At 35.1% G+C, this 144,179-nt stretch overlaps 1 protein-coding gene and 5 long non-coding RNA genes across 39 annotated transcripts; all 6 read right to left on the bottom strand.

The window, feature by feature from the left end:
* Nucleotides 1-33,492: 33,492 nt before the first annotated feature.
* On the bottom strand, nucleotides 33,493-121,533 carry LOC122056615. 32 transcript variants are annotated; one of them, XM_042618657.1, is made up of 35 exons: nucleotides 119,003-120,623; nucleotides 116,262-118,694; nucleotides 116,090-116,197; nucleotides 113,663-113,696; nucleotides 113,456-113,593; nucleotides 113,076-113,217; nucleotides 112,696-112,821; nucleotides 112,514-112,530; nucleotides 112,314-112,455; nucleotides 111,934-112,059; nucleotides 111,749-111,765; nucleotides 111,538-111,679; nucleotides 111,353-111,369; nucleotides 110,957-111,283; nucleotides 58,857-58,998; nucleotides 58,672-58,700; nucleotides 58,461-58,602; nucleotides 58,276-58,292; nucleotides 57,674-57,815; nucleotides 57,489-57,514; nucleotides 57,278-57,419; nucleotides 57,093-57,118; nucleotides 56,882-57,023; nucleotides 56,697-56,713; nucleotides 56,486-56,627; nucleotides 46,536-46,655; nucleotides 46,368-46,434; nucleotides 45,331-45,479; nucleotides 42,264-42,344; nucleotides 41,569-41,773; nucleotides 41,306-41,355; nucleotides 34,681-34,802; nucleotides 34,472-34,583; nucleotides 33,892-34,075; nucleotides 33,493-33,582 (listed from the first exon to the last, which is right to left on the bottom strand). In XM_042618657.1, exons 5-28 carry the CDS (start codon nucleotides 113,548-113,550, stop codon nucleotides 45,427-45,429), a joined length of 2,358 nt encoding a protein of 785 aa, XP_042474591.1. In that variant the 5' UTR covers nucleotides 113,551-113,593; nucleotides 113,663-113,696; nucleotides 116,090-116,197; nucleotides 116,262-118,694; nucleotides 119,003-120,623; the 3' UTR covers nucleotides 33,493-33,582; nucleotides 33,892-34,075; nucleotides 34,472-34,583; nucleotides 34,681-34,802; nucleotides 41,306-41,355; nucleotides 41,569-41,773; nucleotides 42,264-42,344; nucleotides 45,331-45,426. The 32 variants fall into 32 exon arrangements, with proteins under 32 accessions (XP_042474591.1, XP_042474578.1, XP_042474577.1 ...); XM_042618644.1 differs by lacking the exons at nucleotides 33,493-33,582; nucleotides 33,892-34,075; nucleotides 34,472-34,583; ... (5 more) ...; nucleotides 46,368-46,434; nucleotides 46,536-46,655 and adding exons at nucleotides 55,628-56,143; nucleotides 56,225-56,269; nucleotides 121,485-121,506 and having other exon boundaries at nucleotides 116,262-116,656; nucleotides 119,003-119,056; nucleotides 119,156-119,194; XM_042618643.1 differs by lacking the exons at nucleotides 33,493-33,582; nucleotides 33,892-34,075; nucleotides 34,472-34,583; ... (5 more) ...; nucleotides 46,368-46,434; nucleotides 46,536-46,655 and adding exons at nucleotides 55,628-56,143; nucleotides 56,225-56,269; nucleotides 121,485-121,533 and having other exon boundaries at nucleotides 116,262-116,656; nucleotides 119,003-119,056.
* On the bottom strand, nucleotides 70,566-79,234 carry LOC122056619. The gene is made up of 8 exons (XR_006133312.1): nucleotides 78,827-79,234; nucleotides 77,623-77,728; nucleotides 76,405-76,535; nucleotides 76,227-76,293; nucleotides 75,276-75,383; nucleotides 71,723-71,824; nucleotides 70,838-71,217; nucleotides 70,566-70,744 (listed from the first exon to the last, which is right to left on the bottom strand). It is a non-coding gene; the product is annotated as an uncharacterized LOC122056619 (long non-coding RNA).
* Nucleotides 82,133-90,370, bottom strand: LOC122056618. Its single transcript, XR_006133311.1, has 12 exons — nucleotides 90,329-90,370; nucleotides 88,250-89,891; nucleotides 88,074-88,123; nucleotides 87,124-87,634; nucleotides 86,947-86,996; nucleotides 86,358-86,505; nucleotides 86,003-86,122; nucleotides 84,877-85,388; nucleotides 83,840-83,906; nucleotides 83,640-83,758; nucleotides 83,352-83,536; nucleotides 82,133-82,567 (listed from the first exon to the last, which is right to left on the bottom strand). It is a non-coding gene; the product is annotated as an uncharacterized LOC122056618 (long non-coding RNA).
* LOC122056620 lies at nucleotides 84,001-84,863 on the bottom strand. The gene is made up of 2 exons (XR_006133313.1): nucleotides 84,701-84,863; nucleotides 84,001-84,288 (listed from the first exon to the last, which is right to left on the bottom strand). It is a non-coding gene; the product is annotated as an uncharacterized LOC122056620 (long non-coding RNA).
* LOC122056617 lies at nucleotides 90,633-97,005 on the bottom strand. Of its 2 annotated transcripts, none has more exons than XR_006133309.1 (5): nucleotides 96,806-97,005; nucleotides 94,926-95,046; nucleotides 94,750-94,799; nucleotides 91,549-94,309; nucleotides 90,633-90,930 (listed from the first exon to the last, which is right to left on the bottom strand). It is a non-coding gene; the product is annotated as an uncharacterized LOC122056617 (long non-coding RNA). The 2 variants fall into 2 exon arrangements; XR_006133310.1 differs by lacking the exon at nucleotides 96,806-97,005 and adding an exon at nucleotides 96,448-96,728.
* A 1,038-nt stretch (nucleotides 121,534-122,571) lies between the features above and the next one.
* Nucleotides 122,572-123,723, bottom strand: LOC121968382. Of its 2 annotated transcripts, none has more exons than XR_006108109.1 (3): nucleotides 123,218-123,723; nucleotides 123,008-123,149; nucleotides 122,572-122,933 (listed from the first exon to the last, which is right to left on the bottom strand). It is a non-coding gene; the product is annotated as an uncharacterized LOC121968382 (long non-coding RNA). The 2 variants fall into 2 exon arrangements; XR_006108108.1 differs by having other exon boundaries at nucleotides 122,576-122,933; nucleotides 123,269-123,723.
* Nucleotides 123,724-144,179: the final 20,456 nt, after the last annotated feature.

Below are 144,179 nucleotides of genomic sequence, written 5' to 3'. Positions count from 1 at the left end.
AGCGGATGGTCTATTTTGCTTTGTCGGGACTCTGGAGGGATCGGTGTCATCCCTTCACTGATGTTGGTGATGGCGCTCGGGCTTCCTTCTTTCTTCCTATCGCCGCCCGGTCGATCAATGCCTTTGTCGCCGATCGAGAGAAGGAGATTGACGGTGATATATGTGCGGAGCCGGTCGGCTGACGATTGGTGTTAGCCCACGGCAATCACGCGTGTTGTGGGTCACCGATTGGTGGAAAGAACAAAACATCAGCGTCTATATTTTACCCTTTGACGCCTTCGACTGACTAGACGTCACATGCTGTATAGCGTGTGCCCTGGTCTCCTAGTGTGGTCGCGCTCCTTTAGCCCTTGGCCCCTTGGGCGGTTGATGGCTGCTCGATGATCTGCGCTCGATCGATGCTGAGGGTTCGATCGGCGCTGAGGGTTCGATCGGCGCCTCTTTTCTTCTAGCCACTTGGGCTTCTTCCACATTTATATACTCGTTGGCTTTCTTGAGTATGTGGTCGAAGTCCCTGGGCGGCTTCCTAATAAGTGATCGAAAAAAATCTCTCTCGGCGAGCCCCTGAGTGAAGGCGTTCATCATTGTCTCAGACAAGACCGAGAGGATATCCATGACCCCTTGCTTTAGGGTAAAGAGACTGACGGTCGTCTTCTGGTAGTGTCAACTTCTGGCAAAATGATACTGGAATGAGGCTCGAAAATCTTTGAAGTTCGTATTGAGCCATCCGGCAGTCTTCAGAACTAACCCTGCGCCAATCCGGAGAGCGTAGTGAGAAAGACTCTGCACTTCACTCCGTTTGTGTACTGGTGCAGCGTGGCTTCATTGTCAAACCGATTCAGATGATCATCTGTATCGATCGATCTGTTGTACGTCCCGATCGTCAGCGGGGTATAGTGTCGGGGCAGAGGGTCTTGTAAGATCTCCTTTGAGAACTGTCGATTAATTCGTTCGGGCAATGTGTTGCTCCGGGGCGCCTTGCCTTTTCGTGCATCCCGAACGGGAATATCATCCGAAGATGATCCCCACTCTTGATGCGCCTAGTCTATCTCCGAGGGGGTTTGGAACAGGGTGCGATGAAAGGGTATCGGCGTGGGCGGTGCCTCGCCCTATGTGTCGGTCGGCCTTCTGTTCTGTCCCATACGAAAATTTGCTCCGCTCGGTCTTCCTGCCCCGCTGGTCTACCAGTCGTCGATGTTGCAGGCTGTGGCGCTTGCCGATCAGGTAGTGCCTGTTATTGTTGTTGCTCGATCATTTTTGCTGCTCGGGCTTAAACGAGCATCTCAAGCTCCTCCTGAGTGAGTGTCACGGTGGTGAGTCGTTCAACGTCCTCCATCTTCTCTGCTCGGATGCAGGTGATGTTCCCACAGATGGCACCAAATATGATCCTGTCCAAAAGTCAAATTGCGGAAAGCTGGGGATGTGGTGCTCATGCTGATCTCATGTGGACTCCACAGGGACCTGCAACACAGACTACGTCAGTGCCGAACCAAGGAAAGGGTCCCCGACGTTGGTCCTCCGACACTTAGGTTAGTCACCGGTGATGGAATGGAAAGTGAAACAATAAGAAGACTGTAGCACAAACAGTGAATATCGCATACCTCCGCTGATGTTTGGACTCCCCTTTATATAGAGCTTCGGTAACGTACATGCACGCTTCCCAAGGTGAGCACACTTCTCAAAACTTTCCCTAAAAAGACTTGTCGGTAAAGTATCTCTGACGCAGTACCTTAACAGGTCGAGCATATATATGAAGTGACAGTGGAACCTTCTGTCATATGATCTTCTAGCAGCCCATGCCCGGTGTCGGCGGCACCAACTCCCAAAAGGATATCATTGGATATCTTCAGGAGTGTACTGCTAGGCCGAGCGGGTTGGCCGCTCGGTCGAAATTCCGTCGCCCTGGTGCCCAGTTTGGTCGGCCAGGACCTCGCGGTTCCTCAATGTGTGTCTGCTCGACTGAAGTTCTACTCTGTTATTGTCGAAGCCTACTGCTAGGCCGAGCGGGGTAGCCGCTCTACCGAAGTTGAACTTCGCACACATCAAGCTCTGCTGTCTGGCCAAGCGAGGTAGCCGCTCGACTCGGCTTCTACACATTGCCGCCTTGAGAGCGATCTGTCCCCCGTGTCAAAGCGATGTCCCACCGGCCGATGTTATCCCCATGCTGACCGCCTTGACTTTCACCTCCCCCATGGTAGCGGAGTGGGGCCCTTCATCATCACCGTATAAAAGAGCTATGCTACCTCATGCTAATTTAGGATGAAAATATCAGAATTGTTAGTTACCCTCAACAATTATCCAGTTAATCTCGTTTACCAATGTAGGTGGCTGGATCTGTTACAACTATATTCAATTGTCACGGTCCATTCGATACCCACTCCTATTTTAGTAGTGGAATTATATTTAGGAAGTGTTCTAAGACAATATATGTTTTTCCTCATCTCATTTGGTGATTTACAGGGACATCATTATAACTCATGATAAATATAGTCTGTAGTTAATCATTCATGTTCCTTTGATTTGTATACTAATTAATTTGGATATCCTATTACGGCACCATAGCCCCAGGGATAATCAAGGAACCTTATAAGTTTTGTGAGATGGTTGTTAATTTTATCTTTATTAATTTAATTTAAATTCTAAAGATTGATCTTATGTTAGATTTAAGTTTTAAGTATCGATTAAATAAGTACACATTTTAGATTTCAACTTCTAGACCATAGGGGTCTTTTTAGATATCAGAGCAATGACTACTTCTAGATAAAGATGATTTGTAAAATTTAACACTTAGCTAATCAATTGAGAAATCTTAGTCAAACTAGTCTAGGATGTGGCGAGATAGCTTCGGTTAGTTCCACTTAACTAAGTAGACCAAGTAAGGTAAGCCTTACCCCACTTGACTCCTAGACCAAACTTCTCTAACATCCTATCTGTTAGAACCCCAAGGCTGTTTTTGTGTGATCAACCAAATTAGGTTAGGTCCTGTTACGTTTTGATCCCTGTATCTCAGTGTGTAGGAGCTTAGGAGCACAAGAAGTCGAGTGGAAGACGTAGCTAGCAAGAAGGACGACACGGGACAGATCTGATGGGCTCAGTGCGTTTGAGGGATGAGGTGCCGCTGAAGAGTACACCGGTGGATAAGAAGGACGCGCACGGCGGTCTGAGGGGCGAGAAGTCGGAGAGGAAGGCTGATCGAGGAGAAGGCCGAAATTAGATTCGGGTAAGCGTTATTTCGATTGGCCGAAATCACTTAAGTGGAAGAGCGAGAGGAAGAGAAAAAGAAGCTGAAACCTTCTGCTTGAAGGCGCCTTCACTGTGCATGGAAGGCACCTTCAAGCCTTCATGGAAGGCGCCTTCCATGTGTAAGGAATACACCTTCAACTTATCATGGAAGGCGCCTTCGACCAGGCTGGTTCGAGCCGTTGTAGTGGATAAAACTTATCCACCGGTGCCTCGCTGGAGGCGCCTTCCAACCCTATGGACGACTCCTTCAGCCTACGGATAAGTTTTTCCAGAGGCTATAAAAAGACCCTTAGACCTAGGAAAGATGTAACAATTTGAGTATTCATTTCCTAGCAATAGTCTGAACTATTAGTGTGTGTAAGAGGCTTCTCTGTCTTTACCGAAGGAGATTCTTAGTAAGCTTTTATCTGTCATGGATTAACAACCACCCCGATTGTAACCAAGAAAATTTAGAGTCTCTTTCTTTTAATTTCATATTGTTTATTTTTATGCTATTGCTACTAATCTAAGTTGAAAGAGAAGAAAGGTGTTTTGTTTTAGTGTTTCAGGCAACACATCCCTCTCCAACTGGCCTATCCAGACCTACAAGTGGTATCAGAGCCTAATAGCTTCAGGAGGACTAACCGTCGAACGAAGCATATGAGATGATCGGATCAAACATTCACCCACCAAAGTTCGAGGGGGATTTCGCCAACTGGAAAAAGGAGATGGAGGTATTTTTCAAAACTGATTTCGATTTACTTTTAATAATGGAGTTTAGTTTTGTAGCACCCGAAGATAAAGAAAAATACCACTGGATCAAAAAGGAGCAGGATGATTTCGTGGCAAATGGCAAAGCAGAGTTCCATATACTAAGTGTTCTACTGCTATAAGAAGTCAATCGAATCAGAGCCTATGAGTCTACGAAGGAGCTCTTGTAAAATATCGAAAAATAGGCGAATATTAATAAGGGAATTTTCCGGAATTTTTGGAAATTTTTCGAAGCTCGTATGGACGAGTTAACATGGACAAAAACGGGGCCCGGAAAAGCCTGTTTAGGCTACCCCGTTTAAACGAGGAAATGTTTATAGTTACATTTCCTTTTTCTTTTATTTTCCTTTATTTCTTTTCTTCTCCCCTGCCGAAACTCTCACCCAACCCTTCTCGCGCCGACGCCTCACCCTCGCGCCTCTCTCTGCCCTAACCTCCGGTTACCTTCTCCCTCTCCTCACCAGCGACGCTCCTCTTCACTCGCCGGGACGCCAAGCGCCACAGACACAGACGATGCCGCTTGAGTACTGCCGTACCAGGACGCAGTCCTTGTGCCCTAGCGAACCGCGAGCCTCCATTTTGTTCTTCTCTCCCGAGCCCTCACAGCACTAACAATCTTCCTTCCTACGACGCCAATCGCCGGTAGCGCATGTCATCCGCCTCGGTGCCCTAGCATCTCCGCCGGCCAATTTCTTCTCTGCCGTAGTCGTCTCCACCACCACCACCTATTCGACCGATTTCTGTGCCCTAGTTTTGGGTTCACAGCCGTTCACGCCGAAGACTCTCTTCTCCTCTCTTCTGTCGATGCTATCTTCACCGGCCGACGAGAGCCAACCGAGGGTACTCGTTTCTCTACACTGGTTCTCCTCTAATGACCTCTGTTCCAGCCACAGTAGCGTGCCCTAGTCGATCTTGGGAGGTCACAGATTGGTGAGGAAGTGGGGTTGTAGTGTTATTTGATCAGCAACAGAAGTGTTATTTGATCAGCAACAGAAGTGTTATTTGATCAGCAATAGAGGACCTTAGTCCACAGAGGTGAGGACTGTGAATTGAAGGAAGAATTACAGCGGGTTTTTGTGTGCTGTGGATCAAGATACAATTGCTTGTTCAAATTCTGCAGCAAACAACCTTTCACCGCAGTCACTTAGCTGTGAATTCAGGTAAGATATTGGGTTTTGGTCTTAGTAGTAGATCTTAGTGTAATTTGATTATTTTAGATCGTGAGACATGCTGTAAAGAATTTAATATCTTACTGTAAGAACTCCTGATTGATTTATTTTGGGATTTGTTTTCTTCTGGATAGCAGTGGGCGATTGGTTCAAAGTTGTTGGATTCCAGCCACCACAGCACAGAATGGCTGGTTATTTTCTTGATCACCATTTTGATTAGATCAGTGTAAGTGTTTTCGGCCAATGAATTTTTGTTATGTAGATTGGATTGTTAGTTGTGTTAGAAAGAGATGTTTATGTAGGTTGATTAGGATTTTATCCTATTGGTCGTTGAGATTTTATTTAGCTATTCGTTGAGTTCTAGCTAAATAAATGTATGTATATCGTTTGACACAGGACTTTGACACGAGACGAGTATCTCGGAGTCAGAATTGGACCTTTATTTTATCGGAGGCGGGTACTTTTGACTTATGTCATTTGATATACATAGTAGTGAATTTACAAAGTTGCATTAATTATGTCCTTTATTTGTTTCGGTTAGTCACTACCCAATATCTGATACATGATTGATTGATTGCTTGATTTGCATCCCATGTATACTTTATTTGTTTATACATGCTTATAGGGGGTAGTGATATGCCATGCTTCACCATGTTCAAGACCTAGGTTTTTATACCTTCTGTGTACCTTTGATTCGATATGATTCGTTGACCTAGGGTGCACTTTTCTATATATATGGATTAGGTCAGGATGTTTTTATGGTTATTGTCATGCACCATTTGCATGATTGCATGCTGTGCGATAGTCCGCTCAATTATTGTTGAGCACATCGCCAGTTACATGGATCTGCACACACCACCACTCATGGGTTAGTGGTCGATTCAGGCAGAGTGTGTTGCAGCAGGGACTCTGTTAGGCACCGTTGGTCCGCTCATGGGTAGTGTGACACAACGTGTTATCCGGCAGGGATTCCTCCCCGTCATCGTGTACCGGGAGTTGAGAGCATTGTGCTCCCCCATTTATGATTTGGGGTAGGAGGATAGGTGTACTCTGACAGCATCCCGTCCACTCGGTCACTCATCAGGAGTAGTGACGACAGAGTGCACGGTTGTCACAGCCCTACCCACTCGGCCTCACTATTGTGTGAGATGATCGACTGGCGTCAGGGGTGACCAGGACGTATCATTGGCATCATATGCATGATGCATTTATTGCTTGTGTTTGTGTTTGCTGCATTTATATGCTGCATATTGTTTGGATACCTATGTTTGACATGTATACAGGATTTTCCCTATCCCTCGAATTGTTTGACCTTATACTCAGGTCCTGGTTAGTACAGTCTCTCCTGGTTACTTCAGATGCATTTTTATCTTTCTTATCATGAGACTGTACGCATGATTAGTGCTAGGTGTTATTTCCCTACTTTGTATATCAGTTGTACCTGCTGAGTGTTGGACTCACCCCGCCTCCATTGTTGATATTTTCAGGTTGATGCTGTCAGGAGAGAGTTCCAGTTGCTGGTCCCTGAAGACCTCGAGGATATGATTGGTTTTCTTTGGTTTCTTTTCTGTTCTAGACTGTTTTGAACTTGTTATGTTTTGGATTATTCTACTTATGGACATTGTATGGATTTTATTATTGCGATGGATTTGGATTTGGATTTTATTCTACTACATGCCTGCCTGGACGGCAGAAGAGGTGAGTTCATCGGATTTGAGCTTTACGAGTGTAGTGGAGTAGGGTTGATTTTGAGTCAGGGTATTATCTTTCTGTTTACTTGTTATATAAACTGCGTGGAATGTGTGGTTGTATTTTTTATTGTTTTTATTATTCCAGCCGCTTGTGGCTGAGGTATGTGAGAATGTAGAAAAGTTTTAGATTGTCCACCGTACAGGGGAGATGCTGCTGAAATTTTCTCGGACAGGGACTCCTCTGGGGCGTGACAGCTCTGGGAGAAGTTCCTGAAATTACATGAAGGAACCTCAGAGGCGAAACTCGCGAGATGGGATCTGCTCAGAAACTAGATTAGCAACATCAAACTGGAACAAGGCGAAACTATTGCACACCTTCATTAAAGGATCAAGGAGCTCATCACTGAACTCATGAATCTCAGAGAAAAGGTAAGTAACCGAGATTCACTAAGGTACGGGCTTAATGCATTCCCTAGAAATATTAAATGAGCATCATTAGTTAATGCTTATTACATATCTAAGGATTTAGATTTAACTACATTAGAAGAATTATTTTCTACTTTTAAAGTCCACAAAACGAGATGTGCAGATCCGAAGGAGCCGAAGCACAACATTGCCCTTAAGGAAAAGATGGACGAACAAGATTCAGAATCCTCTCTTGATGAGACGAAAAGGTAGTGATGGTAAGATGATTTAAAAAATTACTTAAATCTAGAAAATCTGACCATCCGTAGGGTAGAAAGGGAAGAACAATCAGATGTTATCACTGCAACGAAGAAGGGCACGTTAAAGACAACTACCCTAAGTTAAAGATCAACGAGAAGGACAAAGGTAAAAACAAGAAGCTCGTCCAAAAGAATAAATACAAGATCCTAAAGGCGATGTGGGATGAAACGTTGTCCGAATCAGAGGTCGAAGCATTCTCCAGACTTGCATTATTGGCAAGTCATCAAGAAGAAGAACACGAAGCAAGCTCGTCCGAAATGAGCATCGAGAGCATCGATGAAGAGGGAGCGTCAATAGTAGAAAGTAGCAGTTCAAGGGAGCTACGAACAACGAGATCGAAAAGGTAAGTCAGGTACGATCTCTTATAAGTTGTTTAAATTTATTAAATTATTAACTAAAGACTGTTGCAAACTTGAAAAAGATACAAAGAATTAAAAATAATTTTCACCAAATCTTGTCTGTTAGAAGATTTTGAAAAATTAAAAATTAAAAATGATAAATTGAGGATACAAGTAGAAAACTTAGAAAACCTTACATGTTTAACTATTCAAGCTCAAAATTTTAAAAGACTAAGCTGATATCTTAGATTTCATAGGGGTCAAATAAGAGAAATTCTCAAAAGTTATGTGCCCCCCAAATTCTTGATTAATCTAGCAAGAAAGAACCTATATTGGGTTACAAAATTACACTTAGATTAACTTTTTTTTTTAATCTAAGGCTTTTAGAAAAGTTAAATGTTTAAATTCTTTAAGAGGCTTTGTCTAGAAGTGGTCGATGATCCAATAACCAAGAAGGCCTAATGCCTCATCACAGCCTGAAAGTCAATTACTGAATTAAATATTTAATTGACAAACTGATAAGCTTATGAAATTAAGATAATGCTTTCAATCTTTGTTAATTGTTTGAAAATTTCATTACTTAGAAATTATTTTTGCAAAACTTAAAGTTTCTAAAAAATATTGACGTTACAATCTTTTTCCAAAATTTTGTCAAAAATTTGATAACTTCTTTCAATTTTTTTTTTGAAAAATTTGAATTTTTTCTCTCTAAAAATGTTACCCTTAGATTTTTTTTTAGTATCCCAATTTTTTATGTGATCAAAGGGGGATAAGGGAAGATTAAGTGTAGGGAGATGTAGTAGTTCAGTTCAAATTTTAAATTAAATTTAAATTTAAAAATCTTTTTACACTTTATTGCATAATTATAATTTTATTATTTTTACTTGGTATTGCAATTTTATTATCTTTACTTTATGGTTAGTTTACCTTAACTAAATTTGGGTTGCTCACAGCAAAAAAGTGGAAGATTGTTAGAACCCCAAAGTTTTTTTTGGTGTGATCAATCAAATTAGGTTAGGTCCTGTTATGTTTTGATCCTCGTGTCTAAGTGTGCAGGAGCTTAGGAGCACAAGAAGTCGAGCAGAAGACGCAGCTAGCGAGAAGGATGACACGGGAGAGAGCTGACGGGCTCGATGTGTTTGAGGGATGAGGTGCTGCGGAAGAGTACATTGGTGGATGAGAAAAACGCACACGACAGTCTGAGGGACAAGAAGCCGGGGATCAAGGCTGCTGAAGAATGGGTTTGGATGAACCTTGTTTCGGTTGGTCGAAATCACCCAATGAGAAAAGCAAGAGGAAGAGAAAAAGAAGCTGAAGCCTTTTGCTAGAAGGCGCCTTCACTGTGCATGGAAGGCGCCTTCAAGCCTTCATGGAAGGCACCTTCCTTACGCATGGAAGGCGCCTTCCTTACACATGGAAGGTGCCTTCAACTCATCATGGAAGGTGTCTTCCATGGCTATGGAAGGCGCCTTCAACCAGATTGGTTTAAGCCGTTGTAGTGGATAAAACTTTATCTACCGGCACCTCGCTGGAAGCACTTTTCGGCCCTAAGGAAGGCGCCTTCAACCTACGGATATGTTTTTCCAGGAGCTATAAAAAGACCCCTGGACCTTGGAAAAATATAACAACTTGAGTATTCATTTCCTAGCAATAGTTTGAGCTGTTAGTGTGTGTAAGAGGCTTCTCTGTCTTCACCGAAGGAGATTCTTAGTGAGCTTTCATTTGTCTTGGATTAACAACCACCTTGGTTATAACCAAGTAAATTCTAAGTCTCTTTCTTTTAATTTTGTATTGTTTATTTTTTATGCTATTGCTACTAATCTAAGTTGAAAGAGGAGAAAGATGTTTTATTTTATTGTTTCAGGCAAATCAACCCTCTCCAATCGGTCTACACTACACTATCATCTTACCCCACCTTGGTATTAGGTTGGGAAAACATCAATCAAGTATAAGTCCTTATCTAACCATTCTAAATTAAGCAGCAAATAAATTGAACATGCAAAGTAAAAAATAGTAAATCAACCAAGCACATAAGTTTATCTAATAACAAAAATAGTTTTTCTATTGGCTCCCCCTAGATCATAATCTTGATAAGGTCTATTTAAGTAATGTATTTGACCCTTGGGTATCCAATATTATTTTGGTCCAACTTAATTAATTAAGCTTGATTTAGGGATTCATGCTTGGACTTGATTTCTAATAGTTCGATTTACTAAAGATAAATATAATTTAAAATGAGTCCTAGCCTTGTATTCGAGTTCAGATCGATTATATAGAACTCTTTATTTTTCAAGTATCATATCAAGATTTTTGGAGCTCAAAGTGAACCTTTCCAATGATTATTTAGGTTCTTTGATTTTAACTTTCAAAGTAGAATTTTCTTCCTCAAGTTTTGAACTTGAGTTGATGTTCCATTATAAAGTTGTTCAGTCAAAGAATTTAGGTTAGTCTCCTCCTTAAGGGTTGTTATCTCCTTTTAGAGTGAATTGACTCACATTGGATTTGGTTAACTTTTGCATCAAATAGTGATTCATATCGTATAATTTTTTGACTAGGGGAGAATGTACATCGTTGTTTGGTTCGTCTGAAATGGATATGGATCTTTGGCTTATCTCGGACTTAGCTTCATATTTGGATCCAAACTCGGGCTCAAACTCGATTTCGGCCACTTGTTCTCGAGCTGGTAGTGTCAAAAGGTTCACTTGAGCTTATTCTTCCTCATCTGACTCTTTCAACAACTCAAACCATGTTAATTTTAGGTCCTTCCTTCTTTGATTTTTGGTTTCCTTTATGTTCAAACACTCCTTTGTCTCGATTTTACCTACAATCAAAGTGATACTTTTCTCGGTCAGGCGTATATTAGTTTGTTTATGTGACTCAAATTTGAAAAATAACATGTCTAATCTAAGAATTGAAAGATCGTTGGAAATCTTCTATGCATCTACTATAGATGCCCACAAGGTGTTCCGAGGAAAGATGTTAAGTGCATACCTTATTATATCTCGGTTCTCTACTTGTTGTCCGATCGAATGGAGCTCGTTGAGCATATCTTGGATTTGGGTGTGTAGTTGACTTACTAACTACTCACTTTCCTATATTTTTATGTTATATAGTTTATTCAATATTAAATCACGCTTGCTTTCCTTTGTAATTCTATGAATTTCTCACATTGGTTTTTGGCGCTTGTGAATGGTCTGATTCGGTTCAGCTCCTCTTTGGTCAAGTCACATTGTAGGGTTTGAGTTGCCTTAGCGTTGACCTCAATTTGCCACTTTGTTGGCGTATCTCATTTGTTGCACATGAGTGATACTCCATTTTTGGCAAGGAGTGTAAATCCAGTCTAGATCACGATACACATTTCCACCTGAGTCTTCAAGTGGTACTCTATGTAGCCCTTCTAGTAGCCGAAGTCCTAGCTAGAGAAAAGAGATGGGCATCTTGATGGGCCATGTAGACGATAAACTTTTTCACACAAATAAAATTGAGAGAAATGTACCAAGACTTGGTCTTGAATTAGTAGTGCGGGAGTAAAGAAAGAAGAACATTGAAAAACAACTCGAGTAGTATTATACCAATTTTAAGCAACTAAAAACTAAAAGATTTATCAGAAGAGGTGACTGTACCAATTTTACTCGAAAGGTGGTTGCACCAATTCAGAGTGTCTCTACTCTGATACCAATTATAGGATCAAAGAAGCGCTAGAGAGAGTAAATAGTGTGTTTCTCTTTTTCATGTTTTTCAGAAACTCGAAAGATAGCAGCGGAAATAGAAATTAAACACAACACTAATACAATTGAGGGCAGATCCCCCATCCATTGGGATGAAGTGGGAGAGAGGGCAGAAGTGGGTCCAGAAATCGTGAGGCATACAGCAGGCCTAGTAGCCAGGATCAAGGAGAGAATGAAGACTGCTCAAAGTCGGCAAAAGAGCTTTGCTGATAAGAGGAGAAGGGACTTGGAATTTGCAGTTGGTGATCACGTTTTTGTGAAAATAGCACCGATGAAAGGTGTTATTAGATTTGGCAAGAGGGGTAAGCTCAGCCCGAGGTTCATTGGGCCTTTTGAGATCATAGATAGGGTGGGAACATTGGTATATCGGGTGGCCTTGCCACCTAATCTTGCAGGAGTGCATAACATGTTCCATGTCTCAATGCTGTGCAAGTACATGTCGAATCCCTCCCACATGTTGAATTTTGAACCGTTGCAACTTACCCCAGATCTGTCCTATCAGGAGAGACCCATACAGATACTGGACCAGCAAGAGAGGAAGCTACGGAACCGGGCGGCGGGATGGTCAAGGTTAAATGGTTGAACCACGCTGATGAAGAGGCCACTTGGGAGACAGAAGCTGACATGAGAGTCCGCTATCCCGAATTAATTGGTAAGTTTAAAATTTCGAGGACGAAATTCACTCAAGGGGGAGAGGGTGTAGAGTCCAATGTTTCTAAAAAAAACATAAATCCAAGGGGGGACATGGAAATAGACTCTTTATTTTACTTAAGGGGGGCTAAATTGCTAATAACCAATTAATGGACACATGGGCTTAGCCCAATTGGTAAGGAATGGGCCTAACCCTAGGGATTGATTCTTATAAGGGGTGGGTGGTAAAAAAAAAAAAAAAGAGAGAGAGGTGAGGGGTTTCGGCGGAAGAAAAGGAAGAGGAGGGAGGTCTCCACGGAAGGAAAGAAAAGGGGCGTCTCACCATTGTTCGTCGTCGCCTCCTGTGCCAACATCAGGCCTCCAGACATAAGGCACCTCTTAGAACCCTCTTCTTCCACTTGATTACGTCTGTGTTTTCTTTTCCTTTTGTTTCATCTTGTTTTCAATGGTTTCGAGACTTCTTCCAGCTCTTTTGAACTCATATACTTAACAAGTTTGAGGGATCTCTAGGCATTCCATGGTAGGGATGAGCGTTATATCGGGTGGAAAGCAGAGGGTTTTTGATGGTCGTGTCGGTGTTATATGCAAGGGATTGATCGTTTGTAGCCTGTTTGGGATTTGAGTGTTGGAGATGATTTTTAGAGTTGTTTTGCTCCCTTGCAATAGATTGGTTGCGGCGAAGTGGATTCCATCGAGTTGGCCATTGAATCGATTATTGTTATTATTTATTTTCTTGCTTTGCTCTTCTAGGGAATTTTTGAAAATTGATTGGCTTGGGAGGGTGAGGTTCAAGATTTCCTCAAGCTAGTTGCTTTGTGGTGGACAAATTCTGGGTGCCGGGAATGGACTGGGTTAGATGTTATAGTGCTGAGGTGTTTTCTGCTCAGGGTGGCAGGGTTGGATGGAGGGTATCAGTGTTGTGTTCTGGAAATGTGGTGGGTCTCAGTTATTGGTCAGAATGAGTGGAAAGTAATGGATTTGGGTGATCATTGGTGAAGTTTTTGGTTTTCCTCGGCAGTGTGAGGGAAAGGGAGTAGTTTTGCATGGCCATGGTATAATTTAATCCTTATTCTTCCCATTACTAAAACTGCATGACCGTAGTATTAAGTGAATCTTGCTTGTTTCTTTTATATTTGTAGGACTGTTAAGTGATTCTAGCTTCTTAATTTAGGTATGGTATTAACACTGCATGCCCAAGGTATTAGCTAATCTTTGTGTTGCTTTTCACTAGAATTGCATGACCATGGAGTTAAGTGAATCTTGCCTGGTTCCTTCCACATTAATAAGTCATTAAGTGATCCTAGTTTCTTAATATAGGCATGGTAGTAAATTGCATGGTCATAATGTCTAGAGTGCTTGAGCCACCCTTCTGGAGTGTTAAGATGTATTCTTGGCCACATGAAATCCTTAGGTTGCATGAACTACATAGCATAGACTCAAATAAAGAATTGGTAGCGGGGCAGGTTGCTTCACCTAATAGATTCAACCATGGAAATTGACAAGAGTGTAGTGAATTCTAGTAATGACGGAGCTTTGAGGTGGAACCGAATCTAGTTTTAAATGACCTTCAAGCAGGAAACTCGCTATACCTCGTCCGATTCCGTTAGTGTTTGTCACTCTATGATGTCTCATAACATTCAGGTTGTTCATGAATCTTGTGGAGTTCAAGTAGCCCTTCTTAAGGAGTTAGGCTTAACTACTATGGATGTAAGTTGTGAAGTCTGGTATTGATAAAACTATGGCCGCATGTGGATTCTGTATGTTGCTTAAGTAGTTGATTGTAATGGTAATTTGCTAAAAAAAAAACTATGATGATGAGGATTAATGGAAATTTTGGAAGGGCCAAGACCCCAGAGGGACCACATTTAAGGAACAAGGCTCGAGAGGGACCCCAATATCGGATTTCCGTATTTGGCCATGACCCAGTGGCGAGAGTTCTTGGCGCCCCGCCACTTGGTACCATGGTTAAACAGATTGATCAATCGAGCAAAGGATAAAAGATGGTTAACGCGTCTTCACCTAAAAATGATTTATGATAAATGCTAAAGGGAAATGCCTATAACGTAATGTACGAAGGATACTTATAATAATGTTGATGATACCCATAGTATAATGTTTTATGAAAATATGCTTATATGCCTGTTTGCTTGAATGTTTAACAACAATTCCAAATAAAGGTAGATTTAATGATATATGCAATTAGATAAGAAGATTTTTCCGCCATGGTTTGGAGGTCTTGAGTTAAACTCACAAGGTTTTGGGTTTGTAGCAGGTTTAGATATGAACGGCGTTGGAGGCTTGGACCCTTCACTAGATTGCATGGACATTACACTCCAGAGGACCCTCGATTCCGCATTAAGAATAAATAAACAACATTTATGTTTTAGAAAGAAATAAAATAGTTTCTATCTAGATTCTTAGAATGTATATTTGGTTTATCAATAATGAAAGTTTTCTTATTATTTGGAATGTTTTATGATGCAAAAAAAAAAACTTAGGGTCTTTTCAATTCCTTTGCTACTGTTGCAGGAAAAGGACCAGTACCTATTTCTCAAACTATAACATTGAAAAATGTTTTACATGTTCCTAACCTTTCATACAATTTTCTATCCATCAGTAAATTCACCCATGATCACAATTGTTGAGCTAATTTTTGTTCCTCAAGTTGTGAATTTAAGGATTTAACCTCGGGGAAGATGATTGGGGATACTAAACAGGATGATGGGCTTTACCTCCTTAATGAAGGGTCTAGTTTTCAATAATAGTGAAATTTTGTTATGACATTATAGACTGGGTGTTGGGACCCCAAGGTTATTTTTGGTGTGATCAACCAAGTTAGGTTAGGTCCTGTTATGTTCTGATCCCTGTGTCTAAGTGTGCAGGAGCTTAGGAGCACAGGAAGTCGAGCGGAAGACGCGACTAGCGAGAAGGACGATACGGGAGAGAGCCAACGGGCTCGGTGCGTCCGGGGGACGAGACGCTGCGGAAGAGTAGGTCGATGGACGAGAAGGATGTGCGCGACGTCCGAGGGACGAGAAGCCGGAGCGGAAGCCTGCTCGAGAGAAGGCTGAAAATTGGGTTCGGGTGAGTCCTATTCCGTTGGCCGAAATCACCCAGGCGATCGGAGCAGCGAAAGAGCTAGAGTGGAGCTATGGACCTGCTAGAGGCACCTTCAACAGGAGTTGAAGGCGCCTCCACGACCTTCAGGCAGAAGCTGCCTTCAATGGCTGAAGGCGCCTTCAACCAGCTATGGAAGGTGCCTTCCATGGCTATCGAAGGTACCTTCGACCGGGCAATCTGGCTGTTGGCGGAAAGGATAAAGTTTTATCCTTTGCCACGCTGGAGGCGCCTTCTAGCCCTATGGAAGGCGCTTTCAGTATGAGGATAAGTTTTTCCAGGGGCTATAAAAAGACTCCTGAACCTAGGAAAGATGGAACAACTTCTGTATTGCTTTCCTAGCAGTAGTCTGAGCTATTAAACGAGTGTAAAAGGTTTCTCCGCCTTCAGTGAAGGAGATTCTTAAGAGCTGTCATTTGTCTTGGATTAACAACCAGCTAGGTTGTAACCAAGTAAATTCCGGTGCCTTTTACTGTTTTATTTAAAGTTGCTATTTCTGTTTAATTTTATTTGTCATTGCTGCTAACCTGAGTCCAAAGATCGAGAAAGGTATTGTTTTAAGTATTTTAGGTAACTCAACCCTCTCCAGCCGGCCGACTCGGACCAACACTGGGGTATCCTAGTTTTCAATATTTAAAGTGGTTGTTTCCTAAGCTATTGATGCTGTAAGTTTTTCAATGTGAGTTATGTGAATTAGCAAAATATCATTGATCTATTTTTCAATCCCAGTAGTACAAAAAATCAGCACCTTTTACTATGATTCATAGTGATATTTGAGATCCTTCTAGAGTGACCACCGTTTTAGGAAAACGTTGGTACATTACTTTCATTGATGATCATACTAGGGTCACATGGGTTTTTTTGCAAAAAGAAAAATCTGAGGCTACAATGATATTTAAAATTTTCTATAACATGGTTCAAACTCAATTTTATACTCAGATTAAAATTTTATGAAGTGATAATGGAATGAAATTCTTTAACAATGTGTTGGGGATTTTTTTTTGCTGAGAAAGGAATTGTGCACCAAAGTTCATGTAATTATACACCCCAATAAAATGAGGTTACTGAAAGAAAAAATAAAAATCTCCTTGAAGTTGCTAGAGCCTTGAGTTTTACAACTAAGGTCCCTAAGTATCTTTAGAGGGGAAGTTGTTCTGACAACAACCTATTTAGTTAATCGAATGCCAACCCGATATTTGGCATTTAGAACTCCAATCCAGGTTTTCACATAATGCTTTCTCGATTCTTGGTTATTGACAAACATCCCTTTGAAAATATTTGGAATTGTTGCATTTGCTCATAATTTTGATAGTAGAAAAACAAAACTTGATCCAAAAGCACATAAATGCATATTTGCAGGATACCCACTAATCAAAAAGGTTACAAATGCTTTGATCCAGTTTCGAAAAAGATATTTGTCTCTATGGATATCACCTTCCTTGAAGGAACTTCATATCAGAACTCTCATCTTCAGGGGGAGAACAAAACTAATGAAGATGAATGTGTTGATAAATCTGACTTAACCTTTGCACTTGTTCCTAATGATGCCCGATCACTAAAAGTAAAAGAGGTAGAAAAATGTGGAAAATATTGAATCTACCAACAAACAAGAACACTTTGTGATAATGCCATCTTAAAATGAACAAGCTCAGAAATAGATGTGAAACAATATAAAGGTTTGTCTATTCAAAGAAAAAGGAAGGCCCTAGTCCCCAGCATCCTCAAGAATCCAATCAGAGGTTCAATCATGAAATTCATGATTCACAAGGCCTTGATCTTCCATGTAACTTTGAGTCTAACTCTTCTAGTCAACTAGATCTTCCTATTGCTCTTAGTAAAGGTGTTAGATCTTGTTCAAAATATCCACTGTCAAATTTTGTGGCTTATGAAAATATTTCACCTTCCTGTTGTACATTTATTTCACAATTGTCTATCCATTCCTAACAGCATCCAGGAAGCCCTGAATGTTCCTAAGTGGAGAGAAGCTATTCTCGAGGAGATGAGAGCTTTGGAGAAGAACTACTTGGGAGAAAGTGGACCTACCTAATGGGAAGACAATTGTTGGTTGTAAGTGGGTATTTACTGTGAAATACAACTCAGAAGGATCCTTGGAGAGGTACAAGACATGCCTGGTCCTCAGACTTATGGAGTAGACTACTCCGAGACTTCTTCTTCGATTGCTAAGTTAAACACAGTACGAATACTTCTATCTATAGCTACTAACCTTGATTGGCCATTGAATCAACTAGATGTGAAGAATGCATTTGTAAATGGAAACCTAGAAGAGGAGGTTTATATGGAACCTCCACCCGGATTCATTGAGAAATTTGGAAGTAAAGTGTGTAAGCTAAGAAGGTCTATATATGAACTCAAACAGTCCCAGAGCTTGGTTTGACAAGTTTATAAGGTTTGTTAAAGGTCAAGGATATACTCAGGGCCAATATGATCATACTCTATTTACTAAAAGATCCACTAAGAATAAGATTCCAGTGTTGATTGTCTACGTAGATGACATAATATTGACCGGTGATAATGCTGAAGAAATGAGCAAATTGAAGCAAAGCTTAGCCAAAGAGTTTGAAATTAAAGACTTGGGCTAGCTAAAATATTTTCTAGGAATAGAAGTTGTCAGATCCAAGAAGGGTAATGTGATTTAACAATGGAAGTATATTCTAGATCTTTTAAAAGAAACTAGAATGAGTGGCTGCAAACTATCAGAAACTCCAATAGATATTAATGTTAAGCTTGGAGAAATCAAACAAGGAACTCCTGCAGATGCAGGAAGGTACCAAAGACTAGTTAGAAGGTTCATTTACTTGTCACACATGACTTGATATTGCTTTTGCTGTGAGTATGGTGAGTCAATTTATGCACTCTCCATTTAAAGAGCACCTTGAAGCTACATATCAAATTCTACGATATTTGAAAGGGACTCCAAGAAAAGGACTCTTCTTTAGAAAAAACTGACAAGAGAGGGATTGAGGTGTATACTGATGCTGATTTGACAGGATCAATCACTGATAGGAGGTCAACTTTAGGCACTGTACATTTCTTTGGGGCGATTTAATTTCTTGGAGAAGCAAGAAATAAAGTGTAATTGCTAGAAGCAATGCCCAGGCAGAGTTTAGATCTATGGCTCAAGGTGTGCGTAAGATTCTTTGAATTAAGAAGGTCCTAGGAGATCTTACTAAGGCAATTAACCTTCCTGTGAAGCTATACTATGATAACAAGGCGGTGATCAACATTGTTCAAAATCTAGTTCAACATTACAGAACAAAGTATGTTGAGATTGACCGACACTTTATAAAGGAAAAACTCGATAAGGGAATAATTTGTACTCCATTTTTGCCAACTTTACAGCAAGTGGAAGATGTGTTGATCAAGGGCTTGTTGAAATCGACATTTGAATTTCAAGTCAACAAGTTGGGCACGATAGATACCTTTGCACCAACTTGAGGAGGAGTGTTGACAGTATTAAAGAATATTCTAATTTAATTTGATAGATAAGGGAAGTAACATAGAAGGAAAAGAGAGGTCAATCTGTGATTGAGAGAGATTTTTATTTTCCTTTTGTTTGTGATCCTCCTTTTCTAGTGTCTCCTGCATCCTCCTATTTTAGTTGGAATCTTTGTAAATTATGTAGAGATGAATATATGTATTTTATTTTTCTCTTCATACAATTCTACATCTAGTAACATAAGCATTTTGTTATAAATGCATCTACAAGGCATAAAATCATACAAAAATGAAAAGATCAAATTACCACAAGAAATTTTAGGTCCCTTTCTAGGTGATTCATATCAACACTGCATCAATGAGAATAGGCATATTATAGCTGATTCATATGAAAAGCTCAGAAAAAATGAGTCAGAACAGTGAAGTGCCAAGATATACGTGTATCTTAGTTTGTTGTATAAAATTGAGCAAAGACATATTAAAAAAATTGTAAACCAATGCCAAATAACAAGTGGGAATGAAACATGTGAAGAATTATACATCAACAAAATGAAGCATACAACAACATCCAAGCATTATCCCACTAGGTGGGTCCGCTATATGAATGCTTTTACACCATGGGGATCTATCTCCTACTATATTCTCGTGTATATTTAAATAAATTTTATCTTATTTTATCGTAGCTAATGAAGCCTTCTTTGGTCTATCTCTTTCTTGTTTGATTTGCATATGAAGCATAGGAATGAAAAATTGCAATGTATATGTCAGAGAGATCGATTCTAGTAAAATTGTCTGGGATCAATGTCACCAAAGCCCAGAAGCATTAGTATTCCTCCTGCATAATGAACAGAAGCTAGTGTAACTAGAAGAGCTTTCTTGATGGAAGTAGTCTTAGTTACATCTTCAAAGAATGAAGGAGAAATGTCTTGGTAACTTATACTGAGGAATTAATTAAAACATATTTATATTAATATTTGATTATTATAGAAACTTACTATTAGATTATATTTGAGATGTTGAATGTTAAATTTAAATTTAGACAATCAGTAAGCATCATACATACAAAACTTTGAAGGATTTAGTATAGAATGAAGAAAAACAATTCCATCCCCATTAGATCATAGGCAAAGAAGAGTATCATTACAGAAGGAATAAATAAAAAATTAATAGACTCGCTTATGTTAGAGTAAGAATATCTAGAAAATTTTAATGACTAAATAAAGTCTTCATCAGAAGACAACCATAGTTATCCACGAAAAGTCTAAGATAATTTCATACAAGACTTTTTCCAAATATTCATGTAAGTGCTAAAGAATACTTGTCCATACAGCTTGAGTATTAGATCTAGAAATTTTAGAAGCAGGATTATGCTCATGATAGCATCCTAAAGTGAACTTGCTTTTCTTCGTATGGGTTTTCAGAATAACATTAAGAGCAATTTGGAAACTACAATATAAATGAAAATTAGAAATACAATTCTCAGCCGTTATTCTTGTTGTTCATATGAAGATCCTAGAATAATTCTGTAACATTTCCTAAGAACCAATACACTGCATTTGGTTAGAAATAAATCTTTCTCATGTTCATGTGGAGAAGGAAATTGACTATTTGGGTGCATGATAAAAAAAATTCAATTGATTTTGGCATCAGGGGACCATGTTGTCAGCTAACCATATGGGCACAAGTACCAAACCATTTTGAGCTAAGAATGAAACGGATCTCAGTACCAGAACTTTAAACCTAGAGCAAATCTACTGTATCAACTGCTATATTACTATGTTATTTTCAGTGATCAACCATAATCCAGACTATTATAATACATATAACATATAAATAAAAAGGAGGCATGGGAGGGTTGTCTCCGCCTTCCCTTCCTTGAGCCACAATGTGGGCGCTGCCCACAACGGCTATTACGGCTATCACCAAGTTGCCACCCACCACCACCCAACACTGCCCCTTATCTATGAAAGGCGCATTACTACCCTTCTCTATGAAAGGCGCATCCCTGCCCTTTACCACCATCTTCCAACAATCATCTCCCTCCCCTCTCAAAGTATCATTCGATCAACACTTCCTTCTCACAAAAATAGCTTTTCTTTCCCCTTCCTGAAGAACCCGAGCAATTTCTACCTTAGACCATGATGAATCCATTATCCTCAAGCATCAGAAAACTACAATATTTAAGCGGTATTAGATGCAAACTGGAGTGTTGCAATAAAGGTTGGTGAGCATTTAGTCAAAATTTTGTGGCAATCTTCACTTGGGGCAGAAAAACATTATTGAAACTATTTTCACATTACAAGATTCTTTGCAGATGGATAGTACATATATGATCAATGTGAGACCAGAAATATCAGGAAAGAAAATGTTATAAACGTAATGTGGAACCATGTATATGACCATGGTACATTGTATAGAACCATGTATCCTTTTGTATCAACCATATAATGAGATGATATTAGTTCATGCGAAATGTACATGTTGTCATTGTAAATCTGGAGCACTGTTGCACCAAAGAAGGCAGTTTAAATTTTCAAGATCAAAGCATATGTTCAAAGTATCATTTCATGCTAGATAAAGGTTGGTGTTAGGTTGATACAGTATGTACTGACACTAAATTGGTAGTTATGCCAATTCAACACCAAAGGAATAAAAGATGGAAGAGGAGGTAGATACACAAAAATTAGAGAGAGTAAGACACAAGACAAAAAGAAGAAAGCATGTCCTAAGAAAACAAAACAACATAAAAGACAAAAATAAAAATAAAACCCCAAACAACATTTAATTAATTGCTTCAATTGGAATACTCTAGTCATGTACCGAATCAATCAGACTTGGACATAAGACATAATGCTCAGCAAGTGCATTATACTTACAGCCATACTACTCTGTACAAACATTGATACTGGCCATGCTTAAAACTATGCTTGAAACTGAAAACATTTATAAAAAAAACTATTTAATCAGGAATTTAGCACATTATAGAACATAAAGTTAACATATCATGTTACTATACTTAGTGCAAGGACATAGAGAGCTATGTTGTTCCATCTTGACATGTTAGGACAAAGCCCTTTAGGATAGCAGCTAATCCAACCTTCAAAAATAAAGCAACATCATTAGTTGGATCAAATACTTACAAAAATATAAAAGTAACTTAGTAATTACAAGTCATGAGTATTATAAACATAATAGTCAGAGCAAAAGTTGATTTCATCAAATTATTTATAGAGCCTTAGATTTATCTTGAAATCTGAGACTTGTTTTCTATCCTTAGCATTTAAAGTTAAGGTAAACCTCCTTGCAATATTATTTTCAGTAGTTACTTGGTAAAACAAAGTCCTGCACTAGGCTACTTCAAAAATCTAGTAGTTTTTTTTTTAGAATTACTTACAACCTAATTGAGAAAAGGTTGTTGGTATAGTATAAGTTACAGGATCTATGAGGTTAATTGTTATATAAATAATAGTTTGTTGTTATAGGCCATGGTGGGTCTACTGTGTACCTTGATAAACCTTTGTCATTTCTTAAGAAACAGGATATCAGAACCAGTGACAACTCTTTAAAGGATGCAACCTTGGAACAAAACATGAACCATAAAAAAACCTTAGAAGAAAACAAGGAGTCCCTTCACATAGAAATACAAGGATGTCAGCATCTAGGCTACCCTTCAAGTTTGGCATTATCCTTCTCATCCTATTATTTATTGCATTGCATAGTTCCCAAGTTAGTCCTACCCAAGTATCAACCTCAAGCAATAAAAGGTTGGAAGGAACAAGGAAGCCTACTAAAAGTGAGATTTCAAACACATACGATATCAATAAATAAAGAAGGAAACTATGTGATCTGTAGAAGATGACAGCATATCATCCGAGATAGATTTGTCACCATGGTCACATCCATTAGGTTTAAAAGGGAAAAAAATAATATCATATTTGTACAACATGTATATGCTTAAGGCAAAAAATAAATGGAGGTTTCAAGATAGAAACTATCCATATAGTTTATAATTAACATTTTTTCATGGATTAACCTTGTGATATTACTCTTCAATTGAACTTCTCAAACAACACCTACTGATACATTCGTTACTTTGTACCAAAGTTCAAAGGTACAAAACAATAGTAGTATTTAGTATTTACTAATTAAGGTAAAGTGAAAACTCAAAAATATATTGTTTCTACAACTAACATATCTTTGATATCTAGCTAAGAATAGGTAATAGTCCAAATGGGTTCTTCAAGTTGATTAAAGTCAATACTGTCATGGTAGTCAATGCTAATTGGGTTTTTGAGGTTCCAATTCATTGAAATACTATTTTTCTCAATAAATTCAAACAAACTATTGCAGATTTAGGGATTATACTATGCAAGGAGAATAGGTGATTAAAATGTTATTTTACCGAACTATTTCCTAATGAAGTTATTGCAATATGACCAAGAGGTCATGGGTTCAAGTCGCTAAAACAACCTCTAGCAACGCAAGATAAGACTACGTACAATACATCCTTCCCTGAGACTGCCAATACCTCACATTGGCGGGAGCTTCGTGCATTAGGCTGTCCTTTTTCTTTCCTAATGAAGTGAAATTTCAATTAGTTAGTTCATGCTAACTAAGACAAATGAGGGGATTACCCCATTTCATGTTGACTAGAAGAAAATTCAAGAGCCTCATTAGGTGGCTACTTTGTTAAACTTCCTTTGTTAACGATACCAAAGTTAGCAAGTTTGTGAGCTTGATGTCCAATGGACTAGTATTTCAAATTGAGGACAATCCTACTAAGGAATGTTCATGTATCAAAATCAGTTTTGAAGCACCTAGCATCAGTTCTAGAATAAGTTAACCAATTTGAATGGACGAACTTGGCTAGCATGATACCAACACTAGCACTGGAACTGGCATAGTTATAGTTATAGCTATAAAACAACAATGTAAAAATAATAAATTGAGAAGGAAATGCAAGTTAAGCAAGAGTTACTTCCAATGATAAACCAATAACAAACCCTTGCTGAAGTGGATGATCAAATGGTGATCCACCTAAAACTGCATCACTTATTTTATCATTGAAACTAATGATTTAGAAAAAAAAAAGAATCCAATAAAATGTGAGTAAATAAAATTTTTTTAAAAAAGAAATTTTAGAATAGGCAACAAAACTGGGTAGGAATAATGATGCAAATGCATATAAGAAGAAAAGGTACAGTTTCATTCAAATCAAGAATTCAATTTTGGCTTATTAAAATAAACTTTTGTCAGTTTTAATGAATCTAAAAACTTCAAGCAAAGCTAAACAGATGAAGTAAATAGAAGTATTCATTTACCTCATATTACTATGCAATTGCAATTTAAGAGAGAGTACAATTATGTAAATGAAGATCTAGACAATATTTGGCAGCCAAAACACAAATTTTTTAATCGTATATATCCTCCATCTTGGCTATACTATATGATGCCCAAGGACTACTTCAAGTCAATCTAATCAATAGCTGTGTCGAGAGTTTCAGACTTTCGCTAGAACCATAATATTTCAGTATTGTGTTGATGTTTCAACCTACAACACTAATGGAGAATTGGAGTGGTACGATGAAGGAGAAAAAAAAAAAAAAAGAATAGAACACAACTATATGCCAAATTTTGGATTTTATGTTCTACCTGCAACAGTACAATGTTGATGTTAAAAGCTACAAAAAAAATAATAAATATTATTTCAATTTATCTTAATAAGTTTTGTGGCATGTCAAGGGGTCTATAATGTACACACTCATTGACATTATTAATACAATTATATAGAATAGATTACCTATATTAAGTTTCTATAATTTATCCAAACGACATGTTGAACGGTTTAGACTATTTGACTTTATTGAGCAAAACTAGGCAAATAAGATTGGCATTGATACCAAATTGATGCAATCACACTCTGTTACTCAAAATTAAATTAAATTGATAAATTTAAATGCAACATCAAAATTTTGCCACATAACCCAAATTTTGCCATGGCAGCCCACCGACATCCTTGATGCTACGATAATCTTGAGTAACCCAAATGTTGCATGTGGATGCTCTAAGTCTTTAGGCATGTCTTCAAAGGAGGTCGTCTCTTTGACTAAAGCCAGACACCTTCTGATGTCGGCTATGATACACTTTGCATGGAGATCTAGGAACAATTGCATCTTTGATGAGGGATAGTCAAAGAGTGAGAAATTTTTTAAAAATGCACAAATTCATGATTGTTGGAGTTTGGGAGTATTTTTTATCTAACATTATGTCAAAGATGAGTCACTACTAATTTTTGGGTATTGTACCTTGGTCTTGCTTTGATATATATTTTTTTACTTATAAAAAAAAATGCTTGGAACTTAAAAGTAACTTAACCAAAAGCACATTTGCGCCATGTATCGAATATATCTGTTGGAAGAGGAAACTGTGTGTAACCTGGGCAACAAAATATTACAAGAAAAATCATCAGAGATTTGGATACAATAATCATGTCAGAAGAAGTAGTAATGTTAATTGTCAGAAACACCCTTCTATAGATGTATCTGGGCATGAATGCACCTAAACAATACGTTTACTGTTACAAATATTATAAAAGTCTATGTATAGAGTCATAATCTTATCTAGTGAGGGGATGACCTATACTGTATCTACTTATGGCGACATAAGGATTATGCAACAAAGCTTGTCAAAGTCCAAATGATTGATTATTATCAAGTTATGTTAGACCCAACCATTATGGTTTAGCTACAACGCTGACTTATTTAGGATGTCATATCTGAGCATATTAATATTATCTCAATAATTTTTCTCCCATTTCAACATATCCAAATTACTGCAGATTGATTCAATAAAATTGCAAAATAAAATCTAATGGCATGTCTATTTTTAGGAATTCATCTACATATCTTTTATGGATTTGCCAATTGATTAGCATTAATTGTTATGTATTATGTATCTAGTGTTATATATATTATCTATGCCCACATTGGTTAGGATAATTAATTTAATTGTTAAGTGATTAGACATTATATTTGTTTGCATATATGGATTTGATTTACTTATTTTATATACTATATAGTAATTAAAAAAACTCATATAGTCGTACTTTTTGACATGCTATTTGGCATTATTATCTATACAATGGTGTTAAGGTATGGGCAGTAAATGAAGGCGCTATAACCATACTGGATATGCTTTATGTGGTGGCTCTACCACATATTGTGTATATGATTTCGAAACCTCCACTGTTAATCTTTCTCAATAATTATTTATGTTGTTTTATATTGCCTAATTTATACTCAACTGGTGAAGAAGATCGTGTGTGTTTTTTCCATCTATTAGAAATAAAAAAAAGAATAGAATGGACAAAAATATCTTAGTAATAAGCTTTCCTTGCAAAATTAAGGCCCCAAGGTTGTGTCTCTCATGAGTGTAGGAAACAAAAAGGAAAATAAGTAATTGGCAGAAGGATTTATCCGTTAACCCTTTGCCAATGTTTTCTTTGGCAGAAATAGAAGACAGGAAGTAAGGAATATGAAATTCTTTATCCAGTTCAACCCAAATTTTCTTCCAGTTAATTTGGATAAACATGAACTATTCACATGCAATGGACACAATCCATCCAAAAAAGAATCAGGATTGTTTCGCTCCCAATTCTATATTTGATTTATATTTTTTAACAAATAAATTTTGAAACTTTGGTTGCTCTCCCTCATTGATTCCCTTCATGAAATGGAACAAAGGGGCACTCTATTTCTTTCCTTCACAAGAAGGGAACAAAAGCTAGAAAAAAAATTTACTAATGTGTTCCTAGATTTTATTTTTATTTTCTTAGTTGTTTCCTTCCCTCGTAGAAAAGTGAGCTAAAGATTGAGCTTACTACTGAAATTGCATTCTCAATTATACAAACAACTTCACAGATTTACATCAGGAACGTGACACCAAAAGCTCCATCTCGATCAATGTTAACTTAAATGCAAAGGTTGACCTCGAATTGGAAAACAATAATAGTAGGGGAATAGTGTTGGGAATCATAAGCATATGCATCCATCACACAAGATGTCCAAACTTTATAACTTATACAACCAACAAAAAACTGAACTCCCTAATCAAACTCATTGTCAATATCCTCCTCCAAGAAGTACTTGTTGGTGCGGTTAGCACTGACGGTCTAACTCAGGTTGTGATAAATGATAAAGTAGGTTAAGTTAGTTTCGTTGTGATCTAACACCTTGACGAAGTGTGCAAGAGAAGCCCAGCTAGGTCGATGGGCCGACCAGATAGTTGGCATGAAGTCCAAACAAGTCGACGGGCCGACCGGATAGCTGGCACGAAGTCCAGACAGGTTGACGGGCTGACTGGATGTCTGACATGAAGTCCAGCTAGGTCGACGGGTTGACCTGATAGCTGATACGAAGTCCAGAGAGGTCGACGGGCTGAGCTGATGTCTGGCAGGTAAGTTAAGGTAAGTCACTGGAGGGGAGTGACTTGGTGAGGACACATTCCCAGTTAGGGAACTTAGGCGTCGATCCAACTTAGAACCATTTCGGGAATCTAAGTTAAGATTGTGACTAGATTCCGGTCTCGGTGAGACGAAATCTAATTATTACTCTATTTTACTATATTTGTGCTAACTTTTGTTTTGCAGGGTAGTTTAATCTTTATTTTGCCTCGGACTAACATTTTCTTTCAGGAAAAGGAATTTCTGGAAAATGGTGGTCCGGGCGCTCGGAACTGGTCCGGACGCCCGGAGTTGGTCCGGGCGCTCGGAACTGGTCCGGACGCCTGGAAGGCAAAACTTATCTCGTTGCAGATATGGAGCGCGTTGATTGGCCGGGTCTACGTCACGGTCTGAGTGCTCAGAAGGAATCTGGGCGCTCGGAGCACCTCTATAAAAGAAGGCCTCCTCCAGAGTTGTGAATAACAACTTCTTCCTACGACTGCTCCATTGCGCACTGCTCCTGCAACGCTGCGACGCTGCTCCGACAACCTACGATTCGAGCTTATTGTTTTTCTGTTGTCGGTATTTCATCTTTATTCCTGTACTTAACTTTGTAATCAATTTTCGAACTGCTAGTGAATTGCCCAACGAAAGCACTCGACGAGTGCGGGCCTTGTAGTAGGAGTCAACGAAGGCTCCAAACCAAGTAAAACTGGTTCGTGTTAGCATTGTGATTTTTATTTTTCCGCTGCATGCTCGCTTCGAATTTTCGATCGCTATCCCCCCTCTAGCGACTTCTACAATCCAACAGTACTTAGATCCACTAAATTCCATAAAAGATCGAAACCCTAAACCGGTGCCTAAGATGATTTCATTTCAAATACCAATCAATCATAAGGCCCGTAACCAGATCCTAATCCTAGGGTTTAGATTGACAACCATCGACATAAGGAGTCAAATCGAGAAGACAAAAACAGATTTGAGATAAACAATGAAGGATACCTGGAGACCACTTAGGTCATTTAAGCATAAATCTAGGTTTAATAAATCTGGCACACTGAATATAATTTAAATGATAAACAATTGAAACATACTAGCTATAGATGAGAAAGAAAGTTTATAACAAGTGGAGATTGAGATCCAAAAGTTTATATCACGCCCACATAAAGAGCAATCAAACTACATAAACTAACATATCATCATAATGAGAATAATAAATGCTACTCAAAGCATACTTTACAAAAAGGAGCACTGATCTACTGGATATCAAAATTCATAAAAAATAAGAAAGTTAATGCATTCTCATATATAAACGGAGTCTCATCAATAATACTTAACTACCAAAGATGATCCCTATAGTGAAGAATTTGAAACTTGCAACAAAAGGAAAGAAATAAAATATGCTAGGACATGAATATCTGATCTAAAGACACCATTTTCAAGGCATTTGACCACCAATATATAGAAGACGATTCTTATAAAATTTTTCAAAATCTAACCGGTGTTTGTTAGGACAAATAACATTTTCCTTGTGAGCCTGCATATGGGGAAAGAATTGTAATGTCAGATTAGCAACAAGAAAAGGCAACAAAAGCATAATGATACTGAAACAAAATATTCATTGTTAACCTAAACCAAGATCATGAACACAGTTTCCAGAAACTCTAATGTAAGTACTTCAATTAAAAAACATTACAAATCTAATAGGGCATATGTTCTTTGCATAAGAAAAAGTTGCATTTAAAGATTGGCCAAAGATAACAAAATAACTTACAGAAGACACATATTCATTATAAAAAAAATACTTTGCTAGAAAAGGCCACACTTCCACCTTAACAACATAAGAAATACTCTCTCAAAAAAGAACACAAGCACAACATGATGGTTACACTAATCAGAGTATATCATGATATTATGAATGATTATTGTTTTGTGAGTCACCTATGAAATTACTAGTGCAACACCCGTCATGCATAAGTAGCCTTAATGAATGGGGGCATATCCAATTTGACAAAGATATGTGAACAAGATGAGAAGTGTCAATTAATTTGAATAAGTGATTATTCACTTATTTTAGTCTAGAATAAATAAAGAGACAACTTTCACAAAAGGAATATAGGACCCTTAGTTTGCTTAATAGTGAAAAGATCCATGCAATCAACACAATGAATATGAAAACCTAATGCATCCAACATGAACATAGAAGAATTATAGACATACTTAAAACTAAGTTGGTAGAGACCAGTTGAGCATGACAACACAATGATTTTGTTTCTAGTGAAGTTGTATTTCTTACAAGAATAACTTGTAATTGATTGAATCAACCTACACAATGAAATATGTAACACACTCTAGAAGGAACCTAATGTTGGCAGCTTTTCCCCATATAAAGAAATAAACTAACGTACAACTTCTTTTCCTTGCTAAGGTTATCCATGCCATAGAAAATTCAACAAAAAATTAGTAAAAAAAACTTAATAAAGGAAAATATATAACATAATAGCAAGAAGATAGTCACACAAAAAAGTGCATACTCCTTCCATACTGGTTGAAGGGCAAATACTTGTACCACTTGGTATAAGTTCTAAAGAGACTTCTCCAAGACATTGTTTACAGTAGTTTCATCTATTTTCTGCTCAACAAATTTTCCATCTTATGAACAATGAAGTATTGAATTAAATGACGAATCAATTGATAGATAAACGTTGTAAGAACAATATCAAACAATAAAAAATGAAAATGAAAATAAGTAAATTATAGATGGATGAGAAGAAAAATAGGACATTGTACTTGTAGTGAGATATACTTATCCAGAATAATGGCACATGCAGAGTTAGATAGGTGAAATTTTGTGTTTATAACTAGGGCTGCAAACGAATCAAGCCGGCTCACGAGCTTTTCGAGCCGGCTCGAAAAATATTCGATTCGTATTCGAATTTATTGAATTCAAACCGAACTTGAACATGTTTGAACTTTTTTTCGAGCCGAACACAAGCCCAAATTATATTGTTCGAGCCGCTCGCAAGCCTTAATATTTATTAATATAAGTTGAATATATATTAAATAAATAAATTTCAAGCCTTTCGAACCTATTTTCGAGCAATTATTCGACTAGTTCGCAAACATGTTCGAATATTTTGAGTTGAACTCGAACCCGAGCCCTAATTCGAACTGAACTCGAACCAAACATTTTGAATTTTTCGAGCTTTGAATCGAGCTTGATACCTATTTCGAGCTTAATTCGAGTCTTAAATTTTTCTGCATATTCAGCTCGATTCGATTCGTTTACACCCCTAGTTATAACAGTACTATGATCCAATAGCTAGACACCACTGGGTACTGGCTACTAGTCATTTTTGCCATTTTCTCTAAGCAAACATTTATAAAACCCACAAATCATTCCTTTCCTCTTCTTCGCTAAGAACATGTCTACTTGTGGTGAGGAAGGAAATAAGGAAAGGAAGAGTATTGCAAAGATAGTAAGGGCAACCCAGTGCACAAAGCTCCTCCAAATAAGGGGTCCCGAGGAAGTGCCTATTGTATGCAGCCTTACCTTGCTTTGCAAGAGGCTATTTACGAGACTCAAACCCATGACCTCTAGGTCACACGATAGCAACTTCACCATTGCGCCAAGGCTCCCCTTTAAGAGTGCTGCAAAGATATGGATGGATTTACTCTTGTTTAAGAGGTCAAAGAACTAAAGTAGATCACAATGTCATATTACAATTTTAATTACTTCTTCAAGTTTTTTAGCTTATAATATATAAATATATCCAATGTCAATAGGAATTTCTTATCAAACATTTTCTTCCATCACTAGGGTGGTCTTATGCAAGCTCCAATGTCAAAAGAATAAATAAAAATAACTTCAGATCTTTTGAGAAACAAACCTCCAGCTCCTACCTCCTCAAATTTAAATCTTCGAGGAATAAGTTTCTCCCTATCTTCCTGCAAAGTATTCAGAAAGAAAATTTTAAGCAATGAATACATGTTAGAATTATTAGCACAAATATAAATAATTTTCCCTTATTAAACTTTATTGGAGTCTCTAATGTTAAATAAAGGTTGTGACCGGACAACATCTTGTATAGAACAAAAGGGGTCAGGTTTGAAAGTCCTTGTCGGAACATTTCCTTAGCAAAACAATAATATCAAAAGTAAGCATTGTCTACTTTAAAGTTATGTTACAACTAGGGAGAAAATCACACCATTGATGTCATCTTACTACCAGGTCTACACTCATTGCCAACATTTGATACTAGCTTTCCACTCTTCATGGTAGACTTGGAAGTCGGACCACTAGAGCAATCACTCCTGTAGAATTTGAAAATTCTTAAGGCAACAAAGTAGGATAGATTTCAAATAATATCAAAAGTAAGCATAGTTTGCTTTAAAGTTATCTTACAACTAGAGAGAAGAGCACACCATTGAAGTCATCTTATAGCTAGGTCTACACTCATTGCCAACATTTGATACTAGCTTTCCATTCTTCTAGTAGACTTAGAAGTCGAATCACCAACACAATCACTCTTGTAGAATCTGAAAATTCTGAAGGCAACAAAGTAGGATAGAAATCAAATAGAGTTGAGGTTGGGTTTTTAAGAGATATGAAGTCTGGAAAAATACCTTCAATCACTCTAGATGGCTTACACTCAAGTACAATTGTCAAAGTACGTCCCTTCACATCCTTCATACATTTGGTAGTATGCAAAATTAGAAGGGAAAATGTGGTGATATTCCATGTCATCAAGAAAATTAGAACAAATGTTTTTAAAAAGGTTCACATAATGCCTTGTGTCCATAGACTCTAAGAACTTCAACAATACATGACTCGACACCCTAGCGAATATCAACTGACTTATCCTAAACAAATAAATGTATTTGATAAGTATTTCTATCCAAAGAAAATGCACCTTACTCAGGCTTACACACATGGCAATAGCATTTTAGCATATTACCCTGGCAGTATACTCAAAAGTATTGGGTCTGATAGTAGTGGTCCACAATAAAACATTCTTGATCACTGGGGCCCGTTGTCAAATTACACTTGATCAGTTAGAATACTAAGTTGTCCTCCTTTTAGCATGTCACTGGGCAAAGTATCCCATGGGAAAAGTTAGTTCATTACATTAGATTGATGCAAGAGAAGTTCTCAATAATTTAAAATGCACATTCAATCACAAGAAACTTGTGCCAAGTGAAAGATCACTTAAATTTAAAAGAATTTGTGAACGAGTCGTGACAATCCATTTGTCTAGTGGCAGCATTTCGTACCTAGAAATGGGAAAAGATTGTACAACATTTAGAATGGCAAGTAAGAATCACACCAAACCAAATCTATGGCTAATTTGCAGCTCCAAATCAACAATTTTATCCACTCATTTCTATAAGGAACAGTTTGCTGCCTATAGAACATGGCATGTAACTCGGGCACTCAACACTACCCAATCAGAAACAACACAAACTCCTTCCTAATCCTATTTCCCAATCTTCAAGCTGTGTTGCTAAATAAGGCTCATCAAAATGTTATTTCCTTGTATATATTATACACTGCAATTGCTTTCTCATGGGTAATAAATAGCATTTACTCTTAAAACTTAATTTGATAAGAATAATTGGGTAACAAAATTGCTTTCCCACATGTTTCAAGAGATTTTTGTCAACCCTAATCATGTACGTTACTTGAATAGAAATCTGATCTGAAAGAAAATATTATCTATACATCAATCAAATAAATCTATACCTGAAAAATTATAGATTAACAAGCCATCATCAAAACACAGGAAAAAGGAACTTTGAGCAGCACTAATTTTGATATAAAAAGTAGCCATAGTTACCTAACATCTTTGAAACTAATTTACCAGTTATTCTCATCATAAGCATGAAGAAAAGAATCCTTACTAGGAAAGAAGCTCACAATCAACCATATTATAGGACGATGTGCCTTTCCATTTGAATGGAACTACTGAAATGATTTTGGATTCAGGCCACATGTATGGGGAACATCTACTAGTTTTTTTTTTGCAGGGTTTGAAGTCTGCAGAATGGTTCATCCAATGGTGCAATACAACCAATGCTCACATCTAGTGTACTGAATAGAAGGGTGAACCAGTTGGTCTTGTCATAACCAGGAGTTATATTGGTTTGATCAGAAGAGATGGAGAGCATCTACAGCTTGAAGAATTTGTCACATGGGCCCCAGCATGAAATTCAACTCTAGACAAAAGCTTCTGCCCTTTCCAACCCTAATGTTATTGGAGCATTATAGAATATCTGCAACAGAATATTAAAGCATTGAACAAGCTCAGGTGCTTGACTACAAGTTCTGTGAAAAATATACAACAAACACATGCATCATAGATGTCTTTGATAGGAGTCATATACCAGTGAACACGCTCGTAAGTATGTCTGACTAGCAGAATAGTAAAAAATTTAATTAGGAAATTATCATATACATGTTCAAATTGCACTTATGTTGCATTACAAACAAAAAAGCTATGGAAAAAGGGAAGTACCTAGTTAGTTAACAATGTTAATATAATATCCAACATACTACTAGCACTAGTTGAGCGAGCACCTTACCTGAATATTTTTTTTATCATCTGAAACTACAAGGCTCAATGTACTTCCATCTATCAGAAACTCAGTTGCATAACAATCAAGAGAAGCAAATCCTTGGCTAATAAGCTCAACTGAGCACCCTGCTCTTTCCAATTTAAAAATAGATGCTTTTTGTGAATATCTCCCACTAGATAAAATTTTTGACCTGCAAAATTCATATTTTTCATGAATCACAATGATCACATTTCTATAGCCCATGCAATAAAAATTAAAAGGGAGATGAATCCTGCGAGTTTTAATCAGTTCTTCAAAAATGGGTCATAATTCGAGGAATAATGATAGCAGATAGACATTGTAATAATCATAAATAACAATAACCCAACTTAAATGATAGAGGTACAGAAAACTGAAGACAGAATACTAAATATAAAGTTTATATGACTCAAGCAATTTTGTACCAAAATTTTGGAACAGAAACAAATGCCTACGAGCTTTCTGATATAGTTAGGTTCAAGTCTTAAAAGAAAGCATACTTACAATGTTTTCTATTCCATTACATAAAGAGGAGCATCATAGAAAGCGATAACATTCAACTCAGTACCTGTCCATTTGTGCAAGGAGATCTTAGGGCCAGATGAAACCAACAAATGACCTTGGAGAGAAGCTATGGCAGACACAACACCCTTTAACTCTTTCAAGTAAACCTCGAAAATCTGTCAGACAAAAAAACAGTAAAACTAAAAAAAAAATTACACCAATTTCAGAAAGTAAAGCTTTATTTTGTTAATGAAAATTGACTTTCTATTTTACTTAATAATTCCACATTCTGAAAACTGTCAACATTGTTAACAAAAGTGTATAGTAACATCCTCGCCCTGTACATAAGCTGTTATGATGGCTAAAAGGGTTTCATTTTCCTTTGTTGTTGTGTTCTGCAGAGACAATACCAAAATTGTTAACAAGAAATTTACTTTAATAAAAAGAAACCAGACTAAAAATCTTAGGATGAATGATGTTAGGACGAAACTTATTCTAGAACATGTCTAGTTAAATAAACTGCCAAAAATTCTCTGATTTCTTGTTCAACTTGCAAATACTGTGACCACTCTAACAGTAAGAGCATTTTTAGAGGTTTGCATCAGAATTGTAGCCCTAGTTTCCCATTGTCCTCTAGATTTCCCAGGTTCTAAAACTCAAACTCATCAATAGTATAGTGTTTTTAAAATCGTCGGAGTTAACATTATCATTGTCATTCATGTGAACAATATCTTGACCAGCAATAGAACAAAGGACTTGATTAAGAGGTCAAACAACCTGCATAACAAGAGTTGATGCTAAAACCATCAAAGCTAATTATGTGAACCATAATAAATGCTTGCCAAAGAGTACCAAAATTATATGAGAATTGCAAGATGATATAAACAACATAATGGTGTCAAAGCACAAAACTTGTGAACAAAGAATAGAAATATTCAAACTATTGTAAACTTTCCAGATTAGCATCTTTTGTTATCTAAATCTAACATAGTATTTAAAGCAATGAGCATACAAGCTTTCATGAAAATGACGGGGTTTTTTCACTATAAATTTCATGACACATTTCTTCCAAATTCCAAAGTCTGAACCATTAAACTAACTGTCTGATTATACTTGGAAGAGAAGGCTTTTGACAAGTAGGTTGTGAAATACTTCGCATAGTTGCATCAATAAGGAAATTGAAATAAAAAGAAATGTAGTAACTAAACACTAGAATATTGCTATACGAGGAACTATGATATACTTTAACGAAAATTAAAATTTTTAGAAATTTAAATCCAATACAAAGGATAGCTTACTTGGAAAGATAATATCAGTGGATATAGGTTTCTCTCAGCTTAATAGGTGACTTGATGAGGGGTACCCCTCAAAGGAATCTGATAAAATAGCTAACAGATATGGTCAATTCTTTGAATGAAACACTTATCAAATCAATGTTGACTTAAAATGATCATATGGGCTAAACTAGGCAACTACAATCAGATGGAGATTTGATAAGTGCACTTGGGAAGTTGGTGAAAATGCTTCATATCTTCATTGTATAGCTCATAGTAATAATATTAAACCCTCTATTACCTAATTACAAATTGAAGATCTAATGGAAACTGATCAAAGGTATATACTTGATGGTTCTACAAATCATTTTAAAAGAATTATATAAAGACAATTTAATCCCTTAGTTGTTTTACATACAGGAGATTGAAATATCATAAAAATGTTTCTTTTTTTCATTGGTTGAGTCGTTCACTCATGCTGAGACTGAAGCTACTATTCATGGACTTACTAAACTTACAGAAAGTGTGGAGTGAAATCATACCCAATTGCAATAGAAAATGTATTATTAAAGTCATCTCTAAAGTGTTGGCACTTAGACTTCAACAATTAATTAGTGATATAGTGCCTCCTAATTGCTTTGCTTTCCTTAAGGTGCAAAAGCATAGCTTTATGACTATAATTGAAATAATAAATTAGTGTCAAAAGAATAATAAAGAAGTTGTATTGAAGATAGATTTTTTTTTAAAAAAAAACCTTTATAATTGTTTTTTGGCACATTATGCACACAAACTCTTTTCTCTTCATTTATTCACATTGTCCACAATGAGTTTACAAAGATCCTTAAACATGGTAAACATAAGGAGCATCATTTAATTTTTATTTTATTTTATTTTATTTTATTTTTTGCTAGTTAGTAGCAACCTCCTTTGGTAATTCAACTGGTTGACGATACATTGTTTCTTGTCAAGGCTAATACAACAACAACAATCAACTGTTATCCCACTAAGTGAGATTGGTTATATGGATCCTTCTATGTCATTAGACTCTATCCACTCCTACTATATCATCATCTATATTTAAATAAATTTTATCTTATTTTATTATTGTTAACAAAGTATTTTTTTATCTTCCTCGTTTGTCAAGGCTGATCCAAAAGAAATATTGTCCTAGTTGCATTCTCTTGTTTTTAGTGGGCTAATGGATAAACTATGGAAAACCCACACTTGCCTACTTGGATAAAGGGACAAGTCATTAAGCACTTGTTTTAGATGTGTATACAACTCGAGTTCAAGAATTTCCTATAAAATATTTGTGCTTTTAGTAGAGAATACAAGCAATCACGTATTTAAAGACTAGCAACAACATTACATCACTATCAAGGGAAGCAACTGTCAACAAGAAATAGAAGTATATTAACAATTATTAAAAGTGTCTTCAGCAGTATAATTTTACATCAATCTAGCATATATTTTTTACCTACTTAGGTGATGCATAAGGTTGATAGATGAGAAAAAGATTCTTATGGACACACAAACTCATGTTTATATTTCCAGAATTGGTTGTCTTAAGATGGAACTTGGTGCCTCAACTAAAAAATCTTGGAAGTTTAAGAGTTCTTTATATTGAGTTACACATGTAACTAATCTTAGTCACTGGCGGTGAAGATTGGTTGATCCAAACGATTTAAAGAGTTTGATATTTAGTACTTAATTCCAATTAAGGTTCAAAATCTTGAATCGTGTTGAAGTTTTGATTTTTCACTAAAATAATATTGTTTTAGTATTGTGTTGATATTTTGATGCATTATGTCGATAATGGATTAGAATTGAAGAAGGAAGAAGATGAAGCATAGGAAGGAGACATTGTCTATGCAGAGCATGATTTAAAAAATTGTATCATGTCGGGCGAAATTGTCAAATCATATCATTCTATTAAATCATTGAAACTCAATATTGGAGCATTAGAGTATCGACTTGAGATTTTAAACCATGATGCTAAGTTGTATCGAGTTTCGGTGATTTTATCGGAATCATACATTTCAATCATTCACCCCAACATGGTATAAAATTTCAAACCATGTTTAGTCTTGCAAAACATATTAGAATGATTCTTGCCCAAACTAAAAAAGGTGCTATATCTAGAAGAGTTTACACAAAGTGAAATAATAGTTTTATTTCTTTCAGCAAAATATAAGTCAATAATCTGACAAATATCAGGCTTAGGAGGATACATGACATAAGAATCTACTACTAAAGCGTAAATCAAATACTTCTATGACAAATGCAATACTAAGAATAAAATTATAAAAAATTAAAATATGGAGGTTGAGCTACATGGACAATTCTCTAAAAAAGAACTTGATTTTTTTGTTGATCTAGAAATAGCTCAATCCAAATGATTCTTAACAAGGAAGCTTCTATTACTTGGTGTTGGTCTTTAAAGGGAACATTTATAATTCAATTATTATATAATTTTAACAAGCAGTGGAACTACTCAAGCCCTTCACTCTCTTTTGGTATTCATTTTGTGAAAACATGTAAGGTCTCACGAGTCAAATGGAAATAAAATAATGGATGTTAATCAAAAGAAAATAACTTATAATTTTTTTTAGGAATTTATAGAATATTTTTTGGATTTTAAAAGAACTCGTATGACATGTTTTAGGGGGGCATATCTAGTTTGAAACCCAATCAAGTTGGGAGTTGATTGAGTATATAATTCTAAGGATTATATTAAACCCTAGGTCTTATTCGTCTAACCCTTCCGCCGCTCACCTTCTACCAATTCCCCGTTACCACTCTCCATTGACGTGACGCCGCCCATAACCATCGATCCGACGCCGCCACTTTGCCGGAGTAGTTCGGAGCCAGCGGCGAACTTTAGCACTGTCAGTTGGTCAACGTCACCAAAAAGGGAAGGCAAGTAGCTTTCCCCTTTGTAGGTATGGGATAGGGTTTTCTTTAGGTAGGCAAGAATAAGGGTTTGGATGTTCTCCTATTCCGCGCTAGGGATTTTTGCTTGATTTTCTGTGTTTTGCTCCAGATTCCTTTTGCTTCAATATATGCGATTGAAATGAGAATTTGTTTTTCTTGTCTTGATGAGTTTTAGTAAGGGGTGTAGAAGGTGATTTGCGATTTGTTGTGTTCTTGTTTTTTGTTATAACTCTGGATTTACTCGGGATAGATTAAGTAGGTTGCGAACGATCTTGTATCTACCTTGTTTCTTCAAGACAGGTCAGTTTTGTGTTCTTGGGTAGATCTAAAAGTGGGGGTTTGATTTGGGAGATTGTGATTCGAATCGGAGATCTTGTTCGTTACTTCATGATAGATGAAAATGTGGAACAAAGAGGGTGGGATTGCAATTGAATTTTAGTTTACTTTCATAATAGAAAACTTGCTATACCTCTATTCAGATTTCATTAGTGGTAGTTTCTCCTTGCTATCTCGAAATGCCGAAGCTGTTCATGAAATGTTTGGTGTTTTAAGTAGCTCTTCTTATGAAAATAGGCTTAATTACTATGCATGTAAATTGTGGAATTTGCAATTCGGTTTTAGTTTTCTTTCCTATCAGAATTCTTGCTATACCACTGCTCATATTTCATTAGTGGTTGTTTCTCCTTGCTACCTCAAAATGCCGAAGCTTTTCATGAGGTGTTTGGAGTTTAAGTAGCTCTTCTTATGAAAATAGGCTTAATTACTAAGCATGTAACTTGTGAAACCTGGTATGATAGAACTATGACCACATGTAGAGATATCATGTTTATGCCATAAGGTTCGACTAAGTAATATGCATATATGCTTGCATGGTGTGAAAGAAGTACGTTATGTCCAATGTACTGGGGTTTAGGTGCATGTATGGTGATAGTACGAGATAGGTGCCCTCGGATGAGCTCCGGGGAAGGCCTTCCAAATAAAAAAAAAAGAAAAAAGAAATTGATTCAAGGGATATTGGCTTTAGGTATGCGAATATATAATATCCTAGACTGTTCCTTTAAAAGTTCATGATCATGGACCGAATGAATGTGCTCTAATAAGGGCTGCCACAAATGCACCATGTATACTCTTAGTTGGTTATGTTGGAGTTTCCTTACCGTGTATGCTATACCATGTTTGATATTTTCCTTTGAATTTAAATCTTAGTAAGAAATGCTTGAGTTGGTTTTATAGCCGAAGCAAGTTCAAGTCCTATATTTTCTAGTTTTAAAATTCTTGCTTCTTATGTCTATCACATACCTACTTGTGGAAGATATACTTGCGGGGTCTGTATACTCTCATTGTAAATGATGCAGGTGGAGAAAATGGCACCATAGATGTGATAGGGGATGTGGAGGTGGAGTAGCCAAGAAGATGAGATGGAATACAAAGCACACTGTCCGAGGGTCCCTAGGAGCATGTTAATAAATTTTGTTTCCTGATTTGTTATGTTGATATGAATTGGAGACTTTGTGCATGTTGTTAGTCTTATGAATTTCCATTTGAAAAGTATATGTTAAATTGTGAGGTTCATATGTGATGCATGTTGACAATAATGAATGAGGTATTTTAGTTTTGGAGGTCTTGAGTAAGGAGTAAGGGTCGTTTCAAAACAAGGTCAAATGTTCTTGTCTAATTATGCTTGATATGGTGAACAACTACATCTTCAAGCCATCTTCTTAAGCTTAGCCATAAGGTCCAAAATGATTGGAGGCGGAGAAATTTAATAAGAAGGAAATTTAATATTAAACGCGGTTAGTCAAAATTGACTATGGTTGGCTCATAAAGGAATCATATTCAAAAACAAAGATAGTAGGATCAAGATGCTCAAGAGATGAAGGAATTTTTTTTATGGGATAGATTGGCCAAGCTAAAAAAACATTCACATGCATATTTGAGAAATGCTAATGAGTCACATTTTGGGTTAGTGATGACCGTTATGTAGGAAGTTATGACACTAGTTGATGATGATGATGATGATGATGTGAACTTCGGTTTATCATTCTTCAATCATAAACACACTTTGTTGTAAAGTATTACATTCTTCTATATGCATCCCTTATCATTACTAGACATATAGTCTAGCTTTTGTATTACATCTCCATCACTATTACAAAAAGGCATGGTTTTTAATCTATGATGGGTAAACATTCTTTAAATTCGCCGAACTACTTTTTTCGCAAAGAAAAAAAAAATTAGAATTAGGTATAAATGGATAAGCTCTAAAACATTCAAAAGATGTTATCTTGTTATTAACTAGAAAATTTTAGCGAAACAACCAAAAATAAGCAGAACTACATAAGGAGCGCTATGACAATGATAGTAAGAGTTTTGATTCACTTAGAGGACCCTAACATTTTGGACAATTTCTTGATTCGTTCTAGAAATAAAGTCTACCTCTTGCTATTGTAAATAAATAGGCATGCCAAGTTCTTTACCTAATTTTCTGCATAACTTGGTCGGATGAGATTTCAAGAAATATATACAAGACTAAAATGATAAGACACAAAACCAACACCTCCTACGGCAACCTAATTGGGGAAATCGCATCACAATGGAAGGGAAAATAATTTCAATTCCTTCGATGAATAGCAATGGATCCAAAAAAAAAAATCAAATTCATGGCAGATTTTTAAGGGGGATTACATTACCTATATTATCTCTCCGACGAAAGATCACATCCCCAAAAAAATCTACGACCCTTGATCAAGAAGAAACAAGCTACATATCAACTGTCCAATTCCCCAATCAAATGAAAATATAAAAACTTACATTCAAATCTCAAAGGAAAATAAATAGCCAATGCCAAATCAAACCTAGAATAACTCTAATCGGATATAGAAAAAACTACCAAGATTAAGACAACAAAAAGTATAACTAGAATCACAATAAAAAAATGCAATGGAAGATTTACCTCAAATAAATAAAGGTACCAATCTCTCAATAGGGCTGAAGGATGAGTCACTCGAGACTGTGGATGAAGAACTTGAGAAGATGACCCTTGGTGGGGAATCACAAGATTGTCTTGAATCTTGAGAATGGTCATTCGATTTTGTTGAAGAACATAGGGCAGAAGAAGATTGACATCTTGGTTAAGAAAGAGAATAAGGATATTTGTCCTGCATTACCAAATATAACAGAGTTAGCAATAACATACACTAGTAAAATATAGTAACCATGATAGAGATTACAGTATGCCTCCCTAATTAACTAACAAAAGAAAAAAAGTTCAAGGATACTATGGTCTTGTTGGAAAAACATGATATGGATGTCATGCCCCGGGGGAGTCCCTACCAGAGGAAATTTCGATAGCATCTCCCCTGTACGGATGACAATCTGGAACTGACTACAAAGACCTCAGAGCTCATAAACCTCGGCCAACACGACCGGAACATATATAATGAAATAAGATAAGCATTCCACGTAGTTTATATAATTCAGCCTCCGGCTGACACAACCACGCAGTTATAATGGTAAAAACCTACTCTATAACGAGGAAAACACAACACAACGGAAAACCTTCACAACGGAAGCATGGGCATCATACCCGAGCACGATATAAAATCCAAAGTGCAAAACACATACATCACAAGTATGTAGTTCACTAACAAGGAAACACAAGTCCGATAATATAAAACCACCTCGACACCTAGTGGGAACTAGCGACTGGAACCTCATTACAGCTGCAACCTGAAATAGAAAATATATCAACGGGGTGAGTCCAACACTCAGCAAATACCAAGCTGACATGCATAGTAGGAAATAACTAATAGTAACAATTATGCGTACAGTTTCCTGGAATAATAATGAAAAATGCAAAACGGAAGGAAATGGGAGAAGCTGTACTCACCAGGACCTCCTATCAGAATAATAAGGTCGTCAGACCGAAAATGTCATATCTCTTATATGCATGTCAATCATATGCATCCACCAAATATGCAACAAACAAAGTGCAGCAGACACAAGCAATAAATGCAATCATGCATATGATGCAAATGACATGTCATGGTCACCCCTGACGTCAGTCAGCCATCTCACATACGATGGTGAGACCGAGTGGGTAGGGCGACAACTGTGCACTCTACAATCACTGATCCTCAGTGACCGAGTGGACAGGATGCTGTCGGAGTACACCTATCCTCCTACTCCAAATCATAAGTGGAGGAGCTCAATGCTCTCATCTCCCTGAGACAGTCCAAAGGGATCCCTGTTCTGCTACCACGCTGTGTTACGCTACCCATGAGTGGATCAGCGGAGCACTGACAGAGCAACCTGCTGCAGCCCACCCTGCCTGAATAAAAACCACTAACCAATGAGTGGTTGTGTGTGCAGATCCATGTGACTGGCGATGTGCTCAACAATAATGGAGTCGACAATCGCTCAGCATGCAATCATGCGAGATAGTGCGTGACACTAAGCATGAAAATCCTAACCATATCTACCTCCATAAAACATGTACCAAAAAATAAAATGGCTCAAACAAGAAGATCTAGGTACACGTATCAAATATGGTAAATGTCTAGTCCGGTATATCATAAGGCATGGTATGTCACTACCTCTATGAGCATAAATAATCAAGAGGGTAATGGATGCAAAACAGATAATAAATAAGCATGCTGAAGGAATCAAGCAATGACATACCGATGCAGATATAACATAATTATTACTACTCATTAAAATCCACTATGCATATCAAATGACAATATCTAAAAGATAAGTCAAGGTACCCGCCTAAAAAATGGAGATTGTATCTGAAAGATCCAACGTCGAGACACTGGTCTCGAATCAAAGTCCTATAATACATGATATATAGATTTAGCTAATTACTTATAAATTAATTAGCTAGACCAAATCCCCAACTAAATCTAATCCATCAATCAACTAGGGTTATCTCCATTAACTCTAGTCGTGCCATCATTCTGACTAAACCCAATCCTTTAATAAATTTGTATCGTTAAGACAAAATAAGGGATTTACCTCCAACAATTCATATGAAGCTAAATTTAAATCAATTCTAGTAACTCATTCAAATCTAGAAATACCTCTGTTGACTCTCGATTAGAGAAGTCAGAAGTTACGGTAAGAATTAGGCAAAACTACTGCCCACTGTCAAGTACTCCAACTCAGCACTTGCCAGCCTAAATTCAGTAGAGCAGTAATGCTACTGACTGAACCTGCAGCCCTCCCTGCCTCCTTCTCCTTCTCCAATGGCTATTCGCTACTCCAACAGCGACTCTCACTCAACAGGTGGCTGCAACATCACCAACTCGACCTCGCGCAAAGGAAAGGCAGTAATGAACCAAGGTGATCAGGAGGTGACTCTCCGAGGACTCCTGATCGGAGTAGCACAAAAAGGGGCCGGCTGGGAACAACTCCCTGCTCGTGGATAGAGATCAGATTTAGGGCTCGGGGTAGCAACAAAGATGTGACTACAGTGAGGGAGACGGGAGAAGAAAAAGAAGGGACCTCGACGTCGGCTGCTCGGGTGGATGAACGACGACACCGGGTGTCAGCACACAGTGGCGACGACGCGAGTCGGACAGATCTAGGGCTCGGCTGATGACGACGCGGGTCGAACGGATCTAGGGCTCGGCTGGCGATGGATTGCACAACGTCGGCGCAATTTGGCAGTTCGCAGTGAAGACGCTTAGGGCAGAGGTAGTGCGTTGGGAAGGAGAGGAGAGGAGAAGAGAAGGAAATCGAGAAGGAGATGTGCCCGGTTTCCCTTTGGCCAGTGCTTTAATCACGAGAAAGAAGAGGAAGCGACGCGATGCGGCGCCATCGGTTTGGGGAAGATGAGGAGGCTCGGGAAGAAGAAACCGTGGAGGAGGAGGAAAAAGGGGTCGGCGTCGGGCTTAGGGCACGGTAAGAAACAAAGGAAAAGAGAGAAAAAGAAAAGAAAAAGAAAAGAAAAGAAAAAGAAAAGAAATAAAAAAAAAATCAAACATTTCCTCGTTCAAATAGGGTAGCTTAAACAGACTTTCCCCTTGACCCAATAATTTATCCCCTTAACATATGTCATACAAGCTCCGATTAAATCTCAGAAAATTTCTAAAAATTCCTAAAAATTTCATTAAGATTATTCCTCAAATAACCTTATTATTTTATTATTATTTGGATGCCGTATTTTACAATGGATCACTAAAAATAAGGAATAAAAGTTATAATCCTTCAAAATTAGTTATAAAAAAGTCAAAATCCCATGAAACATCAAAAGCTCGAATCAAAAATAATATCTACGTGTACGCAAGATACCAAAAGTATCTAGATAACTTTGCATTACCAAGTTCCTTTTCGATTCAATGGATGTCGACATAGACTTCATCCTTGCAAATAGTGATATTGTTGCACAAAATTTTCTATGGGAATGCAGGATGTTGATACAGATATTAGTGATTTGTTGCCTTACTTGAGAAAGAGGGCTCACAGGGATGCTGCATGCAGCTGCAAGCATAGTAGACTTGCACTTTCAGTATATATATTTACAAATGCAAAATATTTAGCAAAATCTGAATTAAATATTATATATTTTATACAGTAGACTTGCAGTTTCAAAACTAAACAAGCAAAAACATACACTTATAAACTTCAGAATTAACAAAATTATAGCATGTTTTATTGCATAATTCCAGTAAGCAAGAGGCACTAGTGAAGATTATTGATAGTAGAACTTTACCTTGCTTGAGCAAACAAGTAAACTGAGCATCCAAATTAGTGGATTGGCACAAACTGCTGCAAACTGCTGATATTATCAGTGCAAGTAAGGGAGAGATTAATAACGCAAATCCTTCGTTGCCCATACACAGTGGTATAAAGAAGTGCACACTGCAGAAATAACATGACCGAGTGATACTATAAGTATTAGAAGTTATCATGTCTTTAGTAGCAAGACATCATTAACAAAAGTAGGTCAGGACTTGGGAGATACACCAATTAATCCTAGTATTCATGTAGGTTCTACCACAAACCTGAAATGTACATTCTGAATTCACCTAGAGCTTGCTCTCATGTTTAAATGTGACCGTTATGATTTTGTTCGGATAAGAAAGGCTTGAATAGAGCAATGATAAATAACACAGAAATAAAATAATCAATGCCTTGAATGTTAAGATAGTCAGTATAAGATACTCCAATTCTAGATACAATGATCCACACACCTATTTGACACTTGTACCCAAATTTGGCTATCAAACATATAGCTTATCAATTCTTGGATTGCAATGTGACACAAATATGGAAGGATTCCTCACTATCAATTTGGCATAGGTCTATTATAACTTAATGCTTTAAAAATGCATGCTTAACATGCACGAATTGTGGTGGTAACTTAGTTGGGCACACATCTGATGCAGTTAGTTGATATGGGCTTAAAAAATTTATAACATTATAGTTTTTTTCAATGTTTTGGGAACTCTGGTTTAACTATTATAGATATAGCTTCTTCTGTTTTGTTAATACCGATGAAAAACAAGAACAGAACAGACAAATGTCCAACAGACTATTGCAATATGGTTCAGAGCTTTATACATGTATGCTTCATCAGAAATAGTAGTTATTATTCCATGTGCCATATTGTTTCTAGAAACAAATCTAGTACTTTTATCATCATGCTCAAAAGCAGAATTTAACTTGATGTTGTTGTAGCTTTAGGAGAACCATTAACGTAATCAAAAATAGAAATTAGCTAACATAAGTTAGAAAGATAATATTCACCAGGAAGATCAATATCACTAGGAACACTTTTGCAAAATTTTCCAGAGTATTCTTGAACTTCAAGACCCTATTAAAATAAAACATTTAGGCAATAGTTGTAGTTATGGAAAATTTCTAGCAAACATGGTAGAGGTTGTAAGGAAATTTTAAATGCAGAATCAAGTTTACCCAGCTACATCTAACACGCATCACTGCTTCAAAACCTTGGGGTCTACTAATGTTCCATCTAAGATCATTGTAGAGTTTAACCGGATTAGAAAGAGCAGAAAATGGATAATAATAATAGACCTGCAATGATGCAAGTGAAAATTGAGATCCAAGATCCAACATCAAGGAAATAGGATTCTCTAGGTAAATAGTTTATTCTTTTTGTAAAAAGAAAGTACTCATCGCCATTGAACATTGTGATGTGCCGATACCTAATAACAAATGAATAACAACATCTGTAAATATATAACTCTATTGTCAGAAAATTATGACTTGGGTGACAGATTCACATCACATCAGATGTTCATGCAATATGCACAAGTTGTAACAGTAAAATTAATGAAAGAAGGTATTTGATGCAAAAGATTCTTTCTGAAAGTAGATTTTATGTAATGCCAGTGAAGGTTGAAGCATTTTATATAAGACCATTTTCTGAAAAATAGAAGATACTTTCTCTGCCTTGGTAGAGTTCTTATTAGTTGTCTTTAAAATGTAGATTTTATGATTTGTATTTAAAGGAGACTACTACCACTGAGTTGAAAACACTATAAATCAATAAATCACAGCAAACTCAAAATAATCAAAAATCAAAACAATAATGTAGTGTGATAGTTGGTTACACAATCACCACACTAATTACAGTAGGGAGACCAAAGAAATCATTATCATTAAATAATGTTATGGGGCTAGTTATATGGACTTCATCCTTCTATTGAACTCTATGTGAAGGTATGTTACTAGTTATATCTGTATATGACTTCCTATCCCTTACACCTTCGAGTTCCAATGCCTTCATCTTGGATGACTATATACTGATCATTGTTCATTCTATCTTAACCTTTGTTGCCCCTCATTTTAGACTAAATCTAACTTCTCTAAGATAGTAAATTTATGATAGCATTTATTTATTTTTAAATATAAACCATCAATTCATCCTGCATCTGAGCAATGATAAAAAAAATATCTATTATATGAGAGATTCTAATAAGGAATTTAGGTTAATTAATATTAACTGGAGTTGTATTTGAGAACTTCTAATGTAAAGCAATTTGCAGTAGTATAATTTGTGAGCCCGTTCCTATTATAGCATTAGGGTATAAGAAATAACTGTCCTTATCAACTTTACTTTTGAGAAGATACACATAATAATATTTTGTGTTATCATCTATAAAAGTGATGAAGTATTTATTCCCACCACGTGTTGTTATACCTTTGAGATCGCATACGTCGGTGTGAATTAGCCCGAGTGGTTCGTTGTTTCTCTCAACATGTTGAAAGGATGACCTAGTCATTTTCACTTTAACACAAGTTTCACACTTGTGGTTTGGGTCAAGGTGGAATGTAGATATGCTTTGCATATTTATTAATCTACACAACACATCGTAGTTAACATGTCCTGTCACAAATATGAAGACTCAAGCATATAAGTGGAAGAACTTTCATCTTTATTTATCTTAGGCCTAATGACCATTACATTGAGTTTGAATAGCCCATCAGATACATAGCCCCTTCCTACAAACATTTCATTCTTGGATAGTACAACTCTGTCTGACTCAAAAATAATGCGAAAGTCATGCTTGCTTAACAGTGATCTGGACACTAGATTCTTCTGAATCTCCGGAATATACAACACATTATTTAGAGTAAGGTCCTTACCTGAGGTCATCTTCAGCACCACTTTTCCATGGCCTATGATGTCCAAGGTTGCTGAGTTCCCCATGAACAACTTGTCCCCACCTTTGACTTCTTTAAAGTTGTGGAGCAACGCATTATTGCAGTAGACATGTCTAGCTCCAGTAACAATCCACCATTGCCGTGGGTTCGAACCGACTATGTTCAGTTCGGAGACAACAACGCAAAGGTCATCCATTTCTGGTCCCTCATTCAGGTTTGCCTCCTACTTCTTCAGCTTTCTACATTCCAAAGATTTGTGACTGACTTGACCATAATTGAAGTACTTCCTAGAGAATTTCTTGCTTATGCCTCCTCTGGGTCCCATCTTAGAAGTCTTGGGGTTCTTTCGTTTTAAGTTTTGACTATGTTTGACCATATTGGCTTTCACAGTAGCCTGAGAGAACAACTTTATCTATGAACTCTTGCTGGCTTCTTCGATGCGAAGTTTAACAATGAGTTTCTCCACATTCATCTCCTTCCACTTGTGCTTCAGGTAGTTCTTGAAGTCCTTCCAGCCTGGAGGCAACTTCTCAATGATAGTAGCCACCTGGAAGTTTCACTCAAAACCATTCCTTCTGAGTGAATCTCATGCAAGATCACCTGAAGCTCCTAGACTTGGCTGATCACCGTCTTAGAGTCAAACCATGTTGTAGTCCAAGAATTAGCCCATAATAAATTTCTTGGCCCCTGCATCCTCCGTCTTGTACTTATTTTCGAGGGACTCCCACAGCTCCTTAGCCATTCTTTTTATGCTATACACAGTGTACAATGAGTCGGTAAGATAGTTGAGGATGTAATTTCAGTAAAGGAACTCAGAATGAGTCCATGCCTCCACTGTACTGATGGTGTGAACATCAACATCCTCAACAAGCTTATGAGGGTCCTCGGTCAAGAACCGAGCCAGATTGGGTGTGGTCAAGTAAAAGAGCATCTCTGGCCTTTCCAGTGAACTTAAAGTTCACTCCACTGTCACCTCTTGAAGTTCACTCCAGTGAACTTCCCTGGCCTTTCCTCGTGGTTGATTGGCAGTTCCAATCGGGGTGGAGGGGACCTTCATGTGTTGAGTCTATTGCATCTCAACACTTTGTTCTGTGGCCATCTCAACGGAACCGAGTCTGTTTCAAAATTGTTGGATAATCTGTCGAAGATTTTGGGGTTTTAACCGAATTTAAATTACAATGAATTAAATTTAACTTATCTATCTAGATGACATTACCAGTAGGGGCTGGTTTCCCAAGTGCAGACTACGGAGTCGCTAAGCGAGCAGTGCGGCCGGGGGGCAGTGTAGCAGAGCGGTTGATCGGGCCGAGTGGCAAAGTAGCCGAGTGGGTAGGGCGACCGAGGTGCAGATCAGACCGAGTAACCAACCAGGCAGTGCAATCGAGTGAGCAGTGTTGTATCTTTTTGAGAACATGAAACAAAAACGAAACGAAAGCAGTAACCACTCACAGTGATCTCCCGAAGAAGTCGCAACTGAAAACGTCGGTCGACGAAGAGGTTGCCGCTGTCGGAAGCACAATCACGGGGCAACCGGAAAGCACTTCAAAGTTCACGAGCCAAATCCCAGCCTTTGGACGTTCTCCTTTGCTCGCTGATCACCTCACAATTCGCTGCGCTCCTCTTTGATCACCTTTCAAAACCTCTGCACCCTCATCCTCTTCTCAAAGGCTTGGACGCACCTTTATAAGAAGACTAAGGAAGACGAAGGGGAAAGGACGCCCCTTCGTCTCCTTGGCGTTTGCAGCAACGAGAGAGACGAAAGGACTCTGTTTCCCTTCATCTCCTGTAACGCCCAACATCTCCCACTCGTCCAAGTCAATTCATAAGGTTATATAGTCACATAGACCATGTCAATCACATAGACTACAAGGTGATCATGTCACAAAGACCAGAGCAAAATTAGTCACAAAGACCAAATAAGTCACGTAGATTTTATAAGGATCAAGTCACGAAGACCAGAGCAAAATTAGTCACAAAGACCAAATAAGAACATCCATTCCATACATCAGGGAAAATGGTTCGTGCGACAGCAAGCACTGAGCATTCAACTGCTAAGAAAATTATCACACCTTACTTAGCTGCTCCATAGAACGAATCAGAGACATAAATGTCCATAGAACGAATCAGAGACATAAATGACTTGCCTTTACCCCACAGATTAAATTATTTACATCATTATGAACATCTCTAATCCCTCATATTGACTATATGTCAAGAGCATGTTCAACATCTCCAATCAAACAAATTATTCACAATTATATTTTATGTACTGAACTAAAAATGTAACTGGTACTAGTGAATAACTGTCACAGATGTAAATCAATCTTAATCTTCCTTTTTAGCTAGAATCTATTCATTCTAATCTGTAGCTTTCCTAGTTATGTTCCATAGACCGAATCATCCATAGCCAATAGAAAACATGCTAAAGTAGCAGACACTGATCAGAACTTCAAGTAGACAGCTAAATAGCCACTTAGGGTAAGATCGAGATTAACTTATAATCTCAAGATTCTCACATAGTAGAGAAGCAGGAATCCATTCTCCTACTACCCTTCTTGTCGTCATAGCACATGTGATATGAATCACATGCTACGATGTTATTCTCTTTACTAAAAAGAGAGCATGTTTTTCCAAACCTTAACATCGTACAGATTTCGATCTAGACATACCTAATGTCTAATCCTAAATTCAACATATGAATTCTAATCTGGCCTTTAAGCAGATTCAGTAAATGGTGGGTGCATTTACTCAAATCATTACACAAATGATCTCATCTTGACACACTTATCAAGGCGACCTAACTTATGGGTATGTCTCTATTCACAGCTACATAAGATATCCCATAAGTAACGATCTTACCTCTATTTGTACTTAACAAATAGAGATGATTGCCCATGTGAGTGGACCAATCTCAATCTGCCAACATGTTTATTGAGACTTTTATTCGAATGTAACAAAGACATATACAACGAATAGATCATGGTATTTTTTATTTATTAAAATGTCTTTACAACAAGTTACATTCTTCGAAGTCCCAAAGACTTCACATGTCCATGAAATGACTCTTTAGTAATGACTTAATAAAAGGATCAGCAAGCATATTCCGTGTAGGGATGTACTTAAGAATAATCTTTTTCTTGTCAACAATATCCCTTACAAAATTATACTTAATTTCTATATGCTTTTCTTTGCTGTGATATTTGGGATCCTTGGCAAAAGCTATCGCAGCTTGACTATCACAGTATACAGTAACAGGACTCCCACTATCCTCAGCAATCTTCAAATGCTTCAGGAACCTTCTTAGCCAGACAGCCTCTTGCACATCCGCTGCGCAAGCCATATACTCATCTTCCATTGTCGATAAGGCTACACAAGCCTACTTCTTGCTATTCCATGAGATGGCGCCACCATTTAGCAAGAAGACATATCCAGATGTGGATTTTCATCATCAAGGTCCCTTGCCATCTGAGTAACCACTTAGGCTCATATCTGATCCTTGGAAACAGAGGCAATAATCAGCTGTTCCTTTGAGATATCTGAATACCCTCTTCATCACTTTCCAGTGTCTCGATCCTGGATTTGACTGGCAACGACTAATTAAGCCAACAACATAGCTTATATCAGGACGAGTACACAACATAGTGTACATCAAACTACCAATAGCACTGACATATGGTTTCTTCTTCATTTCGGCTATTTCCTCAGGAGTCTTGGGATACATACTTTTTACCTTTCCCTATAGGCGTTTGTTCAATGTTGCAATATGACATATTGAAGTATTGTAGCATCTTAGTGATATAAGCTTCTTGAGACAAACCCAAGAGCCTTTTTGATCGTTCTCTAACGATCTTCACTCCTAAGATGTACTCTGCTTCTCCCATATCTATTATATCAAATCGTGATGAAAGTCAACTTTTGACCTCTATCACACACTTTATGTCGCTTCCAACTATTAGCATATCATCAACATATAATGATAAAATGACAAACTTTCCTTTCTCCTTTCTTAGGTAAACACAAAGATCCTTATTGACCATTTCGAAACCATAAGACAATATTACTTCATTAAATATTATGTTCCATTGTCTTGACCCTTGCTTTAGCCCATATATAGACTTCCGAAGTCTACATATTCTTTTCTCTTGGCCTTCAGCAACATAACCTTCTGGTTGTACCATATAGATTTCTTCGTCAAGATTACCATTAAGGAAAGCTGTTTTTACATCCATCTGATGTAATTCCATGTCATATTGTGCTACTATAGCTAGGATGACACGTATTGACACAAACTTCACAACTGGTGAGAATGCCTCTTCAAAATCAATACCCTCCATTTGGGTATATCCTTTTGCAACTAATCGAGCTTTGTATCGATTAATTGATCCATCTGCTTTCCTCTTTATTTTGAGAATCCACTTATTCCCAATAGCCCTTCAGCCCAGATGAAGATCGACTAAATCCCAAACTTGATTCTTTCTCATTGACTCCATTTCTTCATCCATTGTAATTTTTCATTCTTTTCTAACTGAGCATCTCAAAGCTTCCTCAACTGTTCGAGGTTCCTCATCATGGGAGAACCATCAATGCCTCATTCTCAATATCAAACCTTCTCCGAGGAATAATTTGACGACTACTTCTTCGAAGGTTAGACTATTGAGAAACTGACTCATTCAGTGGCAAATTACTTCCACTCGGTTGACTAGATTCAGGCACCTCCTGATATGTTGATAAAGGAACATTATCCTCCTCCTCTATCTCATATAGAGGAATTGTCTTATCAACTTCACCTCGTGTTGGGAACTCAGTTTCAAGAAAAGTAGCATCTCTTGACTCTATTTCAAAGATGGTTTCATCTTGTCGCTCACCAATAAAAACATAACTCTTAGAAGTCTCAGAGTACCTTATAAAGATACACTTCTTACCTGGTTATAATTTTCCATGTTCGTGAGTCTTATCATGAACGTAGGCAGCTGATCGCCAAGGTCTCAAATTACTTAAATCCGGCTTTCTGCCTGTCCAACGTTCATGTGGGGTAGATGGAATTGACTTTGAAGGCACTTTGTTAAATATATAGGCCGCAACTAATAATGCATCTCTCGAATAGGAGATTGGAAAATTAGCCTGCACCATCATAGACCTAACCATTTCAAGAAGAGTCCTATTTCTTCTTTTAGCAACCCCATTTTACTGTGGAGTTCCAGGGATAGTTAGCTATCTAATAATCTCTTTCTCATTACACATTATCTTGAACTGATCAGACAAATATTCACCTCCACGGTCAGTGCGCAAGGTTTTAACCTTACGTTCCAATTGATTCTCAACTTCGTTCAAGTAACAAATAAACAATCCAATGCTTCAAATTTGTGAGAAATTAAATACACATGACCAAAACGCGTGAAGTCATCAATAAATATAATGAAATAAGAACTTCCATTTCTAGCCTTCATATTCATCGGACCACAAGTATCCGAATGAATTAATTGCAATGGTGATTCAGCCCTAATAGCCTTACCAAATGGTTTTCTTGTCGTCTTTCCAGCAAGACAATGCTCACATATAGACAAGTTAATCTTAGCATAAGTGCCTAAAAGGCCCTCCTTAGCTAATCTATTCATTCGTTCTTGTCCTATATGTCCCAATCTAGCATGCCAAATTTCATCATTAACATCAGCATTACTAGTAAGAGCATTGTTTGAAAAATAACCATCATTATTATTTGGTTCTACATCAAGAACCATAAAACCATTTGTTACATAACCATACCCAATTAACACAGAGTTAATTTAAAGTTCCACACGATGGCTATAAAAATTTACATTGTAACCTAAATCAAGAAGACAAATGATGAAAATTAGATTCCGTCGATTCTCAGGAGCATACAGGACATCATGTAGAAATAAGGTGCCTCCACCACGTAGGTTGAGCTTGCAAGTGTCAATTCTTTTGACTTCAATTCTTGCATTGTTTCCTACATATATCCATTTGTTATCAGCTGGTACCCGACGGTACTCCACATATGTAGCTCGATCGTGCTACGTGGTTCGTTGCTCCTGAATCTATAATCCACAAAGGATACGAATCAGCTAACAACATTGTACTTGCAACATATCGCTCGTGGAAAGAAGACAAAGTTGGATTTACCATTTTAGGCTCAGCACACTCCCGAGCAAAATGACCCTTCTTGCCACAGTTGAAGCAAGTCAACTTACTCATAGGTCTTTGTCCATATCTCTTTCCTTTCTTCTTGATTTGGTTTTTAACAGCAACAACACTAACCTCCTTTCCTTTTCCCTTTTCTTTCTTAAACCATCTTTTCTTATTCTTGGAACCAGAACCTTCAGCTACAAAAGCTTGACCAGAAATCCTTGCAGATTCAATCCTCTCCGCCTCAAGTTCAACATGGCGTGAGACATCGGTGAAAGTCTTGATACTCTCACTGTGAGTCAGATTCTATTTCATTGTTTCCCAAGAATCAGGAAGGGAACGGATAACTACTTGAACTTGTTGTTCATTGGTCAATGCATAACCAGCAGTCTTAAGCTCTCAAATCATATTACCCATCTCCCTGAGATGTTGGGCCATGGTAACATTCGAGCGCTTTTTACAGCTATCAAATTTGATAGTTAACTGACGGAGTTTACTCAGACTGACTCCACTGTACTTCTCTCTAAGGGCTACCCAGACAGCATGAGCAGATGGTAATGGCTCATACTCAAATACCAGGTCATCCACCATTAAACTAATCAATATACCCTTAGCAATGGAGTCCTTCCTTTTCCATGCCTTATAGGCATCAAGGTCACGTCTGTGCTATGCTGTAGAACCATCAATCAGTTCCTCCATGATTTGATTTACAGTCTCTAGAACTTCTTGTTCCTCAAGAACGTATTGTATCTTGAGGTGCCAGATTTTATAGTTATCCCCATATAATTTCTCACCCTTATTAAGTTCAGCTATGATGTTTTTAGTTGCCATGATCTACATAAATAAACACATTATTCATTATTTAAGTGTAATTCATATATATGCAATTATTTATTGACTCAGTGTAAATTAGAGTTAGTTTACAAAATCAAGTGATAACATTGTTTCCACTCATCATTTGTATGTTCTAATCTAATCAACATTGATCAATCATATTACACATATCACATCTAATGAATGAATCATTATTAAAATGAACTAATCATTTTTTATATGAACTAATCATATGGATATATGAACGAATCATATTCACATGAACTAATCATGTCATGAAATGAACTAATCATTTCCAAGTTTGTTAACATATAACACATAACTTTTCATTATATAATTCTGTTCGTACATAACGACAGAAATTATTACATGACTCAAAACTAAATGAGTTAATACTGTTCGTACATAACGATAGTAAACAGAACACTAAAAAACTAGATAGGCCAACTCTGCTCCCACTAGGACAAACACTAGTGTAGCAGCCAACATTATCACTATTAACCTGGACTCAGTTGGGATAATCTCAGATGGGGCAGCTTCAGGATTCTCCATCAGATCCATTTCTGAATCTTCCTCGAGCATTTCCTGGTCCTCTTTAGACTCTTCAAGCTCTTCTTCACCCATATGATGAAGTAGTTTCTTACAGAGTACTGAATATATGACGCGTCCTTCATAACGCCCCATACATAGTCTGCTATTACCCTAGAATACTCTAGCAATGAATGCATCAATGCCCAGATCATATAATTGTCCAGGACTGGAAACTCTTCTTGCTCAAGTTTCCAAAATAGTCTATCAAGTCGTCTAACATGTCCGTCGATTCCATAAGCAGACTTATACTCTATCTCCTGAATCTCCTCTCGGAGTTGGTTTCGCCGCACTTCGCGACAAGTCAATATGGTAATCGTCCGTGCCATCTGAAAAATTGAATTTAAATAAGTCAGTACAAAATCGACTAACAAAATCCCTGAGATAACAAAATCTTAAACAAATCTTACCTTGAAAAATTGAAAAATTTGAATCGTCCTTATTCCCAAAGATCCCTGAGATAACAAAATCTTAAACAAATCTTACCTTGAAAAGAAGATAGTCTTCCGTACATGCAGTGCCGCCAAACATAAAAAATATGAGATGCGTTTATGTTCAACAACAACATTAAATTCATTGTGCAAAATAGTAATGTGACAATAAGAAAACAAAACACAATAGAAAGAAATACCACATAACTGATTCAAAGTCAAGTTAATATCACTACGAACCATATAAATTTCAGCAAGAACTTCATTGCGACTTCTTTGCCCAAGGAACTCAATAATTGCAGGGCCATCCATGTGCCTCTGTGCTTGGACCTTCGTCATCACTCCCAAGCTCAAGAATTGATTTTCCAAAGGTTCCAGCAACCTGCAAAGCCATAAGCCCTTCCTTATTCACAAAGATCCCTTAGATAACAAAATCTTAAACAAATCTTACCTTGAAAAGAAGATAGTCTTCCATACATGCAGTGCCACCAAACATAAAAAATATGAGATACGTTTATGTTCAACAACAACATTAAATTCATTGTGCAAAATAGTCATGTGACAATAAGAAAACAAAACAAAATAGAAAGAAATACCACATAATTGATGCAAAGTCAAGTTAATATCTCTACGAACCATATAAATTTCAGCAAGAACTTCATTGCGACTTCTTTGCCCAAGGACCTCAATAATTGCAGGGCCATCCATGTGCCTCTGTTCTTGGACCTTCGTCATCACTCCCAACCTCAAGAATTGCTTTTCCAAAGGTTCCAGCAACCTGCAAAGCCATAAGCCCTTCCTTATTCACAAAGATCCCTGAGATAACAAAATCTTAAACAAATCTTACCTTGAAAAGAAGATAGTCTTCCATACATGCAGTGCCGCCAAACATAAAAAATATGAGATACGTTTATGTTCAACAACAACATTAAATTCATTGTGCAAAATAGTAATGTAACAATAAGAAAACAAAACACAATAGAAAGAAATGCCACATAACTGATGCAAAGTCAAGTTAATATCACTACGAACCATATAAATTTCAGCAAGAACTTCATTGCGACTTCTTTGCCCAAGGACCTCAATAATTGCAGGGCCATCCATGTGCCTCTGTGCTTGGACCTTCATCATCACTCCCAAGCTCAAGAATTGCTTTTCCAAAGGTTCCAGCAACCTGCAAAGCCATAAGCCCTTCCTTATTCACAAAGATCCCTGAGATAACAAAATCTTAAACAAATCTTACCTTGAAAAGAAGATAGTCTTCCATACATGCAGTGCCGCCAAACATAAAAAATATAAGATACGTTTATGTTCAACAACAACATTAAATTCATTGTGCAAAATAGTAATGTGACAATAAGAAAACAAAACACAATAGAAAGAAATACCACATAACTGATTCAAAGTCAAGTTAATATCACTACGAACCATATAAATTTCAGCAAGAACTTCATTGCGACTTCTTTGCCCAAGGACCTCAATAATTGCAGGGCCATCCATGTGCCTCTGTGCTTGGACCTTCGTCATCACTCCCAAGCTCAAGAATTGCTTTTCCAAAGGTTCCAGCAACCTGCAAAGCCATAAGCCCTTATTCACAAAGATCCCTGAGATAACAAAATCTTAAACAAATCTTACCTTGAAAAGAAGTTAGTTTTCTATACATGCAGTGCCGCCAAACATAAAAAATATGAGATACGTTTATGTTCAACAACAACATTAAATTCATTGTGCAAAATAGTAATGTGACAACAAGAAAACAAAACACAATAGAAAGAAATACCACATAACTGATACAAAATCAAGTTAATATCACTACGAACCATATAAATTGCAGCAAGAACTTCATTGCGACTTCTTTGCCCAAGGATCTCAATAATTACAGGTCATCCATGTGCCTCTGTGCTTGGACCTTCGTCATCACTCCCAAGCTCAAGAATTGCTTTTCCAAAGGTTCCAGCAACCTGCAAAGCCATAAGCCCTTCCTTATTCACAAAGATCCCTGAGATAACAAAATCTTAAACAAATCTTACCTTGAAAAGAAGATAGTCTTCCATACATGCAGTGCCGCCAAACATAAAAAATATGAGATACGTTTATGTTCAACAACAACATTAAATTCATTGTGCAAAATAGTAATGTGACAATAAGAAAACAAAACACAATAGAAAGAAATACCACATAACTGATACAAAGTCAGGTTAATATTACTACGAACCATATAAATTTCAGCAAGAACTTCATTGCGACTTCTTTGCCCAGGGACCTCAATAATTGCAGGGCCATCCATGTGCATCTTTACTTGGACCTTCGTCATCACTCCCAACCTCAAGAATTGCTTTTCCAAAGGTTCCAGCAACCTGCAAAGCCATAAGCCCTTCTTTATTCACAAAGATCCCTGAGATAACAAAATCTTAAACAAATCTTACTTTGAAAAGAAGATAGTCTTCCATACATGCTGTGCCGCCAAACATAAAAAATATGAGATACGTTTATGTTCAACAACAACATTAAATTCATTGTGCAAAATAGTAATGTGACAATAAGAAAACAAAACACAATAGAAAGAAATATCACATAACTGATTCAAAGTCAAGTTAATATCACTACGAACCATATAAATTTCAGCAAGAACTTCATTGCGACTTCTTTGACCAAGGACCTCAGTAATTGCAAGGTCATCCATGTGCCTCTGTGCTTGGACCTTCGTCATCACTCCCAAGCTCAAGAATTGCTTTTCCAAAGGTTCCAGCAACCTACAAAGCCATAAGCCCTTCCTTATTCACAAAGATCCCTGAGATAACAAAATCTTAAACAAATCTTACCTTGAAAAGAAGATCGCCAAGAAGTTCAACAGAGCTGTCATATACACCAATTATCTCTAAAAAAGTAATTTTATTACCCAATTAAAATAAAAAAAAAACAGAGTAAGGATGAAAGTAAAAATGTTTAGAAACAAAGGTGGTCACATTATGCTCAACAGACATTGCTAGCACTTAGTGTAGCATCACGAACCGATTCATTTTTATTAGCAAGCCTTGAAGAAGAAGCTAAACATGAAATAAATGTACAAAGTTATGACTAATATAATCAACATACCATCCAAAATTACAGGTAGAACCACTTGTAGTTTTGAAAGATGACGCCCAAGGATCTTGGCAAATGTTGTGTCATCATTGAAATTAGAGTTAAAAAGCGTTGCACTGGCTTAATTAAAAAGAATGGAAAAAACAAAAAAACTAGAAATTTCCCTTAAAAAGTGTCAAATGCCCATCACAAAAAGAAGACGACTTTTGGTGAGAACAATTTCGAATGATATCAAGAAGAAAGCGCCGAAAGTAATCCTTCACATGGGCAATCAAAACCTATAAAAGAATGAATTGTGATTGATGAACACAAAATTATTGTGATAACCAAAAATTATTTGAAATTAGGCCACAATTAATAAATATTGTAGATTATACAAGTTTCTTTTAAGTCAAATTGTAGGTTACCCTATTAAACAACATAGCAAAAAATCATACATGAATGGAAATAAAAATTCCCCTCTAAACACCAAAAATGAAAATCAAAATGAAACATTCAATTTATTTACTAAAATTCAAAACAACTGAGATGGGGAGATTACTAGAAATGCATACTCTCTATATGTGATTTTCTAAAGTTATTTGCACATCATAACAACTTTATTCTTCATTTCACATGCATGGAGTATAATCTTGATTATTAACAATGATAATGAAGTTACCAATGTCATTGAACCTTGTCATCCTAATAAACATTTGTCTCTAAGATTCTCCTTTATCAATGATCGTTGATCACATAAAGCTAATTCGTCCACCAAAAGTGAAAATTTTACAACTAAGGAAATCATCTAAGTCTTTATTCTATCACTATATGTGTGTTATTGTTTCTATTCATTGTCCTTTACACCACCATCTATAAACCTCTATGTACTCTTTGTTGTTGTTGACCCACCACAAGAGGCAACTCCCTTATAGGTATATAGTCAACAATCACACAGAGAAGCCACTCCATCATCTTTAAAACTCTCCCATTCTTGAATCACTAATCATCATCCTTAATCCCCTACTAATTCTGACACTGTTTTTCCACAAATGTAAGCATTACAATTCCTATCCACTTTCTCATTTTATATATCCTATGAAATTGTCACCCAAATACTCTATCTTTGTGTCTTCTTTATGCCTTCTTTATGTCTATGATTAAATCGTAAAAAATGTTTCAGAAGTACTTTTAAATCCAAGGTGGCAAAAAACTATAATCAATGAGATAAATCTCACAATTCTAATTGCTCTTTAAAGTTGGTCTCTCTTTATCTAGGAAAGTCCACCATGGATAGCAAATGGATCTTCTTAGTTAATAATCACCAAACAACATTGTTGATCATCTCAAAACTCGACTAGTAGCTAAGGGCTATACTCACGTCTATGGCATTAATTGAATTGATAAATTCTATCTAGTGGCCAAGATTCACTCTGTCTAACTCTTCCTCTCTCTAGGATCTATATGAAACATCATACAAGATTTGTCGCTCAGGGAGATTGGTCTCATATGTCAACTTAAGAAGTCAATGTACATAAAAATGATCTCTGGGAACTTGATTTGAAAATTTTAATTCAACTATTTTTAATATATGACTATAAAGTGGAACAAGCAATCATAAAGCTGTCCTTTTTTTACTATTTATATAGATAATAATTACAAGTGATGACTCTACTAGATTACACACTTGAAAGATTGTCATCATAAACACTTCTAGACTGAAGACTTTGTGATCTCAAATCCTTCCTTGGTAAAGCTAGGACCAAACAAGTATAGAAAAAAATGATATATTTCACAAAGCAAGTATATCCCATTTGTTGACCCTGGAAAATATAGAAAAAATTGACATGCTAGGACCAAACAAGTAGATACCTCTATAGATCTTAATGTTAAATTAGCACTAGCACAATGAGAGCTATTAATTGGCACTGGGAAATATAGAAAGCTAGTAAGAAAATTGAATCGCCCCACAATCACCAAGATATCTCATTTCCAACACATGTTTACTCAAAATAGAATGCAAAGAAATTATTAGTAATTTAGTATACAAGAAAAACAATGACATGGCAAACACATTTGATGCTTGCAAGTGTGAATCTGACACCTCAGATCTTTCTATCACTCCATTTTAATGATAAGATGCATGGCAAGAAAAAGCTAGTTTCTTCATTGTTTACCTCAAAATCTACAAGAGTCACTTCATGGCAACCAATTCCACTAGAACAAAACTAAGCAACAGCCAACTCCATTGTAAAACCACCATTAACAGGAAAAACAAATGATATCTGTTAAGGAGAATAACATAAATGCAAGTTCACAATATCATAATAAGTTAGCAAACCATTGTACCTGAATTGTATCAGATCCCGAAGCTCGCATTATTGCTGAACCCATGTAGCTCCAAGAGGCACCTCAATGAACCCTCTTTCGATATGACCAATCATTTTAAGAGTACAATAGAGAGACATATCCATTAAAAGAATTTACACTCAATTGCCCATGAGCTAAAACTAATATAAATTAAACTTACACTCTAGCAATAAAGAGAATGAAAACTAGTGAACAAGTTATAAAGAAAAATCTGTTGGGAGAAAATAATTTAACAACAAACCAATACTAGAAAAAATGTCAGAAGTGTTTGTCATATCAGAAGTTCCCAGATGTAGTAGCCGTGGAGGCTCAGAAGTAGGAAGTGCAATCATCGGGAAATGCAAGCAATCTTCTTGGGACAAAGCAGAATATGCTCAATAACCTAGCAGAAATGAAACTAGCAACAAGTAAAGTTGAATGATAACTAAATTTAGACAGAAAAATACTAGAAACATAAAGATAAACATATCTGCTGAAAATGGTCGAACTTTACATGACACTGATAGACCATTAATTATTTGCTCAAAAATACCCAATGAAGGGCCTTTGAGAACTTGACCTTCAGCATGTACATCTTTTACAGAAATAAAACGCAAAGCAACAACTATCTCGTATGCCCAACTAGAAAGAGATGGGGCTAGAAATGAGCAAGACTTAGCATAGTCTCAATTGATGAGTGCAGTATAAATTAAAAGACAAGTAAGAAAGAGAGAATATGTTACCAAATTTGAGCAAACACCAACAATTTGCTTCTCCAAAAGTGGGCCCAGAATATATAAATACCGACCAAGAAGAGCTCAATACCCAAGAAGATAATAAATAAAAGAATGCGTAGAATGCCTAAATATCAATTATAATCTGATCGGGAAGAGAGTTCAATGCTACAGCCATGAATAAGGCATGAAATACCTGAATACCGATTATAATCCAACCGAAGAGAGGAGCTCGATTCCACGACCATGAAGATGATAAGCAAAAGAAATGAGCAAGACTTAGCATAGTCTCAATTGATGAGTGCAGTATAAATTAAAAGACAAGTAAGAAAGAGAGAATAGGTTACCAAATTTGAGCAAACACCAACAATTTGCTTCTCCAAGAGTGGCCCAGAATATATAAATACCGACCAAGAAGAGCTCAATACCCAAGAAGATAATAAATAAAAGAATGCATAGAATGCCTAAATATCAATTATAATCTGATCGGGGAGAGAGTTCAATGCTACGGCCATGAATAAGGCATGAAATACCCGAATACCGATTATAATCCAACCGAAGAGAGGAGCTCGATTCCATGACCATGAAGATGATAAGCAAAAGAATTCCAAGAATATGTGAATATGGATTATAATTCAACAGGGAAGAGGAGCTTGTGAAAACAAGAGAAGCCCACATTACACAAGCATATGGCTAAAAGCAAAGCCCAATGAACAAAACATTGAATATCATAGCCACTAGTGAAAAGCTAGAAATCGTGATCATAATAAGAATAGCGAGAATAATAAGCTTGTCATATATATATATATATATATATATATATATAGTCATTTAGAACCTCATGAATACTATCAATGAAGCTAACTAATGACATTTTTACTGATTACTACCTCGAAGTCTAAATAGACTCAATCTACAAGTAAGCAAACATCAAATCATGTTAATAAATAAAAGTAAAAGAACCCTAGAGTAAGGAAAATTTCTGACATAGTTCCCTCATAATTTGATTGTAACTTGATTGAACTACAACACAAAAGTGTACAAAATATGAATATAGTAGAATTCTCAAAAATACATGAACATTCTCGAACAAATAAAGAAGATACTAGATATGGAACTTGTGAAAACAAGAGAAGCCTACATTACACAAGCATATGGCTAAAAGCAAAGCCTTAAGACCAAAACATTGAAACTCATAGCTAATAGTGAGAAAAGTTAGAAATGAAGAACATAATAAGAATAACAAGAATACCAGAAGTCCAACACAGTTCTGACCGGGGAAGAGGAGTTTGATCCTTGCTTGGGAAGATGATAAGCAAAAAGCATGGAATACCAGAAGTCCAATATAATGTGATTGGAGAGAGGAGTTGAATACCACAATCATGGGACAAGTAAAAATATTAAGAAGGCCAAAACTCCGATCCATCCTAATTGAGAAGAGGTCAATCTCGAGGTCTGGAGGATAATAATAACCAAAAAGACAAGAATACCAGAAGACCAATAATGTCCCGATAATATTGAGAAAACCAATAGATCAATCATGTCGGGGATAATATTTAGAATAACGATAAGGACTAGGAGAGAAATAGTAAATAAGAATACCAATAAGATCAGAAAATCAATTCCGCTGTCGGATATCTGTGAAAATAAGGAACATTGCCGAATAAAATCCAATTAGAAAAAACTGATAAGAGAACTCCTAACTTGGCATAATAATGAGAAGACCAAGAAAACCCAATGACAATTCCAAAAAACCTAATAAGATAAGAAATTCAATCCCGTCGGGAAATATATAGATGATATCTTAAAACCAAGACCATTGGGATAATACTGAGAAGTATGATAATATAAGAATTTATGTCAATGATATCATAACACCAAGACCACTAGACAATACTAAGAAATCTGATAAGATAGAAATTTGAATCACACCCAGGGATATGCCGATGATATTAGAAAACCAAGAATACTGGAATAATACCGAGAAGTCTAATGAGAATTCCAATCCCGTCAAGGAATGATGGCATCACCTCTATTAGTAATAGAAGAAACTTTTTTAGAATCCAAGTCTCAATTTCCACCTAGAAACTTCTCTATAATTATTTAAATGTTTGTCTAATAAGTCCTACATATTATGTCAAAAGTAATTCATCAAATCATGCACTAAGAACAATCTTTAAGATCTCAATAACAAGATAGTGAGATAGAATAATATAAAGCTTTAAATTGGCTTATCTGAACCAAATGTTCTTTCTTTTTACTTTAAAAACACATAAAGGATGACTAAATGATTTTGTCCATGCTCCTTGCATACATGTTGCTTGGAAGAAAGAACTTACTTGATATAGTCAATAGTCCTCTCAATACATACCCCATCCAACATAACAATCTTCCTTGAGGATGAAAAAAAAACAAGTGTCAATTACTAGGAACAAGGAGATGACACAAATTGAAGGCTCAAAGATAAACAAGAAGGCGTGAAAAAAGATTACCTGGAGCAGTCATCTCACTAGGCACACAATCACATAAATCTATTAAGCAATGAGAGAATGAAATTCTCACAAGGAAGCCAACAAAGGGATTATATGCAACATAAATTCCAATGATAAAGATATATATTCTAAAAGCAGCATAACTAGAACCATGGAACCATCTTGCAGTGCTTTACTTAAACCAAGTGTATCAATTTTGATAAGAGTATTAGATATTATTAATGAAGGGGGTTGATAAAACACAAAAAAAAAATATACAAGAACAAAAGTATGACATTATATTAAGGAATTATAAATTCTAAAGTAATAATATGATGTGAAAGGACATATATATAAAATAACAGACAGCAACAGAAGCAACTGAAAACCAAAGAAAAAGATCAAATATTCGGATAACAATTGATTGACATGATGTTGAAAATGTATCATACATCATTAGGATATCTAGAACACCTATATCACAAATGCTGACAAATTTAAGCAACAAAAGATTTAATTGGTTAGCAGGAACATATACAAACAAGTGCATAAGAATTTTCTTTCTATAAGCTTCAACACAACATAAGTAGGACCGAGGCTAAGAGAATCTACTTAATTGTCATCGATTTCACACCATTATTGAAAGCAATGATTATTAATTTTGGAATAGAAATTAATTAACAACATGTGAATGAGAAGAGGACAAACAAAAATATCAACATCAAATAGGAAAGATGTAAAGTTAAAATGCAGAAATACATAAAATTATAGGATTCAATGACCCAAAAATAATGGTAACAATTAGTTTGGTAGATTAAATATCAGCTACTACCTTGGAGTAAAAAAAATCAAAAGGAATCCCTCTTTTCCCATCTTGCCCTAACCAGTGAGAGGAACTAGATCCTTGGTCGTGAGGAAAATAATAAAAATGTTAAGAATACCAGAATATCCATTTCATTGGACCGAGATGAAAGGACTCGATCCCACGCTAAGAATAAGAATAAGAATAAGCCATAATACAAGAATATCCATTTCATTTGGACCGGGGAGAAAAATAATAATATCTATGTACCAGAATAATAATCCAACTGAGAAAGGGAGCTTGATCTCACAACCATTAAGAAGATCCATCCAGACCGATAGGAGTAGCTCATTATATCAGGCGGATAATAACAAGAAAGCCAAGAATACTAGACGTCCAATATTGTCCCGACTGACGAAAGGAGTTTGATCCCTTGGTCGGGAGGATGATAACTAGAAAACCAGAAATACCAGAAGTCCAATAATATCCCAATACAGCATATCAATAGTGTCCTGACTGGAGAGAGGAGCTCAATCCCTATGTCAGGAGGATAATAATGAGAAAGCCAAAAATACCAAAAGTCCAATAATATTCCAACAGGGAAAGAAGTTCAATCCCTTGGTCAGGATGATGATAACCAGAAAACCAAGAATACTAGAAGTCCAATAATGTCCTGACCGGGGAAAGGAGTTTGATCCCTTAGTCAGGAGGATGATAACCAGAAAACCAAAAATACTAGAAGTCCAATAATGTCCCGACCGGGGAAAGGAGTTTGATCCCTTGGTCAGGAGGATGATAACCAGAAAACCAAGAATACTAGAAGTCCAATAATGTCCCGACCGGGGAAAGGAGTTTGATCCTTTGGTCGGGAGGATGATAACCAGAAAACCAAGAATACCAGAAGCCCAATAATGTCCTGACCGGGGAAAGGAGTTTGATCCCTTGGTCGGGAGGATGATAACCAGAAAACCAAGAATACCAGAAGTCCAATAATGTCCCGACCGGGGAAAGGAGTTTGATCCCTTGGTGTGGAGGATGATAACCAGAAAGCCAAGAATACCAGAAGTCCAATAATGTCCCAACCGAGCAGATCAATAAGGTATAATATTGAAAATACCAATAAGACTAGGAGACAAGTCACTTCTGAGGATAAAATACCAATAAGTTGAGAAAACCAATCTGCTAGGGATATTTGTGAAAAGAGCCTAGCCCAGGAGCTGTTATAGAATAATATAGCCCGAGGATATGTCGATGATATCAGAAAGCCAAGATCACTAGACAATATTGAGAAGTCTAATAGGATAAGAATTTCAATCACACCCGGAGATAGTTCGATATCTCAATAGAATTAAGCTATGCACATAAGGGAATTGATCAGTATATATATAAAGAATTATTGAGAAAAGAGCCTAGCCCAGGGGCTGATATAGAATAATATAGCCCGAGGATATGTCGATGATATCAGAAAGCCAAGATCACTAGACAATATTAAGAAGTCTAATAGGATAAGAATTTCAATTCAACCCGGAGATAGTTCGATATCTCAATAGAATTAAGCTATGCACATAAGGGAATTGATCAGTATATATATAAAGAATTACAACCCAAGAGAATAAAGTAAAAAAAATTATATAAGCAAAAAGTGGAACTAATGTTATCACATTAATTCACATCTATCCAATGAAATTTTAAAATTATATCTACAACATGGATCGACTATTCTCTTCATTAGTGACTACCACAATGCTCAAACTCTACAAAGAAGTTTGTTAATATCCCTTGGACCTAGAAAAAGAAAAATAATTACCTTTTCAAAAAGCCAATTTCTTCAAACTATTTCAGCTTAAAAAAAAAAGTAAACATTTGATGATGACCCTCAAAAGCTTCCACAATGCTATATTTAGCCTTAGAAATATGCATTTTATAGAAAAAGAATTTCTACAAAAGTACCTTGGCAATAAGCTTGGATGGCAATTGCAACTACTCTAGTAACAACAAACTTCCTGTGACTAACAAATGTTTCGAAGTGGTTTTAAATGATCTTTGCAACACTTTCCAAAACCTCATTTCTTCATGCATCAAAAACTACAATCTGACTAGCTCTACGAATGATTTTAGGCTTGCTAAGCTGGGAAAGACGGATACTTCTTGTAAGCTCATAAAGATATATGGCCTCAAATTTAACGACCGTAAAGACATCAACACAATTGTTACATATTTTTACGATGGCATCAGACAAATCTTGCAAAACATGAAAGAGGACAGAGATAAAAGAAAATTAACTTAGAACTTTACCTACTAGTTACATGTGATTAACTTTCAAGATAAAAAATATTTTTTAGAAAAGCTAGTCACATGATAGCCGAGTGCAACAAAGAAACCAAGAGTGGTGCCAATGGGAATGAGTTAAATACCGTAGGTACCACAACAATTTGAAGTTTAGAAGATATATTATACTTGACCCAAGGACAATAATTTTTCTAACTTCCAAGAGAATGTGAAGAACATTAAAGTATCCTCCAATGCTATAAGAAATAGAAGAAAGTAGTATTACGACATCGAAGCACTTATTGCACCTATTTAGTTAGGGAAAAGTTTGAACATAGATCATGATCAAGAAAAAAAATGAGATTTGACATGTCAAACCTTCAAAATTAAGGTTGGATAATGTAATGGAAGGAAGTTTTCTCGGTTCACTATTAGCAGCACAAAATGACTCATGTGCAATGTGTAGCCAAAAATTGATCATGTAGAGAAAATTGCTACAGGAAAAAGTGGATTCGTGTGATAGTTAAACTAATTAAGAAAATTTACTATGAAAATAAATAAAATGACAAAAAGAAATAAGAGTCCAAAGCAAATAGATAAAGTCAACAAGAAAAAACATCAAAGATCAAAACATTAGATACCAACATAATCTACCCTTTAGACTTTGAAGAAAAGAAAACATTCTCATGTCATTCAAAGTGAAAACTAGACTGACGAAAAAGAAAGAATGAGATTAGACAATGAATTACCTTATCAAATTTCAAGAAAAAGAGAGAACATTCATCAATCATCCACATATAAGCAAGTGGAAACAAGAATCCCAATCTAGAAAGAAAGAGCATGTTGTCATTATCAATTGTAGCAGTTATTTATAAGTTGACAAAGTTCATTAATTGACCGATATGAAATACCTATTTTCAAAAAGCTTTGAAATTCTCCTAGCATCTAATCTGGTCATGTATAACTTTGTAGATTGGATGTCTGCACCTACAACAAATGATCGATTGCATAATAAGAAATAAAAATTATTGAAAACAAAATGAAATTAAAGAAAAACTGCAAGTGATAATTATAATGAAAATGAAAAACGGGTGAAAAGTTGAAAAGAAAAATCTATTGGGAGAAAATATGGTAACAACGAACTAATAATAGAAAATAGTGTCAGGAAGTATGATAATGAGAATTGAAAAAGAAGCTAGAATTTTAGTAGAATTTAGTGAAAATTGATCGAAACTCATATAGGTTGCAATTTTAGTAGAATTTTTAAATTTCTATATAAATTATGATATCACAATGAAATTTCTGACAATTGGAATGATCCAACAACAAGTGATGAATATAACGTTGATCGAGCTACTTTCTATATTCCTTATTTGACTCTTCTCAAGTTTTTGGTGAGATATATTTTCTAGAACATCTAGGTGAGCACTTGAAGGAACCAAAAAATAATATGCTTTAAGGTGATAGGTGAATGAAGCATGGTACTTTCATGTAGTTCCATATATTTAAGTCAAAGACAATTCAATATGACAGCATAACACTAATGAAATTGAATAATAGATTGCAGTATATTTGGAAGTAAAATGCTTAAATTACTACTCTAATGAAACTGAATCAGTAGTCAAAGAATTCGGAGAATTCAAAGAGGCCTAAGAAAAACTATGATAAACAAAATCAACATAACATTGATCTTTTGTTAACTGAAAAACATGCAAAGCACAACGCTCAGCGGAATACATAGTCACTCCCATTCTTTAATCTTTGTGCAATAGCTGGGCCTAGAATCAAAAGACTTACAAATAACTAATGCAGGATTTACCTAATGCAATCATGGAAACAATTAGAAAATGCAAATTTCTATATGGCTTCTTTATAGATTTAGGGGAAAGTCGGTCAGCCATTTAAAATGTATACCTTTCATAGGCCTTTATGCCAAAGAGGGCTCTCCTTTTGACCAAACTTGAGTCATCTTGAGAAGCTAAGATAAGTGACTGCACGAGCTGTGAACATACATTTCCTTCCTTTCCAAGTTGAAACCAGAGTAATCTTTTGATTGTCTTGGTTGCGGTTTCACAAATTGGGTATTATTTTCACATACAAAAATAAATGAATGACATTGGAATTGCATAGCAAAAATGGTACATATACCAATGCTAACATTTGTACCTATTCATCGTTCAAGCATCTTTGAGAGTATCAATAAAAGATGGAAAACTTCGGTATAGTGTGGAAGGATTGTGCCAAGAGATGGAAGACTCATTATCTTCCATGTATCGAGAATAAATAAGATTGCACGTCAGTATCTCAATGCAATGCACAATTATTGACTATTTCATTACTTCAAATATGATAACATGACTTAAGCACTCCATATGGGAAGACCAACAAAATTTCAGGCCCAACATAAGTGAACAGGAAACAATGATCAAAAGAATCAAAAGTAAAAAAAAAGATAGGGACAAGATATTGTTTAATTGGATCCTTCCAAACAAGTATATGGTAGAAGAAAATTAGTAAAAAAATAGTAGCATTGATGGAAATTCAATTTAACAAATTCATCATACACAATATTTATTTAGGCAAATTTTTCCTTAACTACTTAGGTAAGTTGTTTTAGATAGATCATATGGTTATAGTTTGAAATTTATTCTCAAGAATATTTAAAGCCATGAATCTTGTTTTACAAACCCACTTTGAAATATTTTTTTCTTAACGAACTCCTTCAGTGTCTCCTCATTTGTGAGAGCAATGAACTCGCCTAACCCCAAAGCAACTTATTCTCTCGCATTTCAACTAATCCATTAATTAGCCCCTGAAAAGTCATACAAACCCATAGTTGAGTGATTTTGACAAGAGGCTAAAAATCTCAAAGAAAACAAAACTAAACCATAACAGGCGTCCATACACTTTATATTCGCCACCATCTCCGAGGAAGAGTGTCAGAAGCTCCAGCTCCAATCCATCAGTTATTCGTCGGCGTCGCTGATGAGGAAGATAGGGTCGAAGGTGGTGAGTGTCGACCCGGCCAGGAAAGCGGAGGCGGCCAAGGTTGCGACCGAGCACCACCACTTCTTGACACCGACCATCAGAGTCAGCGACAACGCCCTCAAGTTCACCCACATCCTCTACAACCCTCTCCCCCGCTGAACTGTATGAGCAAGCCATCAAATATGACAATGGATCATACATTCATAACTTTGACCGGTGCCTTGGCCTCCTTGTCCAGCGCAAAGACTGGCCTCTAGCCGTTCGCCGAGGGACAAGCGCATCATCAAGATGAAACCACTGCAGATGAGCTTAGGTGGGAAAAAGGTTTTAAAAGTGTTTACTTTACATTGTATCATCTACCCACTATCATACTCGTGTTCAATGCTAACACTCAAATAGAGACTCTAGGTGGATACTTAATATCACTATTGATCATTTTTAAGAATTTTAAGAAATAATTGTGTAGCACATTTGTACCAGACACTAGCACCTGAGTCCAAGTAATAGTAAGCTCAATGATAATAATTTCACACTCCTTGACCGTTAATAAAAACTAAATGGTTCATACTCTATCTAACAATCAATCTCAAACCATCAATATCATTGCCATGATTATTCTAACATATGGGTAGAGGGGGTGTTGGAGTAATTCTTTTGCCTTATTATCATTTTTCTAATTTCTCAAAACTAATACACAAAGAATTAGGTTTAGGTGAAGATAATTTTTTTTTTAAAAAAAGCTTTATTAATTAATCCGTGCAAATGATGATTGCAATGATCTCCATGTGTTATGCATGTGTACCTTTTCTTTCCTTCTAGCATGAGAAGGAGGCTCAATCGTAGCAGCTGACTCCAATTTCCATGTCTGATTATGAACTTGACCATCTATCATATTCTAAGCTTCCTACATTATTATGAAAAAGGAAACGACAGCAAATGTTAGATATCCATCTGTAGTGTTGACCACTTACAGTAAATATTAGAAGTACACTATCTTCAGACTGTTCTTTCAATAAATATCTATCAAAATTACAGTAGAAAATTAGGTCAAGATAGATACACATAGCTAGATATGGGCAAACTTGCATGCTGCATGTATAGCAGCCCTCTCCGTCATTTCTGCACTATCAAAATGAACTATTTTGGCTTCTCTATTTTTGTAAGATGGGTTCATATCAAAAAAACTTTCTTGAATACAACCAAAATGCAACATATAAAGCAAATTCAAATGGCCAAAATGACAACAATATATACACGAGAAACAAATCACGTCCACCAAAACAAAATCCAGAGAAACAATGTACCAAAATCTTGCTCTAAACAACACATCATACCGATTTCAATACAACCAAAATGCAACATATAAAAGTAAATTCAAATGACCAAAATGCCAACAATATATACATGAGAAACAAACCGCATCCACTAGAACAAAATCCAGAGAAACAATGTACCAAAATTTTGCTCTAAACAACACATCATACCAATTTCATAGAGAGACCACAAGTTTCCACTAACCAAACGGTAATTCATCCAATTACAGTAGCAAACAATTAAAATAAAAAGTCTTTCAGATACAACTCAAACTTTGACACCATAACATTTGCGCATAGTAGACTGAGATAAATGCCAGATAAACAGAATTTCAAAAAAAAAAAGCTTCCTCCAGAAAAATTCCAAGCAAGTAGACTGAGTTCAATTCCATGCAAAAGAAATCTAGTGCATATCCAAAAAAAAAAATCATATCACATATATCAATAAAATTGTTAGCTCCAACACTTACAAAATTCTAAGATACCAACCAAGAAAAGAGAGTTTCCAAAAAATAAAAGGGCTAGAACAACTCCATGCATGCCTCGCAGCATAAGAACAATGACGGAGTTAAAAATTCCCATCACAGCATAAAAACAACTCCATGCATGCATCCCCTAGATGATCACATTCCAAGAGTACCACCATCAAGACAGACTCAATACAGAGTTTTCTTCTTAGGAAAACTCAAACTTTGCAAAACCAACTCAAGCATGCTACAACACCCAAGAAAGCTAAGCAGAAGATAAGCATCTTTGTGCGAGCTTGCAATTCCAGAATATAAGCATTACAAAAAATATAAGGAGTGAATATCACAATACCGTCGTATTTGCTAATCCATCATTTCTCAAATTCTATAGAAAAATAGTGGTAGGCTGCACAAGATCAGGTTGAAACAATACTGATTCTACCTAGACAATCAAGATTTGGAGTTTCCTATAGAATATGATCCAAAATACAAAAGAAAATCCAGATATGTATCCTTAAAATCATTTAAACGAAGCCCAAAGACGAGCACCGTCACATATATCGATTAAATTATTACATGAAGCAATTATAAAATTCTTAGCTTTCAAAAAAAGCAAGCTCCCAAATCACAAAAGGTTAATTGTGAACCAAAGAGGAGTGTTCAATTACTAGTGTTCAAGGTTTTTTTCACACTATAAAGCTACATCAAAAGGATTGAAGGAGAGAACAAATAGATATTTATAGTGATTTGACTCGTAAAGAAGTAATTAGCTCACTAAGCAAACAATAAAAGATGTAAATACTTTACGCAAAAAAAAAACTGAAATCTTTGCCATTGAGCATACCTTGTTATCACTCAACTTGAAAACCTACTATTTCTTTCTTTTTTGAGTCATCTATTCTATCAGGTGAAGAAAATCCATATAAACTTTCATTGTTACCCTATCTCATCCAAATAATATTCAAGTCCTCAAGGACCTTGAATTGTAATAACACTTCATCTATCTCATCCAAATAATATTAGATGATAGAGAGAGAAAAATGCAAGTTGAACTCTTTTTTTGTTAAAAGTTAATGTAAACTAACTGGTGTTTTAGAGAGAAAAAAAATAGAGAAATAACATGATTAAGTAGACCTAAGTTGAATTGAGATAAAAAGATAAGAGGGTCTTTAATAGAAGCAGAGGCAGTAAGTTGATGAGTCTAACATGATTCTCCTAATTGAAGTTTTCAACAAATTGGTTCCTGAATAAACCTTACATTTTAAAGGAGCTTATATTTTATAGAATGATGCAAGGTTAAAATACTAGTTCTAGTGCCAATATCAATGGTGTGGTGGAATGGTAAGGTTCCGGTGCCAACTAGAAAACCATTAGACGATACAAGATGGTGCTAATTCAATTCGCATTGATCACAAGGTTATAAGTGCCAACGATAGAAGAAGAGGAAGATTAGGAGAAAGAAATGAAAACGAAAGAAATGAAAAAGAGGATAAGATGAAGAGAATTGAGAAAAACAAGAGAAACAAAACTTATACAAAGTCTAGTGTTTCTACTAAGATTGTTAAGAAAAATTCATTGTGGTTGACTATGACAATTCACCAACCGTCGTTAGTAACTAGAGTACAATCTTCATCAGCTAGCATTGGAGTCTGCTAACCTAGTATCAACCTAGTATCGAGATTTCAAGAATGAGCAACACAAACAAGATTATAACAGATGATAGAGAGAGCTCTAAATCTTTGGCTCCTTAATAGGTTTATGGGCATAATGTTTATTGGCTAACTCGGTTTTTTATTCAATTGGTGATGCATTGTTCAAGAGAAGTTTTTTGGTGAAAGCTACTTAGCAAAAGAATCTACCTTAAAAGTTCACATTTAAGGTTTACACCTTAACATTCAAGAAACAAATCATTAATCTTTTATCTCCAAGAACATATCACAAGGAATAGCAGGATTGTCATGGAGCAGGATGTGAGGTTCTTTGGCATGGAGCAGGCATTGGAGGATTGTGTAGTGGGATTCTGTGATTCTACAATAATAGCAGGATTGTGGAGAAAGCCCTTGTTGCTCAAATATTTTTTGGAGGCATCACACACAAGTGGGCCTGAAAGCAATTAGCATGGCATGGAACCTTGTGATAATCACTTTTGCATGGAGCAGGCATGGGAGGATTGTGTAGTGGGATTCTATGATGCTACTATAATAGCAGGATTGTCCCATTGATTCGGTGCGACCAACATCGATATTGGGAGAAAGCCCTTGTTGCTCAAATATTTTTTGGAGACATCTCACACACAGGTGGGCCTGAAAGCAATTGGCATGGCATGGAAACTTGTGATAATCACTTTTGCATCTGTTGAGCTAGAAAGTATGCTCCATTATAGTGTTACACACCAAATTGGCTTCGTTCCTTCATATCAGTGGTTTTGAAAGCTTTGAAGTGAAGCTTGCAGTATTACTAGACAAACTAAGATTTGTACTTCTTATTAGTAGAATCAAAAGGTTAGATACTTCAAATCATTTAGGGTATAATCAATAATTCAACAAAGAACAAAATTGTAGTAGAATTCTCTTACATTGGGTGAGTTATGACAAGTAGTTTTTGTAGCCAATCTTAATCCTCCTGTATTAGTCATAACCTGCGGTTTCCATTTAGCAAGTACTGCATTGACCAGAAGAAAATTCTGACAAAATAGGACAATGAACTAGTTAATGATTATTTTAGAGTCAAAAAGGAAGTTTGGAAAAAAAAATAGAAAAACAAAGAATAAGAATGACAATGAACTACACAAAACAAAATGTTGTAGTGTGATATGAGATATACCAATCAAAGTGCAACCATAAAGTTTCAAAGCTAGACTCATACCAGAAGTAACCTCTAAGAAATAAATGACTCTTGTAGATAAATACAAGCTATAATTTCAGCTCCACGCATTTGATCCTAAGTGGATAGTTGATCGACAACCTATTATATAGATTACCTTCTTGCTAGAGTGAGTCTAATATGAGCATTATCAAACATCCCATTTGTAACTAGGGAACACCTTTTATCTAAAAGAATGATTAATAAAGAAGTTTATTAAGTAATAATTATTCATTTAAGATAAGCCTAGACACCTCTTCTCATGTTGGAACATCAAACAATATGAAGAAAAATTAAAATATATTGAGCAACATTACATTAAAGAGTAGGATGGATCCTAAGTGGATAGTTGATCGACAACCTATTATATAGATTACCTTCTTGCTAGAGTGAGTCTAATATGAGCATTATCAAACATCCCATTTGTAAATAGGGAACACCTTTTATCTAAAAGAATGATTAATAAAGAAGTTTAATAATTATTTCATTTAAGATAAGCCTAGAATTAGTTGTACTATTTTGAAAGATTGCTTTGGCAAAGTTTGAACAGCATAGCAATCGTAATTCTAACCTCTTCTCATGTTGGAACATCAAACAATATGAAGAAAAATTAAAATATATTGAGCAACATTACATTAAAGAGTAGGATGGATAAAAACACTACCTGTCATTAAGCTTAAAGACTTTTTTCCATTGTACACATGGAGACCTTTCCACACTGCATCCCCACACTGTACAATTAAACCGAAGACCTTTAACAACACATGGTTAGTTCACCAAAAACAAAGAAACAAATAGTCTAAATGTAACAAGAGAAATGACAAAAATAAACATTTCAGTACCAAGGCTTTTTCACGAGGTAAGAGTTCATCACCAACTCAAACGAGTATTTTCTCATTGGCTGGGAAGGAAGAGGTGGAAATGGTGAAACCAATCTCCCACATTGGCATTTGAACATGTTCTCGAAAGCATGCTTTGCTCCGGCAAGTGGAAAGGGTTACAAATATTTTTATATCAGGAACACAAAATGTATAGACCAATTTTAAAATAAATTTTGCACTAAGTCAATATCCAGTAAAATAAATTTTAAAATGTTATTGTTTTAGATAATTTGGTTTATGTTGCACTAAGTCTCATGATATAGGATTTTAAATAATTTTATTTTATTGTTTTTATAAGGAACCTTTCCTTTTAATCAGAAATAAAAATTTGATCCTCCATAATTCTTTTTTCCTAGCAACGCATTTATTGAAGCACCAAACTGTGAAATTCACCAACTGAGGCAAATAGACTATTTCACTCTACTGTAACATGACGAAGAAAATTTCACATAAGTAAAAGGAAAGAATGTTTATCGATGATACTAATGCCCAAGGGCATACTTATTATATGCTCAGTTAGGTAATCCATTTTTTTTAAGTGCAGTATCATAACAGTTACTCACACTTTCTAAGGTTATCTGACACCTAGATGCAACAAATGGAAGAACTAAGGAGGGATTCATTCTTGCTATACTACTGACCACAATCTATTGGTTTTAGCATCACTTCAACAAACAAAGCCCTTTCCAACTTTCCCAAGAAAAAGTCAGGGGATTTACTTTGGCTTGAGTTACTGAGAAGAAATAATTAGAGCTAAATGTTTCTATAAGGCAATCTGATATAACTTTCTTCATTTATATGAATATCATATAGTTGCTCAAGTTGGAGACACTTCTGGAAATTAATTATTAAGTATCGAAGAAATTATTCCAAGGAATAAATCCATCAACCTCCATTTGAACGATGATAATATCTAGAAAATCAAAGAATTTATCAGCAGAATGGTAAAATAGAAAAAGTTAGAAAAATAATAGTCAGAAATTAGGATAGCATAGACTATATTGTTCTAGAATATTTGCCAAGCGCTCAAAGAGCTCTTGCAGGAATATATATGTATCAATAAGATAGAGTTAACTACGAAAGTCAATAAGATAGAACATGATACTAGCTGCTTGTGAAACTAGTGTGAAATAAACAATTGTTGAAAGTTAATGTGTTTTTTTATGAAGAATGAGTTACCAGCAAAAGAAAGGAAGTTCCAATCAAGGCTTGGTCCAGATCAGAAATGAATTTTACATCAAGTGTCAATTTGAACAAGAATTGGTTCCCAGATAACCTGTCACAACTGCATTTAGCAATAATAATTTAGCAACATATAAAGCAAACTGCAATGACCAAAATGCCAATAATCTGACTTTATATACACAAGAATCAAAGCCATCAGAACCAAATTCAAAGAAACAAACATACCAAAATCTTGCTCATACCAATTTCATAGGGAGCCCACAAGCTTCCACTAACCAAACCATAACTCATCCATTATTATTGTAGCAAAAAATTAAATAAAAAATCCTTCAGATACATAACTCAAACTTTGACACACCATAACAGTTGAGCATAGTAGACTGAGTTAAATGCCAGTTAACCAAAATTTTAAAAAAAGTTTCCTCCAGAAAAATTCCAAGCAAGTAGACTGAGTTCAATTTCAAGCAAAAGAAATCTAGTACATATCCCGAAAAATCACATCACATATATCAATAAAATTGTTACCTCCAACAGTTACAAAAATCTAAGATACCAACCAAGAAAAGAAAGTTTCCAAAAAATAAAAGGGCTAGTCAAAAGGCCCGCAGTTAATGATGGAGTTAAAAATTCCCATCACAGCATAAGAACAACTCCATGCATGCATCCACTAGATGATTGCATTCCAAGAGTACCACAATTAGATACTACACTACATCAATATGAGGCACAGAGTTTTCTTCTCTTACAATTCAGCAGCCAAGGAAAACTCAAAAATTTTGCAAAACCAACTCAAGCATACTACAACACCCAAAAAATCAACATGAAAAACCATCTTTGTGCGACATATTAATTCATTACTAAGCTTGCAATTCTAGAATATGAGCATTACAAAAGATACATGGAGTGAATACCATAATACCGTCGAATTTGCTAATCCATCATTTCTCAAATTCTATAGAAAAATATTGAAAGTGACAGGTTCTAGAACACAAGATGCACAAGAGCTAGTTGAAACAATACCGATTCTACCAAGTCAATCAAAATTTAGAGCTTCCTATGGAATAGGATCCAAAATACAAAAGTAAATCCAAAGAGGAGTACCATCAATTAATAAATTGTTACCTGAAGTAATTCTAAAAATCTTAGATTTCAAAAAAGCAAGCTCCCAAATCACAAAAGGTCAGGCAAGAAATTACACCTAAAAGCTCCAATAGCATCATGAAGACAGCTCCATGTATGCATCCACTGGAATCAATACCACAATTTGCAGCCCTAAAAATATCTCTATAGTTAAATCAATGTTGAAAACTAATGTAATTATTTTGCCAAGTACAATAAAAACCATCAAGGGTCTTCAATCAACTACCACATAGGGGGTCAAATGATGATTTATTTTGTTGAATAAAATTGATAATTTTGCGATGGGGCATGCTATAAACATCATTTTAGACTATTAAAAGAAACTAAATGAACTATGAGAAACTAGCTAAAACATAAAGCAGTTGAGATTTTGTTGTCGTCAAGATAATTGAGCAACTTCTTTCTCTTATGGTTATAACCCTCTACAAGTCAAGAGGGTTGTAGTTTTAATTCTTGTCTCGAACTACCAAAGTACTTGACTACCCACATTAGGATGTCGTAGTGAAAGGTTGCTATGGTTAGCAGAAAATTAGCTCCAATATATATTTTTTTAGTTGATTTTATTAGTATGAAGGGGCAGTTGAGATTTTGTTGTCGTCAAGATAATTGAGCAACTTCTTTCTCTTATGGTTATATAACCCTCTCTACAAGTCGAGGGTTGCAACTTTAATTCTTGTCTTGAATCCTACCAAAGTACTTGACTACCCACATTAGGATGTCGTAGTGAAAAAGGTTGCCTATGGTTAGCAGAAAATTAGCTCCAATATTTTCTTTTTAGTTGATTTATTAGTATGAAGGGGCAATAATAAAGCTATCCGACACCTCATTGGGACCGCACAGCTTTATGCACCACCTCAGTTATACCGTTATTTTGGTCCCAAATTTGAACAATATGGCTTCAATAATGTATTTCGATACTTTTTTATTTTTTAATATAAGTGTATATTAATTTAAAAATTATTTTGGTTAATATTTGAAAGGGAGTGGTGCAATGGTAGTAAAGTTGTTGTTGTGTGCCTCTTCTTCCTCGAGACTAGGGATGACAATGGGGTGAGTTTAAACCCGGCCCCATATTAAATCCGCCTCGTTCGGGGCGGGTTTAAAAACCCGGTCAAACAAGTTACGGGGTAGTCTAAACCCGTTAACCGGGTTTAGAAGCGGGTTCGGGGCGGGTTACGAATTTTAATGAACTCGCCCCGAACCCGTCCCGTTATATATATAATATTTATGGTTTATAATTTATATTATATAATATAAAATACAATAATAATAACTTATTATTGAATTGTATTTTTTTTAAGCTTAGTGGATTGGCGGGTTTAACCCGCTATAGACCCGTCGAGTTTTGAGTGGTGCGGGTTGAAAAACTAGGCAGGGTGGGTCCGGGTCCATTTTTTCTGATAGGGTGGGTTCTGGAATTGGCCAAACCCGGCCCAAACCTACCCCGTTGCCATCCCTACCCGAGACCCCACATTGGCCGGAATAATTAAAAATTTTCAAATGAATATACTAGAAGCATCCTTGATTATAACAGCATAATAATTTGTCTAACATGATAATAGGATCCTAAAAATCTAAAGAGAGAGTTCTGAAATCTTGAAGCAATGGGACGACAATTGAATCCATGGATTGTGACACATTCAACCACCTCATACTTGTAATGAAATAACTGGTTAGAAAGGAGCTTGACAATTATGTCTAACATATAAGATAATCTTTCAGATTTCACTTGCAAAAAGTTCCAAAGAAAATAACTTGCAAAAACAAAGCAGATTAGCAACGGTTCTAAAAATAAAATACATTTACGTACCGTCTGTTAGCTTCCTTACTAATTGAGGCATTCTCAAAAGTTTCTTCTCCATTGATCTCAATGCTTTCCAAATGATTTATGCTTAGGATATTCACAGCCAACTCAGAAAGGATAGGACATTTATCCAAGCTTCTTTTTGTGGTAATTCAATCATCCCTACATAGCCAACCTTTTTTAAAAAAAGGATCCATTGAGGTTACACCTTCGGCTTTCCTCATATAATTTATAAGATTATTCTCAGCAACTATACTATCCAAAAGAAAATTAACTGTCTTTAGGAGACATTCAAAGATGAAATATTAATTTAGATTAATTATGATAACCTTACAACAGATAACATCTCAAAAAGAACCATCATTATATCATTCTAGCTTAATTAAGAATCTTTATATCAGTAAAATTAACTTTTATCAAGCTAGAAAAACAACTAATAGCAGAACATGCCCCATGCTAAGTAGCATTATTAATTTTTGACTGGAATTCTGGTAACTCGATCTATACAATACTAGATGTGGCTGCTCCAACTTCTGAAAGATGGCATGATGGCATGGCAGAAAAAGAGATCGGAGAACTTGTAATTGTGTGGAACATGTTAGAACGTGAGTATTTTCTTCTCTCTGCTTTACATAAAATACTGTCACTAATTGTTTAGGATGAATTAATTGGTTTGGCAGAATTTAGAGTGGCGATGATAAGTGAAAAAGGGGAGACAAGCTCCTTTGGTAGAGCAAGGTGTGACCCTTCGCACGGCCCGTGGGACGGCCGTGCGGTTCACACGGCCTCCCACTGCCTGCTTTCGGCCAAGGTGACACGGTCGTGTGGAATCACACGACTGTGCACCTCTTCCCCTCGGCCAAGGTGGTCACACAGCCGTGCACCTCTTCCTCTCGGCCCAAGCTACACGGCCGTGTGGATTCACACGGCCGTGTCTCTCTTCCTCTCGGCCGAAGTGACACGGTTGTCTGGGTTCACACGACCGTGCCCCTCTTCTCCTCTGCCAAGGGTCACGACCGTGTGACCCTCACACGGTCGTGCCATGCGCCAGCCGGAAGTACATTACCTGTCAGGGCCACACGACCCAGACTCGTTAGAAACTTTAGACTCCCCTTCAGCTCTGCTGAGCTCCAAGTCATATCCTACTAATCGTATCAAGTTAGGATAGATCTATGGACTAAGGAGGATGTAATAGGTAGGAATGCCGAAATTTACGATATACAGAAAAGGGTAACGTTTGTCCTGTAAGCTAAGGTTAGTAGAAGGGCGGGCGTTACACATCCATTGCCAAGTCACAATTGGATTTACGTTGCCAAGACTACATGCTTGGACTTACACCGCCAAGACTCATCCTTGGACTTTCCTTCTTTGCCAAGATCACCCTTGGACTTTCCTTGTTGTACCTGTATCTTGCATACTCACAATGCATATCAAATACAATAATAAACCTAACTTAAACCTTTGTCCAAACATCAAAACTTAGGGTACCCAGATTGCCCCAACAATAAGGAGAGGGGAACGTTGTGTTGGTTACCAACACAGAGTGAAACTTTCAATTGTGGATAAGACATGTTAATCCGCATGATACAAAGTTAAGGCTACTCTTTGTAGAAAACTCTTGAAATATACATTTAGTATTTTGTCACCTAGACCAAATAAAAAATAAATTGAAGTTTCAAAGCTGGCAAGAACCTGAAGTTACTACTTGAAATATCTAAAGTGAATACAAATTTCTCATGGCAATGAAAATTGAATGTTCAGGATTACTCACATTGGACTAACACAACAAATCCTTCTTAAGCTTCCCACTTATATAATTCCAAACCTCAATATAATCGGAGAAATAAGTGATACTATTAACTTGTCATTCAAAAAGCACCAAGAATGGAAAAATTAATACGATATCCTACCTCTACAAATCCATCAACTAAGTGAAACTAGGTACTCACTATTCGGTGAAAATCAAGCACACTCAGGGTGACTTTTCTTTCCAAACTGCAAAGAGAAAAATAGTATATTTGAATTCATTAAAAAGAGAAGAATTTCTTCACTTGGCACAAAAAATATGTTCATCATCTAGAGTTGCTGATAGAAAATCTATATAAAGTGGAGATGAGGAAAAAACCACCAAAGCACATGTAACTAAAAGCATGATATTCTTGCATATGCAAGACCCTGTAAGGTTTAATGCAATCTAAGTAAAGAAATATTAATAATAATATTATGTAGTGATATTTATCATCATCATATAATCTCTTATTCTTCTGATATGACTAAACCAGTAGCTTCTATAATGATCAAAAATGATTTCAAATGTTGATCGGATATTGAATGACAAGACCAAAACATATCTGACAGTTTATTGACATTAATATTGTGTTGGGCCACCCCTACCAACTCAACTTCGCAGGTAGTGATGACGATAGATTCTATCCTGGCTAGTACTAGCTGAGATATAAAATTTTGTTCCCATTGATCACGGAAAGGAGATGAAACACTGTAAACAAGAAAGGAGGGGAAGATTGACATTCTACAGTTCTGTTAAATTTGACATTGTATAGGCATTCTACAGTACTATTATACTTTTGTTACACCTATATGAAAAATTACGGCATGCTAGCATATTTCCAACTTTACATTGCTAAAATTTCGGTAACAAGATCATAGGTTGCATAACTATGGCTTGTCAAAGAAATAGAACAAAAGGCATTCTTTTATGAGTAAAAATGATAAGTAAATTAAGCAGTATGAAGCACTTGACAGATTTTCAAAATACTACCAGTATACTGCCAATCAACATGTATCTTTATTGGATGTGCAAGGGTTGTTGGATACATATCTTCATCTTGCTACATTGAAGGAGATACAAACCAATAAAGCCAAGATGGTTGAGATTAGTTTAACTTTAAAATTTTGACCTTGATGTTGCTGCCACTTCAAGATTGGACAATCAATGACATATCTCTGATAACAAAAATCAAGGACAATATTTAAATTTAAATATATAAACAAAAGACAAGAGTAACATGTCCTCATCGTTTCAATTATCCAATTAAGCTCAACTTACAGTTATCTAAAATCGCAACAGTCACCAACTCATCAAGGTCCCCAGAATTTCCAATACACGTTGTGCAACCATATCCAACTATATGGAATCCTTGCTGATTTAAATATTCTTGAAGGCCACTACAATTACACATAATTTCATCAATACATGAAAAATATGAAAAATCAATTGACAGATGTGACCACTTCAATCAATAATACCCTTTGAGAAAATACTTGGTAACAACTCCAATACCAGGGCAAGGCTTGTTTTCACCCAAGGCTTAACCTGAAAATAAAGGAATAAAGATCACTATATGAATACAAGTACCAAAAAAAAATATATTTGCAAGCATGAGATACAATGAGAAGCTCCAGAAACATAACAAACAACAACAACAAACTATCATCTTATAGCAAAGACAGACAATATCCAAATAAATTCACAATATTGTTAATCTAATTTAAGTAAGGCCTTGACCCTTTTTCTTTTAGAAAAAAAAGGGGACAAAAAGGCATATTTATCCCCTTATCAACTATAACCTAAAGACCCAATTCACAAGCCTTCTTGGCAGCAAGTCCAACACCAAGCACAACACTATCATGTTTGAGCTCGACAGATTGGCCATGAAAGTCAAACTTCACAACTTTTTCTTGTGATTTCTTGGGCACTGCAATAAACAAGATTCAGAATTAAACATTAATCAAGATAACTGTAAATAATTTGCAACTGGTCATAATCAGTATGACAGTGATTGTTTTGCAAGATAAGGCATTGATGAGACACTTCCATCTTCAAAAACTGATAGGTTCATGATAATTAAATAAATGAACTTCAGAAATTGTAGGAAACAATGTATCTTTTTCAGCATTGCAATTCTCAAGCTTAAAATGTACCAGTTCATCTACTTCATCACTATCCCAATTTTTTTATTAGAAAATAGCAGCAGAAACTATAAAAAGTTAAGAAACAACAACAAAGATTGTATATATACCGGAAGCAGCTTAGCGACGGTTGTTCATGGCCATGCTAAAAAATGGAACTAGGCATTAACCACTAGTGAGGAATACACGGACTCTCACCTTGAATCTAAATTTGTCGTCAAGACAAGAATGCCAATCTGCTTCCATCTCTTTTAAGGGTACACAGTCATGAGATCCATCATGATTTAAAAGAAAAAAATTAAATGCATTGGTTTTCTGGACAAAGAAATGGATAAAAATGGAGCGTAGGTTGAAAGATAACAGTAGAGATCTACCGTTTAGGACCTGAAATGCAGGGCTGAACAATCTTCAAGGTTTAATTCTAGATAAGATGAATAAAATACTTGGTAACAACTCCAATACCAGGGCAAGGCTTGTTTTCACCCAAGGCTTAACCTGAAAATAAAGGAAGAAAGATCACTATATGAATACAAGTACCAAAAAAAATATATTTGCAAGCATGAGATACATCGAGATGCTCAAGAAACATAACAAACAACAACAACAAACTATCATCTTATAGCAAAGACAGACAATATCCAAATAAATTAACAATATTGTTAATCTAATTTAAGTTAGGCCTTGACCAATTTTCTTTTAGAAAAAAAAGGGGACAAAAAGGCATATTTATCCCCTTATCAACTATAACCTAAAGACCCAATTCACAAGCCTTCTTGGCAACAAGTCCAACACCAAGCACAACACTATCATGCTTGAGCTCGACAGATTGGCCATGAAAGTCAAACTTCACAACTTTTTCTTATGATTTCTTGGGCACTGCAAATCCCTGCAAAAGAAGCAATTGGTTAGTAACAATAAATAAGATTCAGAATTAAACAATAATCAAATAACAACTGTAAATAATTTGCAACTGGTAGTAATCAGTATGACAGTGATTGTTTTGCAAAACAAGGCATTGATAAGACACTTCCATCATCAAAAACTGATAGGTTCTTGATAATTAAATAAATGAACTTCAGAAATTGTAGGAAACAATGTATCTTTTTCAGCATTGCAATTCTCAAGCTTAAAATGTACCAGTTCATCTACTTCATCACTATCCCAATTTTTTTTTTAGAAAATGACAGCAGAAACTATAAAAATTTAAGAAACAACAACAACAAAGATTGTATATACCAGAAGCAGCTTCGCAAAGGCTGTTCATGGCCATGCTAAAAAATGGAACTAGGCATTAACCACTAGTGAGGAATACACGGACTCTCTCCATGAATCTAACTTTGTTGTCAAGACAAGAATGTCAATTTGTGATAATCTCTTTTAAGGGTACACGGTCATGAGATCCATCATGATTTAAAAGAAAAAAATTAAATGCATTGGTTTTCTGGAGAAAGAAATGGATAACAAGGGAGCGTAGGTTGAAAGATAACAACAGAGGTCTACCTTTTAGGACCTGAAATGCAGGGCTGAACAATCTTCAAGGTTTAATTCTAGATAAGATGAATAAAATACTGGTAATAACTCCAATACCAGGGCAAGGCTTGTTTTCACCCAAGGCTTAACCTGAAAATAAAGGAAGAAAGATCACTATATGAATACAAGTACCAAAAAATATATATTTGCAAGCATGAGATACATTGAGATGCTCAAGAAACATAACAAACAACAACAAACTATCATCTTATAACAAAGACAGACAATATCCAAATAAATTCACAATATTGTTAATCTAATTTAAGTAAGGCCTTGACCCTTTTTCTTTTAGAAAAACAAGGGGACAAAAAGGCATATTTATCACCTTATCAAATATAACCTAAAGACCCAATTCACAAGCCTTCTTGGCAACAAGTCCAACACCAAGCACAACACTATCATGCTTGAGCTCGACAGATTGGCCATGAAAGTCTCACAACTTTTTCATGTGATTTCTTGGGCATTGCAAATCCCTGCAAAAGAAGCAATTGGTTAGTAACAATAAACAAGATTCAGAATTAAACAATTATCAAGATAACAACTGTAAATAATTTGCAACTGGTCATAATCAGTATGACAGTGATTGTTTTGCAAGATAAGGCATTGATGAGACACTTCCATCATCAAAAACTGATAGGTTCTTGATAATTAAATAAATGAACTTTAAAAATTGTAGGAAACAATGTATCTTTTTCAGCATTTCAATTCTCAAGCTTAAAATGTACGAGTTCATCTACTACATCACTATCCCAATTTTTTTTTTAGAAAATAGCAGCAGAAACTATAAAAAGTTAAGAAACAACAACAACAAAGATTGTATATATACCGAAAGCAGCTTAGCGAAGGTTGTTCATGGCCATGCTAAAAAATGGAACTAGGAATTAACCACTAGTGAGGAATACACGGACTCTCACCTTGAATCTAACTTTGTTGTAAAGACAAGAATGCCAATCTGCTTTCATCTCTTTTAAGAGTACACGGTCATGAGATCCATCATGATTTAAAAGAAAAAAAATTAAATGCATTGGTTTTCTGGACAAAGAAATGGATAACAACGGAGCGTAGGTTGAAAGATAACAGCAGAGGTCTACCTTTTAGGACCTGAAATGCAGGGCTGAACAATCTTCAAGGTTTAATTCTAGATAAGATGAATAAAATACTTGGTAACAACACCAATACCAGGGCAAGGTTTGTTTTCACCGAAGGCTTAACCTGAAAATAAAGGAAGAAAGATCACTATATGAATACAAGTACCAAAAAATATATATTTGCAAGCATGAGATACATTGAGATGCTCAGAAACATAACAAACAACAACAACAAACTATCATCTTATAGCAAAGACAGACAATATTCAAATAAATTCACAATATTGTTTATCTAATTTAAGTAAAGCCTAGACCCTTTCTCTTTTAGAAAAAAAAGGGGACAAAAAGGCATATTTATCCCCTTATCAACTATAACCTAAAGACCCAATTCACAAGCCTTCTTGGCAACAAGTCCAACACCAAGCACAACGCTATCATGCTTGAGCTCGTCAGATTGACCATGAAAGTCAAACTTCACAACTTTTTCTTGTGATTTCTTGGGCACCGCAAATCCCTGCAAAAAGAAGCAATTGGTTAGTAACAATAAACAAGATTCAGAATTAAACAATAATCAAGATAACAACTGTAAATAATTTGCAACTGGTCATAATCAGTATGACAGTGACTGTTTTGCAAGATAAGACATTGATGAGACACTTCCATCTTCAAAACTGATAGGTTCTTGATAATTAAATAAATGAACTTCAGAAATTGTAGGAAACAATGTATCTTTTTCAGCATTGCAATTCTCAAGCTTAAAATGTACCAGTTTTTCTACTTCATCACTATCCCAATTTTTTTTTAGAAAATGGCAGCAGAACTATAAAAATTTAAGAAACAACAACAACAAAGATTGTATATATACCGGAAGCAGCTTAGCGAAGGTTGTTCATTGCCATGCTAAAAAATGGAACTAGGAATTAACCACTAGTGAGGAATACACGGACTCTCACCTTGAATCTAACTTTGTTGTCAAGACAAGAATGTCAATCTGCTTTCATCTCTTTTAAGGGTACACGGTCATGAGATCCATCATGATTTAAAAGAAAAAAATTAAATGCATTGGTTTTATGGACAAAGAAAAGGATAAAAAGGGAGCGTAGGTTGAAAGATACCAGCAGAGGTCTACCTTTTAGGACCTGAAATGCAGGGCTGAACAATCTTCAAGGTTTAATTCTAGATAAGATGAATAAAATACTTGGTAACAACTCCAATACCAGGGCAAGGCTTGTTTTCACCCAAGGCTTAACCTGAAAATAAAGGAAGAAAGATCACTATATGAATACAAGTACCAAAAAAAATATATTTGCAAGCATGAGATACATTGAGATGCTCGAGAAACATAACAAACAACAACAACAAACTATCATCTTATAGCAAAGACAGACAATATCTAAATAAAATCACAATATTGTTAATCTAATTTAAGTTAGGCCTTGACGCTTTTTCTTTTAGAAAAAAAAGGGGACAAAAAGACATATTTATCCCCTTATCAACTATAACCTAAAGACCCAATTCACAAGCCTTCTTGGCAACAAGTCCAACACCAAGCACAACACTATCATGCTTGAGCTCGACAGATTAGCCATGAAAGTTAAACTTCACAACTTTTTCTTGTGATTTCTTGGGCACTGCAAATCCCTGCAAAAGAAGCAATTGGTTAGTAACAATAAACAAGATTCAGAATTAAACAATAATCAAGATAACAACTGTAAATAATTTGCAACTGGTCATAATCAGTATGACAGTGAGTGTTTTGCAAGATAAGGCATTGATGAGACACTTCCATCTTCAAAAACTGATAGGTTCTTGATAATTAAATAAATGAACTTCAGAAATTGTAGGAAACAATGTATCTTTTTCAGCATTGCAATTCTCAAGCTTAAAATGTACCAGTTCATCTACTTCATCACTATCCCAATTTTTTTTTTTAGAAAATGGCAGCAGAAACTACAAAACTTTAAGAAACAACAACAACAAAGATTGTATATATACCGGAAGCAGCTTAGCGAAGGTTGTTCATGGCCCTGCTAAAAAGTGGAACTAGGCATTAACCACTAGTGAGGAATACACGGACTCTCACCTTGAATCTAACTTTGTCGTCAAGACAAGAATGCCAATCTGCTTTCATCTCTTTTAAGGGTACACGGTCATGAGATCCATCATGATTTAAAAGAAAAAAATTAAATGCATTGGTTTTCTGGACAAAGAAATGGATAACAAGGGAGCGTAGGTTGAAAGATAACAGCACAGGTCTACCTTTTAGGACCTGAAACGCAGGGCGGAACAATCTTCAAGGTTTAATTCTAGATAAGATGAATAAAATACTTGGTAACAACTCCAATACCAGGGCAAGACTTGTTTTCACCTAAGGCTTAACCTGAAAATAAAGGAAGAAAGATCACTATATATATACAAGTACCAAAAAAAATATATTGGCAAGTATGAGATACATCGAGATGCTCAAGAAACATAGCAAACAACAACAACAAACTATCATCTTATAGCAAAGACAGACAATATCCAAATAAATTAACAATATTGTTAATCTAATTTAAGTTAGGCCAAGACCCTTTTTCTTTTAGAAAAAAAAGGGGACAAAAAGGCATATTTATCCCCTTATCAACTATAACCTAAAGACCCAATTCACAAGCCTTCTTGGCAACAAGTCCAACACCAAGCACAACACTATCATGCTTGAGCTCGACAGATTGGCCATGAAAGTCAAACTTCACAACTTTTTCTTGTGATTTCTTGGGCACTGCAAATCCCTGCAAAAGAAGCAATTGGTTAGTAACAATAAACAAGATTCAGAATTAAACAATAATCAAATAACAACTGTAAATAATTTGCAACTGGTAATAATCAGTATGACAGTGATTGTTTTGCATGACAAGGCATTGATGAGACACTTCCATCTTCAAAAACTGATAGGTTCTTGATAATTAAATAAATGAACTTCATAAATTGTAGGAAACGATATATCTTTTTCACCATTGCAATTCTCAAGCTTAAAATGTACCAGTTCATCTACTTCATCACTATAACAATTTTTTTTTAGAAAATGACAGCAGAAACTATAAAAATTTAAGAAACAACAACAACAAAGATTGTATATACCGGAAGCAGCTTAGCGAAGGCTATTCATGGCCATGCTAAAAAATGGAACTAGGCATTAACCACAAGTGAGAAATACACGGACTCTCACCTTGAATCTAACTTTGTTGTCAAGACAAGAATGTCAATCTGTGATCAACTCTTTTAAGGGTACACGGTCATGAGATCCATCATGATTTAAAAGAAAAAAATTAAATGCATTGGTTTTCTGGACAAAGAAATGGATAACAAGGGAGCGTAGTTTCAAAGACAATAGCAGAGGTCTACCTTTTAGGACCTGAAATGCAGGGCTGAACAATCTTCAAGGTTTAATTCTAGATAAGATGAATAAAATACTTGGTAACAACACCAATATCCAAACTATCATTGAGATACATTGAGATGCTCAAGAAACATAACAAACAACAACAACAAACTATCATCTTATAGCAAAGACAGACAATATCCAAATAAATTCACAATATTTTTAATCTAATTTAAGTAAGGCCTAGACTCTTTTTCTTTTAGAAAAAAAAGGGGACAAAAAGACATACTTATCCCCTTATCAACTATAACCTAAAGACCCTATTCACAAGCCTTCTTGGCAACAAGTCCAACACCAAGCACAACACTATCATGATTGAGCTCGACAGATTGGCCATGAAAGTCAAACTTCACAACTTTTTCTTGTGATTTCTTGGGCACCGCAAATCCCTGCAAAAAGAAGCAATTGGTTAGTAACAATAAACAAGATTCAGAATTAAACAATAATCAAGATAACAACTGTAAATAATTTGCAACTGGTCATAATCAGTATGACAGTGATTGTTTTGCAAGATAAGCCATTGATGAGACACTTCCATCTTCAAAAACTGATAGGTTCATGAAAATGAAATAAATGAATTTCAGAAATTGTAGGAAACAATGTATCTTTTTCAGCATTGTAATTCTCAAGCTTAAAATGTACCAGTTTATCTACTTCATCACTATCCAAATTTTATTTTTAGAAAAAGGCAGTAGAAACTATAAAAATTTAAGAAACAACAACAACAAAGATTGTTTATATACTTGAAGCAGCTTAGCGAAGGTTGTTCATGGCCATGCTAAAAAATGGAACTAGGCATTAACCACTAGTGAGGAATACACGGACTCTCATCTTGAATCTAACTTTGTTGTCAAGACAAGAATGCCAATCTGCTTTCATCTCTTTTAAGGGTACACGGTCATGAGATCCATCATGATTTAAAAGAAAAAAATTAAATGCATTGGTTTTCTGGACAAAGAAAAGGATAAAAAGGGAGCGTAGGTTGAAAGATACCAGCAGAGGTCTACCTTTTAGGACCTGAAATGCAGTTCTGAACAATCTTCAAGGTTTAATTCTAGATAAGATGAATAAAATACTTGGTAACAACTCCAATACCAGGGCAAGGCTTGTTTTCACCCAAGGCTTAACCTGAAGAAAGATCACTATATGAATACAAGTACCAAAAAAAATATATTTGCAAGCATGAGATACATTGAGATGCTCAAGAAACATAACAAACAACAACAACAAATTATCATCTTATGGCAAAGACAGACAATATCCAAATAAATTCACAATATTGTTAATCTAATTTAAGTATGGCCTTGACGCTTTTTCTTTTGGAAAAAAAAGGGGACAAAAAGGCATATTTATCCCCTTATCAACTATAACCTAAAGACCCAATTCACAAGCCTTCTTGGCAACAAGTCCAACACCAAGCACAACACTATCATGCTTGAGCTCGTCAGATTGGCCATGAAAGTCAAACTTTACAACTTTTTCTTGTGATTTCTTGGGCACTGCAAATCCCTGCAAAAGAAGTAATTGGTTAGTAACAATATACAAGATTCAGAATTAAACAATAATCAAGATAACAACTGTAAATAATTTGCAACTGGTCATAATAAGTATGACAGTGATTGTTTTGCAAGATAAGGCATTGATGAGACACTTCCATCTTCAAAAACTGATAGGTTCTTGATAATTAAATAAATGAACTTCAGAAATTGTAGGAAACAATGTATCTTTTTCAGCATTGCAATTCTCAAGCTTAAAATGTACCAGTTCATCTACTTCATCACTCTGCCAATTTTTTTTTTAGAAAATGGCAGCAGAAACTATAAAAAGTTAAGAAACAACAACAACAAAGATTGTATATATACCGGAAGCAGTTTAGCGAAGGCTGTTCATGGCCATGCTGAAAAATGGAACTAGGCATTAACCACTAGTGAGGAATACACAGACTCTCACCTTGAATCTAACTTTGTTGTAAAGACAAGAATGCCAATCTGCTTTCATATCTTTTAAGGGTACACGGTCATGAGATCCATCATGATTTAAAAGAAAAAAATTAAATGCATTGGTTTTCTGGACAAAGAAATGGATAACAAGGGAGCGTAGGTTGAAAGATAACAGCAGAGGTCTACCTTTTAGGACAGAAATGCAGGGTTGAACAATCTTCAAGGTTTAATTCTAGATAAGATGAATAAAATACTTGGTAACAAATCCAATACCAGGGCAAGGCTTGTTTTCACCCAAGGCTTAACCTGAAAATAAAGGAAGAAAATTCACTATATGAATACAAGTACCAAAAAAAAATATATTTGCAAGCATGAGATACATTGAGATGCTCAAGAAACATAACAAACAACAACAAACTCTCATCTTATAGCAAAGACAGACAATATCCAAATAAATTCACAATATTGTTAATCTAATTTAAGTATGGCCTTGACCCTTTTTCATTTAGAAAAAAAAGGGGACAGAAAGGCATATTTATCCCATTATCAACTATAACCTAAAGACCCAATTCACAAGCCTTCTTGGCAACAAGTCCAACACCAAGCACAACACTATCATGCTTGAGCTCGACAGATTGGCCATGAAAGTCAAACTTCACAACTTTTTCTTGTGATTTCTTGGGCACTGCAAATCCCTGCAAAAGAAGCAATTGGTTAGTAACAATAAACAAGATTCAGAATTAAACAATAATCAAGATAACAACTGTAAATAATTTACAACTGGTCATAATCAGTATGACAGTGATTGTTTTGCAAGATAAGGCATTGATGAGACACTTCCATCTTCAAAAACTGATAGGTTCTTGATAATTAAATAAATGAACTTCAGAAATTGTAGGAAACAATGTATCTTTTTCAGCATTGCAATTCTCAAGCTTCAAATGTTCCAGTTCATCTACTTCATCACTATCCCAATTTTTTTCTAGAAAATGGCTGCAGAAACTATAAAAATTTAAGAAACAACAACAACTAAGATTGTATATATACCGGAAGCAGCTTAGCGAAGGTTGTTCATGGCCATGCTAGAAAATGGAACTAGGCATTAACCACTAGTGAGGAATACACGGACTCTCACCTTGAATCTAACTTTGTTGTCAAGACAAGAATGCCAATCTGCTTTCATCTCTTTTAAGGGTACACGGTCATGAGATCCATCAAGATTTAAAAGAAAAAAATTAAATGCATTGGTTTTCTGGACAAAGAAATGGATAACAAGGGAGCGTAGGTTGAAAGATAACAGCAGAGGTCTACCTTTTAGGACCTGAAATGCAGGGCTGAACAATCTTCAAGGTTTAATTCTAGATAAGATGAATAAAATACTTGGTAACAACTCCAATACCAGGGCAAGGCTTGTTTTCACCCAAGGCTTAACCTGAAAATAAAGGAAGAAAGATCACTATATGAATACAAGTACCAAAAAAAAAATATATTTGCAAGCATGAGATACATTGAGATGCTTAAGAAACATAACAAAAAACAACAACAAACTATCATCTTATAGCAAAGACAGACAATATCCAAATAAATTTACAATATTATTGTTAATCTAATTTAATGAAGGCCTTGACCCTTTTTCTTTTAGAAAAAAAAGGGGACAAAAAGACATATTTATCCCCTTATCAACTATAACCTAAAGACCCAATTCACAAGCCTTCTTGGCAATAAGTCCAACACCAAGAACAACACTATCATGCTTGAGCTCGACAGATTGGCCATGAAAGTCAAACTTCACAACTTTTTCTTGTGATTTCTTGGGCACTGCAAATCCCTGCAAAAGAAGCAATTGGTTAGTAAAAATAAACAAGATTCAGAATTAAACAATAATCAAGATAACAACTGTAAATAATTTGCAACTGGTCATAATCAGTATGACAGTGATTGTTTTGCAAGATAAGGCATTGATGAGACACTTCCATCTTCAAAAACTGATAGGTTCTTGATAATTAAATAAATGAACTTCAGAAATTGTAGGAAACAATGTATCTTTTTCAGCATTGCAATTCTCAAGCTTCAAATGTACCAGTTCATCTACTTCATCACTATCCCAATTTTTTTTTAGAAAATGGCTGCAGAAACTATAAAAATTTAAGAAACAACAACAACTAAGATTGTATATATACCGGAAGCAGCTTAGCGATGGTTGTTCATGGTCATGCTAGAAAATGGAACTAGGCATTAACCACTAGTGAGGAATACACGGACTCTCACCTTGAATCTAACTTTGTTGTCAAGACAAGAATGCCAATCTGCTTTCATCTCTTTTAAGTGTACACGGTCATGAGATCCATCATGATTTAAAAGAAAAAAATTAAATGCATTGGTTTTCTGGACAAAGAAATGGATAACAAGGGAGCGTAGGTTGAAAGATAACAGCAGAGGTCTACCTTTTAGGACCTGAAATGCAGGGCTGAACAATCTTGAAGGTTTAATTCTAGATAAGATGAATAAAATACTTGGTAACAACTCCAATACCAGGGCAAGGCTTGTTTTCACCCAAGGCTTAACCTGAAAATAAAGGAAGAAAGATCACTATATGAATTCAAGTACCAAAAAAATATATATTTGCAAGCATGAGATACATTGAGATGCTCAAGAAACATAACAAACAACAACAACAAACTATCATCTTATAGCATAGACAGACAATATCCAAATAAATTCACAATATTGTTAATCTAATTTAAGTAAGGCCTTGACACTTTTTCTTTTATTCTATAATAACTGAAGCATTTATTCCATAAATTTCATTGTTAATCTGAAGTTCATTTATTCTATAAATTTCAGTAATTGGATTAGGAAGCAAGTCGAGCAACATAATAACTTCTCATTCAAACATATAGAGGCCCTGAGGATGCCTAAAGATAGAGTCTGGTATGCCTCTCCGACAATTGGTGTATAAATAATTGGAAGCAATTCTTCCACATGGTTAATGAGGAGTTTGTAAAAGATCTTCTCCTAAAGATTAAATCATACGTAATCCAAATGAGGTTGGAAATAATTCAAACCAATTACTTAGGAAGATTAAATTCCAGTTACCTTACATATTTGAAGATCCATCATGTTCATATAATGTTGCAAGGGTACTTGGTATTGATGAAGATTGTGCATGATCTATTTCTCGTGTAAGAAAAAGATGCAAATTTCAAACTCGTAATAGGAAATAGAATTGTTTTACTTTTCTTAGGTAATTCTAAATACATAAAAACCTAAAGCTCTTGATTGACTTATTTGAACTAGATGTTCTTTCATATTTCTTTAAATACCCTAGAGGTTGAAACTTAATCGGAAACAAATTTAATATTGAACACGGTTCGTCAAGATTGGCTATGGTTGATTCAGTTAGCCCTTTAGCTAAGGTCGAATTCAATGCGGCGAATATGTCCACAATAGTGAAGACATGGACATCTCTCTTGCAAGTGTGCAAATCAGCCATCACCAATCTGATTGATTTTTTAATGGATTTCCTCCCGTGTCCAACAAAATGTACCTTATCTATACCAGTTTCTTTGAATGTCAAGCTTCTTTTTTTTACCTTCAATACATTCTTCCTTGAATACTTAATTTCTTGGAGGTGACACTTGATAGGGTAAGAATTTATATAGATCCAACTCAGGAGTTTGGTATTAGTCCAACCAAGATTGAAAATTATCAATGCTGAAATTTCACTCTGGAAGTTCTCTTCATTATCTATGCCATGATTTGCAAAGAAATATTTAATCACAGGATCACTTAATATCTACAAGTATAGTTCATTTGAAGGAGAAATACAAAATAACATAGAATAGTGATGATGTATGCTTTAGAATGTCCTATAACTAACAGAGTTCAACAATAATATCAAGACATCTTGATAAGTTGGAATCATGAATAATCTAACAAAACAAAATAAGGTGGCATCAAACATACAATTTTCCTGATCAAAGTGCAAATGTGGTTCTCTGAATAAATTGGATAGACCTGATCCTTCCTTTAATCAAGTTCTTAACACCATCCAAATTATTTGTTGCAGCTGACATATGTTGAATTGCCAAAAGAAATAGGAGTTTGGCCAAGAAATTCATTTTGTTCAATATTACTACTGCTCAAATATCCAGACTAAATGGATATCTGCTTTATCTGAATTCTATTTGATGTTTGACACCTTCCAAAATTCAGTAAATTTTAATTGGATATCAAATGACATTGTTTTACCAACCCCAGAGTCTATAGTAAAATCAGAGGACAAGTGTATTCTCGTGCTAGTTCTTGGAACAATCATAGGTACCATATCTGCTTGCATGGTCTGAAGGTTGGATGTGGACTGAAGTTTTGATAAACTTCTTTTTAAAGGAAGAAACGGATGTTGGTGCGACCAGAGGTGCTCTCGTGCTAGCACATGCTTCAATTACAGAAAAGAGAAATATTCATATCTCATACCTGCTCCAAACACATAAAATGAAAAATGCAATAAAAACTATTCAAATAGCCTACCTAGTAATGATCTTGTCTCCTTAGAATTTGTTTCAGAACTCTGTAATATTGATAACCTCCTCATACTAGACTTTATGCTATCATCTGGCATAGATGGATTACCATCTGATGTAGACTTTTGGCCTGAATGATCATTTAATCTAGGACTAGCAATTGCATATGGTTCAATGCACTGCATTTCATAATATCAGCTAGTATTAAACTTTATATTTACAGATTTAGTGACCATTTAATGTTTTCTCAAGAAGCAAAAATATTTTTTTAAGCCTAATAGAATGAGTTAGAATATGCACAGAGAGGTCCACAACCCATACGCCAACACAACTTTGATTGTATGAACATCCAAGAAGCTTTCCCTCGTGAACATTCGTATATGATAGTCTAGACCATCCCACATCTACATTATCATGGCATACTATTGGTTCCCAAGAAAATACCTGGACAAAATTGGTATTAATGCTTTGTGAGAAGTGTCATTAAAAAATGAAACAATTGAGTGTACTTTCAGACTTTCATGCAAACCATAAAGAAATGTTCTCCCATCAGGATTAAATGTCATAATTCATTACAATGTGGTCAAAACGTACACCAGAAGCCTGGAGACAATTTCAGTAAGTAATAAAAGTGATCTAGTATTCAAAACCATAATTCATTTGTGGAGCAGCCGTCAGCTTCATTACAATGTGGTCAAAACCAAGGTCAAAGTATATGAAAATCCAAATGAATTTCTTTATGGAAGTTGTCACAAAGTTAGAGTATATTGATTAGTGGAACAAAAATGACCAAATCAAAGTGAGAACAAAAAACAGAGAATACAGCTATAACTAGCATCATGTTCTATGAAGATCATAGTTCAACTTAGACAAGAGAAATGCTCATTTTCCTGCATGGCTCCATCAAAGCGAAGAAGAGATAAATAGCATACTCATTTTAAAAGCAAAAAGAATTTTAGTGAAAAAGTAGCAATCAAAAGTGATGTCAACAATTTATGTTATGTCATCATAACTTTAACAGGTGCCATTCTCTATCAATATATAAAAAAAAGCATAAGCAAGCTATTTTTTTTAAAACTAGTTTATGTGATGTAAAATCACCTAAAGTCCCAAAATGGAAATCTGCATGATGTTAAAAAGTTGCTAATTTTTTTTAAAATAAGTGATAAATGGATCAACTTCAGTCTTGCTTCCATATTTATGCCTTACTATGTGATTTCAGCCTTTTATTCTAATATTTGATTGAGAACGTGTCACATTCACACTGGATTTTATTTCTGGATTTCTGGTGGAGTCCAATATTATCAGCCCCAAATTGTAGAAATCTTAAGAGGCAATTAGAAGAACCAAACTACCAAGTTTCATGCTTTGAGATCTACAAGGAGGAGATCAAGATCAAATTTACTTGACAACTCTTATACTGAGACCATGATTTCTCCTGTTGTCCTCTAATAGATGGACTGACAGTAATTCTCTATTGTAGCTAGACTAATGTGAGTATCAGTTCACTGTTTAATATTAGCCCATGACTCTAGGAATTCTATTGTCCTTTGACAGATGGCAGTTTCCTGAGCTAGACTAACATGAAGAAGGTAAATCTCAAGTAATTCAAAGAAAGATCAAAGCAAACAGAAAATATCTGGAAGCAAAGTTACGGAAGATGAATTTTACAAACCAAAAGCATTGACACTACTCCCACAAAAGAATTTCTCACAAGTGACGAGAATGACTAAATCAATATATTATTAAACATACATGAGTAGGCCTACTAAAGAAAAAGGGAAAAACAATTTAACTAATGTTATTTGGGAGTCCAACAAAAAATTTAGAGAGACTGAAAATTATAAATGGAGAAAGCAATTTCCACATGAAGGTATACCTCAGGCCTAGAAGACCATTTATCACTCAGAGACACCATCGAGTAGTTACTTTCCTAGAGAAAATAGGCAAATGGAAACTTCCTGCCAAGAATGACCAACCATAAAAGTACATATCTGAAATACGAAATATCATATATCATCAAACAGAACATTATTGACATGATCAGAAAAGCATTTAAAGTTCAAATAGTAACCAAACAACCGATAGGCCAAAACATAAAACAAAAGATAAAACTAGAATCATAGAAGTTAACTTACCTTATATATATGTTTATATGATTAGAATTTAAAACTGTAAAGAATTGTTTGTCATGGATGAGATACTGCAAAACAATGACATATCAATAGATCTTTAAACAATAGTGGTATATCACTAAATATTACAATTTGTTCAGTACATTCACTCATAAGATAAAAAGATATCAAGATTCAATTTGAGTAATCTAGAAAAGGTAAAATTTTGGTGACACCATAGACAAGAAATTCCTTTCAATTATAATCCTAATATGAATCAAACTAATTGTTAAATCATAAGCATTATTTCAAACCACAAATCAAATATGCGTGCTCGAGTGATCAATACAAAACATCACAAAGTACTAAAATTAGATAGTCAAAGTTCCTAAGTAGAAACAGTTGAGAGGCAAGAAATCTAGGTAAAGGAATTGAAAAGATAACCACCCAGACTCAGAATTAATTGAAAACCAAGATTTCAATGATGAAAAAGGAAATCATCATATGGAACTTTAAGTGCATCAAAATAGTACATTCAAAAACACATAAAGGATGACTAAATGATTTTGTCCATGCTCCTTGCATACATGTTGCTCGGAAGAAAAGAACTTACTTGATATAGTCAATAGTCCTCTCAATACATACCCTATCCAACATAACAATCTTCCTTGAGGATGAAAAAAAAACAAGTGTCAGTTACTAGGAACAAGGAGGTGACACAAATTGAAGGCTCAAAGATAGACAAGAAGGCGTGAAAAAAGATTACCTAGAGCAGTCATCTCACTAGGCACACAATCACATAAATCCATTAAGCAATGACAGAATAAAATTCTCACAAGAAAGCCAACAAAGGTAAATTCCAATGATAAAGATATATATTCTAAAAGCAGCAAAACTAGAACCATGGAACCATCTTGCAGTGCTTTACTTAAACCAAGTGTATCAATTTTGATAAGATTATTAGATATTATTAATGAAGGGGGTGATAAAACACAGAAAAAAAATGCAATAACAAAAAATATGACAATATATTAAGGAATTATAAATTCTAAAGTAATAATATGATGTGAAAGGACATACATATAAAATAGCAGACAACAAAAGAAGCAACTAAAAACCAAAGAAAACGACCAAATATTCGAATAACAATTGATCGACATGATGTTGAAAATGCATCATACATCATTAGGATATCTAGAACACCTACATCACAAATGCTGACAAATTTAAGCAACAAAAGATTTAATTGGTCAGCAGGAACATATACAAACAAGTGCATAAGAATTTTCTTTCTATAAACTTCAACACAACATAAGTAGGATCGAGGCTAAGAATCTACACTTAATTGTCATCGATTTCACACCATTATTGAAAGCAATGATTATTAATTCGGGAATAAAAAATAATTAAACAACATGTGAATGAGAAGAGGACAAACAAAAATATCAACATCAAATAGGAAAGATGTAAAGTTAAAATGCAGAAATACATAAAATTATAGGATTCAGTGACCCAAAAATAATGGTAACAATTAGTTTGGTAGATTAAATATCAGCTACTACCTTGGAGTAAAAAAATCAAAAGGAATCCCTCTTTTCCCATCTTGCCCTAACCAGTGAGAAGAACTAGATCCTTGGTCGTGAGGAAATAATAAAAATGTTAAGAATACCAAAATATCCATTTTATTGGACCGGGATGAAATGACTCGATCCCTCGCTAAGAATAAGAATAAGAATGTCCATAATACAAGAATATCCATTTCATTTGGACTGGGGAGAAAAATAATAATGATATCTGTATATACCAGAATTATAATCCAATTGAGAAAGGGAGCTTGATCTCATGGCCATTATGATAATAAGAAGAAAAATGCCTAGAATGCCAGAATACCAACGATCCACTGCTAAGAATAAGAATACTAGAATACCTGAATACGATCCATCCAGACCGATGGGAGGAGCTCATTATATCAGACGGATAATAACAAGAAAGCCAAGAATACCAGAAGTCTAATATTGTCCCGACTAACGAAAGGAGTTTGATCCCTTGGTCGGGAGGATGATAACTAGAAAATCAGAAATACCAGAAGTCCAATAATATCCCAATACATCATATCAATAGTGTCCCTGCCAGAGAGAGGAGCTCAATCCCTATGTCGGGAGGATAATAATGAGAAAGCCAAGAATACCAAAAGTCCAATAATATCCCAAAAGGAAAAGAAGTTCGATCCCTTGGTCGGGAGGATGATAACTAGAAAACTAAGAATACTAGTAGTCCAATAATATCCTGACCGGGGAAAGGAATTTGATCCCTTGGTCGGGAGGATGATAACCAGAAAACCAAGAATACTAGAAGTCCAATAATATCCTGACCGGGGAAAGGAATTTGATCCCTTGGTCGGGAGGATGATAGCCAGAGAACCAAGAATACCAGAAGTCCAATAATGTCCCAACCGAGCAGATCAAAAAGGTATAATATTGAAAATACCAATAAGACTAGGAGACAAGTCACTTCCGAGGATAGAATACCAATAAGTTGAGAAAACCAATCTGATAAGGATATTTATGAAAAGAGCCTAGTCAAGGGGCTATTATAAAATAATATAGCCCGAGGATATATCGATGATATCAGAAAGCCAAGATCACTCGACAATATTGAGAAGTCTAATAGGATAAGAGTTTCAATCCCACCCGGAGGTAGTTTGATATCTCAATAGAATTAAGCTATGCACATAAGGGAATTGATCAGTATATATAAAGAATTACAACCCAAGAGAATAAAGTACAAAAAATTATAGGATTCAATGACCCAAAAATAATGGTAACAATTAGTTTGGTAGATTAAATATCAGCTACTAGCTTGGAGTAAAAAAATCAAAAGGAATCCCTCTTTTCCCATCTTGCCCTAACCGGTGAGAGGAACTAGATCCTTGGTCGTGAGGAAAATAAAAAAAATGTTAAGAATACCAGAATATCCATTTCATTAGACCGAGATAAAAGGACTCAATCCCACAGCTAAGAATAAGAATAAGAATGTCCATAATACAAGAATAAATATCCATTTCATTTGGACCGGGGAGAAAAATAATAATGATATATGTATGTACCAGAATTATAATCCAACTGAGAAAAGGAGCTTGAACTCACGGCTATTAAGATAATAAGAAGAAAAATGCCTAGAATGCCTGAATACTAATGATCCACTGCTAAGAATAAGAATACTAGAGTACCAGAATATGATCCATACCGACCGATGGGAGGAGCTCAGGCGGATAATAACAAGAAAGTCAATAATACCAGAAGGCCAATATTGTCTCGACAGAAGAAAGGAGTTTGATCCCTTGGTCGGGAAGATGATAACTAGAAAACCAGAAATGCCAGAAGTCCAATAATATCCCAATACGGCATATCAATAATGTCCCAGCTGTGGAGAGGAGCTCAATCCCTATATCGGGAGGATAATAATGAGAAAGCCAAGAATACCAAAAGTCCAATAATGTCCCGGGAAAGAAGTTCGATCCTTTGGTCGGGAGGATAATAACCAGAAAACCAAGAATACTAGAAGTCCAATAATGTCTCGACGGGGAAAGGAGTTTGATCCCTTGGTCAGGAGGACAATAACCAGAGAACCAAGAATACCAGAAGTCTAATAATGTCCCGACCAAGGAAAGGAGTTTGATCCCTTGGTCGGGAGGATGATAACTAGAAAGCAAAGAATACCAGAAATCCAATAATGTTCAGACCTAGCAAATCAATAAGGTACAATATTGAAAATACTAATAAGACTAGGAGACAAGTCACTTCCGAAGATAGAATATCAATAAGATGAGAAAACCAATCCACTAGGGATATTTGTGAAAAGATCCTAGTCCAGGGGTTGTTATAGAATAATATAGCCCGGGGATATGTCGATGATATCAGAAAGCCAAGATCACTAGACCTCAGCAACATTAGTTTTTCAGATCTTATTGGTTTTTTCACTTGCTATCTCTGGGTGGGATTGAAATTCTTATCCCCTAGGAGAATATTAATAAGATATGGATAAGACTAAATTAATCCTGCTAAGGGTGCAGACCAATACAATCAGAAAAACCAATCCCGTTGGGAAATATTAGATAAGAAAACTAATCTCGATAGGGAATAACTTAGAAGTCAAAGAAGATAAGAAATCTAAACCCGCTTGGGGATATTATAAGATACTATAGCTTGGAGTTGTTATTCTCATATAAATAGAGATTCTGCTATAGCCAATTATACTACTAAGCTTTGATTTCCCATCAATAGCAATTGAGAAGATAAATTACTTGAAGAGAAAATGTGGATTGGTGTGACAGTTAAAATAATTAAGAAAATTTTACTAAGAAAATAACTAAATTGACAAAAAGAAATAAACATAAAAAAACTCATTATACCATAGCCTTATTCTTAGATCATCTAGAGCAAATAAATAAAGGAAACAAGAAAAAACTTCAAAGATGAAACATTAGATACCAACATCATTGGAAGCATTCCTACCCTTTAAACATCAAAGAAAAGAGAACATTCTCATGTCATTCAAAGTGAAAAATTAGACTAACGAAAAAGAAAGAGCGGGATTAGATAACGAATCATACCTTGTCAAATTTCAAGAAAAGGAGAACATTGGTCAATCATCCACATATAAGCAAGGGAAAACAAGAATCCAAATCTGGAATGAAAAAACATGTTGTCATTATCAATCTTAGTAGTTATTTACAAGTTGACAAAGTTTATTATTTGACTAATAAGTCCATAATAAAATACCTATTTTCAAAAAACTTTGTAATTCTCCTAGCATCTAATCCGGTCATGTATGACTTGGAAGAAACAATTATAGTACCAAGCTTTGATTTTTCCATCAATAGCAGTTGAGAACATTAATTGCATGAAGAGAGCCTCATTCTTAAGATCATCCCGAGCAAATAGATAAAGGAAACAAGAAAAATCTTCAAAGATAAAAAAATTAGATACCAACATCATCGAAACCCTTTAAACTTCAAAGAAAAGAGAATATTCATATGTCATTCAAAGTAAAACTAGACTGACAAAAAAGAAAGAATGGGATTAGATAGTGAATTATACCTTGTCAAATTTCAAGAAAAAGGGAAGAACATTGGCCAATCATCCACATATAAGCAAGTGGAAACAAGAATCAAACCTAGAATGAAAGAGCATGTTGTCAATCTTAGCTATTAATTTACAAGTTCACAAAGTTTATTAATTGACTGACATGTCCATAATAAAATACCTATTTTTAAAAAGCTTTGAAATTGGATATCTCCGCCTACAACAAATGATCGGTTTCATAATAAAAAAAATAAAAATTATTGAAAACAATATGAAAAAAAAAGAAAAATTGCAAATGATGATTAAAGTCATACCTATTTTTACGCTTGTCAAGTTTTGGCGAGATACATTTTCTAGAACCTTGATAGAAAGGTGATAGCTGCTGAAGCATGATACTTTCATGTAGTTCCATATATTAAAGTCAAAGACAATTCAATTTGACAACATATAATTATAGATTGCAGTAGATTTGGAAGTAAAATGCCTAAATAACTTACAGTAAATTACTACTAAAATGAAATTGAATGAATAGTCAAAGAATTCTGAGAATTCCAAGAGGCTAAAGAGAAACTATGATAAACAAAATCAACATAACACTGACCTTTTGTTAATTGAAAAACAAGCAGAGCACAACACTTAGCGGAAGTCTTACTGGGCCACTCTCATTCTTTAAACTTTCTGCAATAGCTGGGCCTAAAATCGAAAGACTTTAACTGCTGCAGGATTTATACATGATGCAATCATGGAAACAATTAAAAAAAATACAAATTTCTATCTGGCTTCTTTATAGATTTAGGGGAAAGTCAATCAACCATTTAAAATGCATACTTTTGCATAGACCTTTATGCCAGAGAGGGCTCTTCTTCTGACCACACTTGAGTCATCTTGAGAAGCTACTGATTGTCTTGGTTGTAGACAAATTTGGGAACTATTTTTACACACAAAAATAAATGAATGATGTTGGAATTGCATAGCAAAAATGGTACATAAACCAATGCAATGATCTATACCTTTTCATCTTTCAAGGAATCTTTGAGAGCATCTATAAAAGATGGAAAGAGCAGACATCGGTGCAATGAGGATGGATTGTGCAAAGAGATGGAAGACAATGTGAGAAAAGATTAATGAATGAAAGAGTGATACAACCTTTTGACACAATGTTCCTACACAGAACACAAGTGTTTGAAACAGATACAACTGAAGATTATTCTACATATTGAAGAATAGAGCACTTTACAAAATCAATTCATAATACACCATAGAAAAAAGTATTAAGAGGAGCACAAATTTTCAATATAAGAACAAAGTAACAAAACAATAACAAAATTATCATGTACTAATTTTTTTTTTCCAATTTTAAAGTGTACCAGAAGAACATATATTTTCAATTGAAAGGTATAAAAAATAAATGTAAGACCTTTAACGGAATAAATAAATAAAAGGGTTAAGTTTTGAAAAACATAGGCTTTTCAATTTCAAAGATTAAATACTTAGCAATCCTATTATAACTTGTAGTGAAGGTACTAATACTTCAAATTGTCAATCAGATGTTGCTTGACCAGTGAAACCATCTAACCACAAATAAAGCACTTTCTCAAGAGCACAAAGTGTCACCCTTTGCTTTTGCCCCATTACACCATTTATGCTTACATAATATATACATATCTATAAAAAGATTGAGAGGATTCTGCTATGAATCCTTCAATTTGGTACATTCTAGACCAGAGATACTCGGGTTCACTTCATAGTGAAGCTGAACATTACCGGACCAATGGAAAAGTATTTATAAGTTCCATATGAAAAGTACTTAGTTTAGGCGGAAACTTCTTTCCAAAGATAATTTTGGCTGTTCAAAAAAAGGTATTCAGACAACCTAGAATTGCATGGGAAAAGGGTCCCATAACAGTGGCACTTAAAATAAGTACAATCCACTTTAACAAAAAAATGACTGGAAATAGAAATTATCTAAATCAAGCCAGCAACCATTAGAATATCTTTGACTACAATAAAGCAATCCAAAGTGAGAAAGCTGACAAAACAAGGCTCCCTTCAACCTATCATATTATAATATTTTCAAATCCCTTAATCCCCATACATCTATCATAGTTATGAAATTGATTGGCCCCACTTCATCTAAAAATTTCATTGGCCAAAAGGTTATGTAATTTAAAGTGGGGTATTTTGCACCAATAATCTTCCCTAACTAGTTGCAGACATTGCCAAAATTAGAAAAACCCCATGAGAGTTGACTGATGCTAACAAAGCATGGTCGGGACTAAAAAAAATAAACCATAACAATTGGATTTTCAAATATAAACAATCATGACTATTACTAGATTTTCATGTTAATGAAGAAAAAAATCAATGAAAGGATTTAGGATACAAACAAAAAGAAAGACAAATTGTTAAAGCAATTTCCATGTATACACTGGCAACATGCTAGAACAATTAACAGAGAAGTAGGTATAATTGAGGAATCATTTTGAGTGATTAATTCCCAAAGCTTTTGTTTAAGAAGAAAATCTTCTGCAGGAAATATAATATTATGTAGATATAAATCAAAAGTAGGTAACATAAACCATAATGCAAAATAGAAGATATGAACCTGTTTTAACATCACAATCATAACTTTTGCTAGTGAAAATAATGAATAAATTCCATCTAACCTTTGAGTGGCTTTTGAGAAACCAGTTTTTACTAAGTGAGTGAGGAGGCTCAAGTAAACATGATACCTGATAAAAGATCAACCTTACCAACTAGGAATTGACTAGGAAACAAAGTACAACAAAAGAAAGTATCAATTCGCATACTTTTGTCAATGTATCTGACTTTTTGCATATAAGCCACAAGCATCGAAGGTGACCTTTTCTTAAACTGTCTTTCTCCTTTGCAATAAAAGATATAACAAGACTTAAGCATGGGCATCATATGGGACCAACAAAATTTCAAGCCCAACATAAGTGAATAGGAAACAATGATCAAAAGAATCAAAAGTAAAACAACATTGGGACAAGAAAGCCTTTCCCAATTTAATTGGATCTATGGTAGAAGAAAAATAGCAAAAAAAATAGTAGCACGGATGGCAATTCAATTTAACAGGTATATCATACACAATATTGAATCATTTACGCAAATTTGTTCTTGACTACTTAAGCAAGTTATTCTAGATAGATCACTTTGAATTTATTCTCGAGAGTATTTAAATCCATGAATCTTGTTTTACAAACTCACTGATTTTTTTTTTTTTGTTAATAATGCATACCTAGTTACGGGAATAACAAACTCCTTCAATGTCTCCAAATTTGTTAGAGCAATTAACTCCCCTAACCCCAAAGCAGCTTGTTCTCGCATTTCAACTGCTCCATTAGCCCCTGAAAGTCAAACAAACCCATAGTTGGGTGATTTTGAATCACAAGAGGCTAAAAATCTCAAAAAAACCAAATTTAACCATAGAAATATAGGCAACAAGAGTGTGAAGTGCTTTAGGAATGCAAAGTCCATAAATAAGAACTGATCCTCCCTGCAACAGAATTACAATTGTATGTAAGTGTTACCATACAAGATTCAAACACCACCACTCTGCTGGTCTCCTTCATAGAAAATAAGAGATATCTTTCTTTTTCTTCGCTCTTTATCTCAAGAGCATCTCGGACAGCTTTAATGAATGAAAAAAGGACATCCTTTTGGAGTGATCCAACAACTCTTCCTAAAGCTTCCCAAGCAGCCTGTCATATAGAGCATACAGTAAGCTCAAATGTAAATATGCTTTCCCCAGATTTATAGTTGAATCAAAAGCACTTAGGAAAGTAACAAGTGTGTATATAATATTGGATGTTTCATCCTCCAAATATAACATGCTAATTTTGTAAAAATAGCCTATCAAGTATGAAGAACCTCTTCTCATCAAAGCCTACATAGAGAATCATTGATTGTATAAAGGAGGTAAACAATCAATATAAGTTAAAATAAGCTGGCGTAACAAAACCTGGTAATATACATTCCTTTAAACTGTCTGATATCAAGGAGTCAATGTCTTCCTCATTAATGACTAGAACCACTATCACTGAAGCCTTCTTTACGGAAGTTTGAACATCCTAAGCATTTGACAATTAATTCAATCAACAAAGTTTATCATATTAACTTTGCCTAAGAAGACCAAAAATTCTCTAAAACTGATCCTCATAAATGAATAACACGTCACAATGCAAGAAGCTTGGTTATCCATAAATTAACTAAAAAGTGATTAAAATACTTGGATAATAAAAGAAGCAGATTTGCCTGGGTAAGTCATACAACAGAGAATACTACCCCAAAAAACATTTTATAAGTTAAAATAAGAAAGCAAATGCATTGAAAAGAGACTCTAATAGCTCTTCCAAATACATTTAATTGATTAATTACTGCATGACTAATAATGTCTGCTGAGAAAAATGCTCATGCAAAGGAATAAATAGAAGATAGGAATGCTTCATTATTTGAAAATTCATTGTTAGAAAAGGTATACAAGCATTTGGTGTTCCTCACTTGTTAATCTGAAAAACATATCCTGCTTTTTTTCATCAATTTATGAATAGTGGTTATCATTATTCATGAATTAGTAACTGCATCCAATCTCCGAAAAAGTCCCAATTGTTTATACTAAGATATTCGAAAGACCAAAGATAAATTCAATTTAAGAAAAGCATGCCGAAATAATCAATAGAAATTCAAAAAATATTGTTAGCAGTCTCCTAAGACTAACATATAATTATTGGATTTGGACCTTATCCAACAACAATTGTTCCCTAAAAATCATATGAAAAAATTTTAACAGTAAAAAGGCTGATCACCTATTGTGAGAGTCAAATGGTCATATTTAAGAAAAATAATACAAAACTTTTAATAAGTCATAAATTATTTTACTCCATCATAATCACCCATTGACATAATTAATGGTGGGAGGATCATTCCAATATGTGAATTAAGATGGCAACTTCAGCTATGACACCCAAAGCATAAGCATTGAAGGCACTAGATAAGATGAACAGGTGAAGTAAGAACTACCATATCAATCTCATGAAAGCGGAAACTGAACTAATTTAGGCAAGATGTGAGGCAAAACGACCGCAATCCCTACATTGAAATAGGCAAGAAATGAGGATACAAGGGTAATTAAACAAGCTTGCTTGCCATCACGAAAGAAGTATGAAGACACCAAATAATTAAATAACCTCAATATTTGTTTGAGTCCATCAAACACTGTATCATAAGTTTCATCATCCTCTAATGCATGAAGAGGTGTGGAAAACTTTTCATCAATTCCTTGCATTCTAGCAAATTGTCAATTAAGGAACATCAAATAAAACATATAGGTAAACCTGGTAAAGAGTGCTAAATGCCAAGCCAGCTGATTTATGAACCTCTTGCATACTATATAACAAGTTGAAGAGTATCATACAAGTTGAATAAATTTTCAGCATCATACAAAAAAAATGTGCAAATAGAAAATAGAAAATGAAACCTATCGCATAGAGTTGTACGTATTGTAGGGATAAGTTCATCGATAAAGTTTATTTGTGTTTAATAGCACTCGCCATAACTTCACTCAGACCAATGCTTACACCCTTTTGAAGCAAAGTCTAGCTATCATGAATAAACACGATAAAAATAAAGACTCAAGCGCTAGCATAGAACACTTAATCAAGTACTTTACCGAACTAAACTCTCCAATACTTAAGCATTCGTGGAAATGAATTTCCTAAACTGAACCCAAAAAAAGTGAAGTATATTCAACAATACAAAATGACCATTTTATTAGCACTGTTTAACAATTTAAAAAATTCTCATAAATTATTTAGCCAAACGCTAAAAGGTTTTAGGAATTGTACACATAAATAAATATGTGCTAAAGTATACATCGCCAAGGCACCTGATGTAAAATATATTCTAAAAGCATTCAAGCAAGTATCAAAACAAAATAAACTCACTTGTCTTCTACTACTGTCAAGTTGTTCGGAAGCTTGGGGAGATTATTTTGCCTCTTGGGAGTATTTTTGCCAAGATAGTCTTCCATACATGCAGTGCCGTCAAACATAAAAAATATGAGATACGTTTATGTTCAACAACGACATTAAATTCATTGTGCAAAATATTAATGTGACAACAAGAAAACAAAACACAATAGAAAGAAATACCACATGACTTTGCATAAATTTCAGCAAGAACTTCATTGTGACTTCTTTGCCCAAGGACCTCAATAATTGCAGGGCCATCCATGTACCTCTGTGCTTGGACCTTCGTCATCACTCCCAACCTCAAGAATTGTTTTTCCAAAGGTTCCAGCAACCTGCAAAGCCATAAGCCCATCCTTATTCACAAAGATCCCTGAGATAACAAAATCTTAAACAAATCTTACCTTGAAATGAAGATAATCTTCCATACATGCAGAGCCGCCAAGCATAAAAAATATGAGATACGTTTATGTTCAATAACAACATTAAATTCATTGTGCAAAATAGTAATGTGACAACAAGAAAACAAAACACAATAGAAAGAAATACCACATAACTGATGCAAAGTCAAGTTAATATCACTACTTCTTTGCCCAAGGACCTCAATAATTGTAGGGCCATCCATGTGCCTCTGTGCTTGGACCTTCGTCATCACTCCCAAGCTCAAGAATTACTTTTCCAAAGGTTCCAGCAACCTGCAAAGCCATAAGCCCTTCCTTATTCACAAAGATCCATGAGATAACAAAATCTTAAACAAATCTTACCTTGAAAAGAAGATAGTCTTCCATACATGCAGTGCCGCCAAACATAAAAAATATGAGATACGTTTATGTTCAACAACAACGTTAAATTCATTGTGCAAAATAGTAATGTGACAACAAGAAAACAAAACACAATAGAAAGAAATACCACATAACTGATTCAAAGTCAAGTTAATATCACTACGAATCATATAAATTTCAGCAAGAACTTCATTGCGACTTTTTTGCCCAAGGACCTCAATAATTGCAGGGTCATCCATGTGCCTCTGTGCTTGGACCTTCGTCATCACTCCCAAGCTCAAGAATTGCTTTTCCAAAGGTTCCAGCAACCTGCAAAGCCATAAGCCCTTCCTTATTCACAAAGATCCCATAGATAACAAAATCTTAAGCAAATCTTACCTTGAAAAGAACATAGTCTTCCATACATGCAGTGCCGCCAAACATAAAAAATATGAGATACGTTTATGTTCAACAACAACATTAAATTCATTGTGCAAAATAGTAATGTGACAACAAGAAAACAAAACACAATAGAAAGAAATACCACATAACTGATGCAAAGTCAAGTTAATATCACTACGAACCATATAAATTTCAGCAAGAACTTCATAGCGACTTCTTTGCCCAGGGACCTCAATAATTGCAGGGCCATCCATGTGCCTCGGTGCTTGGACCTTCGTCATCACTCCCAAGCTCAAGAATTGCTTTTCCAAAGGTTCCAGCAACCTGCAAAGCCATAAGCCCTTCCTTATTCACAAAGATCCCTTAGATAACAAAATCTTAAACAAATCTTACCTTGAAAAGAAGATAGTCTTCCATACATGCAGTGCCGTCAAACATAAAAAATATGAGATACGTTTATGTTCAACAACAACATTAAATTCATTGTGCAAAATAGTAATGTGACAACAAGAAAACAAAACACAATAGAAAGAAATACCACATAACTGATGCAAAGTCAAGTTAATATCACTACGAACCATATAAATTTCAACAAGAACTTCATTGCGATTTCTTTGCCCAAGGACCTCAATAATTGCAGGGCCATCCATGTGCCTCTGTGCTTGGACCTTCGTTATCATTGCTTTTCCAAAGGTTCCAGCAACCTGCAAAGCCATAAGCCCTTCCGTATTCACAAAGATCCCTGAGATAACAAAATCTTAAACAAATCTTACCTTGAAAAGAAGATAGTCTACCATACATGCAGTGCCGCCAAACATAAAAAATATGAGATACGTTTATGTTCAACAACAACATTAAATTCATTGTGCAAAATAATAATGTGAAAATAAGAAAACAAAACACAATAGAAAGAAATACCACATAACTGATGCAAAGTCAAGTTAATATCACTACGAACCATATAAATTTTAGCAAGAACTTCATTGCGACTTCTTTGCCCAGGGACCTCAATAATTGCAGGGCCATCCATGTGCCTCGGTGCTTGGACCTTCGTCATCACTCCCAAGCTCAAGAATTGCTTTTCCAAAGGTTCCAGCAACCTGCAAAGCCATAAGCCCTTCCTTATTCACAAAGATCCCTTAGATAACAAAATCTTACCTTGAAAAGAAGATAGTCTTCCATACATGCAGTGCCGCCAAACATAAAAAATATGAGATACGTTTATGTTCAACAACATTAAATTCATTGTGCAAAATAGTAATGTGACAACAAGAAAACAAAACATAATAGAAAGAAATACCACATAACTGATGCAAAGTCAAGTTAATATCACTACGAACCATATAAATTTCAACAAAAACTTCATTGCGATTTCTTTGCCCAAGGACCTCAATAATTGCAGGGCCATCCATGTGCCTCCGTGCTTGGACCTTCATCATCATAGCTTTTCCAAAGGTTCCAGCAACCTGCAAAGCCATAAGCCCTTCCTTATTCACAAAGATCCCTGAGATAACAAAATCTTAAACAAATCTTACCTTGAAAAGAACATAGTCTTCCATACATGCAGTGCCGCCAAATATAAAAAATATGAGATATGTTTATGTTCAACAACAACATTAAATTCATTTTGCAAAATAGTAATGTGACAATAAGAAAACAAAACACAACAGAAAGAGATATCACATAACTGATTCAAAGTCAAGTTAATATCACTACGAACCATATAAACTTCAGCAAAAACTTCATTGCAACTTCTTTGCCCAAGGACCTCAATAATTGCAGGGCCATCCATGTGCCTCTGTGCTTGGACCTTCGTCATCACTCCCAAGCTCAAGAATTGCTTTTCCAAAGGTTCCAGCAACCTGCAAAGCCATAAGCCCTTCCTTATTCACAAAGATCCCTTAGATAACAAAATCTTAAACAAATCTTACCTTGAAAAGAAGATAGTCTTCCATACATGCAGTGCCGCCAAACATAAAAAATATGAGATACGTTTATGTTCAACAACAACATTAAATTCATTGTGCAAAATAGTAATGTGAATAAGAAAACAAAGAATACCACATATTGATGCAAAGTCAAGTTAATATCTCTACGAACCATATAAATTTCAGCAAGAACTTCATTGCGACTTCTTTGCCCAAGGACTTCAATAATTGCGGGGCCATGTGCCTCTGTGCTTGGACCTTCGTCATCACTCCCAAGCTCAAGAATTGCTTTTCCAAAGGTTCCAGCAACCTGCATAGCCATAAGCCCTTCCTTATTCACAAAGATCCCTGAGATAACAAAATCTTAAACAAATCTTACCTTGAAAAGAAGATCGCCAAGAAGTTCAATAGAGCTGTCATATACACCAATTATCACTAATAAAGTAATTTTATTACCCAATTAAAATAAAAAAAATAGAGTAAGGATGAAAGTAAAAATGTTTAGAAACAAAGGTTGTCACATTATGCTCAACAGACATTGCTATCACTTAGTGTAGCATCACGAACCGATTCATTTTTATTAGCAAGCCTTGAAGAAGAAGCTAAACATGAGATAAACGTACAAAGTTATGATTAATATAATTAACATACCATCCAAAATTATAAGTAGAACCACTTGTAGTTTTGAAAGATGACGCCCAAGGATCTTGGCAAATGTTGTGTCATCATTGAAATTAGAGTTAAAAAGCGTTGCACTAGCTTAATTAAAAAGAATGGAAAAAACAAAAAAACTAGAAATTTCCCGTAAAAAGTGTCAAATGCCCATCACAAAAAGAAGAAGACTTTTGGTGAGAACAATTTCGGATGATATCAAGAAGAAAGCGCTGAAAGTAATCCTTCACAAGGGCAATCAAAACCTATAAAAGAATGAATTGTGATTGATGAACACAAAATTATTGTGATAACCAAAAATTATTTGAAATTAGGCCACAATTAATAAATATTGTAGATTATACAAGTTTCTTTTAAGTCAAATTGTAGTCAAATTGTAGGTTACCCTATTAAACAACACAGCAAAAAATCATACATGAATGGAAATAAAAATTCCCCTCTAAACACCAAAAATGAAAATCAAAGTGAAACATTCAATTTATTTACTAAAATTCAAGAAAACTGAGATGGGGAGATTACTAGAAATGCATACTCTCTATATTTGATTTTCTAAAGTTATTTGCACATCATAACAACTTTATTCTTCATTTCACATGCATGGAGTATAATCTTGATTATTAACAATGATAATGAAGTTACCAATGTCATTGAACCTTGTCATCCTAATAAACATTTGTCTCTAAGATTCTCCTTTATCAATGATCGTTGATCACATAAAGCTAATTCGTCCACCAAAAGGGAAAATTTTACAACTAAGGAAATCATCTAAGTCTTTATCTATCACTATATGTGTGTTATTGTTTCTATTCTATTGTCCGTTACACCACCATCTACAAACCTCTATGTACTCTTTGTTGTTGTTGACCCACCACAAGAGGCAACTCCCTTATAGGTATATAGTCAACAATCACACAGAGAAGCCACTCCATCATCTTTAAAACTCTCCCATTCTTGAATCACTAATCATCATCCTTAATCCCCTACTAATTCTGACACTGTTTTTCCACAAATGTAAGCATTACAATTCCTATCCACTTTCTCATTTTATATATCCTATGAAATTGTCACCCAAATACTCTATCTTTGTGTCTTCTTTATGTCTTCTTTATGTCTATGATTAAATCGTAAAAAATGTTTCAGAAGTACTTTTAAATCCAAGGTGGCAAAATACTATAATCAATGAGATAAATCTCACAATTCTAATTGCTCTTTAGAGTTGGTCTCTCTTTATCTAGGAAAGTCCACCATGGATAGCAAATGGATCTTCTTAGTTAATAATCACCAAACAACATTGTTGATCATCTCAAAACTCGACTAGTAGCAAAGGGCTATACTCACGTCTATGGCATTAATTGAATTGATAAATTCTATCTAGTGGCCAAGATTCACTCTGTCTAACCCTTCCTCTCTCTAGGATCTATATGAAACATCATCCAAGATTTGTTGCTCAGGGAGATTGGTCTCATATGTCAACTTAAGAAGTCAATGTACATAAAAATGATCTCTGGGCACTTGATTTGAAAATTTTAATTCAACTCTTTTTAATATATGACTATAAAGTGGAACAAGCAATCATAAAGATGCCCTTTTTTTACTATTTTTATAGATAATAATTACAAGTGATGACTCCACTAGATTACACACTTGAAAGATTGTCATCATAAACACTTCTAGACTGAAGACTTTGTGATCTCAAATCCTTCCTTGGTAAAGCTAGGGCCAAACAAGTATAGAAAAAAATGATATATTTCACAAAGCAAGTATATCCCATTTGTTGACCCTGGAAAATATAGAAAAAATTGACATGCTAGGACCAAACAAGTAGATACCTCTATAGATCTTAATGTTAAATTAGCACTAGCACAATGAGAGCTATTAATTGGCACTGGGAAATATAGAAAACTAGTAAGAAAATTGAATCGCCCCACAATCACCAAGATATCTCATTTCCAAAACATGTTTACTCAAAATAGAATGCAAAGAAATTATTAGTAATTTAGTATACAAGAAAAATAATGACATAGCAAACACATTTGATGCTTGCAAGTGTGAATCTGACACCTTAGATCTTTCTATCACTCCATTTAAATGATAAGATGCATGGCAAGAAAAAGCTAGTTTCTTCATTGTTTACCTCAAAATCTACAAGAGTCACTTCATGGCTACCAATTCCATTGGAACAAAACTAAGCAACAGCCAACTCCATTGTAAAACCACCATTAACAGGAAAAACAAATGATATCTGTTAAGGAGAATAACATAAATGCAAGTTCACAATATCATAATAAGTTAGCAAACCATTGTACCTGAATTGTATCAAATCCCGAAGCTCGCATTATTGCTGAACCCATGTAGCTCCAAGAGAATGAACCCTCTTTCGATATGACCAATCATTTTAAGAGTACAACAGAGAGACATATCAATTAAAAGAATTGACACTCAATTGCTCATGAGCTAAAACTAATATAAACTAAACTTACACTCTAGCAATAAAGAGAATGAAAACTAGTGAACAAGTTATAAAAAAAATCTATTGGGAGAAAATATTTTAACAACAAACCAATACTAGAAAAAATGTCAGAAGTGTTTGTCATATCAGAAGTTCCCAGGTGTAGTAGCCGTGGTAGCTCAGAAGTAGGAAGTGCAATCATCGTGAAATGCAAGTAGTCTTCTTGGGAGAAAGCAGAATATGCTCAATAACCTAGCAGAAATGAAGCTAGCAACAAGTAAAGTTGAATGATAACTAAATTTAGACAGAAAAATACTGGAAACATAAAGATAAACGTATCTGCTGAAAATGGTCGAACTTTACATGACACTGATAGACCATTAACTATTTGCTCAAAAATACCCAATGAAGGGCCTTTGGGAACTTAACCTTTAGCATGTACATCTTTTGCAGAAATAAAACAGAAAGCAACAACTATCTCGTATGCCCAACTAGAAAGAGATGGGGCTAGAAATGAGCAAGACTTAGCATAGTCTCAATTGATAAGTGCAGTATAAATTAAAAGACAAGTAAGAAACAGAGAATATGTTACCAAATTTGAGCAAACACCAACAATTTGCTTCTCCAAGAGTGGCCCAGAATATATAAATACCGACCAAGAAGAGCTCAATACCCAAGAAGATAATAAATAAAAGAATGCGTAGAATGCCTAAATATCAATTATAATCTGATCGGGGAGAGAGTTCAATGCTACGACAATGAATAAGGCATGAAATACCCGAATACCGATTATAATCCAACTGAAGAGAGGAGCTCGATTCCACGACCATGAAGATGATAAGCAAAAGAATTCCAAGAATATGTGAAAATGGATTATAATTCAACAGGGAAGAGGAGCTTGTGAAAACAAGAGAAGCCCACATTACACAAGCATACGGCTAAAAGCAAAGCCCAATGAACAAAACATTGAATATCATAGCCACTAGTGAAAAGTTAGAAATCGTGATCATAATAAGAATAGCGAGAATAATAAGCTTGTTATATATATATATATATATATATATATATATATATATATATAGTCATTTAGAACCTCATGAATACTATTAATGAAGCTAACTAATGATATTTTTACTGATTACTACCTCGAAGTCTAAATAGACTCAATCTACAAGTAAGCAAACATCAAATCATGTTAATAAATAAAAGTAAAAGAACCCTAGAATAAGGAAAATTTCTGACATAGTTCCCTCATAATTTGTTTGTAAGTTGATTGAACTACAAAATATGAAAAGTGTACAAAATATGAATATAGTAGAATTCTCAAAAATACATGAACATTCTCGAACAAATAAAGAAGATACTAGATATGGAACTTGTGAAAACAAGAGAAGCCTACATTACACAAGCATATGGCTAAAAGCAAAGCCTTAAGACCAAAACATTGAAACTCATAGCTAATAGTGAAAAAAGTTAGAAATGAAGAACATAATAAGAATAACAAGAATACCAGAAGTCTAACACAGTTCTGACCGGGGAAGAGGAGTTTGATCCTTGCTTGGGAAGATGATAAGCAAAAAGCGTGGAATACCAGAAGTCCAATATAATGTGATTGGAGAGAGGAGTTGAATACCACGATCATGGGACAAGTAAAAATATTAAGAAGACCAAAACTCCGATCCATCCTAATTGAGAAGAGGTCAATCCCAAGGTCTGGAGGATAATAATAACCAGGAAGACAAGAATACCAGAAGACCAATAATGTCCCAATAATATTGAGAAAACCAATAGATCAATCATGTCGAGGATAATATTTAGAATAACAATAAGGACTAGGAGAGAAATAGTAAATAAGAATACCAATAAGATCAGAAAATCAATTCCGCTGTCGGATATATGTGAAAATAAGGAACATTGCCGAATAAAATCCAATTAGAAAAAACTGATAAGAGAACTCCTAACTTGGCATAATAATGAGAAGACCAAGAAAACCCAATGACAATTCCAAAAAACCTAATAAGATAAGAAATTCAATCCCGTCGGGAAATATATAGATGATATCTTAAAACCAAGACCATTGGGATAATATTGAGAAGTATGATAATATAAGAATTTATGTCAATGATATCATAACACCAAGATCACTAGACAATACTAAGAAATCTGATAAGATAGAAATTTGAATCACACCCAGGGATATGCCGAAGATATTAGAAAACCAAGAACACTGGGATAATACCGAGAAGTCTAATGAGAATTCCAATCCCGTCAAGGAATGATGGCATCACCTCTATTAGTAAAAGAAGAAACTTTTTTAGAATCCAAGTCTCAATTTCCACCAAGAAACGTCTTTATAATTATTTAAATGTTTGTCTAATAAGTCCTACCTATTATGTCAAAAGTAATTCATCAAATCATGCACTAAGAACAATCTTAAAGATCTCAATAACAAGATAGTGAGATAGAATAATATAAAATTTTAAATTGACTTATCTGAACCAAATGTTCTTTCTTTTTACTTTAAAAACACATAAAGGATGACTAAATGATTTTGTCCATGCTCCTTGCATACATGTTGCTTGGAAGAAAAGAACTTACTTGATATAGTCAATAGTCCTCTCAATACATACCCCATCCAACATAACAATCTTCCTTGAGGATGAAAAAAAAACAAGTGTCAATTACTAGGAACAAGGAGATGACACAAATTGAAGGCTCAAAGATAAACAAGAAGGCGTGAAAAAAGATTACCTGGAGCAGTCATCTCACTAGGCACACAATCACATAAATCTATTAAGCAATGATAGAATGAAATTCTCACAAGGAAGCCAACAAAGGGATTATATGCAACATAAATTCCAATGATAAAGATATATATTCTAAAAGCAGCAAAACTAGAACCATGGAACCATCTTGCAGTGCTTTACTTAAACCAAGTGTATCAATTTTGATAAGAGTATTAGATATTATTAATGAAGGGGGTTGATAAAACAGAAAAAAAAATATATATACAAGAACAAAAGTATGACAATATATTAAGGAATTATAAATTCTAAAGTACTAATATGATGTGAAAGGACAGCAAAAGAAGCAACTGAAAACCAAAGAAAACGACCAAATATTCGGATAACAATTGATTGACATGATGTTGAAAATGTATCATACATCATTAGGATATCTAGAACACCTACATCACAAATGCTGACAAATTTAAGCAACAAAAGATTTAATTGGTTAGCAGGAACATATACAAACAAGTGCATAAGAATTTTCTTTCTATAAGCTTCAACACAACATAAGTAGGACCGAGGCTAAGAGAATCTACTTAATTGTCATCGATTTCACACCATTATTGAAAGCAATGATTATTAATTTTGGAATAGAAATTAATTAACAACATGTGAATGAGAAGAGGACAAACAAAAATATCAACATCAAATAGAAAAGATGTAAAGTTAAAATGCAGAAATACATAAAATTATACGATTCAATGACCCAAAAATAATGGTGACAATTAGTTTGATAGATTAAATATCAGCTACTACCTTGGGAGTAAAAAAATCAAAAGGAATCCCTCTTTTCCCATCTTGCCCTAACCAGTGAGAGGAACTAGATCCTTGGTCGTGAGGAAAATAATAAAAATGTTAAGAATACCAGAATATCCATTTCATTGGACCGAGATGAAAGGACTCGATCCCACGCTAAGAATAAGAATAAGAATAACCATAATACAAGAATATCCATTTCATTTGGACCAGGGAGAAAAATAATAATATCTATATGTACCAGAATTATAATCCAACTGAGAAAGGGAGCTTGATCTCACGACCATTAAGAAGATCCATCCAGACCGATGGGAGGAGCTCATTATATCAGACGGAAAATAACAAGAAAGCCAAGAATACCAGAAGTCCAATATTGTCCCGACTGACGAAAGGAGTTTGATCCCTTGGTCGGGAGGATGATAACTAGAAAATCAGAAATACCAGAAGTCCAATAATATCCCAATACAACATATCAATAGTGTCCTGACTGGAGAGAGGAGCTCAATCCCTATGTCGGGAGGATAATAAAGAGAAAACCAAGAATACTAGAAGTCCAATAATGTCCCGACCGGGGAAAGGAGTTTGATCCCTTGGTCGGGAGGATGATAACCAGAAAACCAAGAATACCAGAAGTCCAATAATGTCCCGACCGGGGAAAGGAGTTTGATCCCTTGGTCGGGAGGATGATAACCAGAAAACCAAGAATACCAGAAGTCCAATAATGTCCCGACCGGGGAAAGGAGTTTGATCCCTTGGTGTGGAGGATGATAACCAGAAAACCAAGAATACCAGAAGTCCAATAATATCCCAACCGAGCAGATCAATAAGGTATAATATTGAAAATACCAATAAGACTAGGAGACTAGTCACTTCTGAGGATAAAATACCAATAAGTTGAGAAAACCAATCTGCTAGGGATATTTGTGAAAAGAGCCTAGCCCAGGGGCTGTTATAGAATAATATAACCCGAGGATATGTCGATGATATCAGAAAGCCAAGATCTAATAGGATAAGAATTTCAATTCCACCCGGAGATAGTTCGATATCTCAATAGAATTAAGCTATGCACAAAAGGGAATTAATCAGTATATATATAAAGAATTATTGAGAAAAGAGCCTAGCCCAGGGGCTGATATAGAATATAATATAGCCCGAGGATATGTCGATGATATCAGAAAGCCAAGATCACTAAACAATATTGAGAAGTGTCACGCCCCAGAGGAGTCTCTGTCCGAAGAAATTTCGGCAGCATCTCCCCTGTACGGCGGACAATCTGAAACTTTTCTACAAGCACTGTATACCTCAGCCACATGCGGCTGGAATAATAACAATAAAAGAAAACAAACACCACGCAGTTAATATCAAATTCAGCCTCTGGCTGACACAACCACGCAGTTAAAACACAAAACTGCTAGCCGGCTAGGCTTACACAACCAACAACAAATACAAAATACCACATAACAACATCAACACTCCAAAAATAAAACCGGAGTACAGAGCTAACAAACTGATACATAAAACAAAACAAAACATACGTGAAACCGATAAGTCTTCTGATGTGACGTGGGGACCAGCAGACAGGATGCTCCAAGCGACACCATAATAACCTGTACCTGAAAAATATAGAGTCCACGGGGTGAGTTCAACAACTCAGAGAATACCAATAGACGTGCCTAGTAAGATATATCTAACAGAATAAACATGGAATACAACTTCCTAATCATATATAGGAATACGCAAAACTGGAAGGCAACCGAGGAAGCAGTACTCACCAGGAACTCCTATCCGCATCAAAGGGTCATCAAACCGATACAGTCTGTATGCATGTCAAACATACGCATCCAACCAAATGCAACAAATAAATGCAGGAAACACAATCACAAGAAATAAATGCATCAATGCATGATGCAATGATGTGTCTGGTCACCGACGCCCATCTCACACAAAATGGCGACCGGGTGGGTAGACAACTGCACTCTGTCGTCCACCGCTCCGATGAGTGACCGAGTGGACGGATTTGTCGGAGCTCCTGTCCCGTGACCCCAAATCATAAATGGGAGCTCAATGCTCTCAACTCCCGGTACACGATGACGGGGAGGAATCCCTGCCGGCTAACACGTTGTGTCACACTACCCATGAGCGGACCAACGTAGCCAAACAAAGTCCCTGCTGCAACACACACTGCCTGAATCGACCACTAACCCATGAGTGGTGGTGTGTGCAGATCCATGTAACTGGCGATGTGCTCAACAACAATGGAGTCGACTATCGCACAGCATGCAATCATGATGCATGACACTAAGCATGGCAATATCCTGATCAGCATAGAAAAATTCATATATATATAATATGGATACCACAGTATCAGTAAGTCAAATCCACGGATCTAGGGTATACTGGTCCTCTATGGTATAACAACCTAGATCCTATACATATCCCCCTCCATAACATATGCACCAACAATATGCATAGATCAAGGAAAAATGTTCTAGGTACACAAATCAGATATGATGTACAAATAGAGGTACACAAGCCAGGTATGGTATAAAAACCTAGGTATCAGATAATCTAGATACACATGCCAGAAAATAAAATCTAGAACCTAATCCTAACCTCAGTAAGGTATGGTATGTCACTTACTCTAGGAACTAAGGTACTCATGGCAATAATCATAAAACGTAAACATAGATACATAACAAATGGCCAACAGATCATGCTATGGGTATCAAACCGTGACATACCAAGGCAAACATGTTCATTGCTTGCAGCTATAAAGTACTATGCATATCCAAAGACAATATCATAAAAGATAAGTCAAGAGGTACCCGCCTCCAATAGCAGGTTCAATCCAGTCAAATCCAACATCGAGATGCTCGTCTCGTGTCAAAGTCCTTAATTCACAGCCACCGGTTTGTACTGAAACCAAAGAATTGCTGGCTGGAACTTGCTGCCATTAAGGGACGTTGGCTGCTGAAAATTCTTCACTGTCCGGATCATATGAAGAATCAAGATCGATAACCAATCAAGCAAAAATCCTAATTCAACAACCGAAGCTTACCTCCAAGATCCGGCTACGGCATAGCTCTGTGTCCTCTTCGGCACTGTCGAGCAGAAACACAATAAAGGATTTGGCACTATTTTCTCCGGTCCGAAACCAAACCCATGATGAATCTATCCTCCATCCACCATTAACACCTCACCTGAACGAAATCAATCCAATGCAACCAAACAAACAATGGATTTAATTCAATATTTAAATACATCTTACCCCAAACAGCAGTCACCGAAAGGGCTGTTGAGGTCGGCAGACAAGGCTCACCAGTGATGGTCGTGCTGCCAAATTGCAGCAGAGGGGCGGCGGTCATGAATTAAGGCACGACGGTTGGCGCTAGGGCTCAGGAGACTGGTGACACTGCTCGGCCGGAAGAGAGGAAGGGACAGGGAGAAGCTTCGGCAGAGGGATCTGGCAAGGGCACACCTTCGGCGACAGCAAACGAAGAGGCAAGGCAATGCAAGGAGTCGCCGCGAGGTGGTGAAGGAGAAGGGAAAACCTAGGGCTCCGGTGCCGGTGGTGTCTCGTCGGACCAAAGGAAAGGAGGGGAAGTCGCCGGTCGGCCGGGGCTGGCTCGGGCACGGAAACTTCGCGCCGAGAGGGTGGAGACCGAAAGAAGGGAAAGCCCTTGGCCGAGAGATTTTGTACGCGGAGAGGGAGAGGGAGTTCGGCGCCGGTTAGGGCTCGGGGTCGGGGGAAATCGGGAGAGGGAAGCAGCGTGGGAGAGGAGAAGAAAATAAAAAAAGAAAAGATATATAAAAGAAAAAGGAAATGATTTAAAGAAAATAAACATTTCCTCTTTAAAATAGGGTAGCCCAAACAGGCCTTCCCGGGCCCTATTTTTATCCCCGTAAACTCGTCCATACGGTCTCCGAAAAATTTCCGAAAAATCTCCAAAAATTCCGAAAAATTCTCCTATTAAAATTTGCCTATTTTCGGTATTTTACAAGAAGTCTAATAGGATAAGAATTTCAATTCCACCCGGAGATAGTTCGATATCTCAATAGAATTAAGCTATGCACATAAGGGAATTGATCAGTATATATATGATTCATATATATAAAGAATTACAACCCAAGAGAATAAAGTAAAAAAAATTATATAAGCAAAAAGTGGAACTAATGTTATCACATTAATTCACATCTATCCAATGAAATTTTAAAATTATATCTACAACATGGATCAACCATAATGCACATACTCTACAAAGAAGTTTGTTAATATCCCTTGGACCTGGAAAAAGAAAAATAATTACCTTTTCAAAAAGCCAATTTCTTCAAAATATTTCAGCTTAAAAAAAAAAGTAAACATTTGATGATGAACCACAAAAGCTTCAACAATGCTATATTTAGCCTTAGAAATATGCATTTTATAGAAAAAGAATTTCTACAAAAGTACCTTGGCAATAAGCTTGGATGGCAATTGCAACAACTCTAGTAACAACAAACTTCCTGTGACGAACGAATGTTTCGAAGTGGTTTTAAATGATCTTTGCAACACTTTCCAAAACCTCATTTCTTCATGCATCAAAAACTACAATCTGACTAGCTCTACGAATGATTTTAGGCTTGCCAAGCTGGGAAAGACGGATACTTCTTGTAAGCTCATAAAGATATATGGCCTCAGATTTAACGACCGTAAAGACATCAACACAATATTACATATTTTTACGATGACATCAGACAAATCTTGCATAACATGAAAGAGGACAGAGATAAAATTAAATTAACTTAGAACTTTACCTACTAGTTACATGTGATTAACTTTCAAGATAAACAATATTTTTTAGAAAAGCTAGTCACATGATAGCCGAGTGCAACAAAGAAATCAAGAGTGGTGCCAATGGGAATGAGTTAAATTCGGTAGGTACCAGAACAATTTGAAGTTTAGAAGATATATTATACTTGACCCAAGGACAATAATTTTTCTAACTTCCAAGAGAATGTGAAGAACATTAAAGTATCCTCCAATGCTATAAGAAATAGAAGAAAGTAGTATTACGACATCGAAGCACTTATTGCACCTATTTAGTTAGGGAAAAGTCTGAACATAGATCATGATCAAGAAAAAAAATGAGATTTTTGACATGTCAAACCTTCAAAATTAAGGTTGGATAATGTAATGGAAGTTTTCTCGGTTCACTATTAGCAGCACAAAATGACTCATGTGCAATGTGTAGCCAAAAATTGATCATGTAGAGAAAATTGCTACAGAAAAAAGTGGATTCGTGTGATAGTTAAACTAATTAAGAAAATTTACTATGAAAATAAATAAAATGACAAAAAGAAATAAGAGTCCAAAGCAAATAGATAAAGTCAACAAGAAAAAACATCAAAGATCAAAATATTAGATACCAACATAATCTACCCTTTAGACTTTGAAGAAAAGAAAACATTCTCATGTCATTCAAAGTGAAAACCAGACTGACGAAAAAGAAAGAATGAGATTAGACAATGAATTACCTTATCAAATTCCAAGAAAAAGAGAAGAACATTCGTCAATCATCCACATATAAGCAAGTGGAAACAAGAATCCCAATCTAGAAAGAAAGAGCATGTTCATTAATTGACCGATATGAAATACCTATTTTCGACAAGCTTTGAAATTCTCCTAGCATCTAATCTGGTCATGTATAACTTTGTAGATTGGATGTCTGCACCTACAACAAATGATCGATTGCATAATAAAAAATAAAAATTATTGAAAACAAAATGAAATTAAAGATATTTTAAATTAAAAACATGGGGAAGATATAATATTAAAAACTAACCTAGTGATAAATGTTGTGAATAAAACTGCATTCTAATTCTAAATTTATAGAGTGAAGGAATGAATGTGCATGGTTAAAGCAATGTATTTAAGACAAACAACATAAACAAGATAATAGAAGAATACACTACCACAGCCAAATGCCTAGGAATAGTTTGAGTTGAAAGAACTGAGTAACAACCTAGTAGTACTAAATGATTTGGATCTTTTGAATCCTGAAATTTTGCTCAGAGTGAGGACACACTTGGAAACTAACGACAGCCATCACTTCAACATTTTTGAAAGATGTTGCAAGCCTAAAGATTTAGAAAACAATGAAAAAATTATCTGAATTGATTGTTTTATCTTAACATCAACAAGATCGTCAGTCAAATAAGAAAATCACATTCTTTAAATTTTAGAAGTGACAAAACACAACAAATATAAATAGTCTGAACAGAAATTAATGAACTAATAAACTTAAGAACTTCAACTGGTAAGGGTTTACATTGTACTCTTATCATACTCATGTTCAATGCCAACACTCTCCAAATGGATACTTAATATCACTATTGATCGTGTTTAAGAATTTTAAGAAATAATTTGTACAGAACAATTTCAATGCCACCATCGGGTGGAATGATTTCACACTCCTTGACTGTTAATAAAAACTAAATGGTTCCTACTACTCTATCAATGGTCAGTTTCAAACCATCAATATCATTGTCATGATTATTTTGACATCGCATAGGGGGTGTTGGGGTAATTCTCTCACCTTATTATCATTTTTTAAATTTCTCAAAAACTATAAATACACAAAGTATTAAGTTTAGGTGAAGATACAAAATATAAAAAATATAAAAAATATATATTGTCATCCGTGTAAAACCGGTGATATGATGATTGCGATAATCTCCACATGTTTTGCATGTATGCTTTGTCAATAAGTGCCCATCTTGGCCTACAAGAATGCTATAATAAGTCTCAATAATATTGAGTTTTGTATTCCAAAAAGACAAAGAATACATAAGAGCAAGTACCTTTTTTTCCAAGCATGACTCCAATTTCTATACCTAATTGTGACTTGACAAGAAAATCAACATTTGGAGCAGATTGAAACAATAGTGATTCTACCTAGTCAATCAACATTTGGAGCTTCCAATAGAATACGATCCAAAATACAAATATGTATCCTTAAAACCACATATATCAATTAAATTGTTACCTGAAGAAATTCTAAAAAACTTAGATTTCAAAAAAACAAGCTCCCAAATCACAAAAGGTCATGCAGGAAATTGCTACTAAAAGCTCCAATAGCATCATGAAGACAGCTCCATGTATGCATCCACTAGAATCAATTCCACAACTTTGCCCTAAAAATATCTCTATAGTTAAATCAATGTAGAAAACTAATGTAATTGTTCTGCTAGGTAAAGTAAAACCATCAAAGATCTTCAATCATCCACCACAAAGGGGTGATGATTTATTTTGTTGAATAAAATTGATAATTTTGTTATGGGCATGGTATGTAGCAAATGTTATAAACATCATTTTAGACTAAAGATTTCTAAATGAACAATGAGAAACTAGCTAAAACATAAAGGAAGAATAAAAAATTGATCCCGTTTTAAACCCACATATTCCTTATCTCCTCTTATACCCGATGGGTTCAATCATAATTTGTATTCAACAATTCAATTTGTTTATTTTATTAAATTAAAATCCTAAAAAAAAAATTAAAAACCCTTATAAAAATCTATACTTATTAACAAAGGCATAATAAAAAATCAATAAATATGATAAGATACGAAGGAAAAGAGTGAATAATAATAGTAAATTAGAATACTATTAATAAAAATGAAAAACATGAGATGCACAAAGATAAAGAACAATAATATGATAACGTTCAAATACACTCAAACAATAAATAAAAATAAGAAATAAAAGGAAAAGAATGACAAAGTGAAAGAGAAGACGGATGAAAGCCAAAGAATGATCGAGCAATACATATTTTAAGAAAGAAAAACAACGAAAAAGAGTTTAAAAGAAAAGAAAAAAAAGGTGTACAAGTAAAATTGAAATGAAGGCATGTAAAAATAATAGAAAAAATAACTAAAAAAATAAAAATTACTGGTGGAGGAGAAAAAAAGAAGAAAACAAAAGAAAAGAAAGAAAAGGACAAGAAAATCCAAAATAACAAAGGAACACAAATACATGAAAATAAAAGTGGAAAAGAAGATTACAAAGTTGGTGATAGTTCATGAAAATAATAAGAGAAAGGGACCAAGTAAAAAAAACAATTGGTGAAGGAGAAATATAAAAAAAAAAAGTAAAGATAAAGCAGAAAAATAGAAAAAAAAACTCAAAGAAGAGTAAAACAAAAAGAAAAAGAAAGAAGTTAAGGTGAAAACAAGTACAAGTCAAAAAAAGAATAGGGAAAAAAAGTATGTGAAGCATATAAAATACAGTTAAAAGAATAGGTACAAAAGAGTTAAAAGCATATAGTTTGTCACACAACAAAAATAATGATGTTATAAAATGATAATAAAGACAAATAACAATGCAATAAAGTAAACAAAACAAAAAAGGTAGATAATGAAGGAGATGCATGTGACATCATGCAAGCACTAAACCACCAATAAAACTAATGAATAGTTAAAAGATATTAAGTAAAATTCAAAAAGGGAATGAAGTAGAGGGATGAACAGTGAATCATTATTTAGTTTAACTACACAACAGCAAAGATCTTACATTTTATCTATTGTATATAAATAACTTATGCATGTGGGGTTGTTCTTTTTTGGCAATATACTGATGTAGGTAATATATATGCTTTGGCCAATTAAGAACAAAGTGTAGTGTAACTGAGGTTTCATAAGGTAGGAGGATACTACCACAGCCAGTTTTCTGATTGCATGTGACCTATCTAGTTGGATGGTTAAATTTATGGTTCAGACAGGCTGAGCAGTTGAGCAGCCACTACAGCAGCATGAGCAGTAGCTGGGGCAGGTTTAGGCAGTCCAAGCTGCAATTCTGCAAGCCAATCATGCAGTTCAAGCAACCTGAGCTAATATAAAAGGTAGGAACAATATCTGAATACCTAAATATCCAAACCCTTTTAAAGGGTCATGTATGTCAAGTGAGTTTAAGAGTCATGCCTTCCCATTCTCAAATAAGAAATTGACAAAAATAATACTTTCATTATTCCTTACAACCATCGTACCCATCAACATCTTAAAAGCATGATCTATTCAAAATCGAAATGTGATAAGCTTCACATAAAAGTCACAATTTATCATTTGAGCTACATATAATTTTTCAATTTGCAGTTCAAGAAGTTCAGGCAACCCATATAGGTTATCAAACACTAGATACATGAGCACGATAATATAACTAATACTTCATGAACTTGGTAATATTGCCTGGATGTTGATCAATCAAGTCAAAATGTGAAGCACGAATGTTGAACTCCTGTGTGTGTGTGTGTGAGAGAGAGAGAGAGAGAGAGAGAGAGAGAGTTATATGAGTGTGTGCATGTGCAATGGAAGTACCTTCAAGTATGTCAAGATGTGGAGAAAGTACACACACCTATTTAATAAGATGATAAACTAAAAAGGATGGAACTGCTTACATGTGCTGATTGATAAAATGACAATACTATATAAAATTGGTAAATAAAAGCATAAATGCTCAATGTATGTTTATTTGTGTGTTTTAACTCTCATGTAAAATAGGATACTATATTCATACGCAATGGACTTTGTACAAATGTTTACTTTTTGTAAGTAATAAACATGGCTATTAGGGTGAAGGCAAGGATTACATTAAATTAATGTTTGCTCAATGAACATAAGAACCATGCTTCTTCTCCATGATCATATTTTTATAACATGAACAAATTCTTGGGAATTCACAACTTTTGCAATTCTTCCTAATGTTTGGTGTAACGACGCTTGGCACATTCAATGATTTTTAACTTATGGTTGCATATTAGCTTTACAATTTCATAGGCAATTTCTATTAAAATAGCTTTATCAGCTAAACCATAATCTGTGAACACGTAACTTCTGAAATCTACAAGATACTAAAAGAAAAAAAGTTCCATAATATTAGATGAGAAATTCTATTTTTAATCAAGGTGGAAACTATTTAAGATATTGATTACTTTTAGATAAGAGAGGAGCATAAATGTTCAATTCTTATATTAAAACAAACCCATAAATGTGTGCGCGTTTATGCATGTGTATTGAATTCAACTTGCAAGTAGACTTTAAAAGTAACGATTAATGTCTGCTCTGAAATAAGTAATAAACCATGTTAAAAATTATAGGATCAAGGCAACAATTGCATGAAATAAATTTTGCTACAGCAAACATAAGAACCATGTTATTCTACAATGGCATCCATGCTTGGATAGTTTTGCTACATTTTTTACACTAAATGTTCCAGAATTTACATTATTACCTAAACATATGTTAAGGAATTCACAACTTTGGACAGCTACTACTACCCTCTTTCTAATGTTTGGTGTAACAATGGTTGGCACCTTCAATGATTTGAAGCTATGGTTATGTATTAGCTTACAATTTCAGAAGCATCTTCCACAGTAATACGTTTAGAGTTTAGACCCTAATACGTTCAGTGAAGATACTAAATAAACAAAACACTAGATGAAAAAAGTTTCAAAATATGAGATGAAAATTTTCATTTTTAAGCAAGGTGGGAACATTGAGTTTTAGTTTAGTTTTTACAATATTTACTATAGCTATTTAAGATATTGTATTAAGAAGTTGTAAACTTGCATAATGGGTAATAAGTGATTGTGCTTGCTGAATAAATGCATAGTGAGTAATGTTCCTTTGAGCTTGCTTGGCCCAACAAGTGAAAATTTTCATTTTTAAGCAAGGTGGGAACATTGAGTTTTAGTTTAGTTTTTACAATATTTACTATAGCTATTTAAGATATTGTATTAAGAAGTTGTAAACTTGCATAATGGGTAATAAGTGATTGTGCTTGCTGAATAAATGCATAGTGAGTAATGTTCCTTTGAGCTTGCTTGGCCCAACAAGTGCAAAGGTAGCTCATCTTGAATAAATGTTCTGTGCCACTGTTGTTGCTAAGCGTATTTGTACATAAATTTATATGAGAGGTCAATACGTGATAATATAACCACTTGGCCAACTCTTTATTAGAAAAAAAAACACTTAGCCAATTGATTAAAGGATCATGCAAGGAACATTTGAATCAAAGCCTCGAGGTGAGATGCCTAAGGCAAAAAAGTACTCAACCAAAAGAACAAATAGTATGACAAAAATTGATGGCCAAATCTAAAATAGTATGTAGTCTAGGTGTTGAATATTTGGATTGAACTTAACTATTACCAACCACTTAAGTGAATGTTGGAATGATCTAGACTAAAAGTATGGTTAACTTCACAACTTACACGAATTAAAACCACCATTGTTATCACAAATAAAAATGCTAGTGCACTTGCTACTCAATTTGAAACACCATACAACTGTTTAAATAATAGAAGTCCGTTAATAAAATCCAAGAGTAAAACTGATTAGTTGTAAAGCCAAACTCAATTACTAAAGTGTAAAAATAGCAACCTACACTACTTATCAATTATACGATAAGCACAACCATATTTAATCTATCCATTAGAGTTTGTTCAGTTTCTCTGAATGTAAATTTTTTAAAACAAACGTAGTCAAATGCAAGTTACTGTTAGTAGCAAAAATGACTAATAAAACTAGTTTAGAAAAATAAAAACAACCAAACAAGTTTGTGTTCAAATGATCTCTAACAAAAATGTTAGCCCAAAAGTAAATGATCTAAAAAATAACATGTTCAAGATATTATGATCATATTTGATTTGCATAACATGCATCTTGACACTAGTCATACATAAGAGTTTGGATTTACTTAGAAGATCCTAACAGTTTGGATAGTTTCTTGATGAATTCTAGATATAGAATCTAGCTCGGTGCTACAGTAAACTGCAAATGGGCAAGTCGGAGTTCTTTACATAATTTTCTGTGAAACTTGGTAGGATAGCACAAAATCAACACCTCCCTCCCTGATCTGTAAATGGATTCAATTTCTTCAACGAATAACAATGATCCAAAAAGATCTCATTGATGGAATCTTAATCCGTGGCAGGTTTAGGGGGAGAAATTATGATTACCTGCTAATTTCTTCGATCAGTGAAACCAATAGAATCATCCATCACGGTTTAAAGAATTCTAGACCACCATGGTCAATGAAAAACTGAAAACATTCCAATCAGTAAAGTCATATGGGAAAAAAACCACCAGCGAGATTAAATTTACGATAGCTGATATCTCTCACCGGACAAGAAATATCGTGGTCTGGAATGGGGACACAACTCAGAACAAAAGATCTTGTGAGGAAGATGAACGGAGATTATCCATCGCCAGAGAGGAGAGGAGAGGAGACTTACAAGTTGCCCGCGCTGCAAGGGCGAGAGGAGGCGATCGCGTGACGTTCGGGAGCTCCAGAGAGGGCCGCTCGGGAGGAGAGCGACACGGGAGAGAAGGGTTTAGGGAGAGAGGAGGCGATCGCGTGACGTTCGGGAGCTCCAGAGAGGGCCGCTCGGGAGGAGAGCGACACGGGAGATTAGGGCATCAGGATGACTCAACGGCTACAATTATTATGGGTCGTAACAGGATGACTCAACGGCTAGGGCGTAACGGCTACGACGATTCTTATAGCTCGTATGACTAACGGCTACAATTCTTAAATTCGATTTAATCATCTAATAACCTTAATGCCTAAATTCAACAGAGTTTAATTTTATCCAAAATTGGGATATTTTTATATAAACACTATTTTTTTTAGATAAAAAATTATCTCAAAATTTATAATAAAAATATTTATTTTTAGCACACAGTCATTATTATGAATACATACCATATAATAAAATAGATATAGGTTACATTCGACGCTCATGGGTTGGGGTTGAATCAGCCCCCGCGTGAACAGTAAGTAAGTTAACAAATTAGTTAATCATTAATTCAATTGAATGAATTAGAATTGTAATTAACCCATCTAGAGGGTTGCTTGGGACGACATAGAGAAAAAAGAGCATCAAGATGACTAAAATTAGGACTATAATTCTTAAACTCGATTCAATCAATTTGGTTTATAATAACCTTATTGGCTAAATCAAATTCAACCTTAGAGTTTGATTTTATCAAAATCAACCCTTATACATCGCCAAAGTAACCCTAATCAATTAAAAATATATTCACTAAACTCAATCAATGCATTTAATATTATTTATTAAACTATGTTGTTATTTTCTTTTTTTTTTATTGCAAAAAGTATATAAGAGTGAAACAATATTTAAAACAATTTAGTTAAAATTAATTTGAACAATTTGAGATTTTTTTTATATAAATGTTAACTTATTTAATAAAAAATTATTTCAAAATTTAAATTCTTTGTAATGATAAAAAAAAAAAAGAAATTAAATTTTTAACACACAATCATTATGAACTCATACTATATAATAAAATAGTATAACTAGATTACATTAGACCTCCACTGGTTGGAGTCGAATCATCCCCATTGACCTAATTGGATGGGGGTTAATCAGTCCATCTAGAAATGAGTTCAGATAGACTATTAATTATTTCAACTAAAATTTAAACATGAACTAATGGTTTAAATTATCAGAGATTTTTTTTAAAAAAATAATTATTAGACTGTTTGAATGATTATTTTAATGAACAGAATTATTTAATCATTTTTCAATCAATAATTATATTTAATTGATCATTATTTCCCAAACTCTATAAATAAACTACTATATTCATTATTTTTAAAACAAATACTTTATTCTTATCTCTCAATTCTCAAAGCTCAATTATTTTCAACTTCTCGTCTTTATCTCAAGTGATAGAAGTTCATCTTAATCTTAAAAAGGTAAAGTCGTAAGGAGAAGGTAATTTTAAAATTAAACCACGATTATTGAATTTAACAATAATGTGTTATAGTTTTATTTCCAATATTTGAGATGCGAGAAAATATAAAAAAATTTCCAGGTTCAAAATACTCTCCCTTTTAAAATCATCTATTTATATTAAATATTTGAGAAAAAACACTCTTTTGTTTAGAAATACCTGCAAAATATAAATTTATAATGTATCTTACAAATTTTAATTGAGTGTATGAATCATTAAAGCGACAAAAACTAAACATCCTATATTGAGTTTGCAGTAAACCAGTTTCAAAAATAATTATTAAGATTTTTATCAAAAATATAGATGTACCTATTATAATTTATTGTAATATTTTAATATTGAATTAAGAGAATTATTAGTTATATTTATTTATATGGAATATCTTTCTTCTAGTTTTAATTTTAAATGTATATTTGAGGAGTTTTTATCCAGAATCATTTAATCTAGTTGTTAGACTTATACAATTAAAAAATTAATAAGATAAGGTAAAAAAATATATAATTAAAATTTGTGATAAATTAAATAATAAAAGTATCTATCACTGTGGCATTCATACGTAGATATCAATTGATGTATTTACCTTAAAATATTTTTAATATTATTTGATAATATTAATTTTTAATAAGTATTGAAGAATTTAAATTTGTATACCAATCTATTACTATAATTTATATTTTAATATTTGATGTGTACGTCATGCTTAAATTTATGCATGCAAAATGGATTAAAAATATTAGAAAATCAAATTAAATAGCTAAAATTGTTATTTTTTTTAATGTGTGGTCAATTTTAGTATGCTGAAACAATAGGTAGATATTATGAAATTAACAAATAAAACCTAAAAATTTTCATATGATGTGTCAATACATATATATTATTATAAGATTCATTCAATATATATACTTGTATTTTTTTTTAGAAAATGCTAATAATATAAATGTACATTTATTCTTGTACAAATGGAACATATGTTATAATATTTATGAAATTTTAAAAGTTTTAGTTATTATCGGACTTCTTATTTAGTTGTAATGAATTTTTATAATATAATTTTAATTTTAAATGAATGTAGCACTAATGATTTTTTATATTGTAGTATGTTAGCAATGAAAGTAAAATAAGAAAAATATTTTTATTATCATCTTAACATTTATTTAGTTTAATTTACTTAAATTAGATATTTTACATGAAAGGTTAGTTATATATTATGATGATTTAATATCATGTAAAGATCCTTGTTTTTCCTGATTTGACTTTTATCTTACAAAATATTAAACATAATTTATATTGTATTTTCAAAATTATATTTTAAAATATAAATTAGAAAGTAATGGATGTGGATAAAACATCGAGTATTAGTCAAAAAGCACAACTTCCATTATGAGAATGGACAAGATATCCATGAGTATCTAAATTTTAGATAAAAATTTAATATTTATTTTATAACTTCTTTAGATTTCAGTAAAATAGATAGTGAGTGAGGTTTTGATATTTTATGATAGTGATCATATAAGATCCAAAGTTATCTCATTATCTCTATTATAGCATAGGAGATTTCATCTTGTTTAGTGCCAATCATTTTTAAATAAATATTTAGTTCTGGGGATAATATGTTAGATGAAGGACAATTTAAAAGGAATCTTTTTCTCCTAACTGTATGAATTCTAGGAACAAAAGGAATTCATACAAAGAAAACATAGATTAAGTTATATCGAAAATATGGTATAATAACATGAAGCATAAAACTTGATTAAAGAGTTATCATTGTCTTTAGCGTTGTCCAAGCAATCCAAAAATCCTTAAGAAAGAAGAAGTAGCAGAAGCAAAGAGAGAACATCTTCCAAGAGAATTAAAGAGTGACGTTATCATTGTCTTTAGCGTTGTCCAAGCAATCCAAAAATCCTTAAGGAAGAAGAAGTAGCAGAAGCAAAGAGAGAACATCTTCCAAGAGAATTAAAGAGTGACGGCGCCGCAAAACTTTTTGTTGATAGGGAACAAGAAGTTAAGTCAAGATACCTAAACCCTTGGGGACTAATCCTATATATAGTGAACATCCATTATCAGTCCATAGATGATAATGAATGTAAATAATGAGTTCTACATATATGAGATCCACATTAAATAACTCGAAACCCAATAACCATAAGTTAGATTACTTAACGGATTTCAATATCGCAAGTCTTAAATAACATGTGACCTCACCTTTAAGGATATTAAATCTAACAATCTCTCACTTGGGCTATTTATAGATAACACTTGAATATAACTTTAGTTGATATCATACTTAATGGGTATAAAATATACATATAAATAATTTTGTCGGTTAACTTCATTGATATAAGACTAGTCATAGCTACTGAATCATAACAAACCCCAACAATAATCACAATATCAATGTCATTAATGACATAGATCAAAATGTGGATGTGTAGACAGTTACATGAAATATGATTAGCACATGTCAAATTCTAAACTAGTCCTAAGGTTGTCAATTTTCAAACTGGTCCTAAGGTGACCCAAAAGGGTATGATCATATTTACAAATACTTTATGATAAACTGCAAAAGTAAATTATGATCTAAGCCTTATGATTCCAAAAGAAATTCATATCATATTTACAACATCAAATGCTAACTAACAATAGTAAATCATGATACTTTAGTCAAAGAGCCAAACAAACAAACAAAATATTTGTCTTTATTAACATAAAACAATAAATACAGACTCCCACTAGATGAGTTATTCTTTTATAAGAAGGACTCTCATATCCACAATATACGCATAAAACACCTTAGGTACTAAAGCCTTTGGTCAGTGGATCTACTAATATGAAATCTATGCTTATGTGTTATATCATGACCTAATGACTCTGAACACTTTCTTTAACTGCCAGAAACTTGATATCTATGTGCTTGGACTTCAACGAACTGCAGTTGTTCTTGGCATATAATTTTATAATTTTATTATCCAATTAATCCTCAATGGCCTATCAATGTCATCAATAATCTGTAATGTTGTGATGAAGTTCTACAACCAAATACCGTAATTGAATACTTCGTAGCTTGCTACCAACTCTGCCTTTATAGTAGAAGTGGATACTAGTGTCAACTTGACACTCTTCCAAGATATAACACCTCTAGTAAACATGAAAATAGAGCCTAAAGTAGACATCCTATTATCCAAACATCCCATAAAATTAGAGTATGAATATCCGATCACCTCCAAGTGATCTGACCTTCAATGCGTGTGTATGTATTCTTTAGTTCTTTACAAATGCTGCATCACTCTCTTTACTGCTTTCCAATGAGACATTCTTGGATTACTAACATATCTACCTAACATTCCCACTATAAACACTGTATCTGGTTATGTATAAACTTGTGTATACATGAGACTTCCTATAACTGACACATAAGGGAATTATTTCATCTCTTTTATTTCAAGTTTAAGACGTAGACACTACTATAAACTGAATTTGTCACCTTTAGACACAGGTGTGTTACCAGATGCATAGTTTTATATGTCATACCTTATTAACACCTTTTCAATATAGGTCTATTGTAAAAGTTCAAGATTGTCTCTTGAACGATCACGATAGATCTACTTAAAACAAATGATGTTTCACTAAGATCTTTCATTACCAGATATAAGTGACTTGGTTTCATGCAATAGACTCTTATTATTTCTCACAAGTAATATATCATCCGTATATAGAACAAGTATAACAAACTTACTCCCAATAAACTTGATATATATGCACTGATCAACAGAGTTTTTTTATAAATTCAAATGGGTTGACCATTGGATAAAATTTTTGATACCACTGACGAGACGCATGTTTCAAACCATAAATGTGTTGGTGCATTTGGCACCAATGATCAAACATAAGTTTTGATGAATGATAAGTGCATTAAAGTTAGATGTATTATGATCTAATCTTTTCTATCAAGTGTGCAGGACTTGACTAGTCTGACATTATGCTAAAATCTAGCTAGGTCTGAAGAACTTGATAGCTGGAGTAGAAATCTAGATAGGTTAAGAAGTGACCTGATATTTGGCAGGAAGTTCAGCTGGGTCTGCGGAACTTGATAGCTTGTAGAAATGCAATTCAATTTATGGACCTGACAACTAGAGGGAAGACCCAATGGACTAACAAAGAGTCTGTTGGGATATGTCAGATACGGGTACATGCTAGAACACGTTTCGTAAGCATGCATAGTGGAAAATAAAATAATAATAATTCCTAATTATTACATCACACATACCACACGCATACAAGGATATAATATGCCAAACATGATCACATAATTAAAATTTTATGAAAAGTAAATTTACGCTAGGTATACCTTACAGATGACTTGTAACGAGAAGGGCATCAATCGTAGTGACATTGTCGAACCTCACCTCTATTCGTATCCACGTCGAGCTCCTCAAGAAAACTCCTTGAGTACAAGTCTCTCTTCTTTAGAAGTTACTAGCCATGGGCGAAGAAGAGGGATCAAGAGGAAGAAGAAGAGAAGCACACAAGAGGGAGCACCCTCTTGTTGGCGATGGGAGAGAGAGAAGAGGGAGAGGAGGATTGGGTTTCCAAAAGCCAATTAACCAAATAATGAAATTTGTATCTAATTCTCTCCCAATTGCATCTATATATAATCCTCTTTAATGAGTTAGATTAGAAAGCTCAAATCCAACCTATTATCCCTTATAACCAAAAATTAGCCCATTAACCTCTTGGTTTGGTTCACAACTAAACCAAGTTGGTTCATGACTAATTCATGATTAAATCAAATATGGTTCAACTCTACCATAAAAGATGTAGCTCATCCACGCTTCCATCATAACAAATATTTCTATATTTGTCTTATGTATGGTCCAACCAAATATTTATCTCTTGATCTAAGAATCTTATTGTTTAACTTATTTTACCTCTTTTAGAGACTTGTTAGAACATGTGATCCAATAGATTCCCAATTTATCTTAGCCGTCTATAATTAATTACTTAATTATAGAACGATCATGAGTGACACCTAGTAGTACATCATGATCTCCAATTAGCCGAAAATCATAGTTGATCTTAGAATTAATTTTAAACCCTTCAACAGCTACAGTGAGTCATGTTCCTTTCTGTCACGGTCCAGAGGAGTCCCTACCAGACAAAAATCCGACAATATCTTCCCTGTACCGGTGACAATATGAAACATATATACATAAATCACAACATATAAACATAAACAACATATTCATCAGCCCACACGGCTGGAACATACATAAAATAGAAGCAACAGAACCATGCAGTTAATATACGCAACCTACTCGGCTGAACATAAATAAATAAAACAACCATGCAGTTAATATTTAGCCCACACGGCTATATCAAAAACACAGTAAAAAAATGAAGAGAAAACCCACAATCCACAACTAAAGTTTACTAGCCAATTAGGCTTACACAACCATAAGATCACGAAAGCAAAACACCACAAATCAAACTCCAAACACAGACCAATTCATACAATACTAAAACTACTGTATACTAAAAAAAAATACAAGTAAAGCGAAAATAAAATCGATATAACGCAGGACCCAGGACTAGCAGCCAACATCTCTCTAAGCATCCATGAATCATCTACTGCTACCTGGCGAAAGAAAACCAGTTGCGAGGTGGTGAGTATTGGAACTCAGCGGGTAAAAGAAAGATAGTGCATGAACATAATATCCAAGTAGAGAGTGTCAATAGTTATACAGTCTCATAAGGAAAATAGCAGATACTAAAATAAAATCACAATAAATGCTTATACCTAAAACCATATCCTAGGTTAGTAATAGAAGGTCAGAAGCAGTACTAATCTATTACCGTACTGCTCATAACTACAGAGGTAACATGTAAGGTATATAAACACTTCCAATAAATAAACCAAGGTCTGGACACCAACAATGAGTGTATATCTCCACATAAGTAAGCATAACAGCATAAGTGGACAACAACGGTAAAAATAAGCAATAGCAGCATAAGTAAGCAACAACATCAACAGGTATAATAACAGCGTATGCACGGATGGTCACTCCCGCCCACCTCTCTACACCATGACCCCTGTATGGTCGAGAGGCCTGGTCAGTGATAGACTGTACACCACTCCAGCTACCACTCTCACGAGTGGCCGAGGGGACAGTTGCATAGTAGCTAACTAGCTACATCTACGACGGGGGTCCCTGCTGCTCGTAACTCCAGCTACCACTCCCAGTGGCTGAGTGTGGCAAGACAGGACAAGCGACATCAACTCCAGCTACCACTCTCTCGAGTGGCCGAGGATGCGACCCTGGTCAATGACTTTCTCGACCGCAAGGGGGAATTAATCGTTGACATGCATGCCATGATATAATGCGCCAAATGCAACAATCATCATACAAATATAAGCAAAAATTAGGTATGCTACATTAAGCCAGCATGCTCAATACGGTACATAGATAAACAACAGTCATCATACCAATATAAGAAAAAAAAATTAGGTATGCTACATGAAGCAGCATGCTCAATATGGTACATAAACAACAGTCAAAGCATACAACCTGTTAGAGTGTATACTAAAAGCCTAGTTTTTTGTAAACATTTATTTTGAAATAAAGAATCACATTGGTCAAATGTCTACATTTATGCTAAGTATAGTTGTTCAATTAATTTATATTATAGATAACATGGTGTGTGGTGTCACACATAGAAGATCATGTCATCAGTTCTTTATAAATTATAAACAGTTGTTCACGACTAAGATGGATAGGAACAAACCATTGGAATAGTTGTAGTGTAATTTGGTATTAATTTATCTTGACTATGAAATTACACTAGTACACTCTGAGTGTATTGAGCAAGACCATTTAAGGTAAGTTTTTTTTATACTGACTACATAAAAGAACAAGACCTATGTTATTATGGAAGTGTGTGCTCTTAATCATGATATAATAACAAGCACATGTACTTAATATTCATTTCTTTAATTTATCAAAGGGTATGATTTAGTTCGATAAATCAATAGACCCGATAAGTTGGGAAATGATATTATTTATATGGTGTGTTGTTGATTATAGAATGAAATTGTATCCTAGTAATCTAGATTGATAATGTCCCCAAGAGGAGCTCATAAGGATTGTCATGTAAACCCTGCAGGTGAACTTAGTCTGACATGACGATAAGATTGAGTGATACTACTCTTGGAGCTAGATTTTAATTAAGTGAGTTGTCAGTAACTCATTTAATTAGTGGACATTCGATATCTTAAACACAGGGAGATTAACACACTCATGATAAGAAGGAGCCCATATAGTAATATGGGATTGGTGCGGTATTTCAATAATAACTCTTTAGTGGTATGAGTTATTATTGATGAACTTGAGTTGGGTGTTCAGGGCGAACACGGGAAGCTCAAGTTCATCAGGAGACCAAAATCAATTCCTCCTCTCGGTCCATATCGTAGTCTCTTATTTATAAAGTATTATATCCACCTATACCCACCTTCTTACCCACCTTAAGTTGGCCGGTCAAGCCTAGCTTGGAGCCCAAGCTAGGGCCGGCTAAACCAAGGTGAGTTGGTTTCAAGAGGTGGTCGGCCCTAGCTTGAACCCAAGCTTAGGTGGCCGTCCACAATTAAAATAAAAAGATTTTATTTTTTAAAATTTTTTCCTTATGTGGAAGTCATGATTTAAAAGAGAGTTTTAAAATTAAATCTTTCCTTTTATAGTTTCTACAAAGGATTAAGAGAAAGGTTTGATATCTTTCCTTAATTGTAGTTAAAAGGAAGATTTTAATTTTGAAGAAAATTTTTCTTTTTGAAAATCATCCACATGTTTTAATAGAGAGATTTTAATTTATAAAAGTTTCCTTTTATAACCAACCATGAAAGGAATTTTTTAAAGAGAAATTTTATTTTAAAAATTTCTGGAAACAAATTAGGAAATTTTAATTTTGTGTTTAAAACTTTCCTTGTTTGAAGGAGATGATGGTGGCCGATCATTAAGGGTTTATAAGGAAGTTTTTAATTAAATTTTCCTTCTTAAACATTGGTAAGGAATATAAGGAAGTTTTAATTATAAAACTTTCCTTATTTACTATAACGACCCAAATTTCCTCATTCCAAGTCCTAATAGCATTTAAAAATATTTAGAAATACTTTAGAAATATTCTAGAGATTTTTAGAAATTTTTAGAATATTTTTATGCAATTTTTTGAGTTCGTTTGGTATTTTTACTAAACGAAAGAAGTTTCGACAAAAATAATGTCTAAGGCGATATTCGAACCGAAGACAGGCCGAGCTAACTCTTAAGCGAATCTGGCTGACCAAGTGCCCAAGCGGGCGTTGCTGATTAAAAGGAGAACAAAATTTATTTAAGCAGTAGTTAGGAAATAGAAAATAAATGGGAATAAAAGGTTCGGATGAGGAATCGAACCCGCGACCTCTGACCCGGTCAGAGGTTTCGGCGAAAAGCGGCTAGCCAAGTGTTTAAGCGGGCGTTGCTGATTAAAAGAGGAGTGAAAATTATTTAAGTGGTAGTTAATAAACAGAAAATAAATTGGAATAAAAGGGTTGCGGTCGAGATTCGAACCCGCGACCTCCGACCCAAATCTTATGCGAATCCGGCTGACCAAGTGCCCAAGCGAGCGGTTCTGTTTAGAAAAGGTAGCAAAATTTATTTAAGAAGTTAACAGAATATTAGAGATTATAAAAGGGATAAGTTAGGAGAGGGTTTTATTTCCCGTGACCTAGAAACCTTCCTCCTCTCCTTTCTTCTGCGCACAGCGACGACGATTTCTCGGGCGGAAACAAGCCGGAGCTAGGCTTCTCTCCGTTGGCCAGCGAAGGGCAAATCCCGAGAGTTCTTCACCTCCTTAAGATCCTCTCGTCGAAGAGAAGCCGTGGGCACGAAGAAGAGCCAAAATCTCAAGCTCTCCGAAAACCCTAGAAGCCTAATTCGGATTGTAAGACCAAGAAACCAAGGTAAGTGCTTCTCACCTGCGGTAAGGGTAGTTTCGAGCTTTGATTTAGTGTTTCTTTTAGTTTTCGGAATATGCTGTAAGGATTGTGGTTGCTTGGAAATTTAGAGTAGATCCAAGATTTGTTTTTCCCTTGTAATTAGAAATTCAGATTTTTTTATGCGAGCTTATAGTGCAGATTTTTAATTAAGCCTATAGTGCAGATTTTAATTAAGTTTATAGTGCAGATTTTAATGTAGGCTTATAGTGCAAATTTTAATTAAGCCTATAGTGCAGATTTTAATTAAGTTTATAGTGTAGATTTTTATGTAAGCTTATAGTGCAGATTTTAATTAAGCTTATAGTGCAGATTTTAATTAAGTTTATAGTGCAGATTTTTGGTAGAATTTATAGTGCAGATTTTAATTAAGCCTATAGTGCAGATTTTAATTAAGCTTATAGTGCAGATTTTTATGTAAGCTTATAGTGCTGATTTTTATTAAGCTTATAGTGCAGATTTTAATTAAGTTTATAGTGCAGATTTTTTGTGGAACTTGTAGTGCAGATTTTTGGTGGAATTTATAGTGCAGATTTTAATTAAGCCTATAGTGCAGATTTTAATTAAGCTTATAGTGCAGATTTTTATGTAAGCTTATAGTGCAGATTTTAATTAAGCTTATAGTGCAGATTTTAATTAAGTTTATAGTACAGATTTTTGGTGGAATTTATAGTACAGATTTTAATTAAGCATATAGTGCAGATTTTAATTAAGCTTATAGTGCAGATTTTTATGTAAGCTTATAGTGCAGATTTTAATTAAGCTTATAGTGCAGATTTTAATTAAGTTTATAGTGCAGATTTTTGGTGAAACTTGTAGTGCAGATTTTTGGTGGAATTTATAGTGCAGATTTTTGATGGAACTTGTAGTACAGATTTTTGGTGGAACTTATAGTGCAGTTTTTTAAAAAAAGATTATAGTGCAGTTTGGTTAAGTATTATAGTGCAGAATTTATGTTTGCATAGTATGCAGAAATAGTGTAGCATAGAATGTAGAATCTTGATTAGTATAGTATGCAGAATTTTGATTAGTATAGTATGCAGATTTTTGTTTATGCATTTCAAAGTTAGAATTTGTTTAAACATTTCAGTTTTTAAAGAAGCATTCTTTTATTAGAGGTATTAACAAGTATAAAAAAGATAAAGAAAAAGAAAGAAAAAGGCTAAGGCCTTAAGTAGATCCCAAAGTCAAGACTTTAGGGATTTTGGCACACAAGGTGCTCGTTAAAATGGCAAGGCATTTAAAGAAGAAGTAATTAAGATAAATCAGCTTATGAATCAGTATTTTACTTTTATCAGTGACACTGTGCTGGACTCTTAGTTGTCCTTGGGTTGGGCTCCTATAGTCGTCCCTAGGTTTACATAACCTAGTAAACCCTACTAGATTCGGGACTAGCTACCTCGGGTCTAGTTAGGGATGCGCG

This window comes from Zingiber officinale, chromosome 3B (assembly GCF_018446385.1).
Source record: "Zingiber officinale cultivar Zhangliang chromosome 3B, Zo_v1.1, whole genome shotgun sequence".
Taxonomy (NCBI): Eukaryota; Viridiplantae; Streptophyta; class Magnoliopsida; order Zingiberales; family Zingiberaceae; genus Zingiber; species Zingiber officinale.
This window is presented reverse-complemented; position numbering and strand designations above follow the sequence as displayed.

What these genes read in the sequence shown, in the direction of transcription:
- LOC122056615 (XM_042618643.1), bottom strand. Translation starts at nt 113,550, where the DNA reads ATGACGAAGGTCCAAGCACAGAGGCACATGGCCCCGCAATTATTGAAG. An exon ending in TTCTTGCTGAAATTTATATG is followed by an intron (nt 113,218 to 113,455) that starts GTTCGTAGAGAT and finishes ATGGCTTTGCAG; the next exon opens with GTTGCTGGAACCTTTGGAAA. An exon ending in AAGACTATCTTCTTTTCAAA is followed by an intron (nt 58,603 to 58,671) that starts GTAAGATTTGTT and finishes ATGGCTTTGCAG; the next exon opens with GTTGCTGGAACCTTTGGAAA.